At 36.6% G+C, this 144,179-nt stretch overlaps 4 protein-coding genes and 1 long non-coding RNA gene across 25 annotated transcripts in view; 3 read left to right on the forward strand and 2 right to left on the reverse strand.

Annotated features, from left to right (window-relative positions):
- The first annotated feature begins 286 nt into the window (after positions 1 to 286).
- sptbn2 (spectrin, beta, non-erythrocytic 2) lies at positions 287 to 92,357 on the forward strand. 7 transcript variants are annotated; one of them, XM_068221211.2, is made up of 43 exons: positions 291 to 682; positions 30,598 to 30,782; positions 58,419 to 58,570; positions 59,496 to 59,669; positions 60,912 to 61,003; positions 61,096 to 61,176; positions 62,295 to 62,410; positions 64,444 to 64,556; positions 64,662 to 64,849; positions 67,058 to 67,175; positions 67,272 to 67,430; positions 67,514 to 67,816; positions 68,182 to 68,335; positions 68,522 to 68,916; positions 68,998 to 69,102; positions 69,238 to 69,396; positions 70,936 to 71,147; positions 71,227 to 71,364; positions 71,486 to 71,705; positions 71,793 to 72,146; positions 72,634 to 72,816; positions 72,945 to 73,147; positions 74,652 to 74,742; positions 74,951 to 75,097; positions 75,955 to 76,218; positions 77,049 to 77,273; positions 77,467 to 77,556; positions 77,635 to 77,928; positions 79,700 to 79,830; positions 79,912 to 80,116; positions 81,269 to 81,646; positions 81,746 to 81,990; positions 83,029 to 83,167; positions 83,265 to 83,349; positions 83,475 to 83,671; positions 83,778 to 83,893; positions 84,291 to 84,366; positions 84,764 to 84,865; positions 85,304 to 85,330; positions 87,274 to 87,455; positions 87,559 to 87,732; positions 87,834 to 87,876; positions 89,087 to 92,357. In XM_068221211.2, exons 2-43 carry the CDS (start codon positions 30,626 to 30,628, stop codon positions 89,294 to 89,296), a joined length of 7,197 nt encoding a protein of 2,398 aa, XP_068077312.2. In that variant the 5' UTR covers positions 291 to 682; positions 30,598 to 30,625; the 3' UTR covers positions 89,297 to 92,357.
- Positions 92,358 to 94,437: 2,080 nt separating this feature from the next.
- On the forward strand, positions 94,438 to 121,030 carry cdc42ep2 (CDC42 effector protein (Rho GTPase binding) 2). 6 transcript variants are annotated; one of them, XR_012405868.1, is made up of 4 exons: positions 94,438 to 94,529; positions 110,119 to 111,195; positions 111,447 to 111,478; positions 120,965 to 121,025. XR_012405868.1 is itself a non-coding variant. In XM_073950327.1 (4 exons), the coding sequence occupies exon 2, from the start codon at positions 110,425 to 110,427 to the stop codon at positions 111,166 to 111,168; it is 744 nt and encodes a 247-aa protein (XP_073806428.1). In that variant the 5' UTR covers positions 94,438 to 94,529; positions 110,119 to 110,424; the 3' UTR covers positions 111,169 to 111,184; positions 111,447 to 111,478; positions 120,965 to 121,025.
- LOC141385560 (uncharacterized) lies at positions 119,822 to 126,658 on the reverse strand. 2 transcript variants are annotated; one of them, XR_012406171.1, is made up of 3 exons: positions 126,273 to 126,658; positions 125,871 to 125,934; positions 119,822 to 122,790 (listed from the first exon to the last, which is right to left on the reverse strand). It is a non-coding gene; the product is annotated as an uncharacterized lncRNA (long non-coding RNA). The 2 variants fall into 2 exon arrangements; XR_012406172.1 differs by having other exon boundaries at positions 121,438 to 123,715; positions 126,273 to 126,360.
- On the forward strand, positions 126,411 to 141,673 carry dpf2 (double PHD fingers 2). Of its 9 annotated transcripts, none has more exons than XM_073950255.1 (12): positions 126,411 to 126,462; positions 129,029 to 129,189; positions 131,198 to 131,305; positions 131,428 to 131,643; positions 131,740 to 131,832; positions 132,754 to 132,835; positions 133,386 to 133,427; positions 135,804 to 135,941; positions 136,302 to 136,433; positions 136,532 to 136,644; positions 137,651 to 137,732; positions 139,001 to 141,673. In XM_073950255.1, exons 4-12 carry the CDS (start codon positions 131,434 to 131,436, stop codon positions 139,081 to 139,083), a joined length of 975 nt encoding a protein of 324 aa, XP_073806356.1. In that variant the 5' UTR covers positions 126,411 to 126,462; positions 129,029 to 129,189; positions 131,198 to 131,305; positions 131,428 to 131,433; the 3' UTR covers positions 139,084 to 141,673.
- An 89-nt stretch (positions 141,674 to 141,762) lies between these two features.
- The window catches only part of chrm1b (cholinergic receptor, muscarinic 1b), a 5,569-nt gene continuing 3,152 nt past the window's right edge, over positions 141,763 to 144,179 (reverse strand). Inside the window, exon 1 of the mRNA XM_001334628.9 lies at positions 141,763 to 144,179. This exon is cut by the window's right edge and continues 3,152 nt beyond it. The gene's annotated coding sequence lies outside the window, so the exon portion shown is untranslated.

Raw genomic sequence — 144,179 nt, forward strand, 5'->3', positions numbered from 1 at the left:
TATGGCAAATATCCATCCGCAGGCGGACAGGCATGTAGTCCTGGCTGCCTTGTCTGATGATCAGAGGCACAGCTGTTGTTTTAAAACACCCATGAGCTTCACGAAAACGTTTTCAACGAGTAAAGGAACAGCGGTATTAATTCGCTTCTTGTTGTGTGTTCGTGGGCGCGAAATGCTAATAAGACGTGTCCCGCGCGCGCTCCTGTCTTCAGTGTGTAGGCGCTCGCTCGCTGTATGTATGAGCGCGATGATGATGCGACTGAGCCCCCGCAACCCCCCCGTCACCATTCATTCTTTCGTCTGTCCGTCGGACTAAAGACAGGAGCGACACGCCGGAGGTCGCGTGGACACCAAGGCTGCATGACAATAACGGAGGAATTCAACAATTCGACAAGAACTGAAATAACGGTTTGAAATCGGCGTGGTTACCTGAGCTCACCGTCACGCGAGAGGGATTCGCTTTATGTTTCATAACCGCCCGCGCTGCCCGGGCTGAAGAAAAAAATCAAACCCACACACTAAAGGATGCGGATTTAACGGAAAAACTACCGAGAGCTATCGGGCTTTTTGAACGGGACGAAAACAGGAACACCTATGTGATCTGGACGAAACCATTCCGCTTTGTCTTCGCCTGAGAGAAACGTTGAGATTCGTTGGATTTGAAAACACAGCCACGCCATCGGTAAGTCTGTGTGTACGCAACGGGCTGTTCATTTCAAGCTTTAGTCAAAACCAATCATTTATGGTCAACACATGCGATACGCTTGTCAAAAGTGTGCAGTATTGTAACGTTTAGTAATCACACATGGGTCGCGTGTGACTACGAGTGGTATGAATGACCATGCTGCTCGCCTTTTGTTTCGGCGTGTGTCTGTGCGTCCACCGCGCACTCCTACCCCAGACCATCATGTGAGCCTTCCACCCAAACATTACGGTTCAACACACTAATATGAGGGATATCGGCGCGAGCTAACGGTATTTGACATTTATATGCAATGCAATGTGATTCATCCTGGGCTTCTTGCATACCATCTGCTGTGTTATTTTGATTTGTCATAGGCGGTGGAGGGGGATGCATGGCCTCTCTAGCTGTTGCGCTGTCTCAATCCCAGACTAGAAAGAGCATCACCAAAATAGAGCCAAATTGTCACGAAGAGGAGGACAGGTAGTTGGTAAACATAACGCGCTTAACTCTATCATACAACAACCTATAATTCCAGTGTTTTGAACTGATTTCTTGAGATGATTAGTGTGTTTAATGTTTGAATTAAGTCGGACATGGCAGGTCCTGTTATTGCATCCTGTATAAATAGAGTGATAGGGCGAGAACACGGGATTTGATGACATTAACGCAGCATGCGGCGGAGTATGGAGGGGGGATTACGGCCGATCGTGCTGCTGTTGACCGTCACCGTCTCATTCATTTGGACAGGCTCTCATCTCTTCTGGACGGGGATTTCGAGGAGCCGTTTAGCTTCCCTGCAATTTTGAGTCCTCCTTTAGAGCACATTTAAGTCATTCCTGGTCGCTGTATTCGACTTTGGTTCATTTTTTCAGGTAACGTTAACATGACAAAATGTCCTTCCTGAGCATCAGTTTGTGCAGCTGACTGTTATTGAACTTCTCTCTGTCCGTTCCTCCATGCTGAACTGGTCGAGTACTGTGTGTACTGCCTGTATGTGCTGCAAAACAGTTTTTCTTTTGGAAATATTGAGATCTGCTCCTTATGTAATCGCTCTCAGTAGGCCTTTGGCTTTGATAAAAAGAGGCATTCTTTGTCTCTTTGCTGAATTATAGGCTTAATCATATTTTCTTTATTGGATGATTAAACATTGGTCTTCAGATGTGCATCTCTGTCTCTCTGTTGCTTTTACATGCTGACCTATTTCAGCAGCTCATTATTAGCTTCTCATGAAGTTTACCCATAAAGCAGTTGTTCCTGTATCTAATATCATGGCACGTATAGTACAAAATTAATATAAAATGTACTTGTCATAATTCTGTCATTGTTTTGAATCCTCATGCTGGTACAATTATGTGTTGTCTTTTGCAAATAATATTTTTACTTATCAAAATAATTTTGGTTGCCATTGACTTCTAAAGTATGGACAAAAACATGGAAACATTGTCTCATAATATCTTTATTCTAGAGAAATTCAAGTTGGCATGAAGTAATGGATGTATGTTTACTTTAATATATATATATATATATATATATATATATATATATATATATATATATATATATATATATATTTTTTTTTTTTTAAATAAAAAATAAGTAAATAAATGGGATATTGTTGAAAGGGGAGCTCCCTGGTTGAACAGAGTGTGCAAAAACTACAAACTAGTAAGTTGGCCCATGATCTCCTGCCAACAGGATGCTCTTTAAAAGAACGGAACTCTGAACTTTCAGTTGAGCCAAAAGGGCAAATAGTAAAAAGAACTTGACTATGCATTACATTTGTACCTGAACTTTTGTTTTTTGTCCATTTGTCAATAATACAGTTGTTTTCAGGGTGTCCTTTAAGTATTAATGTCTTAAATTTCAAAAGCAAAATCTTAGGCCTTGAAAGTCTTAAATTCACTGAAATATGTTGTTGTAGCTCTTAAACATTTTAAACGCATCTTAATTATCGGGCTGACACCCAATCAACAATAATCCATCTCAACTTTTTTTTTTTTTTATTCAAGTTTTTTATTTCAAAGAGATCAGATCCAAAACAGCTGTTAGACATTTTTACAGCAAATTCTCAAAACTAAGTTTGCTAATCAGGTGAAGAAAACTAAAGCAACACATTCTGTTACATGACCTTCCATTATTACAAAAAAAAATATTTACAAAAGTATTTGGGCCGTTAAAAAAATTATCCTTTAATTGGGGTTATTTGGATACTGGTGCTAAATCGATGCATTTAAAATGGTACCGGTGCCTGAACCGATACTTTTGAGCCACAAAAGTATGGTGTGTGACTCCAGAAAAACTTTTTATTTAACAAAAAATATATATTTTTATATTTGTATTATACAATATAATTAAAGTATACAGTAGTCAACATTCAAATAAATCAAAAATGTAATAATAATAATAATAATAATGTAGAAATAATTCTTGGACACAAAATGTTGTTAGGATAACTTTGATGAAAGGTGATGATCTACTTCAAATGTTTCTTTTGATCAGTTGAACAGAGTGTGCAAAAACTACAAACTACACCAGTGGCACCAAAATTAGGTACCGAATTCATATGCTGATTCGGTCCAGTGCATATCGGTTACGTTGGTACCAATGCCATATTGGCACTGGGTTTCGGTACTCAACCCTATTCATGATGGTCTTTAAAAGTGCCTTAAAAAGCCTTAAATTTGACTTGAAGAAAACTGCAGAAACCCTGGTTTGAACTCTAGTCATTTTGAATGTTACATTTGGTATTTGATTTTTAAGCACTCTAACTTTTCTATTGGTGTAGTACTGAAGTTCTCAGTAATTTGAGAATTGTTCAGTTAGCTTAATCTAATTTCAATATTTCTTTATTAAAGATATTGAAGTTGTGCAATTGGGTCATTCCTGTTACCCTTTGAATTCAAATTAATTGCACTGTCCCAGAAATTGCTGAGACTTTGCATCCCATTGATGGACGTGGATGGACATAATAAACAAAAGGTAAATGCATAGTTGGATTCGTGCTAGCTGACAGATGGACAGACAGATCTGCTCAGATGTACTGATGAATCACTAACTGGAAGTGGCTGTGTTTGCCGAGTTGATGAATGGATGAAGAGATAAATGGATGGATGCATCAGTAGTGCCAGAGTGGGGAGGAATGCGACATTGGCCCCCCAGAGTGCTGACTGTCTAAATCCCCACATACTCTCCTCTATGTATGTTGCTGTGAGTGAGACCACTATTGTCCTGATGCACAGGGTGCTGTGTTTCTGTAAGCCAAGTCATCATTACCACTGCCGGTGCTTTTGTTTCCACTAACGCCCCTACATTCCTGCCCATTGCCACACTAGGGCACAGAGAGCAGAGATGGGCACAGTGATAATATAATCTGCATCAGCGTTTAGGGTTAGTGTGACAGTGAAGCTTCAGGTCAGATGGACTTTCGGCCAAAGCTCAGCAAGCCAGAATCAGACTCACAATCTCACTTGCATTGAGTTGAGTCAAGATTTATGTAGTTTGACATTCTTAGCACTGGAGAAGTCTAATGTTCTGTTTGGTGTTATTGATATGGTTTTGGATGGCTTCTGATAGGGCAGGGCAAAAGGGAGGCTTTTATCTATTGCAAAAATCGGCTGGACAGCTGCCCACATGCCTTTTAGCAGCCCAGAGAATATCTTTATCAATATTTTCATCCTTGGTAGGTCTGGTTCAATTAAAACCTAGGTCCTTTTGTTTTGTAGGTGTGGTTCATTTAAATAAGTCTGAATACCAACTGAACCTTAGTGCAGACCAAGACTGCTGAAAAGTAAGCTCTTCCTCTGCTTGTAGACCATTTTGAGGGATGTAAAGAAAAACAATGGTCCCAACATATTTCCTGTTTTGTGTTTTTTAATTTCTATAGCTTCCGAGACTCCAAAAAGAGCCACATATTTATAAATACTGCTATGATAGCTGTTTTAACATTAAGTTCTAATTAAATTCCCTCTTGTTATTGTTGTGAAATATTTTAAACAAGCAGGAAATGTTCATGGGCCAATGACATGACCACATTTAAGTGGTCTGTAGATGAACTCGGATGCAGTAACATTGGTATTTGTTAGCAACCAGACCTTAATGATCAAATGAAAATCGGGACATAATATCAAAAGATCTGAGCAAGAAATGCAGATCTTTGTTTGTGTGTGATTGAGGGATTCTGGATACTGTTTAGACTCCTTTACAAGCTCTTCACAACTTCTCCATTGATAAAAATACACTACATATACGATCTACAATTGTGTAAAATTCACCACACAATATTGCGTACCTTCGGTAAGCTCTGTCACATAACCATGATGCAACTTTTTTTTTTTTGTATGTTTTTTTTAACTTTTAAAAATAACTTGGGCTACGCTAAGCATGGCTAGTCATGGGAAGATAACCGTTTTCAAGGTATACCATGGTTTGGACAAGTCAAGGTTTTAAGACCATCAACATTTTCTGTAATACCGTTCCTAAGATATGTGTAAGATTTTTTAATTAATTTCTTTAGGACAACAGTATCTCTAGAAGAAAAAAATATCAAAGATGCTGTTTTAAATTGTAAAGAAATTTGTGTTTTTTAAACTATTGAAGACAGCAGAAGTCATTGATTCATTTGAATTATCTAGCCTTACATGTTTACTGCTCCAAAATATTTTATATCTTTAAACAAATAAAATAGATTGTTTTCAAAGGGGAAAAGGGTTTTTGTTGTTCACCCAGACATTTAAAAAGATATATATTTAGAGCAGTAATAAAAATACAGTGAAATTACAGTGATATTTTTATCCAAGGTTATCATACTGTCAGAATCTTATACTGGCCCATGCCAAGGCATGGGATGATAACCGGTTTCAAGGTTTACCACACTTTGTAAAAATCAAGTTTTTAACTGCCAAAATAAGTTGTTTTTACAAGTATTTTATTTATTTATTTATTTTTTTAGAGCAATCGTATATCCACATCAAAAGCTATTGGAAACATGGTACCATCTAACCATGAAACCGTGATATTTTTATCCAAGGTTATCATACTGTCAGAATCTTAAACTGGCCCATGCCTACTACGCTACAACAGTGTTGTCATAATATTAGATTTCGGTACCAATTAGAAGAAATTTTAATAATGTTGGTTTCCCACTAACATTTGAGCACTGTTGAGTTCATTCTTAAACACAGATGATTGGCCGTTGTGCTCACATGCTCAACACAAACTACTGTGATTGGCAGTAAAGGTCATCAGTTCAGTGGTCTGCTGATGGATAGACTAATGTTCGCAGCTTTACAAAGCTCCAGTGTCTCGTATCTGTGTTTGGAATCGGTGAACGGTGGTGAAGTGCGCTGAACTGATGACCTTCACTGCCAATCACAGTCAATTCTCTTAATGACGATTTTGCAATGCAACACCAATGTGAATGGTTATGTCGCAATTTATGTGACTTTTGCGCAATTTCTTATTGACGGGTGTCATCATTCTGCATTCTCACATACTACAAATCCTACACGCCCTACACTTAAAAATGACATTTGCTGTATTTTCAAACTTCTCATTTAAAATAAGCTAAAACACAATTGTTGAGTTTTTTTGGAGGACAATTTAACTGTTTTATCTTTACTCGTGTGGAACACAATATTTTTTTACAGTGTACTGTCGTCTTCCTTCTCAGTAGCTGCTCATAATACCTGCACTGGTGTGGTCAATCTTGGCTGTTCTCTGCAGCACACAATCACAACGGTGTAATTGCAATCTTCGTGTTCATTTGCTCGTTTTTTTGAGCATCATGTTATCAGCTGCTAAATTCAGACCTGCTTTCCTGCAATAACTGGTGCTGAGCCAGAGAAAGATAAGTGCTGTGCTTGTTATGGATCACAGCTCATTTGTATTTTCAATCAAATGACACTAATTATAGGTTTCAAACATTGAAATGCACATTAATACTAGCAAAATTAGTACTTTTGTGTATGTGGGCCAAACCAACCAAGAGAGCTGAACTACAATTACGAACACTTTTTTTGTAATACGTGACACAACATCTGGGTGATGGGTATATTTAGTTGAAAGGCTACATTTTTGCAAGTCTAATATATAAGCTGTAAATAAGATTTTTGGGTCTCCTTAATGCTAATAACTGTGGGGTTGTGACAGGTTGACATTGTTGTTAGAAGCTTACATGTTCTGTAATAACAAGGAGGCAAATGAACAATCAATTGCATTGTAATTGCAGTTGTGGTTAAATTTGATGGGGCTTTTTTGTATGGTGGTTTTCACAATACACATTTCAAAACAGATTTACAGAAATTTCCAATGTCTGGTTATGCTGCATTTTACAGAAAATATGTCAGTTGCCACCATAAATTTGTTTATCACAGCCACCAAGTGAGGTAAAGTCAAATGACCAGTGGGACATACAGTATTAAATACAGTGAAATATAAAAAAAAAAGTGTCAGAGTGCAACTTTAACAGCTCAGCAATCTTTACCTTTAGCACTAACGTGAACAAGGCCAGTAGTTAGGTTTTAATTAGAAGAATGGGACTCTGTTTGTAGTAAGCATGATCAATTGAAGCACAGGCAAGCTGCTCATAAGAATTGCTATGAAGTCATACTGTAAACAAATTAAAAGTAATACTCAACTATTAAATGTACTCACATATTGGAAGTAGGGCTGCACTATTCTGGCTAAAATAGGAATCACAATTTTTATTTTTTTTTTTGTGTGCTAATTTCACTATTCTGTTGATGTAAAATAAAGCTTAATATGAGTCAGCAGTTATTATTGTTTTTTCTCAAACATATGGTAAAACAACAGTAATAATATGTGCAGATCTACTGGTTTCTATAAATAATTATGTTCTACTTATAATAATTCTGATGTTGAATTATATTTGAGATATAGGCCTATGCTTGAAATCTGTCATTGACAACATTATCAGACCATTTCATTCACTGGTAAAATCAACATATAGGCTAGAGTAGTTATTATAATACTGTAAACATTTACTTTCATGCACAACTGTGTGTTCGCTATGATAGAAAAAACATCTGTGCCAAACATTTCAACTGACGAACATATTAAAACATCTGTGCCGAACATTTCAACTGACGAACATATTAACATTAATACAACCATATAGCCGAATTAAATGTATGCATTGGAATGTTACAGCCCTAATAAGTATAATAATGGAAACTCCATTTAAATACATATTGCAATGATTTCTGGTACTTACTTATCGATGCACGCACATATGCACAGTCCTTAAATGCTCTGTTGAGTTGGACTCTAATTCCTGTTTTTTAACTTTAAAATATCAACAACCACCACTGAAATATTCTAGCGATTGTTCTTCCCGCTCTGTGGTGGATTTTGGCATAGTCCATTTCACGTGAGATGGCGGGGGTGAGTGGAAGAAACCAAGTTGCGGGGGGAATATTTTCTACAGAAATAATTTATGATTTCTTATGTGGCCCGGTACCAATTGTTCCACGGACCGGTACCGGTCCGCGGCCTGGTGGTTGGGGATCACTGTCTTAAACGATCACTCTGTGCCACAAACTAAATATTATTTATAACTTTATTACTTGTTACTCACAGTCTATGCAGGTTCTGTTCACTAAAAAGTAGACGCGCGTGTCTATTATAAAGTAGAGTGCGCGCCCGCCCTCTCTGTGGTAACAGCTCACGGTCAGCAGCTCACGTCACGTGTGATTTCCCGGCTGCGAATACAGCATTATATAAAGACAAAAATGAAATTTTTAGGTGAATTATACCTTCTAAATACAGTATGTGACTCAACATTATTCAGAGGTGTCCATGTCGCTGAGCAATGTATGTGAAACAGTGAAAAGATTCGTGCAGCTGCCTTTGCTTCTCTCCTGAACTTGAAAATATGATTGGCAGTATCTAAGAAGTGCTGGATTAAGATCGTCTAGGGCACAGGTGTCAAACTAAGTTCCAAAAGGGCCGCAGCTCTGCACAATTTAGTTCCAACCCTAATTAAACACACCTGATCAAACTAATTGAGTCCTTCAGGCTTGTTTGAAACCTACAGGTAAGTGTGTTGGAGCAGGGTTGGAACTAAACTGTGCATGGCTTCGGCCCTCCAGGAATTCAGTTTGACACCCCTAGTCTAGGGGGTCGAATCGAGATCGCGATATTTTTTCGAATTATTGTGCAACTCTTGTTAGAAGGCATTTTTTGGTCTGTTACAGTGAACTTTAAAATATAAAACTTTAAAACAGTTCGTTCTCTAGTCATATTTGTGTCATCAAAAATGTTCTTGGTACATTACATTTTTATGTCCACAGTGTCCTCTCAGCGGAGCCTTTTTAATTCTATCCCCTGGGCCTGGGTCTTTTCAACTATTTAAATGACAGGAAATGTTAAAATGAATTTTCACAAGGATTTTTTAATTCACAGCATCTTTATACATTTTTATCATCTAATTAATACTTTTTTTTGCTAAAACATTGAGCCTTTTAACCAGCCATGTTTCCACACTGTCTGATTTTTCTTGTCATATTCAAAAATACTGAAATTTTATTAGAGATTCTGCTGCATCAGTAATTATTATTAAAGGGCTTGACATTAATGCTTGTTTTGGGCAAGTGAATTATTGCCCTAACGGACAAGTAGTGGTAACTTAAATTAGAATTAGTATTAGTGTATTATTAACATTATTGAATGAGTATCATTGTCACCCTAGACCAGACAACTGGCTCCTGTGTAGTCATTCAGTGTTCATCATGCTTGCTTGAGAATAAGCAGTGTGCTGCTTCATTCAGGGCATTATTCATGGATATAATTTTACCTTATAATTACTGACTCATATTGAACACTATCATTGTAATATAAAGATGTGAAGTCCTATAATGTGTGTGTAAGAGGGAGTCACTAATTGATATGCAATATTAAAAAAAAGTTAAACATGACTGCAGACATTAGTGCACTCACACTAGGCTATCCGAACCGTGCTCAGGCATGTTTCCTGTTTTGTTTGATATGCGTGCTCTGTATCGGGCCCAAGTGCAGTTCAGGTGGCCAGCCCTGGCCTGGTTGTAAGAGGTGTGCCAAAGCTCAGTTCGGTTGGTCTTTGGCGCTGAATGCTTGTAGTGTGAGTGGAAAGTGTGCCTGAGCCCGAAACTGAAGCATCACATTTAGGGACTGTTTCAAATGGATTTATTAACCACTCTTACTTTTCAATGAACGTGAACTGTCATAGTTTATTAAAGATCCAACCTTAATTTTGTTTTTTTTTAAATGTTTTTCGTACATGTGGATTGACGCTGACAAGAGCACTTAACAATTAAGTGGTGTCATCTAGTGGTATTGTGTGGAGCTTACCATCACTGTAAATCAGTTTTGCACAAAGTATAACACTATTTAAGGTGACTGTAAATAGCTAAACAAGCAAAAAATGAAACGTGACTCTACATAACTAATATTTAATTTCAGATTTATAAATGTGTATATGTCTGGCCATAATTCTTTTTATTTCACAGTTGAAATATATTTGGTTTCTTTCTGGGCTAGTCACTTATCTAAATTAGTCAATTATTTGTTGGATGGACAACTACACGAGAGTGCTGTATATCAAGCCCTTTAACAGGATGTTCTGTGCTAGATTAGCATCAGGGACAACATCTAATGACATCTAATGTCTGTGTAACTAACTAGATTACAACATGCGGTTTCTTTGGGAATTAACATTTAATAATAATAATAATTATTATTAATATTATTATTATTATTATTTTTATTATTATTATTAAAATATCAAGAGCAGTAATTAGCTAATATAAAAGTTCCTTTTCACCTTTGTGTAAGTTACATGCAGGTTTGCTTTTTGGCAACAGTAGCTTCAGTCGATTAGAATTCAAATTAAGTATATTTAGGAATTTGACATGAAGGACATATGCATTTTATAAGGTAATTATTAAAAAATACATTTTGGTAGGTAAAATTAACCTTCAGGGGTCTATGGGTGTTTTGGGGCCATGGAGAAGTTTTGACATGCACTGACATTTGTGTTGTTTTCATTATCTTAAAAACATATTAATGGCTAAAGTGATAACACTATAAACAGCACAAGCTGGGTTACAGTAATACCCAAGCAGCATGTTTGTATGTGTTTGTGTTTTTGAGAAAGAGATGTTTATGTGTGGTTCGTGAAAAACTAATATTTTGAAGTCACTGAAACAAGGCCTTGAAACACACAGAACATTTGTTCACAAGAACTTTTGAGAACTGAATCTTGTAGCCTAGTGTTTGGTTCAAAATGATGTGAGAAGGCGAGGCAGTGGCGCAGTAGGTAGTGCTGTCGCCTCACAGCAAGAAGGTCGCTGGTTCGATCCTCGGCTCAGTTGGCGTTTCTGTGTGGAGTTTGCATATTCTCCCTGCCTTTGCATGGGTTTCCTCCGGGTGCTTCGGTTTCCCCCACAGTCCAAAGACATGCGGTACAGGTGAATTGGGTAGGCTAAATTGCCCGTAGTGTATGAGAGTGTGTGTGTGTGTGTGTGTGTGTGTGTGTGTGTGTGTGTGTGTGTGTGTGTGTGTGTGTGTGTGTGTGTGTGTGTGTGTGTGTGTGTGTGTGTGTGTGTGTGTGTGGATGTTTCCCAGAGATGGGTTGCGGCTGGAAGGGCATCCGTTGCGTAAAAACTTGCTGGATAAATTGGCGGTTCATTCCGCTGTGGCGACCCCAGATTAATAAAGGGACTAAGCCGACAAGAAAATGAATGAATGAATGATGTGAGAATAATGTTGTTTACTTGCTCACAGAAAACAATATAATGAATTAAAATTTTCAAAAGTCACTTTATGAGTGAAAATGGTCTATGCGAGAAGGCGTGAACTATCATGACTAATGCATAAGGTCACACCTGAGAAGACAAAGACCTGCATAATGAGCTGCATAATGAGCCATCAGACAGGTATGTGACTGAGAGTTTCAAGAAAGACTCTGAGAAAAAAATAAGTTTACATGTTTTTATATATATATATTTTTGTTTGCAGTTTATTTAAAATATATTTAACTCACAAAACTCGTGATACACTTGTGAGAATCAGTACACTGTATAAAACCCTGTAAACTAAATAAACGTACACATAGCAAATCTACTTGTAAAGTTACTTATAAATGCACTTTACATATAACTTAAGGCATGCACTTGAATGTTAACTATAACTTGAAGTTATAGTGAATAAGGCAATTGTTTCGAAACGTAAAAAGTAAATTACTCGAAATAATTTGTGTTGATAATTACATAGTTGCTGTGGTAATATAACCACTAGCCTATGGTAATATACACACATAGTAATAATGCATACATATGTAATTGTTTATTTCATATAACAATACATTTTATTATATAGGCATTTGTTTATCATTATACGCTATACGTTATAGGATACACTTTGTATAGCAATGAAACTATAGATGACCTGTAAGGACATATTTCATATAAATCATGAAAGTAAGAATAAAAGACTTACTCGTCAGCAATTTGTTCTCCGCTGGGTCTAGCATTCTTTAAAATGTATGCGCTTGTCATCAGAGTCGCGCTTTCCTCTGAGGAGAAAGTCAATTCTTTGTCGCTGTTTAGTGACGTGCTTCTTCCCTTGTGTAGCGTGCCATCATTCAAACGAAAGTAACTAACTTTAATAAAGCTTGACATGTCTCGGGGAGCGTGTACATTATTACCTAGTTTACCTCAGTTCATTTCCATATGAACGGCACGCTCACTGAGGGCGGAATCACGTTTAATGTAATGAGGCGATGCAGGAGAATCCGTACCAGTCCTTACTTTCATAGATTACATGCAAGTAGATTATTTGTTTTCGACCTGAATTGGTTAATGCAAAACTAGACATATCAAGTTTTCTTTAGATACAGGGCTTGAAATTAACCTATTTGTTTGGTAGCACCGGTGCTCCTAACTTTAAAAATTTAGGCGCATCAGCCAAAATTTAGTCGCACCCACCAATTATGAGCACCGTTACTACAAGTTTTATACAAACATATTGATTGTATTTGAAATCAACACTAATCAAACTAACAAGCAAAAAAAATTCATATATAACGTTATATGCAAGCGTGAGGAAAATATGTCTCAACAAAATCCCGTTATCACAAGAAAATAGATTTTTATAACAGAACTGAGTGACCAAAGCATACACGGAGCGCTCACCGTACGGTATAACTAGTAAGATGTGTCATTACTTGTAATTGTAGATGCCATGGTTTCTAAAACAAAATCTGTCTAGTGTTATGTTATCTTCATTCTCATCTTCAGCGCTTTACAATTTTTAGCGGTAGTAGCTCTCTGTCATCAGAAGCCAGAAGGCCCTAAGTGATTGACAGCTAATATTAACCAATCATTCGCGTTCAGTGCTAGAGGAGTGGTGGGCCAATAAGAAGAGCGTGAAGGCGGGGCAAGCATTACGGACTTGGATTTGTTTACTGCAGCAAGTTGACATGACAACTGTTTAAACCATTCCCGAGCGCTGCGTTTCGCGTTTCAAGTGCAGACAAAGAGCTTAGAGATGCATTCTGCGTGAATGTCTCCCGATTTCGCGCATGTGCTGAACATTTTGCAGTAAAAACTGGTCGCACACTACAATTTTAAACACTCGCAGAAATGCTCCCAAATATATTTCAAGGTCGTATAGATAAAATTTCGGGCGCATATGCGACCAAAATGGTCGCAATTTCGAGCCCTGGATATCTGTCACGTGGTTCTTTGTTCAGTATTTGCCGAGTTTAGTTGCTTTTAATGACATGTTTTTCCTGACACAGTCTACTGTTGCCCATGTCTCGTGCAGACTATTTGTAATAACAAAGCCTCGTGGGCGTGGTAGCATTAACTATAATGAGCTCAGACTGAGAATATAGCGTTGGTTTTTATACTGATTACTTTATCAAACAGTATTTGTTTTTAACATGCATTCGCTGCATTTAAAAGTAGACACTTCAAGCTTTCTAGAGATATACGTCTCGTGTCTGTGTGTTTTGTTTTCGCGGCGTTCCAGAGCATTTTGCTGATGCGTTTCTAAAAACAGTTCACAGAGAGAGAAAAGACAGAATGCCTACACTGTTTATTATCCTTGTTTTGCAAAAGCACACACGTTTGTTGTCATTGTGAGTGTACACAATAAAAAATAGACACCTTACAGATTTAATTGTTGTATCGATCTTATCTGTACGATCGAAACTGAAAGTGTAATTTAAGCTAATTTCAGCTTTACGAGGTGACGACTCATCCAAAACACATATACGTGGTCTTCGACCCCTGGCGGTTAACCAATGCTGTGCTTGTCATGGATCACATCTCATTTGTGTTTTAAATTATTTCTAAATTAATTTTAAGGAAAAGTACATTTCTAACACTAGAAAATGATCGTAGTTTGCACAGGATCTTCCTTATATGACGCTGTCTCAAAGACTTACACAGACTCAGAATGTCCCCTTCATTGTTTTACAGACACTGTGTGTCCCATATCATTTATTGAGAGTTTTTTTTTCCTTTACTGTTTGCGTATGGATATTATCAAGCTTTACACAATTAACCATATATGTAATATTACACAGCAAGTTATTTTATCAAATTTTGTTTTTGTATAATTGATTGTAACAAATGTACATGCTAAATTGACAGATCTAATTTTAGCATTGGAAATTATTTAAAAATTTTATGTTTTATTGGATAAAATATGCAGAATTGCTCAAATGTGCTGCTTCGAAATGAAATGAAAATGATGTGCTGCTGTCTGTGATCATTTAGTGTAACTGCCATAATTTCACTATGAAATTAAGATTAAGAACAGCAAACTTTATTTGTTGTTGACCTAAAAAAATTGTTATTCACATAAAAATAAAATTGTTATGTGTTATTCAGCTGTTTGAGTCATTCTGAAGCGCTAGGGGTTGAGTTGTCAATGCGGGGATTGTCGAAATGGGGTGTTAACTGATAAGCTTTATTGATCCACTCGGATCTCACATTAGAGTATCGACAAACTAAACTAAACTAAAATTGCGTAACAGTAACTGCATAACATGGACTAACAGCATTTGAATGAAAGGCAGGTTGGGAAGTGTTTCTGTGAGATGAGAATTGACGTTTCTTTTACCTTATGGTAGAAATGACTCCTAATTGTGTGTGCATGTGAGTGTGGGTGGGTGGAGGAGGGGATTGGTAGTGTGCATGCGAGTAGGAGTGAAACAAATGATCTTTGTTTATTTATTTATTCTCTCCCCTCACATACAAAGAGTCAGAGAATGATCATGTACTCTATTTTTACTCTAATCAATTACTATAGAGATAGAGGATGTAAACGGAGAAAATAGAGGCCATTTCTAATACAGTGGGGGACCGATATGAAAGACCATCAAGTGGAGGACAACAAAGAACACACACACATACACACATAAAGCCCAGGAGGCATATGGTCTCTTATTCGATCTCTTTTATTAAAAGGGTGCAGCCAAAAACGGATCAGCCAGCTGAGACACAGAGAAAGGCAAGTTGGAGTAATGAGGGCATGGCAATGACGAAATGATTTACCTCTGAAAAAAAAGGTTGTGCCCTAATGTTGGTGTGTTTTGTTTCAAATGTGTGTGTGAAAAAAAAAACTGTTGATATATTACATTTTTTTACTAAAATTGCTTTTGGTCTTGCTTTATTAAGGGTTATATGGTTCATATCCAGACATTAATGTTAAATATTCATATTGAATCCTCATAATTATATTATCAAAACACACTGTAATAAATGCTGGGTTCCACACAGTCGATTTGGGTTGATAACACAAAATAATTAATTTTGCTTGTTAGTTTTTACAAATTTAAGTGGATTGAACTTAAAACAATTAAGTTATCTAAAAAAAAATCTAATTGTGATGTATTTTCAATAAATAGTTTGAACAAAAAGGAAACCTCATTTTAGGGCTGCACAATATTTTTTTACATATATTTGTTTCAGCATCGATATTGCAATGTAGTCATTCACAATAGTCACATCGCGAGCATTTGCAATGTTGAGTCTGGACTATGATTGATCATTTTGCATGTGTATTTTAAGACCTGTAACTGTGTGAGGCTTTTAAAAGCATTCAGACTCAAGAAATTATACCGTTTGCCACTTTGACAGTTTAATAAAGATTGAATTATTTCTTAAACAAAGACAATATCATTTAATATTTTATTATTTAATTCCTTTGCACCTGAATGCAGTTTGAATCGTCTAAAAACAATCAAATGCTGTTTATTTAATAAGTATCTTTTTTTTATTGAATTTATATACGCTTGTAGATAGAGCTGGGCCGATAAACTATATTATATTAAATTGCGATAAAATTGATGTCAATAACAATAAGAAGCTCTGGACTTTTTTACTCTATCAATCTAAAAGCCAGTCAAACAGCAGACATTTGGAACAATGTGAATCTAAAAGTGTGTTGATATTAAAGATGTGGCGAATTTTTGGCCACCGAAAATTTATAGGCAGAAAATATGTTATGCCATTTAAAGGGCCCTCTCATTTTTTGGGCTTCAGTCACAGTTGGGTTACTCTTTTTGGGAAGCAATAACAACTAATAAAATATATATTGTAATCGTTCAATATGGAAATAATCGTTGAGATTGCATTTTTGCCATACCGTCTAGCCCTACTTGTAGATTGTTTCTTATATTTTATGCACATGTACTCCCACACAGAATCATAACAATCAATCTAACATGATAGATTCTTTACAAATATTCATTCGACTCATATAGTGAAGTTCTATAAATATTGCTATATATAAGGCAGAATAAAAAATATCGCAATGTTAGATTTTTCCAATATCGTGCAGCCCTACCTCATTTGTTTGAGTGCAGATTCTAATGTCTAAGAATTTAGTACTCTTGAGTTATATATATGGAAATTTCAAAGGATAATAATTATGACACTTAGTATTTTCTATCAAATTTACAGGGAAAAAAGACTGATTTAATGTTCAAGCTAGGGATGCTCTGATCAGGATTTTTGGAGCCAATAGGAAGTACGGATTCCTCATGATCGGCTGATCGACCGAGTGCCGATTCTGATGCTTCAAATTTTATATAACTTTAACATTGCATAAAGCACATTTTCCCTCTAAGTATAATACATAAGTCGAGATGTCTTCTTTCCTAACATAATAAATGAAGGATGTTGCATACTCCCTTAAACATGTCGCTAATAAACATTTAGTGTGGACACGTCATGGTCAGAAGCAGCTTTACTGAAAATAATAGATAAAACAGAAACACTTTGGTAAGAATTGCAACAATGCAATTTAGAAACATTGCAAATGATGGAAGAATAATTCAACGTATCTCAATAAAAAAAATATATTTGATACATTTGATACATATTTTGTTACAAGTAAAATGCATCTTCCTCTGCTTGTAAACCTGTAAACGAACACTTGGGATCGGTTCATGTCATCGGCCAGATTCGAGAGTACCGAGTACCATAAAGTGTGATTATCGACCAATACTGATCTCAGGCAGAGCATCCGTAGTTTCAGCACATTTCTTTCTTCTTCAGACATTATAAACATCAGCTGTTTGCAAAGTCACTAACATTTTGTTTTTAATGCCCACTAAAAATGCTGCCATATTTCTACTGTAATTTAAACCTATGGCTTTAAGTCTCAGGTGGAAATCATTATTTAAAAATTATATTCATGATTATGTCATTGAATTTTAAGTCTTTTATTGCTATGTATGATTGTCTTTTTTTCCTGTTATTAAGACATTTAATATAAGTACAATCATTTATAAAATCACAATCAAGACAAAAAAAAAAGAATACAATAAAATCATTGCATCTGCACAGAGCCCCAGACTAGAATGCTTTCAATTGCAGTAATTAAACAAAAAAGTAGCCATTAGCAACAGACAAGAAAACTTCAGATTTCATCTGGTGAGTAGGCGTTTGTTAATTATATCTTTAGAGATGAGCAAGTGTTTCCTGTGCCTCTGTTCAGAAGCATTCTGTTGCGTCGTCCTCTCAACATGAACATCTGATTAGGTATTGAATGACTCTTCACTCAATGAATCAAACTCAACCTCAGGAGTAATCAATTGTAATTTGAATGTATTTTCCCTGGACATCATTTTTAGATGGAAAAAATGCACAAATGGACAGAAAATAAATCTTAAAAACACCCTTTTTTAAATAATGTAATTAAAAACAGTAAAATATTAACTGAGCCCCCCCCCCCTTTTTTAAATAAACCCTAAAAAGAGCTCTCCATGAAAATGTTGGTGTGCTTTTACATCTCTTTATTTCCACTATTACATCACTTTATCTCTCCCAGTGTAGTAATCTACAAAAGGTCTTGATGCAAAGTAGATCAGCACAGCTGATGTGTTTTCTCTCCTCTTCCTCATAGTGTTATTAATATTGCCTTAAAGCCGTATCATTGGTCCTCCTGGGTGTAAACGCCTTTCCTAGTGGCGGATACTCATCTAACAGATAGATGTACTGACAAAAGCTTGAGTGTGTGAGTCTGGACCCTGCAGGCACACTTTTTGTACACACACACACACACACACACACACACACACACACACACACACACACACTCTCACACTCTTGCCCCTAAAACTTTATTGATTTCCTCCTCCTTTTGTCTTCTTGTCTGTAGTAGCGAGAATCAAACAGCCAAATAGGAATGGCCATGCTTGAGCGTCCGTGTGACTGTCTCTGAGAGTTTGTGTCAACCTTGTTTCATTTTATGTGTGTACAGACATGAAATGACCTTTAAATTAAATCTGTACTTGCAGACACCTACAGTTAGATACTGCTGAAACACATTGACATGCTCAATCTGAGCGGAATTTCTATTGGCTGGGAGCAAATATCTTAAAATGTGATTTTCTGAATTTTGTACTCCTTTGTAAATGCATGTTTTAGTTTTGGCGACGCGGTGGCGCATAGGTAGTGCTGTCACTTCACAGCAAGAAGGTCGCTGGTTTGAGCCTCGGCTGGGTCAGTTGGTGTTTCTGTGTTGAGTTTGCATGTTCTCCTTGCCTTTGCGTGGGTTTCCTCCAGGTGCTCCGGTTTCCCCCACGGTCCAGAGACATGCGGTAAAGGTAAATTGGGTAGGCTAAATTGTCCTTAGTGTATGAGTGTGTATGGATGTTTTCCAGAGACGGGTTGCAGCTGGAAGGGCATCTGCTGCGTAATACATGGGCTGGATAAGTTGGCGGTTCATTGCGCTGTGGCGACCCTGGATTAATAAAGGGACTAAGCTGAAAAGAAAATGAATGAATGTTTTAGTTTTATTTCAGTAATGTCATTTCAGATTGTGGTGGTAGAAAGTCAGAATATTGCATCGTATCACACACTAATTTTAAGGTTACTGGTTGCAATAAAAATTTGTATGGGATGAATTTAAATAAATTAAATTTTGTAATGATCAACTTAAGTTGTTTTATTCAGTACGCTTCATTCAAAACAAAATTGAGGCTGCGGTGGGAAGAAAACCGGAAGGATCAGCACTGTAAACATTGCAACAACATGCTGTGGACTACTAACCTTCAGCTGTTGCCGCCATTTCAAAATGCAGTTATGGTGTAAACCACTTTAATATCATTGTTAAGTTTAATTTAAACACTTAAAAGCATATTTGGCATTAAACAAAATCACAATCTCTTTAAGAGTAATAAAGCTCAAGTGACCTCCTAGGCTTCAGTTCACGGCACCAGGTGAACATTGTAGGAAAACTTTCCTGCTTCAGCCTATGTAATCCGGTGAGCAATAAAACAATGCAGTCCTCTGTAGCACACAGTGGATGTTTTGAAATTTTTAAAACGTCCATTTCCTGCTAACATTTAAGCGTGTTTTTAAACAGTGCTACTTTGCCATAGTATTTACCTGTACTTGACAAAAATGAATGGGATTGGCCGTGAAGGTCACCAGTTCACCGATTTTCACCAAGTGCTAACACAGATACGAAGACACTGGAGCATTTTAAAGCCACGAAGATCAGTCGAGTCATCAGCAGATTGCTCATATGTTTTTGCAGTCTGTAAACTTGGGTAAAGTGCAGTGAACTGACGACCTTCACTGCAATTACAGTCATTTCTGTTGAGCTCTGGTGAAAACTATGGCAAATCAGCTGTGTTTAAGAACGCACTCAACAGCGATTAAATGTTAGCGGAAAATGAATGGTTTTATATATCAGTACCGATTGGTGCCGAAATTCAGTATTGTGACAAGTCTAATATAGTGAAATAATTAGTTTATTAACTTTGATAAATAAATGTTTTTAGAAATGTATTTTGTGGGAAAATAACATTAGCTAACTAGTGCCATTTCCCATAACTTAACTGCAAATAAGTTGCTATATCCCTTTTTATTTTCACTATCCATTTAGAATGGACCTTCAGGTCACTCTGAAGGCAGTGAAATGATAAATTTGTGTCACTCTCTTCATTGATAGGATGCACAGTATAGTTTCTGTGTGACGCCAGGCGATACTTCCAGGTTTCTTTCCACCGCAGCCTTGATTTTGTTTTTAAAATGGTGGCCTTGTGAAATCAGTCTATTCACCCCATTTACATTTTTTTTTGCAACCAATTACCTTAAAAAATTTCGTAAATTAAATAAATCATTTTTTTCAGTGTATAGACATTTGTTTGATTGTGTGTGAAGAACCTACAGTGCTGTTATTGAAATACTTGGTGAATCATGCCAAATGTAATGTATACTACACTTTGCATGTTAAAATATTGTTTTTGGATGTATTTTGCTGTCATTTGAATGTGGGAGAGTCTTTTTACATTGCACATATATTTATTCCTACATTAATTAAAAATATACTGTAGTGTAATGCTTATGTCTAAAGCCTGGTTTATACTTCAACGTCAAGTGACCGGCGAAACCCACAGCGCATGCAATGCGCCTAGCTGTGCATTTATACTTCTGCACGCTGTCACTGTTGGTCTGCATTAACACTTCCTAAACGCTAGTGGGCAGTGAGGTGTTAATGTTCCTCTGTGTTGAGTTTCTTCGCTGCTGTTTTGTTTTTTCTAAACACATCCTGGATGTACAAGTGGCTCAAACTCGCTCATTTTGAGGCAGGAACCGGCAGACGCGCAACAACTTTAACTATGAGGTAAACAAAAAAACAAAATTTTCCATCCGGAGCTCCTTCACGGGACTCCACACTTGTAAACAATCGCTTTATCGGGCTCGCGCCACTCGGTCCCGCCCTGACTCGTCAGCGCTACTAAGCTGACCAATCACAGAGCTTGCTCTACGCGTTGTTGCGGCGTGTAGTTAAATTTTTTGAGAGGTGCACGGCCACGACGTAGGGCTTTGCATCAACGCGTTGGCTGCGCCGTAGCATATATGCGTGCGCTTGACGCAGAAGTAAATCAGCCTTAAGAGTATGCATTTTAATGCAGCACACATTTTTACTTTCGCTTTATATTGTGAATCATTATGATGTTAATGGCTCGTCTTAAAATGGAATGTAAATTTGTCTCAGTTTTTGCCTCTTAGAAATGCATTATTAGTACATTTAACCTGTCACTAATAGAATTTCTCATCATCATTTTTTTAATTGTATTTGTGACTGGTTGCAGTGTATGGCTGTGTATTTTCTTGTCCCCAATCTTACTTGTGAATATCAAAAATGCATGAGGGGCAGGACTGGTTCATTGGCTTTTTAGGATAGGATGGTTAAAGTGTGTTTTTGTCTTTCCGACTGCTCTCTACTCATTCTTTCTTTTCAACTACTTCACACTTACAGTTGCACACTGTAATAAGTTGGCATAGGATAGGGTCTCTGAACTTCCCACACATTTTTTTTTCTGTTCCTAACACTTATCAATGCCCTTCAGGCAGCTATTTGGGGATGTACACCAGAAAGGCTTTTTTTGCAAGCAATTTGCAAACAGGGACCTGCTTTGTCTGGAAGGGTTGCACCTGAGTCCCTTTCCTCAGGGGAGTTTCTTTTTGTGTGTGTTTATGTGCACGGAATATCTTAGAGATGATACAAACACATGGTTGACTGAGCCACCGTTTCTGTCCTGGACATGGGACCGACACTTTTAACAATTCATCATTAAGTTCTTATTTGATAGTGAAGAGAAAAATATCTTACTTGCATCATGTTTTTTTGTCCTTTTTGGACCTTGAGCTTGAGGGTATAAATTACCTTAATCTTTTTGTTAAATGGAAAAATCGGCTTGAAAATTCTATAGATTGTTGAGTGTGCTTAATAGTTTATTTTAAATCTAAATATTGCTTTAATTTATATTTTAGTATAGACCTTTGCTTTGATTAACAGAGCTACAGGAGTAAAACTGAGTCAGTGCTGTGTTTTATTATGCAGTGATCTGCCATTTGCTGACATAACTGAAAATGTACAGATGTTATGCATAAACCTGTGAATCAGCAGACTGAAAATATAAAAGATGAACACCTGAACTATAATAATGATCATCACGGACCGTCAAACAGGGCAAAATATGTTAAATGATGCTCAACTATTTGCTTTACAGTAGTTTATGGTCACAAAGTGACACGTTGTAAATTATGACCAGCCTAGAACAGAACAACGTGAACAATGAAATGCTGCTTCACTGAAGAGCAGCGATATGAAGCATCTGTCACTGCTGTAATGAGACTGCTGCTGAAAGCTGACCAAATCAAAAGATTGATTTTAGGAACATGTTTGATGGATGTGGGTGCGTGCGTGCGTACGCGTGTGTGTTAGTAACGGAGGCACTAGAGGAGTGTGTGGGTGTAATCCAGGATAACTGCTCTATGGCCAGGCTCTATTTTCAGCACTTCCTTAATCTACACACTAATGGGATTGGGAACAGCCATCTTTCTCTGTTTGTTTGGGTTGAGTTCCCTCCAAAATAAGGGTTTATCTCTCTCTCTTTCTCTCTCTCACACACACAAGCACTCCCTCCTTCTCCCCCTTGCACTGATTATTTCTGTTTGCTTTATCACAGAAGTACACCTGTTTTTAGTCCTCCTCTGACCATATGATGGAACACAAAATGTCTATTTCTGTTTATCTATCTATTTTAGGGATGCCCCAATACTAAATATAATATTGAACCGTTTGGTACAACCTCCATGGTTCAATACTCATGGAATTTGCGGTTTTGCATTTAAATGAACAATTTAGCATTTCCCCATTCCTTTAATTACTCTCTTAAATGACTCTGTGCATGTTAGTATGTATATTCATTTGCTAAAACCAGGCTCACCACAAGTATGTACCATCAGTGGGATGCTTCCATGTAAAAATAAAAGAGCAGTGTGCCGCATGTTAAAGCACTAGCACGACGAAGCCAAAATAATTTGTGCTCTCTGTAACTTTTTTATTGTGTTGCATTTGTGGATTATCTTCAAAACATCAGATTCCTGCTGTCTGCGTTTTTAATATGAATTAAACAACAAAAGATATATAGCTCATTAATGGTTAAACTTTGTTAAATGTACAGTGGTTCTTTCGCTTTCATGCGGTTCACTTATCGGTTTTGCTGATTTTTTTCGTGCAATTTGACATTTTTAAATTTTATTTATTTATTTTTTTATTTATTTGTTTGTTTGTTTGTTTATTTTTTACAGAACTTTGTGTTTTACATCCTGATTTACGCATTGTTCTGCGTCCTGACTGGCTGTAGACCTCTGTCGATCAATCTCCTTTGTGCCGTGTCTCCTGTACAGTACAGAATGCATTTAGCTTGCCAAATTTACATAAATCTTTGATCGCTAGCAGTCTGACTCTAAAGTGCTGTACTGTGTTTGCAAGTTGTCTCCAACCATCATACAAAAATTTGAACTTGTGGAAATGCTAAAGGAAGGTAAAAGTTACACACTGATGTAGAGTGCCATTTCAGAATAAATAAATGAAGATCAAATGGTTTTGCTTTTTGTTTTCATTCTATAATACTGGATGCATTTTTTCAGGAAGGTTTGAACTTTTAAGAGTGTTTAAACGAGAGAAAAGTGTGAGCATGTTAATGCCTGTCTGAGAAAAGTGTATAAAGTGTTTAGTGAGGGGTTTTACAGCCTCAAAACTATCTATAATAATTGTAAAAAAAAGAAAGAAGACTACTTCACGGATTTTGCCTATTGCGGGTAATTTTTAGAACATAACTCCCGGGAGTAACGAGGCACCACGGTATACAGTGAAAAATACATACAGTATGCAGTGCTGTATTTGAATATATTATTCAGTTTTTTACAGAACAACATGTACACCAAACTGTACTGAAACTGAAAACCTATGCAAAGTCTGCAATGCTGCATCCCTACTATCTGGTCTCTATCTTGTACCTGTGTTTGTAAAAAACGCTTATAAACGGTTTATATAGTTTGCAAAAAAAAATCTTATTTGCATTTTGTTTGTGCTTTGTTGTTTTTAAAAAGGTTGGCAACTGTGTAGGGCTAATGTGGAACCAACTACTGTGTACTTAAGCTCTTTTAAGGGTATGTTATTAACTGTTATTCCTTGGTTTCAGTTTACTGCTAAGATCCATTTGCATTGTTTTTAGTTATATCAGATTCCACAATATCAAATTCCATTGTGAAATGATCACAAATCCTGACCTGAACTGACCCATTTACATAAAAGTATAAAAAGGCTGTGCTCTGCTCACTGTCTTATAAAAAGTAAACATGAAAGCAACTGATATCAGCTTTTGTTTAATTGTAAGATGATTTGCCACAAAATCCAGCTAATGTATGCATAGTTACTAAGGAGGGTGGGGATGAGAATGTGGAGGAAAAGAGCAAAGTTTTTGAATTTTAAGTGTTGCTTGTTTGCTTTTCCACATTCACAGAATGTCCAACATATTACTAATGTATACATCTGTAGAAGAATGCTTTACAGCTCAGAATAATGATAAATGTCAAAGTAGACTGGTTTAAAATTTGCATGTGTTCAATTGTAAGTGTTCAGAGTCAGATGAAAGAGATCTGACCTGTATTGGATCCATGATCACATGCTGAAGTGGGCCATTGAAAAGATACATTTTTTTCATGATTTTTTTGTGCTATTTACAACATATAGACAAATAATAAGCACTTTTTTTTCCTGGGTCACGATCTCATACAGACAGATTTTTCTAATTGACCATAACATTCGCATGGTCATACATATCTGCATATCTGTAATTGGCTATAATGTTCAACGCTGCAAAACATGTTGAAAATATTACTTCACAGAACATTTAAAGAATTATAGTACATCATAGGGCTGTGCAATTTGGGCAAAATATCTAATTGCTTTTTTTTCTTTTTTTTAAACAAATATTTAAAATTTATTTCCTAGTTAATTTTATAGTCAAGCTTCAACTCAATCTATATCAATAATCGTAGCTTCTTACTGCTAAAATGCGGAACTGAAAAGTATGAACTAATTCCAACTTTTATTCAAATTTGTTAACAAATATTCAGCAATTAAACACAAAATATAAAAACATAAAAGCAAACAGTATTGAGTTATGGTGTTAGTTATCTCCCAGTGCCTTTGTGATTTTTTTTCATATGGTGTAACAGCTGCAAACAAGGAAATTGTACTTTGCTGTTGCTAGCTGAGTGTCACTGGCAATACTTTTAGTAAAATTTTTGGCAAGACATTCTTCATATAGCCACCTGTGGTGCTTTTTTATGCGCTGGCTGTTGTATTTCCTCATGCTGTGACAACGATTCTGAGACAGCTCCTACAAATGACCTGTTTTTGTTCGGTGTCTGTGACTTTGAAAACTAAATATTCCCATATTACTGACATGCTGTTTTTTTTTTTTATATGAATTAGTAAATTGATGCTTCTGAAGTGGCAGATGCCATCATCTCACTTGTCCACGCTTTCCTGTTTGTTAGTTTTATTGTGAGCTTTCCGCATAGTCTGATTGCGCATTTCTTATTGGGCAAAATGAAAGTGTGGTCACTCAATCGGCTAGTTAGACTGTCACACACAGATGGCAGTCACGCATTTGCTCTGGGTGGGGGAAATTATATAATGCATATATATATCTCATATCGCAGCCTCTAGCAATTAGCAAATCGCTACATTTCAATTGGATTGCGATTCAATTTTGATTAACCGCACAGCCGTAGTACAGCAGACGTTATTTTAAAAAGTTAATGATTGACTTGGACTCAAAGTTCCAGTCTTTTAAAGTGTTGTTTGTTTATATTTTAAATTATTCCTATATTTTTGTTCGAGTGAATACAAGAAATCAGGTCCATAAATCCACATGATATAGATCAGTGTATTACACTGTAATTCTCTTTCCATCATAAGGTCATCAGTGAATCAGAATTTCTCCCTCATGAGCACCTGGGGTCTTTTGTTTGTGTGTCCCTGGAAGCCCTTCCGTAATCTCTGGAGTCCAGTCCCCACCCCTCCTGTTCCCCTTATGACTGATGGAGCTGTCGGTGAGGTGATGCTCAGGGTGAGGCCAGTGGATTAAAGCTGGAGCCTGCAGGGAGAGAATGGGCACATAGACGCAGGCACTCACACTGATATGAAAATTACGAAAGCTGTTCTCTGTAAACAAACACATGCTCAAAATGCTTTGCTAATTTAGACTACCACAATAGACACTTATACCCATGCATGCAAGCCTAGGGTATCAATCCGTTTCAGGTACATTATCATTAAAAGAATGCATATGCTGGCTCTATTCAAATACTATTGTGCTGCCTTGCTTTCTACACATGTAAGGAGGTGCCTTCTAAAGTAGCTGTAATGAGCTGATTTGATGTTCTACAATGAAAAACATGCAGATATGAAGTGGATATAGTTACGTGATTGGTGTTAGCATGTTGCTAAGTTGAAAAAGAAGTACACTAAGTTTTATTTACTTTTTTTTTACAAAATAATTTTTACCTAATTTTTCTTTTTTCAACTTAAAATTTTCTGGATTTAATTTATTTAAATTTATTTATTGCATTGCATACTTAATTTATAACAATTTTTCAAATGCAGAGATCGTGAATGTCTTGCCTTATATCAAACACAACCAACTTTTTCTTCCCACACATCTTGGTCAGACCCAGTACAGCTTCCATGTGTTGCTCAAACACCCACAGTAATTGGGTTTGACAAAGGCTGCTTTCGTTTTGAGGCAAAAATCCTCCTTGTTTGCAGTGCTTCATGAGAAATGGACACAACTTAGTTTTCTCGAACCGTACAACCATTTGCGGTGTGTATGTGCTTCTACAAATCTTCTACAAACTAAATCTTTGCTTCCGTTGATGCTACTGTACTTGCTATAGAACATTTGTCACAATATATTCTTTCCCTTTTGCTTGTTTGGCATGTGGCAGGTGGTCATCGCAGGTGACCTTTTTCATTCACTTAACTGAGTGTTGACAGAACTTGCCGAACAGTTGCTGTCCCCATTCCTACAAATTGTTAGGCTACTGTTCTGTGGACATTTAGCATCTAGAGGAATTAACTATTAGTCAAGTCTCTTGACTTTGAGTCGATGTTTATAAATAGTGTAATTTTGCACCTTACTAATGTATTGTAGTCATGCTTATGAAAAATGCATGCATATGTCATTTTATTAGTCAGATAATGAAATATTTTACAAATATTATAACATTTGTAAAAGATTTACAATGGATTTTGAAAATAATTGAATTCAAAATGGCAAAAATTGTCAAACTCGTTAACAGTTCTTGCTTGTTATACATTTGAATTCAGTTTTCATATTTGGATTCCACAATTTCATCCATTTTTTTGCATATGCATCACAAAATTCATAGGGCCTTATTTTACTGAGCAAAATATGCATGAAGTTCTGCTTTGTGTGAAGTCAAATCCATTTAAATGTGACTCAAAGAGTTTGTTGATTTAAATAAATAGAACCACCTCACATTTTTCCCCCATTTATGCCTCTAGCACAGACACACACATACTTGGCCTAGTACAGTCAGTTTGGTCTAGACAGAAACTATTGATCCTTAATTTGTCTGGTTGGCCTTTTATCAACTTTTGTGTATGTGTTTTATTTTTCTCATCAAAAGAGCATGATGTATTCTTTCTAGATATGGTAGATTCATGCAATTACATGCATAACTTATCAGAAGTAATCTTAGTGTTTGAGGAAAGCAGATTTTACCTGATCTCTGTTTCTGTTTTTGCCCTAGAGGTTTGTAATGCCCTGAAATATTTAGGGGATAAAGTTTGTCCTACATGCAGTTTCCTTTTTCCTTCTAGAATCTGTTGATTTTAAGAAGTCATCTTCATGGTGGGATTAGCAGAGGGGATTGTTCAATCTGAAGGAGGGAACGAGGGATTTCATCTAATCTGTGTTTTGGTTTAGGATTGGATTAAGCTTAGTTTATCTGGATATGTTAACTGCTTCTTGAGAATCGGTTTGTGCTTCTTTCTTTAGTAGAAAAAAGTTTGCATTTTGTTTGGTTATAGCACTTCAGCCAAACATCGTTTGGGCATTGTGGCTTGCTGTTGACAGGTTGTCCAACTCTTGTGGCCAAAACATATGAGCAAATGTTACTGCAAGAAGAAAAGAAAGTTATTTTGGTTAAAAGTTTGCGAGAGTACCTAAATAAAAAAAATAATATGCACTAAATGAAATGTTTACAGTATATTAAAAACTGTATTTTTTGTTTTAAAAAGCTTTGATTTATAAAGAATAAGTCATAAATATTGGTTGCTGACCATGTAACTGTTTTCCATTATATTTAAAATGACAAAAACTTTCACAACATTATGAGCCTATTAGATGGTCTTTCTACGAAACTTTAATTGCTAAACTTGACAAAACACATAATTTTGTGCATTTTCATTCTGGTTTGATATGGGCTGGGCGATTAATCGAAAAATTGAAATCGACATTAAGAACCTATAATCAATCTAATTTTTTCAAGTCAATTTTTTCAATTACTTTGCCTACCGCGTCTGGAGTCTAGTGGCCCCGCTTTAAGACTGATTTCTACACCTGCGTTGAGCGCACTGGTGTGGTCCCACGCAGCCTTCGTGCGGTCACATACCTGCACACCTCTCAAGAAATATAACTACACATTGCACATTTGTACTACATTGACGATGATTGGAAGCTGTGCCTGAAAAGTCTCGAGACAACATATTTTCCATTACAATAAAATTATTATTTACATTAAAATATTTGTTTACAGAAGATTCAAGAAATTCACTGTTAAATATTACTTACAGGATATACAAGAGGCATTTTATTTAGAAGAGATACTGCTTATTTTCTACTTTTAATATGACAACCAAAATGTTAATAATGGATTTTGTTTTCAAAAGTGCAAGTTATTTATAAGTTAGTTATTAGTTAGTATTTATTCATTAGTTATTTTTATAAGAAATAGTTACTGTTGGTTTTAGGCAATTTGTGTTTTAATTTCAATTGTCCAACATTGAAGTAAATAATCATAGATAGTAGATCATACCTGTTAACCCTCCTGTTTTACCCAGGATTCTTAGTATTTTACAGTTCTATCCCGCTATCATCCTGTTAGGATATTTTCCTGTATTTCTCTTTAAATATGAGTCTGTTTTGTGCTTTCGCTTTTAGGCATGAAAACACTGAAATAAAAACGGCGCGATTCCCTTCCTTTTCATCACAGGTGCCATCTCCCCTTCATATGCAATCCTCAAAACAGTCATATAGCGGAGCGTAACTGTCAGCTGATGCGCTCTATAGTAATAAATAGATGCTGTTTCCTAAACGAATCTAAAGATGTCGATCTTGGTGTTTTTTTTTCCCCCAAACACAAGTAATTGCATTAAAAGTTAATAAAGCAAACAAATGCTTTCATTATAATGTTAAATGTGTGCATTTTTAAAGTGTTATGTAATGTAATCAATAGAAAAAAACAATCTAAATAAATCATTCATTTGTAATTGTTACTCTTTAATCAGAATGTGTAATTTATACAGCGTAGAAACGGCTAATGACATTTGATAACTTGATTCTATTTCATCATAATAGCTATTAATTTTAATAAGCTGAACTGTTTGCTAATTTATTTGCTGCATATACTTTTATTTTCTTTTGTAAATAATAATAATAATAAAACGCATTACTGACCATTTAACTGTTTATTTACATAGAAACAGCTCTAAATGAGCATATTTACTAGTTTGGGGATTTTTTAAGGGGGAATGCCTTACTATGGTGGGCATATTCTTTATTTTCACATCCCAATGTTAACAGGTATGTAGTAGATGGTGTGTGTTCTTGAACTATTTTAAAAGCAAGTAATGCACCCTTCATTCTGAAGTCTTTCACTTGTAATATGCAAACATATTTACTATACAAAACCTGTCAGTAAACTATGAGGGCAAAAAAATAAAATAAAATAATCATTCATTAATTGTAATCAAGTTAAAATGTTGAATTAATCAAGATTTTCATTTTAGGCCAAATCACCCAGTCCTAGGTTTGATGCTCAATGCATTCATCTCCAACATCACTGAGGCCCAGAAAATCATTCACAGGATACCATAAATTTATTTAATGATCCTAGCTAACTGGGTTGGTTGTTGGACTTGCTCTGCTCTGCGGTTATTGTGATAATTTGTACAAAATGTTCTGAATACAAAATGCATACAGATTGCAGGACAGCTAATGAGCCCAGTCTGTTCTGTACCAGGTGAGACTAACCTCATCCGATTACAGTCTGCTGCTGAGGAATCATTCACCTGCTTGCAGCTATATTTAAATATGTAATATTTGTCAGAAATAGTTTTATGGTAAGGGTTTGTCACACTTTTAGCAGAACAAAGGCAAACGTTCTTGTGATGTGCTGTGATGGTCATCTTGTCGTCCTCTGACACATTTACAGAGACCTTTAATAAATAAAGAGGTTGCTGGCCATCGTCTCACTTTGTGCTACTTTGTTTTCCAGGGCAGCTGTTGAGTTTCCAGCTGCGACCATGAGTACCATCTCACCGACTGATTTCGACAGCGTGGAGATCCAGCAGCAGTACAACGACATCAACAACCGCTGGGACATTGCAGCCGAAACAGAATGGGACAACGAGAACAGTTCTGCACGTTTGTTTGAGCGTTCTCGAATCAAAGCACTCGCAGGTCAGTTCTTTTTATTTTTGCCATTATTTTGTGATTTTTACAACCATTTGCTTTGTGTTTGTTCTTATCATTGTTTATGATTGCATGCCTGCATTATCAGCTGGTGTTCAACAGGTTGCATTATGTGATTGTGTCCAGTAGGGGGTGGCATAAGGCAAAATGTATTCACAAAATCATTTAAACCAAAAAATTACAAATCTACTTTTAATGCTCTAATTGTGATTTTTTTTGGAGTGTATTGAAGTGATGTTGTGGTGAATGCATGAGATATAGATGTACAAACCATTTGAAGTCTTTGTTTGTTGTAAAAGTTTACATTTTGAATAATTATCAGGGTTGACAGTGTGTAGTTCTGCAATTGGTGTGTGTGTGTTAAGTGCAGTGAGATAACATCTTTTGACATGCGGTGACTTGATATCCACATTCTTCATGTGCTGTTATTCGCCCTCTCTCATCTCCAGGGCTTTCCTTATGTCATTTTATGACCCACTGTATGTCTTGGCAGCTTTTTTTTTTTTTTTTTTTTTTAAGCCACTCATTGTAATGCTCTTTCACACATCTCTGCGTATCGTAATTCAAGACAAATAATGAATGAATTTAAACATGCTTTTAAAAGTTGCATTTAAAGCTGCAGATTTGAACTTCATTGGGTAGCAGTCAGAGAAAACAAGATTCATTACATGTCTGCAAGTATGCAACAATATGTGTAAGTAGTAGTGTGAAAAACGCAATATTAAAGGTATAATTATTTTAAAAGCAGATTTTAAAGTATGCTTGTAAAGTGATGGTTGATGCAATTAATTTGATAAATTATTATTATTACTATTATTATTATTATTATTATTTTGATCGGATTAATAAAGGGATTAAGCCGACAAGAAAATGAATGAATGAATTATTTATACAATTGATAATGATTATAATAATATTATAATAATATTAATTTCCTTGTATGACTATTAAATGGATGGTAAATGAAAGTGAGCATATATGGCATTATTATGTTAAAGATGGCTTGTGTTTAAACCAAACATTTCCAAAGATATGTTCTCAGGGAATGGGATGTGGGATGGGGAAAAAAAAACTAACTTAGTCAGCAGGGTGTGTGTTTGTGGGGCCAAATTGCCCCTATGAGTTCTTTAAATCTGACAAAACCTCCCTTTGGGGAAATCCTCAAAGATAAAATGTATAATGAATAAAGTAATAATTAACAGCTGGAAAAGGTCTGAATGACATGTGGCTTAATATAATTTATTGCAATGCAGGTCTATAAAATTTCATGTAAAACTTTTTAGGAGTTTAATTCACTCTTTTCCCTATGCAGCAAACCCAGCATGCAAAAACACTATGTTAATTTCCATAAACATTGGGCAAAATTAATTATTGCAAGAGCTGATAGGGGAAGGGAAACTAGCAGTACTCTCTTGAAGACTGAGAAGAGGAGGACGAGTCTCAGAGGCCCAGCACTCATGTCTCTCACACCCCTACATTGTTAACTTTAGCTGTTCTCAGACTTTTCTCTCCTCCTCTTTGTCTTTCTCATGCTCTGTCTTTTTTATTTCATAAACACAAACATGCATCACGTATTGTTATTATAGCAAACACAATTTATTATAGCTAGCTATAAATGGTTACAGTAGATGGAAACTCATTCTTGCCCATTTGGGTGCGGTCATATGAAAGTTCTCAGAAATTAAATATTTAGTTTCACATTTTTTTGTCTTTCATTTTCATGTGCAACTCATGTTACACAGCAGTATACTGTACTAAAATGGTAAAGTTTTTCCAATGTGTTTCAGAAAAGTTCTTTTTTATTTTTATTTTTTGGTATGTGCACAGATGACACAGTTGAAGTGAAAATTATTAGCCCCCCTGTTTATTTTTCCCCCAATTTCTTTTTAACAGAGATTTTTTTTCCAACACATTTCTAAACATAATAGTTTTAATAACTGATTTATTTAATATTTGCCATGATGAAAGTAAATAATATTTGACTAGATGTTTTTCAAGACACTTCTATACAGCTTAAAATGACATTAAAAGGCTTAACTAGGTTAATTAAGTTAACTAGGCAGGTTAGGGTAAATAGGCAAGTTATTGTATAATAATGATTTGTTCTGTAGACTATCAAAAAATATAGCTTAAATGGGCTAATAGTTTTGACCTTAAAAAGGTTTTTAACAAATTTAAAAATGCTTTTATTTTAGTCGAAATGAAACAAACAAGACTTTCTTCAGAAAAAAATATTATCAGACATGCTGTGAAAATTTCTTTGCTCTGTTAAACATAATTTGGTAAATATTTAAAAAAATAAAATAAAAATTTAAAAGGGTGGCTAATATTTTTGCTTGCAACTGTATTTTAAGTGCATTTTGGATATGCACACAAAAAAATGGTTGATGGAATGTCATAATGCACATAATTTTTGAAAAGAAGCATAAAAAACGTATACGCATAACTGAGTAGGATAAACTTTTTATTCAATAAGAGAAGATGAGCATAAACTGCGATGGAAACACTAGAGTTGCTTCTCCTACTGCACCAAATAGCTTTTTTACTTTTGATATTTAGCGCAAGTTAATCAGGAAGTGACAATTTTGTTCTTTTTGACTCATTGAATGGAAACGCTGCTTTATTCGCACGTCTTTTATGCGATATTCCAGTTTTGCATAAAAATTTAACTCACATCTTTTGATGGAAACATAGCTATTGTCCGTGGGGTCTTAAAAGGTCTTAAATCTACTAAAGTATTGTGTTGTAGTTCTTAGATCTTTTTTTAACAGGTCTTAAATTTCCTTTGTCCACGTATAGCCATCCAATCTGGTCAACAATCATCAACAATCCGTCTCAATAAAACTTTTAACTTTTTATTAAAAAAAAATAGTTTTTAACTCTTATTTACCATAATGGTTTAATTATTTTCCTTACTATAAGATTTGTTTCAAAGTCCCCCGTGTATTTACTGACATATATTTGTTTTTATTAAATTGTTGTTGTTATTATTAATATTATTATCATTATTATTATTGTATTTTAAAATGTATTAAATTATAATCAGTTTTTGATATGGAAAGGGAAAATATTCTTAATAATTAGCTTGGTGGAACCTGCAGAAACCCTGAAATGATCACTGTTTGCTGAAATCTGCAAAAAAAAAAAAAAGCACACAAATATTTTCATATTATACATTACAGGAACGTAGTAAAACTTTTAGCAGTGCAGATTGATATTGTTATAAAAACATTAACTGCTTTAGTCATGTAAAAAACATTTTAAAACTTGCTAGCAATGCTTCATTTGTTACTGTGAGACAAATTAAAAACAAAAAAAAAAACTTGCTAGCAATTGTTAATTTGTTACTGTGCTGTGTTGTTGGGTTTCTCCATTTATTCTCTTACTATCCTTTTCTTTCTCCCATTTGTTTTTTTGTGGGTTTGCCATAAACACTTTCATTCAGTGACACGCACATGGCTTCACTGTTGGCCTAGTGCTTCTGGCCATTATTTGACCTGTGACCTCTGCTCTTTGATGGTCACTGTTGGTGACACTCACTAATCAGCACAACTTGCCAGTGGACTGGTCTTCATTACAACACTTCCTCTTGTAAAATCTGCACATGCAAGAAACGCATGTGTGAAAGTGGGTGTGCGTGTGTGCTGAAGTTGTTTGTGAAAGGCAGCAATTTTTGTGATCACATATTTCTTTAATAAAGTTCTTTCTTTTATAGATTTTTTTTCTCTATATCATTAGGGTTTATCACATAAGATGAGCTTTCTGCCCCGGCAGATGTTGCCAGTTATGGGTGTGAGAGGGCACACACACACACACACACACACACACATACTCGCACAGGAAGAAAGACAGCGCTTGCTTGTTGAATCTTTCTCAAGTACTTCCTTCCTGCCTTAACGTTCTATTTTGTCTCTGCACGTGAAGGCAAGACACTTTTCGGCATGAAATCTTTTAAGTAAAGATCTTATAACCACTTAACACCCGTAGAATCTACTAAAATGTAATATTAGATGATATAGAAATCCATGCATACATATAAATATGCTCAAGCTGGTTATTTGTGCTCACTATCTGATCACCTTTAGAGTCTGCTCCCGCACTCCCTTTTCTCCTGTTAAACTATCCATCTCTTGATTTCTGCTCCACCCCCAGTCCACCTTCAGAAATGGTTCAGCCCACACCTCCATGCCCTCTTCCCTCCCTATGCCTGTCTTTCTCGTTGGCTCAGCCTGGGATTTGCTCCTCCCACATACACCTTATGCAAATGCCAAAGCTCAGAAACCGAGAAAGAGAGAGAGTAGGAGGCTTTGTTTACTTAGGAAGCTGAGCACAGCTAGTTCTGCTGGCTTACTCAAACAAGGTGTGTGTGCGCGCACAGTCTGATCTGGTGGCCGAGAGAGCAAGAAGGGTTTTGCATTGAGAGAAGAGTGTGTTTGAAGACGAGAAGTTCAGAGGAAGAGGTGAAGGGATAACTTTTTGTTACTTTTTCTTACTTTATTTGCACGTGGGTTCCTTTTTTTGCTTGTAAAAGAGAGTCTGTTAAAGGAAGAGCTTTTTTTTTTTTCAAACGGATGAAGCAGTATGGCGCGGTTTAGCATGCGCTGGTGAAACGCTCTGATGCACACCTGGAGAGTTTCTCTTTCAAAACCCAACTGTTTTTGGATCAAGTTAAGCTTTTGGCTGTATTTTTCTCAGTCTGCTTTCTTTCTTCATTTTTTGTACCCTTATATTTTATGTGCCATGCTCATGACTCCTGGCTTTACTCTTGTGGAGTGATCCATTTGTTTTGGATGAAAGTTGATAGTGAGGGTTGGAGGGACAGTGAAAGCAAAACGAGTGTCACGGTGAAAGAGAGAAAGAGACATGGATTTTGATCCACGTGAACCTGAGCCATGTCTCTCGCCAGCTGCCTTTGTAAACCAGGTGCAATATTCCAACATCCTGGAGGGCCGTTTCAAACAGCTGCAAGGTAAGACTGTTTGTTCTTTGCAACCTCATATTCTCTATCTCTCTCTTTTTTTACTTTCACAGATGCGTTTGTGTTAGAGTAGCTCAGCACCTCAGCGAACCTCAAAGCCATGTCATATACTTGACGTTTGTGCCTTTTGAACTTTATAAGTCCACATTGTTGAATGTCATATTGAAAGTTCATGTGACCTCATCCACATGTAACTAGGAGACCCATTTTTTTCTGACAAACTGTACCCCTTCATCATGGGCGTCATTTATTTTGAGAAGTTAGATGGTGCACAGATGTCTTGGTTGTAAAATTACAAAGTGGTAAACGGTTAGATTGCAAATGGTGATCAGTTTACGTGCAAATATCCTAAAATTAATTATGGTGAATCATCGTTGTGTTGTATTGATGCATAGCTTTAGGAACATAGGTCAGTGTTTGTTCGTTACCACTTTAAACCAACATGACGATTAGAAAAATACTGCGGCATATTTAAATAAGTAAACTAAGATTTAAGCTGGTTGTGTTTAGGTCATCATAAATAAAATGTTTTATCTTTTAGGGGTTGAATTAGTATTGGTAAAAGTTTGATGATGTAGTCCAAACGTCAATCTGTCCTCTGCAGATTCTGATAAATTTAGTTACAGTAATGAACTTTCTTATCTCTCATTCACTCTGCACCAAAGATGGTGCAGATGAGAAAATAGGCCTACAATGATTTATTTTTGTGCCTGTGCATGAGAGAGAGAGAGACACAGAGACCTGTACTGGTCTCCTGGAGAGTGGCCTTATTTCAGGTACCGCAGGGCTTTTGCCCCAGATCCAAATTACACCGTGTTAAAATGGGAGATAGAGAGGAAAGTGTGGGACGGGAAGGTGTAGGAGAGAGAGGATAACTGGGTGGAAAAGGAGTGGAGAGGAACAGACGGGAAGGGAAGAGGATAAGAAGGGAGTTCAGAGGATAATAGAACTAGACTGGATAGGATAGAAACTCCCGTTGTGTTTATTAATATAGGGTTCATTCTGTAGAACGTTCAGTGTCTGTTTTTTTGTGGGTGTGTCATTCATTCAATGTTTTTCTCCCTCTCTCTTTCAAACTACATTTTTAGACAGGCGCCACATAGCATGTGTGAACTCTGTTAATCCCCCTCCCACACACACACACACACACACACACACACACACACACACACACACACACACACACACACGACGCGAGATCTGATCTGCTCTGTGTTGGTGTGTGTGCGTGCTTGAGGTCATGGGGAGTGTTTCTCAGTTAACAGAGAGATAATGACTCAAGCATTGTACTTTTCAGCCCTATTATCTATTGTAGAGCAAGGATGACATCTGCAAAACAGGCCTTGAATATGAACGCTCACCTCAGAAGTGTCTGACAGCAAATACCTAAAATGAACCCTGAGTTCTGGAAATAAAGGTTTAGTGGTGCATGTACCTTTGGAAAGTTTTTTTTTTGTTCCTATGCCATCCATTTGTTTTATTGTTTTAGCTTCTTTTTTTGGAATGCTTTATGTTTTAAGTTCTCCACCAAACATCTTCATTTAGACTTGAAAAGACACTAAAGATCACTGAGTTTAAAAAGTAAGAGATAGCCGGTATGTGTTAATGATTTCTGTGGTTGCGTCATTGCACTCGTCTGAAATCTGGCGCATACCTTTTGCTACGTTTTGACACACATTTACTGATAGAAATTCACATACACACAGTGTCTCATGTATCTCTTTCTGCTAGAGGATCCTGTGATCCTCCCTTCTTCTCACGTCCTCAATCACACACACTGGTAATTCCGGTCAGGTTTCCCTTAGGCTGACTTTTTTTGAAGCACTTTACAGAAATACAGGTGCGTTGTATCAGGGGGCTTGCTCAGACATGGTCTTCATGCTTCACTTGAGGAGAATTCTTCCATGCATGTGTTTGATGCAACACATTTGATTTCATAATGCTCATAATTTAAATAAAAGCTAACAACCTAATTCAAATCTTGGTGTGATAAAGTAAATGAGCAAAACAGTTTGCATGTATCCGCTATCCTGCCCTCCATTAAATACATTATTCTTTTTACTCTCCATTTTTAGTCTTAGGTTGTAATGTGGGAAGTCAGAGTGTGTTTACATCTCGGTGTATTGCTGATAAATCTGCTTATGAAACCCTGATGACACAAGAAACCCCCATTTACATTAGAATTTGAAACTGCCAGTTTTGATGGCAAAATGCAAACAGGCATGTGGGTATTAAGTAAGCTGCCAGTGTGCTTAATTTTTGACATTGAGTAAATCAGAGTAATGGATCAAACTTTTTGTAATCGCATGTTATGTAAATAAATATCAGGTTTTACATATTAACATAAATTGATTCTCTCAAATTTAAAGTCAGTCAGTGGTAAAAATGAGAAAGTCTTGTTTAGTTGCTTATACTCTAGAAATACAAACAATCCTTTAATGGATGGAAATCAATCTTTTGTCCGAAAAATGAGGCTGAATATTCCAAAATCTATAAAGTCATCTGCTCATTTTATTTATTTTTTTGACTCTGAACATTTGCGCTCTAAGCCTTAGAAGCAGGCGGAAATGGTGACCCTGAGCTTTAGGAGTATGAGCTGACAGGAGCTGGAGAACATCAGCACGGATAAAAAATTAATTCTGAAATCTCATTGAAATTCTGCTGATAAGCAGTGTGTAATTGTGAGTGTGCCTGGGTTTGAAAGGTTTTCCACCCCTGTGTCAGTCACCCTGATGAGGTAAACACACACTCCCACCTCCCCACCTCTTCTTCTGTCAGATGCACAAAAATTCTTTATTCAGATTTACTGTGTGAGGGCAGGGAAATTAAGACTCTCATGAGTAAAATTAGAAGTACTTAAACATGCACATTGTTCTTTTAGTGTGCTAAATTTAATGAAACACGCAGTACATTCAGCATTTATTACTGCCATGATGATGAACCTTTTTTTACCAAAATTATTATTTTTTTGATTATGCAACTGTTGCTGATATTAAACTTGATGAAAGCGCATCATTTTCAACTTCAGCTTACTAAGAAAGAACTCTTTGGCTGTGCCTGAAGTAGGCATAGGACAATAACAGGTTTCAAAGTTTACCGCGGTTTAGAACAGTCAAGGTTTTAAAACCGCAAAAAAATCTGTTACACTGTTCCTAAGGTAAAGGGTTGTTTTGTGTTTTTTTTATTATGCATTGTAAAGAAATCTGTGTTTTTAAAACTAATAAAGACAGCATAAGTCAATGATTTATTTAAATTATTTTGCCTGACATGTTTACTGTTCAAACTTATTATAAATTATAAATGTTATTATATATTATAAATGTTTGCTAAAATGAAATATATTGTGTTTAATGGGGAAAAAGTGATAGAGTCTTTTTGAAAGTTTCAGTAAAAAAAAGACTAGCCCATGACTAGTCTAAAATCACCTACTAAAGTACTGTAGGTGCTACATTTAAATTTGCTTTATGACTGTAAGAATAGTGTGTTCTATATGTTAGTTGTGTGAATGGAATTTGGTCATACTACATTCGCCATTTTTATTATTACATGGCCTACCCACATCAGTTGCGTCACTAGTCCCATTTATAAATGGGATCTTGGGATAGCCTATCATCCATCGGACTACAGAATTTCGCCAAAGTAATAGATCATCTGGGTAGTTCTACTGTGCTACTCAACTCGCATATTGTTTTTCACATACTATATAATAGGGAAATATGTGATTTCTGACAGAGCTGACTTGGTAATTTTAGCCAACCACACACTTCATTAACTTAACCATTCAGTTAGGTACATCAACCATAAATTCTTCCAAGACAGCCAAGAATCTTGGAGTTGTGACTGAGAATAAGCTGAACTTAACAGACCACATTGTTAGATTTGCTGATTTCATGGACTTTTCTTATAAAACATTAGGTTTATACCAGGGCTGTGCAATTAATCGAAAATCCGATTTTGAGATAAACAATTATTGCATCATATACCGCCCCCTTTCCAGCTGTACACATGTGTTGCTCTTAAAAGCGTGAAAGACCGCGTGCTTATGTGTGTGTGCGGCACGCATACACAGTCAGAAGCATGCGGCCGGTCAGCATTCGGTCTCATTCGCACACTGAGACGAGCAGAGGAGCGCAGACGTCTAAAGTCATCTTAACAGCGCTTTAATGGTCAAATAGGTGTCAAAACGCAGTGTGAAGGGATTATTCATATAACCCTAATTTGTGTAATAAACAAACGAGTAAAGAATCAAAAGATGTGAAAGAGAAACCATTAAAAAGACCGTGCGCGATGTTCCTGCTGCCGCCTGTTTTTATCAATAATCAAACAAAACGAGAGAATCCCTCTCTAATCTTGACTGAAGGATTTTTGTATCTAAAGTGTTTTTCTTACAGTTAAGATGCTTACAGCACAGTTTGTTATATTGCATATGCATATCTTTATTCTTTTCATTGAAATAATTCTTCTGTTTCATTGAAATAATTTTTTTTTTTTTACATATTTCTGAACATAATAGTTTTATTATCTCATTTCTAATTACTGATTTCTTTTATCTTTGCTATATGACTGTACATAATATTTTTCTATATATTTTTCAAAATGCAAGCATTCAGATTAAAGTGCAGTTCAAAGGCTTATTTAGAGTAATTAGGCAAGTCATTGTATAACTGTAGTTTCTTCTGCAGACAATCAAAAAATATATTGCTTAAGGGCGCTAATAATATTGACCTTAAAATGGGTTTCAAAATATTTAAACTTTCTTTTTTTTCTAGCTAAAATAAAATAAATAAGCCAGAAGAAAATAGATATTAGAGGAAGAAAAAATATTAGAGGAAATACTGTTAAAATTCCTTGCTCTGTTAAAAATTTAGGAAATATTTATTTTTTAAAAAAATTCTCAGGAGTGCTAATAATTTCGACTTCAACTGATAATCATTTTAAATAATCGTGATTACAATTATGACCAAAATAATCGTGATTATGATTTTTCCCAAAATGGAGCAGCCCTAGTTTATACCCTTCTTATGCTTCATAACTCTTTGTTCAAGTTTTGTTTTCAACATTGGACTGTCTGTTCTTCTATTTAGCACTATCAAACCTCTAAAATTGACTTGTCCTTTTAAAAATCCTTTCTCTGTGTAATGCATTCATCCAAGCGGGATTTGTCAACACTTGACCTTCCATTACAGCACTCTCTGTTCCATCTTCTACTTTTTTTTATAATTCTTTTTTCCGTTTTTGATTTACTTTTCCTTTGAAAAAAAACTTAATTTAAGCTGTAGATTTAACATTATGTCATTTAAGAGGTCACAGCGATCTTTAGTTAGTCACACATCTTGCATAATATAAAGTTGCAGGTCAGAGTTGACAACATGAATGAAAGTCAATAGAAACCAGTGCCACTAGCTTTTACATTATGCTAACACACTTTGAAGATGTAAGCAACTATACAATAGCCCGGTTTAGAGGGATTGTTTGTTTATTTATTGATTAATTTATTTATTGGTTGGATCATGTATGCATGTTTGTAAAGGGGTAGAAAGTAAAAAAAAAACATGACCATCAACCCATGCTTGCTACTGCGTTCACTTTCTTAGCACAAGATAACATATATCTACAATGAGAGATAGCTTTGTATGTATGCCATCAGTTGTGATCTATGTCATGTGAATGAACCATTGCATTTTTCTTGATCTTTTTCTCCACCCTGGTGTAGAGGTAAAGAAAAGTAAAAATTCACTTCTCTAAACCTGTCAAGTCTTTTAATATACTTTAGTTCATGTAATAGAAGAGGTTCGCTGCTGTTTTCTTCTTCATTCTTCAATTACTGTGTTCTACAGAAAAACATATAAGATCAGTACCACTATGAGGGTGTTTTTAGGAGGGGGGAGTGGGGTGTTTGTTTAATACAGTCCACAGACTCTCACACTCTCCTTGTTATCACTGTTGATGTTACTGTCATCTTATTTTACTTAACTTATTTATGGTTCTGCTCTTGGAAATGTCACAGTGATGAGTTGTTCTGGAAACAAAATCCTCCCCTCATGCTTTTTTCCACTATCCAGATGCCCTTAATCTCCTGTGTTTGCATGTAAAGGCAGTATATGAGCAATTATACATGAAAATAATATACTTTGATGTGTTTTGTTTACTTACTAAATATAAATGCTCTCCTTATCCAATAGCAATTCATATGCTTGATAAGGCAAATAACAGCCTTTTTATTGTGTGAAGAAACTTTAAGCACACCTTCACAAAGCCCAGTAAAAACAATATATTTACTAGGTTATAAAGTAAGTATTTTAATGTGCAGCAAGTGTGTGTAATGTGGTTTGGCAAGACATCTGATCTTAAATATGTGAAAAATGTCAATGCATCAGTGTTTAAAGGAGAAAGCTGCAGCTCACCAAGACAACTGGTTAATGTTAAAAACTAGAAGTCCTTTTTTTTTTTTTCTCGGTATAGTTGTAATATATATTTGATGTATATATTTGGATAAATCGCACGTGATTGTTGTGCGCATTTGTCAGTAAAGTCGGTTTTCTAATAAACAGTAAATCTCCAGCATGTGCATTCAGATAGAAGAATGTTTACTACACAGATCCATAGTTCACTGCCAAGCTACGCAATGTATTGATTTGTGATTAACGTTTTGTAATCGTGATTATTGAAATCGCAGATAATAATTCTGTGATATTGACAGCTGTTTGCATAGCTTTTCAGTGGACTTTGACCCTTTTAATAAATGCTACTAATGCCACACCTGAAAGCTCATGCAAATACCACATATCATGACCTTTTTACTCTAAACTCACTTTAAAACTTAATTCCATAGTATTCGAAGCACTGATAAAGGTATTGCATCATTACATAATTTATGGTCAGGTAAGTTATATTTAGAAATCTAGACTATTGTATTGCTGTGGTTGTGTGTTTATTAAGCCTATTGGATCAATGAAAGCAGTGTACTACAAATGTAGTATCAGAGCATCAGGGTAATCCACGTGACTTACTTTAAAATCAAAACTGTTGGCCTTAAAGTCTTAAATTTACAGAAATTGTAGGTTTTAAATAATTTCAAACTGGTCTTAATTTTTCTATGTCCTAGTAAAACCAATACCCATCCAATCACTATCATTCCATCTCTAATAAAAGTTTTGACAAAATAGACAAAAGCTCTATTTATATTTCTATTTATAAATATGGTTTAATTGCCTTCCTTACAAAAACATTTATTTTTAATGTTTTTTTTTATGTTTTAACTGGGCCATTAGAAAAAATCCTGAGTGTTTAGTCTTGTGTGTCTTGTGTTTCATTCCTAATGGTCTTAAAAAGGTCTTAAATTTGACTTAATAAAGCCTGTAGAAACCCTGTTTATTTTGATTTACCATGCAGTCTTAAATGAGTACATTGTTACATTTGGTCTTTTACACTAGAAAGTTGGATTTGGACTGGTATGTCTGCATTTCAGTGACGCAAGTGTTCTTGCCCACAGCACATGCTAGTTATCTTCAGCCACTATTTTGTCAGAAATGTAACAAATGTTTTGGGCTAGTTCACGCATGTTCTGTTTCACATAGCAAAAAAAATGTCAGCTTGGACCTCTCAGCTCTGAACATTTGTAGACAAAGGCTGTTTGACAGTATAGTATTGGTCCAGAAGGACGGCCAGTCATGTATCTTCCTCTTTTTGAAGTTTGTTAAGCTGTCATTTTTATACACACACACAAACTTCAGAACTAATGTCTTGGTGGACTTGTGTTTTCTTGTTTGTGAGGTAAAAAGGAGGGAAGGGGTCAACGTGTCTGAAGAGCAAGGAGGGATCCGGGGGTGAGAAGGTTGCGCGGCTTATTTGAGGACCGGGAGGGAGACGCGCAATTTCCATGAGATTATCACTCGTTTGCGAGTCCCGCAAATGCATAGAGACTCCCGGAACTTCCGGGATCTCTGAATATCACATTTAACAACTAGTGAGATGCGATCCAGTGGTACATACTTGATAAACTGTCCGACGTGCACTGCTCTCTGGAGCTCAAAGGGGCCCATTACAGTGTGTGGCTGTGTGTGTGTGGTCACGTGATGTGCATTTTCAGTGGACGGAGGGCTGTTCAGAAATGCTATGTAAAACACGTTGTGGATGTGGATCATTTTCATTCTAAAATGCCATTTTAACAAAGCCGTATTAGTGTAAACGAGGCCTGAGTGTGTTTTTTTTGCGAGCGGGTTTGCGACAGGGGTGGGGTGGAGAATCAGCGATGCCGGCTCAGCATTGTGTCGTCTATTTCAGTATTAGTGTTATTTTATCGTTAATTACCTTTGGAATCAAGAGTGCCTGTGTTCCCTGTCTCATGCCGTGTCTCGTTGGGATACTCTTTTAAAACTGGAAGCATCAACAACTGATATTGAAATGTTTTTTGTTATAATTCAATATAGAAAATAATTATCGAGATTGCATTTATGCCATATCACCCAGCCCAAGTTGAAGGTTCATGTTCTATATTAAAGCATGCTGTACATTCATGCCATCTTGGGATCTGACTAATTGCGTATGTAATGGTTTCATTCTTTTTTGTAAAAGGACAGGTTAAATTTGGATTGAGCTTTACTTTTGTACATTTACACTACAAAAAATAGTTTGAGTCATCTCATCTGAAGTTTTAAAAGAGCTGAGACTCTATAAAGAGTTAAAGAGAATAAAGAGATAAAAGAGTCATGCCCCAAACTTGTCTTCACATAGCTTATCTATTTACACAGAAAACACATTCAAATCTTCTTAAATGGATGATTCTCTCTACAAAATGAAATCCTGCTATAATTAACTCAATGTTATGTTTTCAGTTTGTTTTCTATTAAACTTACTGAGTCAAGCAAGGTATTTTGAAGGATGATGGAAACTGAACAGTTTTGGTTTTCTCTGACTTGACTTCCATTATTTGAGACTTTTTTAAAATCTATTGTTTATGACTCAAAGAAAGTAAGCTTTGGATAGACAAGAAAGTGAGAAAAGGTGACAATAAATAATGATGATGGTAAAATTCACAGAATTGAAATTAAATGATTGAACATGGCTCAGTTTGTGAAAAGTTCAACTTACTAACAGAACTTTTTAGCTGCAGCCAAAATCACCTGCTACTGATAGGTACTAGATTTAAATTAGCTTTACGGCTGTTAGATAAGTATATTAGTAAGAATGTGAGTAATTTTTTTTATGGAATTTGGCCATACTACATTTGCCATTTTCATTATTACATGACGGCATCAGTTGCGTCGCTTCTCCCATTTATGAATGGGGTCTTGGAATAGCGTAGCATCTATTGAATGCACAATATAATTTTAACAAAGTAGTAGGTCATCTGGGTAGTTCTCTCCTACTTTTTTTCAAATACAATGATTCAGACATACTACTCACATACTGTTTTTCACATGCTATATAGTAGGGAAATATGCACTTTTAGCCAACCCAACAAATTGAACAATTTTAGTTTTCACTGACTTGACTTCCATTGTTTGTGATTTTTTTTTTATATATATTGTTTATGATTCAAAGAAAGCAAGCTTTGCAAAGACATTACAGTGAGAAAAGATGACATTAACAAATGATTAATTGAAATGCACAGAATTGACAATAAATTATTGAAAGTGTCTGCTTTTTTCACATTGTAGCAGTGCTCTATAGTGTCAGACTAGACTAGAGTTAATAAGCAGTATAAAGTTGGATTCAGATATTAAAACATAATATAAACATCATTTTAAGTCACTTAACAGGGAACAGACTCGGAACAAGCTGTCCGCTGTCACTGTCCTGTTCTTTAACCTACAGTATCACCTACATTCTCCAGACATCAGAAATACCTCTGTCTGAACCCATCATTTTCACTCTTTCTGTGTGCAAGAGAGAATGTGATTGTGCAAGATATATATATTTTTTCTTGTCTCTGAGACTACAAAACGGAATTGCTTTGACAACCTGGAAGTCAACATTTAGAAAACATCTTATTAACATTGCTGCATAAAAGCATTTCAGCAGGGTTGATGTCAGGGGGGAAACGTGATGATGGCAGGTTTTTATTTAAGATGTCGTCACAGGTGAAACATTCCTCTTAGTTATAGCCATTAGACGTGTGTCTTCAATCATTCTCGGTCATTCAGTAACTGTGTGCGCGTGTGTGCGCACAGTAATAAGTACTTGGTTATCCTTGCTGTAACAACAGGCTGCTCTAAACAGGTGTGTTTCCGTTTTTGTGCCAGTTTTAGTAGAAAAGCAGCTGTAGTTTCTCATGTGTAGAATGTTACATTTTAGTTCAGAAGAATGAGTGATTGTAATGTAATATAATAATTATGCATTTTTTAGTGTTTTATGAGCGAAGACAACTCATAACTGACATATCCCGCATGTTTCAACACACACATGAACATGCAAAGAACAAGGACAGCCGAAACTTATTGTTTCAAGTAGTCAAGAAGATATTTCTGTCTCATCATTACACATGCTTATCAGGTGACAACAAAACACGCCTCTGCGATTTAAAGCTTAATGACTAGTTCATCCAAAAATGATAATTGTGTCATTATTAACTTTATTATTTTATGTATGTTAGTCAGATGTGTGTGACTTTTTATTTCGCGAACCACTGAAGACACTTTGAAGAAACTTATTAGTGTCATGCTTCAGTAATGACAAAGCACCATAAAAGTGCTGTCTATGACTTAATTGCTGTGTTTAATGGTTTCTAAAGTCATATGATAGCTTTGTGAGAGAATTTTAAAAAATCACTGAAAGCATTTCAGGTTTAGAATGTCACAACAGACAAAAAACTGACTGATGCTTTTAATTTGGATGAGTTTTAGAAACTGGCTTGCATTGTGCAGTTGTGCATGCTGCAGAAGTTTTACTGTACCTCAAGCAGGCATTGTGATTTTGTAATTAGTCTCCTAAACAAGCTCACACTCGATGATTTCATTGCTTCTCTGTAGTTCTGAAATGGGCTGTTAAACTGTAAGAGAAGGGATGCTAGTGTGGTGATTGGCGATCAGAGATAAAAAAAAAAAAAAAGTGGGCTGAAATGCAAGCAGAAGAAAAAGGCCCGGAAGATGTAGGGGTTAAAAATAATAACAGGAGAGAGAGAGAGAGATGAAAGGGTAGAATATACTGCTCTCCACTGCACGCCCAAACAGCAGCGAGACAGCAGCAATTACACCACTGCTACTTAACAGATGTGTGGGTGTGTGGGTGTATGTGTGAGAGAGAAACATGCTTCGTGTTGTTAATACTTAACTGTGTTTGTTTTTAAGCTTAAGACTGGCAATCCTTATATTTTGAATATTTTGTTCTAATATTCAGCTTATTCTTGCATTCTCTGTTCTTTATTATGATTTGATTAATGTTTTATTGACCTCAAAAGGTTCTACACCAGATGGAGTCACTCAGGTTTAAGGTTAAAATTATTTTAGCTGTATTTTACACATACACAATTAACAATGGACGTAGTCTGATGTTGTCATGTGATGTTCATATCATTGACAAGCTACAAATCAGCTTGTCAAATCATTTTGGAAGCTCAAGACTAGTATAGGTATGCTGATTTTGCCATCCAAATAGAAATTGTCTTTAACTTTGTTGAAACATTACAATTTTCTATATTTATTGCATATTTGTTGTGCATTAGACTACATCCAATATATTCGAATATTAAAAGTTGGCTCATTTTATACGTCTTCTGTTTTTGCATTCTCTTGATGGACTGCTGATTTCATACTAATGGATTTAGGTTGAAAGTCACCTGGGACAGATTTTGTTGTTCATCTTATTGTGTAGAATTCAAGGCTGGGCGATTAAATCAGTATCTGTATTTATTGTCCGAACACCATTGTCAATAACGATTAAAAAAAGTTCAGTATGAAGGCTATAGTTTTATTTAAATGTGGCTGCTGAGCGTTCGTCTTAAATGGAATGCCAGTAAGCTTATAAGGTGCAAGTACTCCAATAGGGTAATTTCCAATAGAGGTGCACAACTCACACTTATTTTCAAGTTACACCTAGTTGAAAAACATCTGAACTTTTCAGAATGCTGCAAGCACACCACACCACAATTCATGTAGATAAAACTAACCAATCTGCTTCAGTTTTGTGTGGAATATACACATATCAGTAATAACGGTAAGCTAATTACCTCAGACAGACATAGCGCACCCAAACACTGCTGTGCTTTTTACTTTTCTCTATAAACTCCATTCGTCATCCTCTGAGAAAATGGTTGATGGTCGTCTAGTTACGAGAAACGCCATTGTAATGGTCAAGGAAGCCACATGCTCAAGCTCGTCTCTTCAGGTCAGAATAACAACATGCGTGGAAATGGGTGCCATAAAGCAGCAGTGAAGAGATTTTAAACAAAAAAGAATGTAAGGATTTCACAAAAGTGGCTTTTTGGTTTCTTTTCTTGTGCATCCCAGTCAATAGCTCCCCATCTGACAGTTTGTAGCATTAAGGTTATTATAGTTATTCAACTTTTATTTATTCAACAATGTGTTATGTTGCAATTTATATTTGAATAATGATGGTTGGTTCATTTACTTGAAAGCTCAGATTTGATTATCATAATTTTTGTTTACAGAGTTTGAGGTTTGCTGTATTATTATTGACAGATGTAGATCTACCTTAACCATTGCACACACTTTGTAACATTGTATTTATCAAGTTTAAGTCTCTTTAACACTTATATTTATTTTATTTTAAAGAGATGAGATATTTAGTTTAAATATTTTTGTTTGTTTCTGACTATTAAAACTATTTGCCTTAGTAATATTGGTTAATAAAATAAAGAGGTAAAAATTTTTAAAATTCTAATATTTCTAAATTAATTTAATAATTATTGATTCCAAATTAAATGATACTTGATATCGTGATAATTGTTTTGCAATATTGCCCAGCCTTAGTAGAATTTTAGTTTAACATCAAGCTGAAATAAATAAATTGAAAACCTTATTGAATATTCTGAGATTAAATGTAGCTTTGACACTTTGTCCAGTGCAGATTCAATGTGAGATGACATCATAGCATGAAAACATGGAGATTTTTCCATTTAAAGAGTTTAACTGCATAACATAGCATCTAATTCATTCCAGTCGTTGATCTTGAGAGTTCTAATATTGTTTTTCTCAAAACATGACTGTATTACCCAGTTTAGGAGGGTGTAGAGGTGTCCATATGTGTATGTTTGCAGATAAATATGTTGTGTACACCGTTTAATACCTCTGTCAGTGTGCTGTCAACACTGCACTAGTCATCGAGGAAAAACTCTAGACTCACACATACATCAGCTTTCAGACATACCTGAGCTGCTTATAGTATAGTGACAGACCATTTGTATTAACCTAATATTATTACTAGGACACAGGCACACTTAAGACAAACAAATATCAGTTACCACATGATCGCAGGTCAGAAACATCACGTGTGGACAAACAAACAGCAACTTAATGTCAGAACATTTCCAGGTGATGATGAAAGTGGAAGAGCTGTTAACTTGATCTAGTGTTCACATTTGACACTTTTAACTCCCCTTAGAGGTTATGCTATGCTCTCTTTTTCTCTCTCTCTTTCACCATGTCTCACACTCTGCTTCTCCTGAACATCACCTCGGGATAGCAGCCCTGTCACAACATGACCAGCCTATTGTGGAATTTGCACACACACACAGTTATAGATCCACTTAAATGCATATGGAAGTTGGTACTCTCTGTATTTGTCAAGTTTTCACAAGGACAGAAAAGCATGTCCAAAAGAGATCATGGATATTTTCTCTTGTGGAATTTTTCTTTGCTTTTAATGTTTTTCAGTATGTGCTTCAGGCCTAAGACAGTTAATGCATGTTTGTTGTATTGGGAGTGTTCGTCATAAGTCATGCACGCTTACAGAAATATCTGAATTAGTTTCTGATGGTGTTTTTCAGTATTTCCTGCACCTGTGTATCTTATTAGCTCAAGTAGTTCTAAATTAAAGGTCATGAAAGAAAGAAACAAAATAGCGATGAGATATCACCATTGATTTGTCCTGGTGAGCTGCACAAATAATAAACAAACAAAAATAAATGTGTTTCCCAGCACTGAGGGTAATAATCTAAGGGTGCTTTCACATCTAGTCTTTTGTTTCGGAACCTGGCACGTTTCCCCAGTTAGCTCAGTTCATTTGGCATATGTGAATCCAGCAATCAAGCAATCGGTCCGAATTTGCCTGAATGAGGTGGTGAGGTGGTCAAAGAGTTTACTTGCACGTGACTTGTTTTAGCTCTTTTGGTCCATTTAGAAACTTTGCCGTGGGAAAGCGAACCGCACCAAGAACAAAGTGCAACAATGTAGCCGTTTTAATCCCTGTTTCGGAACAAAAGAATCGATCCACAGGTGTAAAAGCACCCTAAGTGCTGGGTTGCGGCTGGAAGGGCATTTGCTTTGTAAAACAATTGCCAGAGAAATTTGTGGTTCATTCTTCTGTGGCTAAAGGAAAGTGCGTAAGTTAATACGTGTTGCCCAATGGTTAGTTTTGTCCATACTTGGCACATATTTGGGTTGAATTTTTATTTTTATTTATTTATTTTTGAGTTTGCTTAATGTAAATGTAAACCAGTGTTACTGAAAAATGCTGCCTTTAAAGGATGCATGTCATGTGACAAGAAATGGACCAATCAGCTTCATACTTTGTATGGAAAATACACATTTCATCTCCAAAAAGAAAAAAAAATACAAAATGAAAAAAAAAAATTCTAATGTAGTTGATTAAAAGTGCCTTTCAGACAGAGGTTCAGCAACCTTTGAGTACATTTGTTCCCTTTAAAAGGGAAATACTTATCTAATATGTTGCTCACATTTACATTAGAGAAATATTATTATTATTTTTTTATTTATTCATTGTTCTGTCATTTTTATTTTCAGTGTAAAATATTACGTATATTATAAAATTATGTTAAATGTTGTAATATATGTTAAATGCCAAACTTTTTAGTAAAGAAAAATGGACTGTTGTTTGTTTTTAAAATTATTTTGTTATATAATATATTGCTGTATTCATTGTTTACTGAGCAGCAAGGAATACTACTATATATACGGAGGAATATAAGAAGTTTTCTTGCTATTTTCTAAAGTAGTAGTGTTTTGAAATTAATTAATGCACAATATTCGTGATAACTGTGGAACCATGATTATTCCTCACTATAATTGTACAGCCAAAATTTATCATTTAATCGTTGCATCCCTAGTTCTGCATTGGTTCTTTGTCTTTCAACACCCAAAGCACTGGCTTTAAACTAGGTAAAATATTTCTTAAGTGGCACCAAAACATTCTAGAAGTATGAGCCATTTGCATTAGGATCTGAGAGCAGGTTTGCTGTGACCAGTGAGATGAACAAAAACATTTTGACCAGCATATTTGAAACAGCAGCTGAAGATATTATTGCTTCTCATTTCTTTCTATTCAAATTACAGTGCGCTACACAAATATGTCATTCTCCCTTCTATTCTCCTATACAAATTACAGCATGATGCAATAACACGTTATTGCTCATAAATCGACATCTCTACAAACTATGGAGCACTGCATAGGGGTTTTCCTGTTTTATAAGGATAGCGCACTAGAGATTTCTGACAGGAAAGCACTGGAAGCAGACAGAGAGAGGAAGGATTGGCAAAGTACACTGAGCTAGGAGTCAAACTCTGATCACCACGAGCACCTCAGTGCTGTGTGTTGATACACTTAACGGCTTCGATGGTTCACAAAAATTATTAGCATAGAAACTTTTGCTCCAAAGTCACTGTCTGATATAGATATATATATATATATATATATATATATATATATATATATATATATATATATATATATATATATATATATATATATTAGTAGAGTGGCAACAAGTCAGCAGGCTGTGCTTTCAGATGGAACCATTGTATTTTGTCTTCTTTCACTTATTCTGATGAAAAAAAAGCTTTACTGACACACCATGAAGAGAGAATGTCTATATTACAGAGGCAGATAATACAGTGCATTCTTCTACCTAACTCCAGTGTAATTTTTACCTAAAAATAGGGGTAAACAGCTGCTGCTTGGGTGCAAATTAACCTCAGTTTAGTAAAAAAAAAAAAAAAAAAGTGTGAACACAAACCATTGGGGGCAGGGGGTTGGTTCACCTAATTAAACTCAGGTTTAGAAAAGAACATACAAGCATACAAAGTGTGTAAGCACCTTAAAGACTCGCAATTATGTTAGCCTAATGGTCCGAGTTGTTTTAAGGAATAATTACATTCCTCTCTGAACACATTCATTTTTGTCTACTTGTGTGTTGAAATAAATGTAAATTTAGACTTATTTACCAGGAAGTTCTCCATAATTTTCACTTCCTCAAAAATGCTGAGTATGTGCACGGTCTTAAGAAATTCATTTTGTTCGTCCATCACCTTGTCAGTCAGTCATTCTCATAATGTTCTTATTTTGCCAATATCATGCCAGTGTTTGAGACAATGTGTCAATATTGAGGTGATGTTTGATCATCAGCAGTTATTAACATTCTCCTGCAGGTGCACAATGTCTTTTTGTTTCTTTCTCTTGTATAATTGATATCTAGCTAGACATTAACCTTCAAATGACACCGTTAATGTCCACAGACTTTTGATTCTGTATTGAAGTGACCTTTAGGTTTCTATGGTAACCATATCCCTTTTCTTAACAGGGAGTATTGTCGTGAAAGTTAATGAATATGAGCTCATTGTGTTTGTTGGTGATGAAATCTATGTATAGACCCATGTGGCGTTCTTATGTTAGAAAGGTTTGTCTGAAATTGGCAACAAATCAGACAAAGACAGCTCTTTGTCTGTACACAAGTGATGTTATGAGTTTGCGTCTGCTGTGATTAGATTAAAAGCTGTTTAATGTTATTCAGTTCAGAAACTGACACATCAGTACATTATCAAAATCCAAGGTTGACCGTTTACACAGTTGTCATTCATTTAGAACAAGGTTTACATCATTTACTACAAGGTATTTTTGTCTCTTCAGGTGTTTTAAACACTCTTTTCTGGTCTAGACTGTGCGTGTGTCTTTTGTAAACAGTTGGTAGGCATATGCAAAGCTTGTATGAAGTCAGTCTTCTGATTGGTCGATGGATTTTCAGACTCCCAATCAGATCATTTGTGCTGTTTTCCTACTGCAGACTGAAAGCTCAGGAAGATGCAGCTTTAGGAAGATCCTCATCCTATGTGTGTGTGTTTGTGTGTGAGTGTGTTTTCAGGTTAATCTGTAATTGATGGATTAGTCAGCTGTAAAGATCAGCTGTTGACATTTTTACAAGAAATGTTTTTACAGTAAAACACCTTAATACAATGCTTTTATGCACAAATATAATTGGTGAAATCTTTTCTTAGTAAATCAGGAGTCACTAATTTGAAGTCTTAGTCTAGACGTCAGGAAGCATGCGATGCAGCCAATGATTAACAATGATAATGAGCTTCTTCAGACAGTCGACACACATCACTCACATTTGACCCTGAACCCTGGGAGGATTCCTGAAAGTCCCTTCAAAGGTTTTGAACATAGAAACATCGAGGAAATGTCGTAGGGAAGCTGGAGGAGCAGGCAGAAAGTTGTAGGATATTGAAAACAGGTCTGGACTGTCAGATCACATCTCATTACCTTCTGCTAATATAAATCAGAGATTATTCATTGTGTAATGTAGGTCATAAGTGTATGCTGTAACTATGAGAACTATCAGTGTTGATGGGAGCTGCAGACAGGTGTGTGTGTGTGTGTGTGTGTGTGTGTGTGTGTGTGTGTGTGTGTGTGTGTGTGTGTGTGTGTGTGTGTGTGTGTGTGTGTGTGTGTGAATCGATTTGAATAGGAGGCAGGTATATACTGATTATCTGTTCATGTTGGGCGTTCATCTTAATGGTCAAATGACTACTGTACCCTCTCAGACATATTTGCATTGTAAAGCAGGTCAGAGTCCTCAGACTCCCTTCTGTTTTGTGTGTGTGTGTGTGTGTGTGTGTCCTCCTCGGCGTGGAATGTACAAGGTCTCTTCTTTTCTAAACAGATCAAGGCTAAAGTAGAACTCCACAACTCTGATAACACACACGCTGACCCTTCATGCTGATTTGGGCCTGTTTGGTCAACACACAAATTCCTTTTTATGTGGTAAAACTAAATATTTATCCTCTGAAAGCACAATGCCCTTGGACACCTCATGTAGGGAGTGTGTGTGTGAGTTACTCCGGGCAGTTACTTTCTGAAGTTCATTCAAATTGTTCACATTTGAATACATTTTCATATGTAATTAAAGCATAATTGTCCAACATGGCACATTATATCTAGACGCATAATGTGCTTAAGCAGCATTTATCAGCAGTTAGCAATTCCTGACAATGAGAAGCTCTAAAAATGCTTGTGTGGATATTTTGACGTTTGTAGACCTTTTAATGAACTGGCCAGAAGGTGAAATAATCTGGGCATATAATCCATTTCAGACCCTAAGTGAGCTAGATTTGCTCTGCGCATCTAAAAGCAGTAAAGCGAAACATATTTTCTGCTATTATGTGCACGTGAGCATGTTTGTGTGCTTGAAAGCCGTGCCGGTGACCAGCCAAACAGGTTTCCTCAGCTGCTGCGTGGAGTATTTCCCTGAATGGGGTTGTACAGTAGGTGAGTGAGAGTTTGATGATATCAGTAGAAGCAATAAGACCAAGCCCTTTTCTAAATTCTTTGGAAATAATTTGTCAGACTGTCTGTGGCTTTAGATCATTACAGCCTCATATAATAAAACTCATGTAATTACATTCGGTTTTCTGGCTGGATTTGAGAAAATACAATAAAACCATGTCAAAACTCAAATCCAAGGATTGTGACTTTCATGTTATTCAAATAAAATGTTATTGAAAATATGGCTTAAATACTAGTCCCATTTTTGTTGTCTGAATCAAATTAAAAATTATTAAATAAAATTTCAATTAACTTTAGAAAATTAACCTCATTCATCGTAACGTAAAAGGGAAGCGATGCATTTATTCTCTAGTTGTTAAATTATTTGTAAATTATAGGTGATCCAATAAAGATTCAAAATGAAGTAGTAGTAAAGTATTAATTTGGTGCTGCAGTGTGATGCTTAAATAGTCTTTTATATATTATCAATTGTTTTATTCTTCTAAATTTAATTGGCAAGAATTTCATTTATGAAATATTGTAAAACTGAATGATGTGCTAGTGGGTGTATTCTGTAAATCATGAATCAAATGTTTTACCATAATTTTGGCTTGGAAAAGAATGGATGAAAATGAGGCAGGACACTTTATATTGTACATGGGGAAAATTGCTACTGTAGATCTTGTGTTTAAAGTTTACATCAGTTGTTAGTGTTTATATAAATATAATAATATACTGAAGTAGCAGAACACAAAATTTATCTGTCTGCTTCAGAGTTGGTTTAACTTTATTGTAATCTGGTTGTATTGTAATTGCTTGTAGTATTAATTGTGCATACAGTAAAGCTGTTCATGCTAGTTAAGGATGAGGGCATGTCACACAGCATATCCATTTTGTCATGGGTCTATAATTTAGTTTTCTGTGACCCTTGAAGGCATGTGTATGTTTTTTTTGTACTACTACCAGACATTAAAGCCCTGCACATGTCTTAGCGATTACAGGACAGTTCCTCTGAAAATTATCCACTAAAGTGTTGTTTTGTTGTTGTTTTGAGTGTGTGCCTTGTTTTGTATGAGTAGACTAAAACACTACCTCGGCACATTAGCGCACCTCACACACCAACATAAATCACAATACAACAGCATAAGCTCACAACACAATAACATTAAAAAAAGCAAACATAGTCTCACAGCACAATGATATTAAAGGCTGATTTATACTTATGTGTAATATGCTCACGTACGGTCTGGTGCAGCCTTTGCACACACCCGTCGCATACCATTTGTCGTAGCGGACACAAACGCTGACACACACCTTATAAAAACTAAATTCTTCAGATTTTATTGGAAAAACTTTTTTTTATGTTCAATCAACAAATATATGTTAAAAGTGTTAAGTTAACTGAATCAATTTGTGTTGGGAGCATACACTGTAAAAATGCAGGGTTCCACACCATTCCGTATTGTCCCAACACAAATTAAGTTAACTTGATTGTTTTTACAAATTTAAGTTGATTGAAAATAAAGCAATTAAGTTGTCTCAAATAAAAATCTGACTTTAAATAAGTAGTTTGAAGTTTGAGCAAGCACCAAAAATCTTTTTTTGGAGTGTATGTTAAAGGATATTAATCTGTAATTCTCTGAATACATTAACATTAACGAGCATATCAAAACATTCAGTGAAAACCTGTTGGAAAATGCTTATATTGGTGTATATACACAAAAAATACATTAATAATATGTGCTGTAAAAGAAAATGGTACAAAAGTTATTTAAGGCTGTCCAAATTGGAAAAAAGCTAAGATTCATGAGGCACCCCTTATCTGTTGTTTTGGCACCCACTTTGGGAACCACTGGTATAGAAAATTGTATAAGGTAGATGACTAAATACACTTTGAGCTTTATACTGTTATACAATACTGTAGAATTTAAGGGCTACTCGCACTATGCTATCCGAACCGTTCCCAGGCCCGTATCTCAGATCGTTTGAGAAGTGTGAATGCTCTGAATCGGGCTCAGGCACTGAACAGCGCAGCATCAATGACGTAAGCGTGCCCATGCCCGAGTGTAATGTCAGTGTGGGCCGTCGGGGGAGACGGGAGGGGGGACAAGCATGCTTTGACCCGGTTCAAGGCAACTGTACATAGTGCGAGTATGCCCTAAATCAACGCATAGCCTTTGTTGTCAATCGTCAGTTATATTGGAAGTGTTTTCATCTCTACTGTAAGTCTGTTTATTCTTAACATTGTTCAATTATATGATTTTATAGTCAAAGCTTGTTCTTGACTATCCAGATTCGTTTGCAAACCAATGTGCCAGATTAGCTGGATTACACTCTCGACGACTTCTCAACCAATTAGTCAATCTGTTTGGGCGTGAACAGTCTCAGTAGTCTGCCCTTCCATGATTTTCTTTAATCTTGTACCAGTTGTTCAACAAATAATATTGTAAAGAAATTTTAGTGTTGACGCGAAATGCCTGTAATTTCAACTTCCTGCTAATTTCTTTTTAAACGTAAAAAATTATATTTTCATCTTTTATGAATTTTGATGTAAGGTTGTAGGCTGTTTGTCTAAATGTTAAAAATGAGGAATTTCTGAGAGAAACTAGAAAATATGGTTTTATTTTATACATTTAGAGACAGAAAGACAAAGAAAATGTCTTGGGTAGTAGGGACAGCCTTTAAGGCTTTATTGTAATGTAATGGGTTTTATTTTTTTCCCTTAATGGGTTTCTAATCTGTCCAGTCTAACCAGGATCAGGATCTTTACTTTGTATCTTTTACTGGTTAGCTGGCCTTTAGCAGTGTAACAGTCAATCTCTCTGTGGTTTTCAGTTGTACAGGTGTTTGTGTGTCAACGTTTGATCCAATTCCTTGTGAAATAACAAGCTCAGCCTTAATAGAGGACCGTGTGTCTGTGTGTATGTGTGTGAGAGAGAAGATCTGCAACCAGATGGCACTGAGACTGACCTTGTGTTTCCTCTCACTGTTATTGTGCTCTTGCATTATTTTGTATGCTTGTTTTCTGCCTTTACAGGGAGAGTGTTTGTTTAATGACTGAGGCGTTTTATGCTCATGACATTTTTTCTTATCTGCAATTAAATTAGCATGCTTCATTTAAACTCGTTACAGGAATAATCTTGTCGTATTAGCGCATGCGGCACAACTCACAGCTCTCGTTGGGTCCTTCAGAATATAGGTGGTAGTTAGGGGGGGGGTGGGTTAGTGTGTAGTAGTGTTTGCGATTTAAACAGCTTGTTGTTTCTCTGTAAAGGTCATTCAGATGACAGCAGTGGGTTGAGCCTCTTACTGACCAGCCCCATATGTTTTCACACAAGTTCCTGCATCGCTAATACCGTTCTCTTCTTTACTTATTAGAGACTCGTGTGTCTGCTGTCAAATCAAATATTCTACTATACTTCTGTCTGTCTGTTTCATATTTTTGCTTAAATATGAGGATGAATATGATTATATTTGACCACATGCTTTATCATGTCTGTGATGTGGAGTCCCACCCTTCCCCTTGTGTAATTGGTTGGACGTGAGTGAGGTCTGCTCTGATTAATGTGGGCAGCCATCAGTCAAGCTGTTGGTGCGCTGCTGTAATTGAGTTGCTTTAATAGAGTTTAGAGTTACAGTCAGTCCTTGGTCACTGCATGTCATTCATGAATGTTCATTTTATGCACTGTTGTAAAATTCAGGTCCTGACATGGCTTGTGTTATATAGTATTATGGAGAATTGTTTTTCAGCGTTTAAATTGGGCACCTATTACTACTACTATTTATTATATGTTTGTATTTGTGGGGGGATAATGTTTTTAGATTCATTTACAGTGCTAATGGTTATTGGATGTTGCTTTTTCTCTAAAATGATTATGCTACAAATGATTAACTACACAGAATTAAGCTGCTAGGTTTACAGATGTTAGGCTACAGATTGTTCTTTGACCTCCAAACCTCTTTTTTTCCAGATGAGAGAGAGGCAGTGCAGAAGAAGACCTTCACTAAATGGGTGAACTCTCACCTGGGTCGTGTGACCTGCAGGATCGGTGACCTTTACACTGACCTCCGCGATGGACGCATGCTTATTCGACTGCTGGAGGTTCTCTCCGGGGAACAACTGGTCAGTATACCTTCAGTCATTTATTCATCTTCATTCATCCATCAATCCATGGAGTCATCAGTCCGTCTGTGCATCTATGCTTATTTCCATCAATTTTCATTGCATATTTTTAGCTATATGTGCATTCATTCATTCATTCATTGCTTGGATCATTCATCCATCCATGTATCTATGCTTCAACCTTTTTATTAATTTCCATCCATCCATATTTAATGCATCCATCCATTCCTCCTTATTCAATCCACCCATCATCCATCATTTAATGCATCCATCCATCCATCCATGTTTATTTAATGCATCCATTCATCCATATATCCTTTAATGCGTGCATCTATTCATCCATCCATGTTTAATGCATCCATATATTCAGCCATCCATTCAAGTTAAATGCATCCATCCATCCATGTTCAATGCATCCATCTATCCATCCATACATCCATACATGTTCAATGCATCCATCCATCCATCCATTCATCCATCCATGTTTAATGTATCCATCCATCCATCCATCCATGTTCAATGCCTCCATCCATCAATGTTTAAAGCATCTATCCATCCATCCATCATCAATGCAATCATCCATCCATCCATGTTCAATGCATCCATCCCTCCGTTTATCCATGTTCAATGCTTCCATCCATCCATCCATGTTTAATGCATCCATCCATCCATCCATCCATCCATGTTCAATGCATCCATTCACCCATCCATGTTCATTGCATCCATCTATCCACCCATCCATGCTCTATGCATCCTTTCATCTATATACATTTGCATGTCCAGCTGTCCATCAATTAATCTCTAATTACCCATTTTTTTCCCAATTTCTTATTAATCTGTCAGTGTATAAACGGAACAATGTGCTGTTGTAATTATCCATACATTTTTGTTTTTCAGTAATTGAACTTCTTGTTCTTTCTCTCAGCCAAAGCCCACCAAAGGCCGGATGCGCATCCACTGTCTTGAGAATGTTGATAAGGCTCTGCAGTTCCTGAAGGAGCAAAAAGTTCACCTGGAAAACATGGGTTCACACGACATCGTTGATGGGAACCACCGTCTCACACTCGGACTCATCTGGACCATAATCCTCCGTTTCCAGGTAAGAGAGTGTGGATTTAACAAGATGTCTAAAAGATTGAGGGACAGTGGTGTCTCTAAACCTGTGCAGCATATTTGCCCTGCCACTGAAGAAACATATCATCAGTATTCATGCAATTGTTTTAGTGTAATAATATTTATATAGTGTAGCTTACAATATTTAAAATAATCTTAGGTTGTAACCACCCCATTCTCCTGTCCAAATAAACTTGCATCAAGACTATTAAGATTATAATCCTGACTTTGGAATTTGACTCAAAGAAACTTTTCAGCCACAAAACAGTTTGAGCAGAATATATGATTATCTATTGTTATTGTGCTTTTTGTCATGTTTTAATCTAGCACTTTTCTTTTTGTTTGTTCTTCAGATTGCTTTATCAGTCTGTCATGTATTCACAAAGAACTATAATTAGCATATTTTGCTCCGTCTCTTCATTGCCCTTTTGATAGGACTGTACATTTTTTAATCAACTAGAAATTCCTTCTGTTGAAATAAGCTAATTATCAAAGCCCAGTGATCCGGACTGCTCACCGCTTCATCACCGCTTCTGATTAGCTTGTAAAGATGTTGTTGATTTGCATTATATTATATTGCTGAAATGACATAATTACCGCTGACAGCAAATTGAACGTATTTTTTTTTCCTTTTTATCATTTTCTGAAGGAATCAATCCAAAATAAAATTATTATCATCTGTGTATTATTTGGAATGGGTCAGGAGGACTTAATTACCAGACTCAATGGAGCTTGGCAGTGTTTTCTTCTTTCTCAGTTAATGTGTGGATGTGTTGGTGTAATTTAAACTTTTGGTCTGTGCCATAGATCTATTGATTCTAGATATCACAGTAAAGAGCTAAACACTGTTAAGAGTGTTTTAAAAACCTACATATTTTTACAACTGTAGATTATAAATACAGTAGAAACAATCAAGTCAATTGAATTGGTTGGTTTGTTTAGTCAGCGAACATCCTGCAACTAAATATAGCTGTCACCACCAAATCATGTTTAGTGTACACAGCGTTTGGTTATTTAAAGTAATCGGCAGTTGCATTCCACAGCTGACTTTACTCAGAAATATTCAGATAGTGGTTACCGTATTTATGTTCAATTCTCAGTAGTGTATACTAAACCAAATTAAACAAAAGTTTAAAGAACATAAACAAAAACATCACCTATGTTGAAGAGCGTCTGTTTAAACCTCTCCAATCCAAGTTTACACAGTACATTTTTTACATCTAAACAGATTCAAGACATTAGCGTTGAGACGGAGGACAACAAGGAGAAGAAATCAGCCAAAGATGCTCTGCTGCTGTGGTGTCAGATGAAGACTGCAGGGTAAGTGAGAAATAAAATGAAAGCAATGGTTGGTGTTTGTTGAACAAACAACTAGTTATGGTCCTGTACAAATGAATGCTGCTCTCTTTCAGGTACCCCAATGTCAATGTCCACAACTTCACCACCAGTTGGAGAGATGGTCTCGCGTTCAATGCCATAGTGCACAAACACAGGTATCGATCCACACTCACACACTGACATACAAGTACACTGATGGTACAAGGCCATTGTTATGAAACACATGACAAGTTTTTGTATGACTACCATTTACACAAAGTAGCATGTGCTCATGTTCTCCACGCCTCTTCATTCTTAAGCATGTTCTCACACATACAGAGCGGCCTGGAGGGGCTTCAACCACTAGCTGTAGTTTGTTTTGGAGAATTTAGTTTTGTAAAAGTCAGTTTATTTAATCTTTGACAAAATTAGAAGAAATCATTTTACTCAGTCTAAAGTTCAGGAATGTGTAAAAGTGTCATTGCAGTAGAATTGAGAAAGAGGATTGTTCACCTCAACATAAAAATATACTCACTATTTACTTCACCTTTAGTTAAACACAAAAGAAGATATTTTGGAGAAGGATCAATCCGGTGACCATTGATTACCATAGTAGGAATAACAAGTTTTATGGAAGTCAATGGCTACCACTTACCAACATGTTTCAATATATCTTATTTTGTGTTCAAACGAAGAAGATCAAACATGTTTGTGTTAAATGAGGGGGAGTAAATTATGACAGATTTTTCATTTTTGGTGGAACTAATATGAATTCATTGAATTTTTTTTTATGTTTTACTTTAGTTATTTTAAAAATATAATTTGTTAAAAAAAAAAAATAAATTAATTATACATTTTTAAGGTAAAAAACTGCAGAATATTGAAGCATATGCTATAAGAATTGGGCCATAGCTGTATGGCTGTACCACATGATGTGTATTGTACCACATTATGTGATTTATTTTATATTTTATTTTTTTATTGAGGTGAGAAATCATGTCAGTCTCCTGCTCTTCTCATCTTCATCTGATCCACCATCTCCTCATATTTGCTCTCCTGAAATGTCTCCCTTGCAGTTTTGTTCTTTCTGCAGTTTTTTTTTTCTTGCAGAAGAACAGAAAAAAGAAAAGTTGAATTAAATTGACCTAAATAAGAAGAAAAATCCCCCACTCTCTCTTTGCAGTGTTGGATGCTTCCCTCTTTTGTTGGAGAAGTGTATTGCACTGTTGTTATGTCCTCTTGGCTAACACTTGTACAAACCTAAATAATTAGTTTTTCTCTTCCTCTCTCATAGGTCGGACTTGATTGACTTTGATAATCTCAAGCGCTCTAATGCCCACTATAACCTGCAGAATGCCTTTAATGTGGCAGAGAAGGAGCTGGGTCTTACCAAGCTGCTGGATCCAGAAGGTGAGATGCAGATATCTGCACAAATGGAAAATGCATTTATCATATTAACCAGGTACTTGAAATAGATTTGCTGTCTCATATTCTACAAAAACCGTGGGCTAAATGTACAGCAAATGTTTTCAGCCACAGATGTATGTCTGGCGAAAGGTTAAAGTGATTATTTCAATTTCATAACGTTACAGCATCGATAATATTATTTCCTTAAATACAATCAATTAAATAGATTAAAGCAGGGGTCTCAAACTCAATTTACCTGGGGGTCGCTGGAGGTAAAGTCTGGGTGAGGCTGGGCCGCATAAGGGATTTTACAAAAAAAAGTCCTCAAATGTCATTATTAACAGTTTTAATTATTTCTTCTGAACATGAAGTGTCCTGAACATTAATAGAACATTGAGTGAAGATTATGAACAGTTCTTCTGAACATGGCATCTTTTGCCTACTCCTTGCTGCCAGAGACTTGACAGCGCTTCTTCTCACAAATCTGAACCACAATTGGCTTTAGAGCGGAAGCAGTTGAGACCCTCAGTATGGCTTGCGGGAACTCACTCAAAACTTCCATTCCCTCACCCAGGCTCGTGCAGAGACCGTCCAAAGGGCATGTGCAGGATACATTTTTGGAAGAGCGGGTGGGATTGGTGCAGATCTGCGGAGTGGATGCGCGCGTACTGAAGAGCGGTGTTATCGCGCGCGTACTCATCAGCTGTGTTGTCACGCGCGTACTCGAGCGGTGTTGTCGCGCGCCTACTGAAGGGCGGGACCGAAGGTGTGCCGCGTCGCGGGGGCACTTTTGATCATTATGGAAGCGCACTTTCTATCCAAGACTAAAAAGGGCATGTGCACTGCACAGGTTGAGCCCTATGTGTGCACGTGCCTGCCCTCACCTAAAAAAAAGGCGTATATATGTATAAATAAAACACCCCCACCCCACTCCAGTCACATCAGTCTGTACCCGTCTGTATCTACCTATAATATATAAGATGCAGGCTGTAGCTAGGTAGGTGGCAGGCTGCAGATAGGTAGCTAAGTGGCAGGCAGGGGCGGGAACAGCTTACCTTGGTTCTGGCCGGCGCGAGTTCCCTCCTAACACTTCCCACCCGTCACAGCGTCTAACAAAGGGGCGGGGTGTGTGGTGACGTCACCGGCATCCCCGCCCCTTTGTTTACACGGCGGACGGGGAATGCCAGTGACCGCTGTGTACGGATAGAATCAGCGGAGCGGGGAGCGCTCTCTCTCCCCGCTCCGCTGATTCTGTCAGTGTACAGCGGTCGGCGCGGGCCACAAAATATCAAGAAGTGCTCGCTGCAGAGCCATTTTAGGAGAGCTGAGCTCCAGCGAGGGGGAGCTTAAGCTTGAGCTCCACCTTTTTTGCACTTCTTCTACGAGTGATGTCACTGGGGGTAGGGTTAGGGGTGGGGTTGGTGTACGCATTAAAACAGCTTACAGGAGGAGGAGCGACAGCTCATGCTCCCCCTCGCTGGAGCTCACCTCTCCTCAAATGGCTCTGCAGCGAGCACCCTCTCCAAAATATTGCACTGAGGGCCGCAAATGGCCCGCGGGCCGCGAGTTTGAGACCCCTGGATTAAAGCATTCATTTAGTTGTTCAATGAGATGAAAGCCCACTTAAACCCAAGCACCATCAGGAGCAACAAGCTAGCGCAAAAACTCAGTTGAAAATATTGTGGTAAAATAAATTTCCATATTTTAAAGACAGTGCAGAATTCAGTGCTGCTTGTCCTGTCTGAGGCCCATTTTATGTTGTATATCAATCAGGTAGTAAAAAGCATTGAATTTTAAAGAAACCAGATTTTAGAAGGGGTGATTTTCATATTAGAATCACAGATCACCACAAGTGATTGAGCTAGCCTACTGACAATAAAAAAGTTCCTGTGCATATACCATACATTAACTTGAAGAAACTCTCAAAATCTATAGGTAAATGCTGTTCAAACAGGATGGGTCAAGAGAAAATCAGTCTGCTATATGAAAAGAATGTTATCACTAACCGCATTTCTGTCAACATTTTTGCTCTCTAGATGTGAATGTAGATCAGCCTGATGAGAAGTCCATCATCACATATGTGGCAACATACTACCACTACTTCAGCAAGATGAAGGCACTCGCCGTTGAAGGAAAGAGGATTGGCAAGGTACATTTTTTTTATTAATTACCTTTTCTGAAGTGCCCTTGTTTCTGTAAATACGGGTAATTTTGTCTGTGAAGTCAATGGGGGTGTTTTTGATTGTTTCTGTAGGTGCTGGATTATGCTATCGAGGCTGATCAACTGATAGAGAAATATGAGACTCTGGCCTCAGAGCTGCTGCAGTGGATTGAACAAACCATCGTCACCCTAAATGATCGCCAACTTGCTAACTCACTCAGTGCAGTTCAGAACCAGCTTCAAGCCTTCAACACCTACCGCACTGTGGAGAAACCACCCAAGTGAGTGATGTTCACACTAACAAAAGATAACGTCTTCTATTTATTTTTTTATTGCATGTTACTTAACAATCTATTGCAGAATATTTTTCCACTCTAGAATTCTTAACTTTACCTATAAAATCAGTTAGACTAAATGGGCTGTTCACCAGAAATATTGTTTAAAGCATTAAATAGAATAGAATTCAATGGGATGAGAAAAACAAGTGAGAAAATCATTTTTGGCAGTAAAGAGTTTGTAATAGTGGTTTCTAATAAGTTAAATTTTAACTGAAGACTTTAAAAAGCAGTTGAAAAACCTAGCAGCTTAATTCTGTGTAGTTAAAAACATCCATTTAAACAGTTATTAAGATGTATGGTTAAAAAAAGGTCAAGCGTTGGCCAGTGTAGTAAGAAATTTCCATTTAAATTAGGCCTGGGCGATATGGCAAAAATGCAAACTGATTTTTTTTTCAATACTGAACAGTAACGATAACTTTTGATATAAGTTGTTAATGCTTCCAGCTTTAAAAGTTATTATTCCAAAAATAACTAGTGATGAGTCATTCATGAACGATTTGTTCAATGATGAGATTGATGAGTCCTCTCAGGGAGTGATTAGTTCATTTGCACATGTGCAGGTAGAGTAGAAGATTAGTTTCTTTTTTTCAGTCTTCTATTGGGTTTGAGTCATTTGTTCATCACGGGAAAGACAGAAGCCAATCTTACACATTTAGAGCTGAAAAAAGATTTGATCCGTTTATTTCTCAAGTCTTTGGGTGTGAGTTATCTCTCTTTACACGCTGTTACATGATGAACGAATGACTTAAAAACCAAAAGACTCGAAAGTTGAACTAATCATAGCTCTTTTCAGCTCACACTGTGTGCATTGGTTAAGCTTATATGAGACTGTCAATAAACGAACTACTCAGATTTGAAGACCTGTCAGAAGAGGTGAGCTGACGTAGACAAAAGAACAGGTAAACAATAAATGATTATTTTCTCTCTCATAGCATTCTTTATGATTTGCTTGTTGCGTGATCAACATTTGGGCTAATTGAAAATGAGTTCGGAAGCAATTCGTAACATTTGAATAATATTTTGGCAAATTGAACGAAATGACTCGAAAAAAGATTTGTTTACCTCAAAGAAGAGACTCAAAGGTGCAAGTCAGTAAAATAATCAGACTTCCCATCATTAACAATGACTGATGCAACAAAAATTAGAGAGTTCAATAAATTACTATTTAACATATTGTTTATTAATAAAAACAGATTACACACTTGGCCTTTAATTAAAAGAAATACTAAAATACATATAAAAAGACTAATCCATTTAAGGTCTGGCATTACAAGGTAAATTAAATGTGCAACACATAAACAAAAAATATACACAGCAGAACTTCCAGCAAGTACACACAAATGGTAAAACTTTCAAGGTTTTTTTAGGTGAAACTTTTTTAGATGATAGAATAGGTTGGTTGTATTGCCAGACCACTTCCATACAATCGAATTCATACTGCCTTTTTTGTCGATAATTTCAACTTAAGTTTAATTTCCCTTTCGTCACTGCTTCCTCTCAGTATTTCTTTATTTTTGTTGTCTTGTCAAGTTTGTTAGCAAAGTGAGGTAGGAAATGGTCTTTTGACTTTGACTTGCATGCTGCATGCTGATTTGGTTGTTGTCGCATATTGCTGCTGTGTGATGGACTCTCGAGTAAAAATGTCCAGAGTTTATCATCATTATCAAAATAAAATGTATTGCAATTTGATATGATATTGTTTAACAGCCCTATTTTGAGTTATTTACTTTTTTACCCTATTGTCAGATTTGTAAAAATCTTGTATTAAGCATGAACATATTTTTAAAGTAAATTTCTTGATTCAAGAATGTTTAGATCTTTTTACAAACATGATGATAAGATTTTATTTGGGAATGTTTTGCCTATAGGTAATGTTTGCCAGTAGCAAAAAATAAGCTGTGTAGGCATTGTTTTAGCACACTCATTCAATGTGGCTACATTGTGGCATATAACACCCACTTTTCAACATCTAATCCATTTCCGATGGATGACTTCAGGCCCTGCTCAAAAGATTATCTCACTAAATATGATAAACATCAATACAGAGAAGTAAAATGCGCTGCAAATATAATTTTTATGTTGACAAAAATTGATTGATCGTCAGTATACATTCTAGACATGTCCATTTAACCCCAAATGCGTGTTTGACAGGTTCACTGAGAAGGGCAATTTGGAGGTTTTGCTCTTCACCATTCAAAGTAAAATGAGAGCAAACAATCAGAAGGTATACATGCCAAGAGAGGGAAAACTTATCTCTGACATCAACAAGGTATGTACACATCAAATACTACATATAGATCTACAAAAATAGCTTGAGTATTGATTAACACCCATGGCCGGTTGTGTTTGCTGCTTGTCTGAGAAGGCGTGGGAGAGGCTGGAGAAAGCAGAGCATGAGAGAGAGTTGGCACTGAGAAACGAACTGATTCGTCAAGAGAAGCTGGAGATGCTGGCTGCACGTTTTGATCGCAAAGCAGCAATGAGAGAAACCTGGCTCAGTGAAAACCAGCGGCTGGTGTCACAGGTAAGGCAGAGTCACACAAAGAGGAAATATTTATCGTTTCATGTGCAATGATGAATAACACCGAATGTTTTTAATCCCTTCAGGACAATTTTGGTGTTGAACTGGGTGCTGTGGAGGCTGCCACTCGCAAACACGAGGCCATCGAGACGGACATCCAGGCATATGGTGAGCGTGTAGCCGCCGTAGAAGCTGTCGCTCGAGAACTGGAAGCAGAGGGATATCATGAAGTGCGACGTGTGCTGGCGCGGAGGGATAATGTGCTCAGGCTGTGGGAGTATCTGAAGGAACTGCTTGCAGCACGACGAGAGAGGCTGATGGCACACCGTGACCTGCAGCGCCTCCTACAGGAATTGAGCTACATCATGGAATGGATGGAAGACATGAAGGTAATGACTTAATCTTAACTGCTATATTAAAATATATGTTATTTTAGAATTGAAAAGTTTTATCTGTTAAAAACAAAAGAAGATATTTTGAAGATAAACACTGAAAACCTGTAACAATTGACTTCCATAGTAGGGAAAAAACAATGTCATTGGTTACAGGTTTCCAACTTTCTTCAAAATATTTTCTTTCAAAACATCAAGAACAAACCTCAAACAGGTTTGTGACTAGAAAAGAGAGAGTAAATGATGACAGAATCTTTATTTTTGGGAGAACTATGCCTTTAATTTCCAATTATTTTTTGCCTGCATTTATTGTGTTTAGTGTGCAATCACTTAACAGTGTGTATTTGTGTATTCGTGTTTAGAGTCGTTTGCAATCTCAGGACAGTGGAAAACACCTTCATGATGTGGAAGACTTGCTCCAGAAGCACACACTGGTGGAAGCTGATATATCTGCACAGGCTGAGAGAGTCAAAGCTGTTCAGGCCACTGCAAAGAGATTTGCTTCAAATGAACAGAGTAAGGATACTTCCCACAAACTATATAGATCAGTTTTTTATCCATGTTCATGGTGGACCTCCAGCTCTGCACATTTTCCATGTCTCCTGGTGGTCCTCCAGGAATGTGGTTGAGAAACACTGATATATATATATTCTTGAAATTGTGTTCAAGATCAAAACACAGTCGCTTCTCTTATTGCTTTAGGTTACAAGCCATGTGACCCAGCACTGGTTGAAGAGAAAGTGGATCTTCTGGGTCGAGCGTATGGAGAACTGGGCCAGCTGGCTGCGGATCGACGAGTTCGTCTAGATGACTCCCGAAGACTCTGGCAGTTCCTGTGGGAGCTGGGAGAAGAGGCCGCCTGGATCCGAGAGCAGGAGCAGATCATCTCTGGAGGAGACTACGGTAAAGATCTGAGCTCCGCTCTTCACCTCCTGTCTAAACATGAGGCTTTTCGGGATGAGATGGCAGCTCGGTATGGCCCTCTGGGGAACAGCATTGCTGGTGGAGAAGCTCTGGTGAAGGAAGGCCACGTTGGAGCACCTGAGGTGACTGAGAGGATTAAGGATGTGAGAGCACAGTGGTCACACCTAGAGGAGGTATATAAGAAAATAAACACACTTTATAATCTAGCTTCACTGTCTTATTCCACGATTAACACTCTATCTCTCTTTTCAAAGGCCTCACAGTTGCGGGAGCAGAGGCTGAATGAGTCTGTTGCTTTCCATCAATTCCAGACTGACGCCAATGACATGGAGGCTTGGATACTGGAAACATTAAGACAGGTAAAATAAGAACTGTTCTGTTGAGTAGTTTCTATTCTGAGATTTTTCTGTTTTATAGCGAGTTAGTGTTACACAGCATAGTTGCTTAGATCAGTTAGCTGACTGGATCTTTTGTTCTGTTTGTCCTGTTTTCAGGTCTCCAGTCAAGAAGTGGGCCATGATGAGTTTTCCACACAGACTCTGGCCAGAAAGCAGAGAGAGGTGGAAGAGGAGATTCAAAGTCACCGATCACTCATAGATTCATTACATGAACAGGGCTCATTACTGCCTGAGGCATATGCACATTCCCCACAGGTACACACAGTATCACTCAAATTATATGTTTAAAACTACCTTTCCTATTTTTGGGATTTCCTGTGTATACTACCATACACAAAGCTGGGCCTTAGAAAAATAATTTTTCAAGAAGCTAGGATTTTTAAGCAAGAATAAAATGTGAATATTTCTTAAGCACCAAATCAGATTACATCATGTCCCTAACTACATACGAAGTGTGACACAATAGAAAATTTTAAATACCACAGTCACACAAGCGCAGATAAGTGCACTGTACTCCTAAAAAAACTGGTAAGGTATTTAATCTAATTTCTATATATATATATACATATATATATATATATATATATATATATATACATATATATATATATACATATAATATATATATATATTAAACACCTTTATTTAAAACATAATTATAAGTACATTCTGATTGACTGGTATTTGTTGATTTGCACTGATTTACAGTGGGCTATATGCACAGCTAGTGTTTTTCAGCCAATGGTAAAGGTTTCTTTTCAATTTTATAAGGTTCCTTTTACAACACCGACACTGTAATATAATTAAAATACATTTAGTTAAATAAACCCAAGCGTTCATTTAATTTGTCACACACTAAATGAGATGGTAAACCGTGTAACCCCTAGCACCGTTAGGGGCGGCAGGCTAATGCAGAAACTTCATTCAAAATACTGAGGTAAAATAAATGTTTGTATTTTAAAGAGATGGCAGGGAGACATTTAATTAAATGCACTTGTTGTCTGGTCTGAGACCCACTTTATATCAAATATCAATTAGGCAGTGAAGATTACTGATTTTTAAAGAAAACTGATCTTAAACGTGGCGATTTTGTAATGGAAAGACAATTTACCGGAAGCCGTCGGGCTGGCTGTGAAAATTAAAAGTCTGTGTGCATATACCCTGTTATAATGTTCATTTTGAAAACTATATGCTTGTTAGTTATTTTAATCTGAGGTAAACGATCTGCTTCCACTTACAGTAGTATGGCAATAAATGTCATGAAATGTAATGTTCGAACTTACATTAGTAACATTTAGCACTGAATAAAGTGCATAACCAGCACCTGACGTGATCATTGTCATAGTTTATGCTGTTGTTCAGCCGCTTCATTGCAGAAATAGAAACAGTTAGTTAAAAATAGAACAGTAGTTTCTAAAATAAAAATTTGTGCTTTACTGTCATGGATGGTTATGACAGTCCTTATAACATGGTCGCTGCATCTTGTCTCGTGTAGTTAGGACAATTTTATTAGAATGATTTCGGAAGGGTCAGGTAACACCTGAGTAATGTCTGCTGAAAATTTTACTTAAACATTTAAATAAATTCAAATATATATTTTTAATTGGAATAATATTTCAATATAACTCCATTCATTTCAATAAATGTAGGTGAACATGATTTAACAAAATAGATTTGGTGAACATGAAAATTATATTAAAACCATTAGAAATATTGTTCAAGTGCCAGATTTTTAAATGCTAGTGTGTATTATACATAGTATGTATTTTTAAGCCTGCTTAATTTCTTTTACAGGTGGAGGGTCGTCTCCCAGCAATAGAGCAGCGATATGAGGAGTTAGAGGGGTTGTCGTCGTCATGGCGACAGGCCTTGGATGGAGCGCTTGCGTTATATCGCATGTTTAGTGAAGCTAGTGCCTGCCAACTGTGGGTTGGAGAAAAAGAGCAGTGGCTACACAACATGGAGATTCCCACCAAACTGGAGGATCTGGAGGTGATCCAGCAGAGGTGAGAACAGAGAGAATAACATTTCTGTGAGTTTTGATGAGGCGTATATTGGTGTAATATGGCTTGTTTTGTTTTGAAGGTTTGATACTCTGGAGCCCGAGATGAACACATTGGGTGGACGCATTTCTGATGTCAATCAAGTTGCCCAACAGCTGCTTGGGTCAGACAACCGCAACAAAGACCAGATTGACCAGACACAAAACCAACTCAATAACAGGTACTGTCACCAACACAGAGAGCAGAGCCTATAAAAACAAACATGTGTACAAACATGTTCATAATGCTAATATGATTAATAAGATAACCTTACATTTCTTCTTCCTCATCCTCTTCTGCAGGTGGTCTGATTTCCAGAGTCTGGCCAACCAGCGTAAACAAGCTCTAGAATCGGCTCTAAATATTCAGAACTATCATCTGGAATGTAATGAGATCAAGAGCTGGATGAAGGAGAAGACCAAGGTCATCGAGTCCACACAGAGTCTTGGAAATGACCTGGCTGGAGTTATGGCCCTACAGCGCAAGCTCACTGGAATGGAGAGAGACCTGGAGGCCATACAGGTACAAACATGTGCATCAGGTCAAATGCAATCATGAAGAGACTTTGTTCCATCCTTAAACTCATATTTTTTCCTTAAACTTTCGCAGGGTAAGTTGGATGACCTGCGTTCGGAAGCCAAAAAGTTAGTATCTGAGCATCCTGAGCAGGAGGAAGAGATCAAGGGTCAGCTGGCTGAGATCCAGGAGGTGTGGGAGGAACTTCGTGCCACCATGAAACGGCGCGAGGAGTCTTTGGGTGAAGCTTCCAAGCTTCAGGGCTTTCTTCGAGATCTTGATGATTTCCAGGCCTGGCTGTCTCGTACACAGACCACCGTGGCGTCCGAGGACACACCGACCTCTCTGGCGGAAGCAGAGCGTCTGCTGGCTCAACATGAGGCCATAAAGAATGAAGTGGATAATTATAAAGAAGATTATGAGAAGATGAGAGCTACTGGAGCTGAGGTCAGTTGGCGTCAACTTAGTTTAAGAAATGCAGTTACTGGCACTCACTTCCATTCAGGAGAATTATTTCTAAAAAAAAACATTTAATCCGCTTGCCAATACTTCATTTATTAAAGAACTGTTGATTTTATATATGTTTTTTATTTTTGTGATGGCTATTTTGTATTTGTTATTAGCCATTAGTACAGTCTTCAGTGTTTGTGATTCTTTAGAAATCATTCTAATATGCTGCTTTTATGCTAAAAACACTTGTTGTGATTATTAATATCGTTAGGCTTCGTATTATTTCTAGTACTCATTTAGAGTAAGGTTGAAAAAACTTTGAAATAGAATTTTTTTTATAAATCTCTTTTAATCAATTTAATCCATCATTGCTGAACACATTTACATAAATAAACCTTATTTTGAACGACAGTATATATTTTACTATGGCTTGACTAATAGCTACAAATTGCACATATAACTAAAGCAAAACATTATTCTCCAGGTGACTCAGGGTCAGACAGACGCCCAGCATATGTTCTTAGCCCAGAGGCTGCAAGCGCTGGACACCGGGTGGCATGAGCTGAGGAGAATGTGGGAGAGCCGCCACTGTGTCCTCGCTCAGGCCTTTGATTTCCAAACCCTGCTGCGAGATGCAAAACAGGCAGAGGGCTTCCTTAATAGCCAGGTTTGTGTATGCGATACTGCTATTGTTCTGTTTTTGTTGTTTTGTCAGCTGCAAATAACGACTCTTGATTTGGAAGATGAAACCTTAATGCCTGCTAATAGCTTGCTTTCATCTCTCTTTGCCCACAGGAGTATGTTCTGTCACATACAGAGATGCCATCCAGCCTGCAAGGGGCTGAGGAGGCCATCAAGAAACATGAGGACTTCCTCACTACAATGGAGGCCAGTGAAGAAAAGATCAACGGTGTGGTAGAGTCTGGACGGAGACTCGTATCTGATGGCAACACTTATGCGGACAAGATCCAGGAGAAGACTGACTCTATTCAGGAAAGGTGAGTGGGAGAAGACTAATAAATGCGTGTAGAAGATATAGAGGTGAATGGTGAGACCTTAATCAATTTTTTATGAGTAATTTATTCACATTACCACAACCTTTTGTCTCTATTTTGTGTTTCAAAGATGAATTGCCTTAAAGGGACTTTGACTAAACATGGAGACTGGAAAACCAAATTTAACCCACTGTGTGAAGTTGTAGACATGCATTGCAGAGCTGGTGCAAATACAAGCATCAGAGTTGTGTAGTTTATACAAAAATATTCATACATTTTCTATTTTTTTTGTTTTAATTCGTTTGATGCGCTTTGGTCCACTCTTTCATGCTACCTGACAAGGGAATTTACATTCAGACTAAAGCAACGATTATTGGACATGACTTCACGCTTTACTAAATCAGGTCTGTGTTGATTATGTCAAGACATATTCTCTTTTCAAGTTTATCAACTCAATCTCCAGCATCTATGAAGGACGTAAAAAGTGCCAGGTAAAAAAAACGTGCCAATCTTAGTGTGGTTTGAACTCGAAAAAAGTTGAGGGGTTGAAGTAATGAAAAGTGACCCATTACATTGGCATCGAACCTTGTTGAAACAATGGTTGAAACCTAGTCAGGCAGTGTAATGCAGAGAGTGCACCAAAGCACATCAAATGATCAGTAATTAAAAAAGGGGGAAAAAAATTAAATAAAAATATATATTTTTATATTAGACACAGATCCGATGCTTGTATTTGCACCAGCTCCAAACCCACAACTTCACGCATTGGGTTAAATTAGGCGTTGCAGTCTCCATGTTCAGTCCATTACTGTACTATATGTATAGCTGAGGCAACGGAACCAACCCCGTGACATTAGATACAGTAATATTCCAAGATGGTGGTGTCGTAGCTCGAGAAACGATAGTAAAACATGCCGTTTTCTGCAAAATGGTTTCATTGATTGAATTTGTAACACATATTTTCATTAACATGGAAATCAATTTATAAAATAATCTAAACTGACTTTAATCCAACCATTGTAACTAGTAATTTTATGCGTTAAGACATTTTTATGCTATTTTAAATAAATGCTCTTTGTTTGAACTTGTTTAAAAAACTTGACAGGGCCTTTCAAAAAAGTAGTAAGCACCACAAGTGTTTTAGACAATGCTGAGCAATGTATTTTTAAAAAAAACTTGCTGTAATACTTTTATGAAGCCAAATTATACCTAAAAACTGCACTTTACTTGAAATGTGCAATCCTGGCAATAATGTATGTTAAATACAGGCAACATCCACATGGCAATGGATTTAGGTTAATCAGCAAAAGTTACATTTGTAGATATTCAAAGACATTTATTGAAATTATACATTTATGCACGTTAGAATCCATACAATACAACATTTGAGTCCATAAAAGAAAATATGATTGTTGCCATGTGGACATATACAAAGGCTCAGGCCCTAACAAACCTATTAAGTCTAGTCCAGATACCATCATGTTTTTCATCTTGTGCTCTCCTTCAGGCACCAAAAGAATAAACAAGCTGCCAATGAGCTGCTGGCTAAACTGAAGGATAACAGAGAGCTGCAGCATTTCCTACAGGATGGACAAGAGGTAATGATACAAAATACTGAGCAATCAAGATTACATACTGTACATCTGTCACACTGACAGGGTCCCTTTTACTGGCATCTGGTGAAAGATAACACTCTTATATAAACTACACCAGGGACATGCAGCACCCCCTAGGGGAAGAATCCAGGGGTTGCATTCATATCTTTTTTACGTAATTAATAAGACCTTGGTTTACTTGTTCCTGTAGCTTACTTTGTGGATAAATGAGAAGATGCTGACTGCTCAGGATATGTCCTATGATGAGGCCAGAAACCTCCACAGCAAGTGGCAGAAGCACCAGGCATTCATGGCTGAGCTGGCCTCCAATAAAGACTGGCTGGACAAGATCGACAAGGTACTTTCCACTTAACAACATTTTCCGGTGCTTTCAGATATCCAGTGCAACTCTGTGGCGTTATAGGTTTTCAAACTGTGATCTCCAGGCTTGGAAAAATAATGAAAGTCAGAAAATGGTCTTCTGTTGTGTTTTTTTGGCTAGAAAGTGCTCTATGGAAATTCTGAAAATGTATGTAATAAAATATATGTAAATTTTCAGTTTTTTTTCGTAAAGATTCAGATGCTTTTCATTCACAGTCATAGTCACAGTCTCCAATGTTATAATCTAATTAACTATAAACTGACTATTAAACCGATACACTGTTTAGCTGTGCCTTTACTTAATGAGCACAATGCTACATCCGACAGATCACACTATTATGTCTTTCTTTTCTTTTTCATTCGTTTATAACCTGTTTTTATTAATTTGTTAGTATTTTAATCATTTTCTTTTCTTTGCTCTTATTCTTGTTTATGAAAAGCACTTTGGATTATCATTGTGTATGAAATGTGCTATATAAAAAAAAAACTTACCTAAAAATCATTAGTTTCTTTAAAAAAATGTGAGTAAACCTGTTGTAACTTGGAATGTTAAGTTGACTTAATAGTGAAATATTTATTAATATTGTTATTTTAAGCAAAGTCAACTAATTGTTTTAAAAGCATCATGTTTACTCACTTTAAGTAAAGTCAGCTAATTGCATTATGTGTAATACAAATTGTGTGGGAATGCTGGAAAGCATGTAAAAATGCAGTGTTTGTCCGATTTCTTAAACCAGGTCATGCTAAACAAAAAACAAGGCAAGTGAACTCATGAGCAGAACTGCAAACTGCAGAACTACACTGATCTCCTGTCTCTTTCTGTTGTTTCAATAGGAGGGTCAGGTGTTAGTAAAGGAGAAGCCCGAGTTGGAGCAAACTGTATCAGAGACTCTGAGCGGTCTGCAGAAGCAGTGGGTAGAGCTTGAGAACACCACCCAAGCCAAAGCTCAGTGTCTGTTTGACGCTAACCGAGCGGAGCTGTTCACACAGAGCTGCTCAGCGCTGGACTCCTGGCTCCAGAACATCTCCTCTCAACTCCAGAGCGACGACTTTGGAAAAGATCTCACCAGCGTCAACATCCTGCTTAAAAAACACCAGGCAAGTCTGAGGCCAAGTAGATACATACTCGTATCACATTTGTGTGCGATCAAACCATCTTGTAATCGGTGAAACTCACAAGATTGTTTGGATATAACGACAGTCTCTTTTTAATTATTTACATGAGAAAGAGATTAAAAAAAAAATCAGAGCTAGTGGATAGAACCTTCACTGGTCTCTCTGTTTGATACAATTACAATTTTCATGTCAGTGATTTTGCTCAAATGCTTATTACAATACATCATGATGCATTGACAATTTTCAGTTTACTTCTTGTGTAAAATATTGTCATTAAAAAGCGAGTAGTTAGATTTATGAACTGAACCTTAAAGAAACATGCTTCTTGAATGCATCAAACATGAAATAAGTAATAATGACATGTTTAGCAATGTGTTCTGCAGCTCAAAAAGTGGCAGAGATGGTGTTTTTTTACTGTGTGTGTGTGTGTCTGTGTCTGTCTGTGTGTGTGTGTGTGTGTGTGTGTGTGTGTGTGTGTGTGTGTGTGTCTGTGTGTCTGTGTCTGTGTGTGTGTGTGTGTGTGTGTGTGTGTGTGTGTGTGTGTGTGTGTGTGTGTGTGTGTGTGTGTGTGTGTGTGTGTGTGTGTGGGGAGGACCTTATCTCCCTCACCATACTGTTCTGCCACAACAAATGATGTTTAAAAACCTGTCAGTGTATCATAACCGGTTATGGTCTATTAGTACACTGATAGTGAATCGTCCTCATCTGCATTGTGTGCACTGTAGTGATAAGTAATATTGACACCCCTAACCTGAACAGACAAGTTAATGGCTAATAGCTTATGTCTACCCATGTAACTCCGTGTTTGACAGATGCTGGAGCATCAGATGGATGTGCGCGAGAAAGAAGTCCAGTCTCTGCAGTCACAAGCTCTGGCCTTGGCCCAAGAAGATTCTGGGATAGTGGAAGTGGATGGGGAGCAGAGAAGAGTGACAGACAGATTCTCTCAGCTGCAGGACCCTCTGAAAGAGCGGAGGCAGCATCTTCTGGCTTCAAAAGAGGCTCATCAGTTCAACAGAGATCTTGAGGATGAGATTGTGAGTCTCGAGCAAGAACCAGCTACACTAACATTAAAAAAAAAGATTAAACGATAACGACATTAAACAAAGATTATTGGAGTATATTTTCTTTTACACACTGTCTTTCTACTTCAAAATGTCACATTTAATCCTATTTAATCCTACATATACAGAAACATTTCTAAGACATTTTCATTGCTTTTGTCTGAAGTTATGGGTGAAGGAGAGGATGCCCCTTGCCACGTCTACAGACCATGGCAAAGATCTGCCCAGTGTTCAGCTGCTCATGAAAAAGAATCAGGTAAACCATTGCAGCCAGTAAACATTTAAAACCTTTCCCTTATTTTTGTTATCTAACCATCTTTCCAAAATCACACAGACTCTGCAGAAGGAGATTCAAGGTCACCAGCCCCGTATCGATGACATCCAGGCTCACGGTACGAATATGTCCCCTGGCAAAGAGTCTGAGATGGACAGGGAGAGGAGAGCTGCTCTTGACGGCCGTCTGGCGGAGCTGAGAGAATTGTGGGCCCTTTTGATTTCTGAGACTGAGCAGAGGAACGTGAGGCTAGCTGAGGCTAACAGAGCGCAGCAGTTTTACACGGATGCCGCAGAGGCGGAGGCTTGGATGGGAGAACAAGAGCTTCATATGATGTCAGAGGAGAAAGCCAAGGTCAGTGAGACTGATTTGTGTGTTTGTTTGTGTGTGTGTGTGTGTGCGTGTGTGTGTGTGTGTGTGTGTGTGTGTGTGTGTGTGTGTGTGTGTGTGTGTGTGTGTGTGTGTGTGTGTGTGTGTGTGTGTGTGTGTGTGTATATGTATGTGTGTTTGTAACAGGATTTACAAAAAGATGATACTTTAAACAGGTTTGAGAGTATGAGACATTATGCACTACTGTCCAAAGGTTTGGGCTCACCTACTTTTTTGACAAAGGTAAAATATACATTACATTAGGTTTTTGTAAGTTAAATACAGCATACAACAAAGGACAGTAGATCTGTCATCACTAAATATACTTCCCTATACATAACCCCAACTTCCAACCCATACAAACAAATTATATCCTGTTATACCAGGTAAGACATAAAGCTGCCCTTATATCTTGATGTTTTTTCAAACAAAAAAAAAATCCATAGGCAATGTAGGATGGCTCTTCTTTAATCCACATAGAAGTAGAAGGGGGTTTACAATCCTATCTCAAAGTTAAAAAATGTATGCCTGCTAGCAGGGCCAGCCCAATAAATCTCAGAATAACCCTTTGTTGATCAACAGAGATGGCAAAAGTACACACATCCTTTACTTAAGTAGAAGTACAGATACTCGTGTTTAAAACAACTCTGGTAAATGTTGAAGCAATGATTACACTTTTGTACTAAAGTAAAAGTAAAGAAGTACGGTCTGAAATATGTACAATAGTAAAAAGTACCCATTATTGCTATGTTTTAGTTTCACTAGCTAGGTAGTTCTGGTTTCAACCACAGTCCAAAGACATGCGGTATTGGTGAATAGTAGGTAACTAAATTGACACTACTGTATAAGTGTGTGTGAATGTGAGTGTGTATGGGTGTTTCCCAGCACTGGGTTGCAGCTGGAAGCTGAATTAGTTTTTCTTAAATTTTGCAAAATTTAAATTTTGATCTGAGAAATAAGTTACTGGGAAAAACTAATATATTTGTAATAGGTAAAAGGAAACATAAAGGTGTGACTACAGCCTACAAATCATGTGCATAATCATTTTTCATATGATAAATTCAGGATCTTTTGCATTATATGTTTATTCATAAATTACCTAGGATATTTACTTTTGTGGCTGTAAAATTTAATTTGGTAAATTATTTATTGAAGACAACAGTATAGGCCTATATGTAAAATCATATAGTTAATAAAAACTGTAAAACAGCATAAATTCTGTATTAGGAAATATGAACTTATCAGAAATAAATCGCAATGCATAAAGTTTTTATAAAGTATTTAATTGTTTTAATACTAAATGTATAAATCTTTACAAAAAAAGCTACATTTTTCGCGGTAGATTAGATTGAAAGACCACAAAAAGCATTTAAATGGCATGTTTTTGAACTGGAATGTGTCTCTTGTTTACCTGTGATCAGAACGAGCAAAAGGTGTCTTATTACCATGTAAACAGGACAGCATCAGTCATGTTAAATTCGCCAACTCCCTCCGTCTCATCTGCGTAGTCATCCTAGTCTTTCTCATAGTAATCTTCATAAACTAGCCTACGTACAGTGCATGATGGCCTTGGTTGAAAAAGCTGCACACTGCAGCACGCAGGCACACAATAATAATATATTGATTGCATTAAAAAGGCGTTCGTATTGCGCAATGACAAGAAATAATGTAAATCGCACCACCAAACACATGAAAACGAAAGTAATGACCATGGTTTATGTACGCAGTGTTTCAAGATTTCTGATGGTTGTTGCAGGATGAACAGAGTGCTCTAGTGATGGTGAAGAAACACCAGATTCTGGAGCAGGCTCTTGAGGACTACGCTCAGACCATCCACCAGCTGGCCAACAGCAGCAGACTCATGGTCAACAGCGAACACCCGGAGAGGTCAGAGGCACTCTGGGTTTTCTGGACTATAAATTATTTCTAATAAAGAAATGGTCTAATTAATTTGCTTTCTTCTTGTAGTGAAAGGATCACTCTGAGGCAGGCCCAGGTGGATAAACTGTACGCAGGGTTGAAGGATCTAGCTGAGGAGAGGAGGGGTAAACTGCAGGAGAGACTGAGATTGACCCAGCTGAAGAGAGAGGTGGATGATTTAGAGCAGTGGATCGCCGAAAGAGAGGTCGTCGCTGGATCTCATGAACTTGGACAAGACTACGAACATGTCACGGTGTGAATCCACCTTTTTTCATGACTTCCTCAGTCTTCACTACTGGAATTACAAAAAAAAAGTTTGTAAAAGTTGCTTCTTTAGGCTAGATCTGCTCTAATTTAGCTTTTTTTGTGTTTGTTTTGGCCTTTTGGTCAACAGTAAATCGATAATTTTATTTTATTTTTTGTCTTTTAACTGAACACACTCTCCCAAGTGGATACATATTAAAATTCAATTCATCTTTATTTCTGTAGTGCTTTTACAATGTGGAATGTGTCAAAGCAGCTTAACAGTTCAGTGTGGTTTAAAACATTATTTTTGTGTTATAGTCTTAACTGAGAATGTAAAGGAGTTTTAAAACAATGAGAAATGTTCTGTCTGGTTTCTGTGTTATATCATTGCGACTTTAGACTAAGGTAGACTTTATGCAATCAAAGTTTCTGATATTTCAGCAAAGCCTATTAAAGGCAAATCTGAAATGATAAGTCTAAAACGTTTAACCGCTTATACAAAACATGCCTCTTTGGCAGTAATCAGGAAAGAAGACCAAAAGCCGATATGTGATTGGCTAAGATGTGCTTCATTTAACTAAGTTAGCATTACAGGTTTTTCCATTGGTATACAGACATTTCATCTCCCCCATAGTAACAAAATCTTCTCATTTTATTGTTTGTACAACATTTAATGCCAATGCTTTTATAGATGGGGAGTGTTTTAAAACAAAACCCCAATTCGAAAGGTGTCTGAATTATTAATGGAGGGTCATGGGGTAATTGCAAACAGTCAGTTTAGTAAGAAATGATGCAGTTTGCATTACAACCTGGTAATGTAGACGCTGTTATGCACAAATAAATGGTTCTCAGTCAGCTTATACTCAAGGCAGTCTGTTTTCAAGCAACAGAAAGTCACATTCAGGCGATGCACATACAGTAAATGCATGTGGTGTTTTAATTTGCCAGCATACACAAAATATTGACCAAAGTTTTATATTTTTGTCTTGCGTCATGTGCATTTGTGGCTGCATATGTACCAGGATTCAGTGGGACGTAAATGTGACACCAGACAACTTGAGCAAACACACTCAAAGTGAAAGCCCACTTAAATTTTGTGTGATGGTTATAAGGTGCTGTTATCATCTGTAACACTAGATGTTCTCTCCTCACTCTTCAGATGTTGCGTGACAAGTTCCGGGAGTTTGCGCGGGACACCAGCACAATTGGCCAGGAGCGTGTAGATGCAGTAAATGCTCAGGCAGATGAACTTATCGAATCCGGTCATCCTGAAAACGCCAGTGTGGCTGAGTGGAAGGACGGACTCAATGAGGCCTGGGCTGACCTGCTGGAACTCATCGACACACGCACACAAATGCTGGCCGCCTCGTATGAGCTGCATCGCTTCCATCAAGATGCCCGGGAAGCTCTGGGGCTCATACGAGAGAAGAAAGAGACGCTAGCGGGGGCTGAACTCGGACGGGACTTGAATACTGTCCAGCACTTTCTCAGACAGCATACGGCCTATGAGCATGATGTGCAGGCACTCAGTGGGCAGGTGAGAGCTTTGCTTTAATCTGGTCATTTGTATGTTGATAATGTTCTTGATTTTGATCGATTGACAAAAGATTCAACATTTTTGTACTCTTCACTGCAGGTCACACAGGTGCAAGATGATGCTGCACGTCTGCAGAAAGCATATGCTGGAGAGAAAGCGGATGATATCCATCGACATGAGCGTGCAGTCACAGAGGCCTGGGAGGGACTTCAGTCAGCAACTCAAACCAGGCGGTTGCTTCTATTGGACACAGTGGAGAAGTTCAGATTCCTAAACATGGTTCGAGACCTCATGCTGTGGATGGAGGGAATCAACTTACAGATCCAGTCACACGACAGTCCGAGGTATGTGCAAACCTGTCTATGGTGAATTCTACATTAAATAACAGGGTCTTAAAAGTGTGAAAAGTTGATAAATCAATTATAAGAAAATTAAGGAACTTAAAGTATTAATTACATTTTTCGAGGTCTTAAATTTTGTTCAAGCGTTGTCCAAAGTGTTATATATAATAAAAATATATTTATTTTTCTCCTAATATTAACAATGGCGTGCTCGATCTATGTGATTAGTTTGGGCTGGGGCGCAGACCGTTCTTAGAACCTCTCACCACAAAAGTAAAATAGCGTCTTCATTTTTTTTTTATTATTATTAGTAACTTGATGAACAAAGTTCAGACATTAGCTTTGTTTCCATTCACCTATTTTAATGCACATTTTGCATATGCATACATTTTAAAAAATGCGCATAATAAACATATGCGCATAACTGAGTAGGATCAACTTTTTGTTCAATAAATAAAGATGCACAAATTCCAGTATGCGCATTAAAAAAGGTCATGCGATTTTGTTTTGAGATCATGCGATGATAAAAATGTGTGTAAATAAACCAGCAGGCTGAGCATACGGTAAAACATCTGAAATTTTGTTTTGAACTTTCTAAAACGCCTTACCGTTTAAGTATTAGTGTTGTTATATTATTAATGAACTTCAGAATCAAGAGCGTCTGTGCTCTGCGTCTGACACCTTCAGGATTGCCTTCTGAGGCGCAAGTCATTTATTAAATGAAGAAAAGATTGACGCAGCTTCTACTGCAGCAAACTCGGTTTTTACTGTTAATATTTGGCGCCAGTTAATCAGGATGTGACGATTTTGTTCGCTTTGTCTCGTTGGATGGAAATGCACATTTTATTCGCACTACATCTTTTATGCGATAATGCAGTTTTTCGCATAAAGTTCATTAGCATTTTGGGATGGAAACATAGTTATTGACATTATAAATCTCTGATGTTAACAATGGTGATGAATCTATAAATTTTTACATTTGAGAATCTATATAAAATGGATTACACACAAGCTGATGATCTGTGCACCTTGTTGTTGTAGGGACGTCTCCTCAGCTGGTCTGGTCATCGCTAACCATCAGGACATCAAGTCAGAGATAGAGACTAGAGCAGACAGCTTTACTGCTTGCAGTGAAATGGGACGCACACTCATCAACAACAATCACTATGCTTCAGATGAGGTTTGCCCACACCACATACACACACCTTCTCTTTGCTCAATGCAAGATCTAACACATTTATTACTGTCTGTATGGTAATTGAATGTCTGACTTCTAGATTCAAGAAAAATTGGACCAGCTTCAGGCCAAACGCACTGAAATTAACCAGAAGTGGCAAGAAAAAATGGACCACTTACAGATTGGTGAGTATGTGGGAGGAATCCTGATTCTGCAACTGGGTGGATGCTAATTAGATTTACATCAAATGTGACAGTAGTAGTGTGTGCATGACACATCCTTACACACTCTGTTTGTATGCGTTTGTTAGTTCTGGAGGTTTTGCAGTTTGGCAGAGATGCATCTATGGCCGAGTCGTGGCTGGCTGGGCAGGAGCCGCTGGTCAGGGCAGCAGAATTGGGCTCTAACGTAGATGAAGTTGAGAGTCTCATCAAACGCCACGAAGCCTTTGAAAAACTGGCAGCAGGCTGGGAAGATCGATTCTCGCAGCTAGAGAAGCTCACCACGGTTTGTTAACTGCATTCCTACTTCAATACAAAGGCAGGATTTGATAGCACAATTCTTTATCCTCCAGTTTGTAATATTGTTTTCCCCTTGTGTTTTTTTCTGTCAGCTGGAGGAGCAGGAAATTCAAAGACGAAGAGAAGAGGAAGAGAGGGCCCGACGGCCACCCACACCTCCCCCTGTAGAGGAAGTAGTACAGTCTGAGATTAATGATTCTGCCGCAAGGTAAGAAACAGACAATACCATTATTCTCAAATATAGGGATGGTCTTGTTTTCTGTTACTTCTGCCTATTCAGCTGTCTGCTGAAAAATCACCTTTGCCATTCACAGAACTATATAACATTTTAAAATGTATCCAACTGAGTTGAGATCTGGACCAAAATTGCAACTTTTATGAACAAATGAAATCTTTTTGTATCCCAAGATTATTTATTTATCTAGTTATTTATTTACTAAGCATTTTGTTTCTTTTTATTGTAACAGAATGTTGTTAGGAAATAATAGATTTCATTTAATTAAGGGCAAAAGAGTTAATTATGCCTTTCTAGTGCCAAATATGTGGAAAAATATACTTTTGGCCCACAGCTGTTACTGTAAGTTTTGTTGTGTCTTTTCTTCAAGGACGAGTCTAGACCAGACTACATTGAACCAGTCTGTATCTGTCAATGGTGTCTACAGTGACCAGGACACGTCACAGGTCAGATACTGTCCACACTGCGCCTTTGTTAAATTCTCTATTCATTAATGATCCAAATATGCATTCACTTTCATAATGTCAGTGTACGGACACAGTTTTACAATTCATGTCAAGACACAAGTCACAGTCCCGTTCCCAAGTGTTCTGTCTTGTTGTGTTCAGTGTCTTTTTCCTTGTTCCTCTCAATTATTCATGTTGATATCAGTGTTCTGCTCTAAACTCTTTGAGTCTCTCTGAGTGTAGGAGAGTGTCACAACAAAACAAAACATCTGTTTTCATGGTCACACTATGTGGATGTCTTTTAACTGTTCAAACTATCTCAACACACACACAAGTACTGATTCTATCACTCTCACATGTTAACATCCGATTCTTGTGACGTCTCTTATATCTGCAGTCATTATCGGTCTCTGTATCTGAACTCAAGAAAGCCGAACCTAAACCTCAGTCTAACCCAGTTTCTAAGCCTGTGGCTAAACCCCACAAGGCACAGGAGCGTGTGAGTACTAACCCATAGCAGCAGCAGCCTGTAGCCGTAGTGTAGCATCGCTGCCTCATAGCTGCTTGCGCTTAACAAACCCAGCAGCCTCGCAGCATGACGGCAGCTATACCACACCTGCTAGTGGGCAATGTTTGAGCTTTCTATTGCTTTGAGTGGATTAGTCTTGTGCTTTTCTTTTCTTTCTATGTATGTATTTGGCTACTGTAATTTTGGACGTTCATCTTTCTTTCTTGTGCACGCCTGAGCTTCAAAATGTTTGCGATGCACATTCAAATTTCTACTTTTGTAATGTTAAAGCTTTGTTGTTGTGTGTAGCGTTGTTGTTTGTTGTCAGGGGAGCTTAACTTATCGGGACGGTGTTTGGGTGCCTCACAACAGCTAAACTAATTCCCTACTAACTCTCACATAAGACATTTGTTTCTTTATTTCCTTCAGTTTCATCGGATTTTTCTATATGCCAAGGCAACTATTTTATTTCCTAACACTTGTATTTAGGATATCAAATTAGTTTGAGTAATTGTTTTTAGGCAGATGTGCCCTCTGATGTCTTTGTGGTTGTGTTATTTCATCATTACACCCACATATCCTCAGCTTTTCCATACCGCCCTCATGTTTGTGTCCTTGGTGGAACATGCCGGTGTTTTTAATGTTTTGTTAAGTCTCTTTAAGTGTGCCTTTGCTTTTTGTTTGTTTGTGTGCATGTGTATATTGTGTTTGAGTTTGAACATTTGGTTTGTTCGTTCATTGGGGGAATAAAGGTTTAGACTATATTATTTGTTGTTAGTCAGGGATTATATCTCAGTTTAATTACTTATACCTGGTAAATAACTGCACATTTAACAAAATTCGATTGAGTTATACGAATACTGAGACAGGGCATGTTTTATGTAGGGTCAGTAAGATTTGTTTGATAAAGCAAGGACATATAACATTGGTCTATTATTATTAACAAGGTTTATTATTTATAATGGTAAAGTTGTATTTTTTATTTATGAAAAATATGGTTAGTTACATTTTTAATTATATATTATTGTTTATTATGTTAAAGTTGTATTATTTATTCATTTATAAAAATGTTTTATTAAATATTATTATTTATAATGTTAAAGTTGTATTATTTTTATAAAAAAATATTTAATTATGTATTTATATATTATTATTTATAATGTTAAAGTTGAATTATTTATAATAAATCAATAACTTATTATTATTTATTTATATATTATTATTTGTAACGTTAAAATTATATTGTTTATTTAATTTATTTATATATTTGTTTATATATTATTTATTATTTATAATGTTAAAGTTTTGAATATGAAATAAATACTGTATAATTTATTTTAAAAAATCCTCAATTGAGGTGTCACAGTTAATTGATACAGTGCTCAGCATAAATGAGTACATACCATTTTAAAAATGAATATTTTTATCCATTTCTCAGTGAATATAGGCAATGTATTTTAATGCATTTCAACAAAACAGATATATTTATTAAAATAATATTTTAGTCACCAAACATTCAGAAATTGAAAGATAATAAAATTAATTTCAAGTAATATATTGCAAAAAAAAAAAATTACAACCTACAAAATTTCAACAATTCTTTTTTTGTTTCTTTTGATTTTTTCCTTTTTTTATTTTATTATTTTTCTATAATATATAAATTTGGGTGTATTAGTTTTTGGACCGTAAGCATAAGATATTTTGCTAGATAAGCTCCAAATTTGGCTTCAGTACTGACTACAGTAATCATTTTATTTTTAAAATAAATTATAAATCTTTGCCCCCAAAAAAGTCCACATGGGCATTAGAATAGCTTTAAATATAAAATGTTAAAATTACATGTAAAATGCTTATGGAACAAAAGTTATACCTACTTGAAATATGTGGATTTGAAAGATATTCATTTGAAAAAATTAATTCCACATGGAAATGTTTGAAATCACAAATTTCATGTGTGTTTTACATGTTCATGTGTGACTTTAACATGTGAAGATAGCTTGTGATGCTTGTTTTTTTTTCCTTATGATAAATAATGCAATTTAGATAATTAAAATAATGTAAAAATAACAATTAAAGATTGTAGTAGTATTTCACAATTTTGCAGCTTTTACAGTATTACTTTTATTTAGTAAATGGTAATCATAAAAGTCTTATAAATCTTATATATATCTTACTGACCCTATTCTGTAATGTAGTTTATGTGAGAATGTAATCATTTAATGAACAGTTTAAAGTTTGTTTGTTGCCTGCTAATATAGCATGTAACCTTGAACAATTTACAAAAGCCTTTTCAATAATAAAAGCACTAACCTGTACAGTAGTGAGCCAGTCACAATTGAAGTTGGTAAAAGTGCTCTATGATTGTGACATGTCCTAACTGGCTGGTTTTGGTCAAGCAGGGATCAGAGTCTGAATCTGTTAATGGTCCAGGCCGTGACAGTGGTCTTGACTCAGCATCACGGCAAGACCCTTCAGCAACACTGCCAGGGCGAGGAGGAGCAGAGGGGACCACAGAAGCTATGGAGGGCATCCTATGCAGGAAACAGGAAATGGAATCGCACAACAAAAAATCAGCTAACAGGTGATGCAGAAAGCTGGTGTATTATTTTATAATGATTGACACAATCTAATCGAGTGAGTTGTTTAAATGGTTTGTTTTTTTCTTTTCTCTTGTGCATTTGTAGATCGTGGCAGAATGTATATTGCGTTTTACGTAAAGGCAGTCTGGGCTTCTATAAGGACAACAAGAGTGCCTCAAATGGAATCCCCTACCATGGTGAAGTTCCCATCAGCCTCGGGGAGGCTGTCTGTGAGGTTGCCCATGACTATAAGAAGAGGAAACACGTATTTAAACTTAGGTGAGGAGATGAAGGGAGGAATTGGATTAGTTTTGTGATCAATATGAAAAAAGAAAAAAAGTTCTTAGTATGTGACATTATTGCATTTTATTTTCTTAAAGGCTCGGGGATGGAAAAGAGTACTTGTTCCAAGCGAAGGATGATGTAAGTTTTGCACAAAAAAACAGAATAAAAGTTATGTTTCTTATTTCTACTCTTTAATTAAAGGAATTGTTGAATTGTTGAAATTTTCTCACTCTGTCTTTCAAAACCCATAAGAATTTTGTTCATTTTCTGTCATTCCTTTGATAGTCTGTTTTCCCTCAACTGTGATGCTTCAACATTGTTGGATAGAGATAAAACCGTAAATAAATCTGTATGAATGAATTCTTCTGAGGAGATGCACTGAATTGAAAACATGAACAGATTTTATTTGTGCTTTTGTACAGATGTAAACATTGCTTAATAAACAAAGAAAGCTTGGTTATCCAGGTGTTAATTGTGATGATAGCTTTAATGTTTTAAGTCTGCACTCGCCAAATGCAGGTCTAGTCTGAATCCGCTCAGCCTGATAGCTCTGCTGATGGTCTGTCCGCTTATGGCATCTGCCTGGATTTTGATTCTCTCTTAAAAAGAGTCAGCTTGTGAGGCTCTCTGGGCTTGGTGACCTTTAATGCACATGTAACACATGCTTGGTGACCTGTTTTGTACCCTAAACCTCACTTCCATCCGGGTCACGGCACCATTGTAAATCACCAGTAAATAGTGGTTCAGTGAAATATTGCAGTGGAAACATACGTGTTTGGTTTAAAGGAGTTAAAATTGGGAAGCACTCAATGTAAAGAATGTAAAGCCACTCAAAGACAGACACTGTTTGTTAAGCCTGCATTAATGCATTCATTGTAAAGCTGCACAATTAAGCATTAAAAGATTGTGATCTTAATTTAAATCCTCTTAACATGAATGATAAATGATATTGATTTGCATATGTTTATAAATCCTTATAAGTGCTGCATTCAAATCTGCTTTTGATTGAGAGAGATTCAGTTTTTCCACTTTTATTTTTCTTTATATATTTTCCTTTTCTTTCAGCTGGTTCTATCTTTATTTTTATTAAAATTACAAGTTCTGTATGTTAAAACTAATGGTTTTTGCAGTAATATTTTTGTATAAATGGAAAGCAGCTGACATTTGTCTCCTCCCTTTTTTGATGATGTGAAAAATGGTGCGACCCATGACTGAAAAACCGTAGAGTGATCTGAACCATGAGATTTGAGATCCGTTACTCCACCAGAATTTTTATGTAGGATTAAACTGAGACTTCAGGCATCCTGTTAAACTCTCATCTTTTGACAATTTATGTTTTCTCCCTCAGGCTGAGATGAGTTCATGGATTCGAGCCATCCAGTCCTCCATGTCGTCCAGCGAGCGTTCGCCAGGTGCCTCCCGAGGTCTGAGTCGAGCAATGACCATGCCGCCCATGTCTCCCAGCTCAGGCGAGGCCGGAGGAGTAACCATGCGCAACAAAGACGGCAAAGAGAGAGACCGCGAGAAGCGCTTCAGTTTCTTCGGCAAGAAGAAATAGCCATCCAAAAAACGCCACGGATCTCCAAAGTGAGCCAAGCAGGAGTTGGAAGTTTGTCAACACTCAAAAGAAACTGATAGTTCGAAAAGGCAAAGAAAACTTTCCATTGATACATTTTTTTGTTGTTGTTGTTTTGCCCTTTCTTTTTCTTCCACTCTTTTTTAAAAACTGCGCCATTTTACCGGTGGATCTTGTTCAATCTCACCTCCTAGATTGATGACAACGTTTGCCCAGACGTTGAGCTCTGAGCCCACAGAATGGCGTTTCTGATCGAGACCAAAAGCCACCCCGAATGATCAGCTCATACCCTTCAATTTGACTAGTTTCTTTTTAACTTTTCCCCTTAGAAATAATTTTATCTGTGGGTTTGATGGCGTATCCATGCTGTAATGACCAAGAGTGCTTTTTGTCTTCCCCCCTGCTCTCACAATTTCCTTTTCTTGTCTTAAATTCCAGCCTCTCACTTTCTTTGTGAAGGACCGCAGTCCATTTTTTTAAAACTATAGGTTTAATTGCATTTTTTTTTTTTTTTGCTGTTGCAATTTTGAGTCAATTTAAAGTTGAATATTTAAAGAAAATGTAAGTATTGTTGGTTTAAATTAATGTTCAGAGAGGACAAAACAGAAAGAAGCCCATAAGTCAGAGGTGGGAGTTCATGCTGGTCTTTTTCCTTTCATCTACACGCGTTTCTGACAGAAAGATTTTTTTCCTTTGCATTTCGTTTTTCTATATTTGACTGTTGAATGCTTTATCCTTTCTTTTTTTTTTTTTTTGACTTAGTTCAAGAAAAGTTAAAAAGAATATTTATGGTGGTTTTATTTCTAATCTTTTATCTCTTTCTCTCCTTCACTCCTGTTAGGAGATTTTTGAGTATGCATTCTTATTGTGTGGCTTATTTCTTTAGTTCATCAAGTTCCTTTAACTACTTTATCTTGTTCTGTTCTTAGACCAGGTAAAAAAAAACAAGTGTTTGTTGTGAAGATTGAAATTGAGGTGTGATGCTGTGGTTTGACCTTTTAGTTTTATAATTGCTCAAAAGCAAACAGACACAACACAAGAATCGCTTGCACAAGCCAAACATTAAACTCGTGTTCAAAAATAATTTGAAGATGAGCAGAAATATCTTTGCTTTCTTGTAACTTTAATTTGAAGATGTAATTGACCAAGTTTCCTATTGGAATGTATCCTCAGGCTTCAGATTTCCCATTCACACACCTGCAGGCACGCGTGCAGGCATGTTTTCCTCAATCCTAACTCTAAATATTTTACAGGGATGCACCTCTGTCTTGACAGCTGAAGTTGGGTTTAGTGTCAGTGATGCTTCTTGAGGTTGATGCTGTATTTTTAGATGTGTGTGTGTGAGTGAGAGAGTGTGTGTGCACGTGTGTGTGTTCTCAGAAGAAGTTGCTTTCAGGTATATCGGTTGTGAATGTGCTTCAACTCTGAATGATATTACTGAGGTATTCTTAATGTGGACCAAATCAGCAGTTATCCCCCCCACTCATGGTGATTTGAGATAATTTGTTTCCTTTATGTGTAAATCACAAGTAAATTATCTTCCTTGGAGGAATGTGAAATTTTTACTGCATACTTCTATAATTGTAGTTCTATACTTGCAGTCAGCAGGCGATAACAAACTCCTGTCCCACAAGTAGACACAGAGGCAGACTCAATGGCAACCTAGCAGACATGATTTCAGATATAGTTTTGCAGTTAAATGCATGATGTATTGGTAACAAGTGTACCCACTGTGGCATGAAATCAGTATTTTTGTAGGATAAAGATTTTTTCAGCCTCATACGATTGTGCGAAAGCTTGCCTTGGTGTGATATTAGCGTGAGTTTTTCGTTTTCATTTGACGTCATACAATGAAGCCCCTTCCTCTGAGGTGTGTGGAGTATTGAACCATGTCCACTCTAATGTCATTCATCTCTGCATTTCCTTTGGAGACGCATTTATGGGGCAACATGAAGACGCAGAAAACCGAAAGTTGATTTATTTTTTTTCTCCTCTTATCATTGCTGTGATGTTTGATGTGAAGGAAAAGGATGCAGACTCTCTACCAAACCCTGTCCAGCCCACAAAACGACAGCCTTTCTGGATTTCAGCGATTGGACAATGTCACTGAAACTTATGAATACTTAGGAGGTCATTCGCTGGACCGCCAGCCTGATGTTCTCCATCCTAATGGATAAAAACACTGGATGATCAAAGGATGATCTAGTTGTAGGCCTTCAGATTACTGTCAAAAACAGCTGTATAATGATTCAGTTAGTCTTCGCCTACACATACGGTTTGGGACTGTGTGCTAAACTGCTTCCAGAGATTGTGTTGCATTTTTGGATTGCAATCTTTCAAGTTTGTGCTGTTTCTTTTTATTCCAGTTGCTTGATATAAGAGCAACGTTTTCTTTCTCTCACATTTTTACTCTTTCTAGTGTGCTTTGTTTTAACCCAGTTTTGCTTTGATGGTCAGTTACATTACAGCATCTAGGTAATTGAGTCTGTGTAAATTTCAGTGGACTGGTGAGGAAACTATAGGGAAATTGAATCTAGTTTTAATGCAATACAGTGAATTCAGTTGGAGGAATCTTCTCCCGGTAAAAGTGAGCGTGTCTTCAGAGTACTGATCATATTTTTCTCCATTTCTTCATCCAATAGTAGTATATTTGACTACATTTTAATGCGTCTTCAAAAAAGAATCCCACCAAGCCCATGAAAACAACCATTTATTAAAGAATGTTGATCCCACTCATGATTTTAAACCTCGGTTGTTAATATCACTACTATTATCTGTTGTTATTATTGTTATTATTATATAAAAGTCATTATTAATATTGCTATTATCATTATTAATACTACTACTGTTGCAACTGCACCTCGTGTAAAACTGCAGCCTATTCCTGCTGAGTTTCTCGTCTGTAATACCAAACCCCGCCACTTGGGGGCAAGTGTGCTGTGGAGCATTTTTCATTACTGATCTAAACAACAAAGACTTGTTTGTTGACTTGTGTATCTACATCTAATATTAGGAATAAAAACATGATTTGAAAAGAAAAAAACGTGTGGATTTTTCCCCCCATCAAATCAATTCTTGTTTTCACAAGAGCGTGTGAAGTTCTTACATGACACTTATTTACTTTAATACTGCAAACTGGTATTTTTGCCAAATTATTATCAAACATATAATATCAAAGATAAAGTGCTCAGGGCTAGCTTAAATGGTGTGTTGGTGCTCTTTGGTTAAAGGATTCATCAGAATTAAAAGCAAAAATCAGTCTAAGACACTAGATATTTAAAAGCTATTTTAATAATATTTTTCCACATTTTTCGAGTGCCTTGGACTGATTTTGCACCAACACATTATTTAATCCTCTAATGCACGTATTATAATACATCTATAAAATATATATTGACTGTTTTCTTGAAGTGCTGTAAAAAAATCTTTGGATTTTTTTTAAGGTACTTTATGATATGTTGCCATATGGCAACAATGTCGAATAGTGGATCTAACTTAGAAATTTCTGATTTAGAACTTATAATTAATTATTTCGTTGTTTGAAATAATTTAATTGGTGTTGCAGTATTATACTTTAACACAGAACTTATAAATGACACCTTTCCAGCAGCTGATATTCCAACAGCTTTTATTTAATCATTTTTTCAGAATATTATTGATATACATGGCAACACATACACTTATTATTATTACTTATTACAAATACAAATTAGTTAAAAATAAAAAAAACTTTTTTGAGTCGTTAATATGTCATCATAACTTACTGAAGGTGATGTCTCAGATTTTTTTGTGTATCAGACATAATTTGTTTCTTTGTTTTATTGACGATTACATTTGCATTCAGCAATTAATGTTTCTCTCAAACACCAGTCTGTCAGAAATCGCGCCACAGAAAAACACTGCATGTCATGTGACTTAACCAAAGCATATCATTGGCTAAACTACGGTCTTGTCTTTTCAACAAAAAATTTAGAACGTTGGTCTTAAAGAAGAAACAACAGTGGTGGCAGCCTGGCAGGGAAATGAACATACACATCATGCTGCCATATGGCAACACCATGCAGTAGAGGGTTATGCTACCCCTGAGCATGTTTTGTTTGATTTTCAATTTTTGATAATAATTTGGTAAAAATATCAGTTTGCAATAATAAAGTAAATGATTTTTAAGAAACCTTTTTTGAGTGCCTTGAACATAATTTTTTTTTTGCTGTTTATTATAAAACATTGTCTTAAAGATAGCCCACTGGTTTGTAGCACAAGCAGTTTTGCTGTTTACTGCACTATTTGTCTCGCTTTAAATGAAGTAAAATATAAGCATATCAACCCAGAACATCAGACTTTTGAAAGATCCAGACTGACAGACTCTCATTGTCAATTATTTGTCTATAACGGTTTAGTCTTGCCTTTTAAAATATTTTCTGTTCCCACATGTTTAAGCACAAAGCAGACCTCTTCCTCTGTCTGGTCTCCCGGCTAAGTCATTAACAGGTCATGAACTCTGACCTTCACCCGTCCACATCTATAAAGTTTACCATCTTAACTAAAATTGGCTTGCCTCCAATGCAAATCTCATCTCCTCCCTCCTGCTCCTCCTTCAGACATACAGCATCAGACCTCCATTTGATATTTTCTGCAACTACTCCCTGTAATTTTGCCCATGGCTGCACCTATCAAAGAAATTTTGTTCTGAATTTGCCCTTGAAACTCAACGAGAATGCTTTGAACTGCCTACAGACCTCGAGGGCCTGCAGGAAATGCCCTGAAGGTCTCTCAGCCGGCTCTTTTATACTCTCTTCTGAACTTCCCGCGCTTTCAAGTGCAGATCTTTCGTCTAAAATATAGACAAACGTTCCTTACTCCTCCTGTGCTGATGTTTTACAAATGTCAGTCCTGGTCGTGAGTGCCATCTATCAAGTCTATCAAGTGTTCAGAATCGCTTGGCAACGCAGCAACAATATATTAATGCCGATTTAAGCGCGACGGCGGCCTCACCTCCAGCCCTCCCGGGCCCCCGCTTTGTGTTCAGTCACAATGGCGCGTTTCCCAGCGACCGTTCAAACCCGCCTGAGCGCAGCGCGAGGGGCTGCACCCTCTGTGAAGAGCCACCGACGCTGAAAACTGTTGCCAAATTGTCTTTGAGCCCCCCAACGGACTGTCAAAGATGTAAAGAACAACGCTATAGGCTACTTACTGAGATAATCTTCGTAAAGTTACTGTAAGTATTCTCAGGACTCACGTGTTTGAATTTGAATGTATTTACACTTGTGTAGAACGTGTGATGTTTTTAGAACTCTGTAGAATGTTTGTAATGTTATACACGTATTGTTTGAAGTCAGCATTCGTTATTAGAATGCGAGAGATTGTTCTAGAATTCGAGTCAGATGTTAAACGGGCATTTTTGGGCTATGTGACACTACCTTGTTTCAGGTTGAGTTACGCTGTTTGCGTGATAGTTTCAAGGAAAGCTGTGTTGCGTTCTGTTTCTTGTATGGCTGTGAGAAACGTCTCGATAACATTTTTGAAGTGGAAAGTCTGGTACGAGCCTTTTTCTTGTCAGTCAAACTCTTGGATCTGGAGATAAATGTGCTGAAATGTGATTGCAGTGCCATCCGCAAACTAATTTTTAGAGTTGAGTGAATTGCGGATCTGCGAGTTCCAGGGCAGAGCTGAAGTGAGTGGAGCTGTGCAGAATGTGGAGTCAGCATAGTGCAGCGCGCGTGACCGAGCGCACTCAGCTCCACTGGGAAAAGCTTGCAGGAGTTTGATCATTAGTGAAAACCAGTTAGGAGTTTACATACCGTATGAAGAACAGACTGGAGGAATGACCTGGGAAAACATACATGGGCTAATCTTAAAATGCTGTAGAATTTAGCATATTTTTATATTCATTGGCTGCATAAACTCACAGAGACATCTGACATTTCACTTTGGCATTTATATAAATGAATCGTTTAAAAACATGGTAACATGGAACCCCTTCTCTAAATAATTATCCAGTGAGTATACTGGCCATCAACTGCTACTGAGAGAGGAGAAGTTAAAAAGAAAAAGTAATTGCTTGGGTTATAAATTATACTTTTGTCCAAATTATGAGGATACAAATATGTAAAATGACATGGGTATAAGCCTACACATAAACTACACACATTCACTCTTATATTTGTACTCCAGATATGTAGAAAATCTGACTTTGGTGATATTTCAGATTATACGTTGTCTCGATTAATTAATCAGATTCCAAAAATTGGGTATTACATACAGTTGAAGTCAGAATTATTAGCCCCCCCTTTGATTTATTTTTTCTTTTTAAAATGTTTTCCAAATTATGTTTAACAGAGCAGGGAAATTTTCACTAATATTTAATATTTTTTTTCTGGAGAAAAATTATCTTATTTGTTTTATTTTGGCTAGAATAAAAGCAGTTTTAAATTTTTTAAATACCATTTTAGGGACAAAATAATTAGCCCCTTTAAGCTATTTTTTTTCTACAGAAATATTCATCATCATACAATAACTTGCCTAACTACCCTAACCTGCCTAGTTAACCTAATTAACCTAGTTAAGCTTTGATGTTACTTTAAAGTGTAAAGAAGTGTCTATAAAATATTATTTATCAGTTATTAGAAATTACCTATTAAAACTATTATGTTTAGAAATGTTTTGAAAAATAATCTCTTTGTTAAACAGAAATTGGGAAAAAAATAAACAGGGGGGATAATTCCGGGTGGCTAATAATTCTTATTAGGGCTTCACAATATTAAAAAATCTGCAATTGTGATGTTTTATTTTTCTGTGATAGCTATTGCGATATGAATACAGTTTCACAAGATGAATAGCTCTATTTGGCAGTATTCTGGGGTGTCTAACATTATTCAAATATAGTAATAACAAAAAATGCTTTTCTTACTTTATCATCTCATTTCTAGTCCAAATATCGAAATTGTATTAGATGAAGTAAAAATATTGTATTAATCTTCAGAAGAAAGAAATGAAGAACTCGAAATGAAGATGAAATATTCACCTATTTTACCCCTTTTTTAAGATTTAAGTTAAGTCTTTTGTGTCTCTAGAATGTGTCTGTAAAGTTTCAGCTCAAAACACCCACCAGATTATTTATTATACCTTTCAGAATATTGGATTTTTTGCTCTGAACACAATGTAGCTGTTTTTGTTGCCTGTGTCTTTAATGCTAGTTGTCCCCACCCGTCGTTCCCACATGCCTGTCAGAGTGTGCCTCAATCTCCGTCTCGCCTGCGTCAGATAACGTAACGTTTGTAAGAAATACAACAGTAAAAACTTTCCCAATAATTATTTGATGTATTTGTTGTGGAGTTATTTCAAGCCTTTACTATGAGTTACACACTGTTATTACAAAGTTCACACTCACACACACACACACACACATACACACACACACACACACACACACAGTGCGCGTGTTTAACTTTGTTTTTGGACGGCAGATGTGACAGGATACATGCTAATATCCTCTACTGTATAGATATCTGTTATGTTAATGTACAAAATAAACCTGATTTAACGTCCACAAACCGAGATTGAAGCGTCTTCTATTATAATTGTACTGACACGCAGCTGTGGTGATAAAGACAGTAAAATTGCTGTAATGCATTACCAAACATGCACTGTTTTAAAAATGTTTTAAACTTGTAAAACCTATTCTTGATCACATTTGATGATGATTAATGATCACAGCGAGCTCAACCGATCTTTTATTCCCGGTTGCTTTGCGCACGTCCTGTTTTGTTGATATGATTATATGCGTAACTATGAAGACAAGTTAATATGCAGCTGTCAATCAATTCGGTGGGCGGGGAAACCGTTACGGTGGGCCTCAAACCTTCACTCTATTATGGTTAAGCTTAGCAGTGACTCAGTTCTGTAGCTCCCTGCTAACTATAATTCAGACTCTACAATGCATATTTTGTGATGCAATTCTTGCAGTTGCACACATTGTGATATCGATGATGAAAGGATATTGTGCAGCCCTAATATATTTAACTAGAAATGTAGATCATTATACAATCTACAGCTCCTATGAAATTGTGTAACATTTCATCATCACTCATGATTTATTGGGGGTTGAATAATGAGATGTAATTACACCTGATTTTCAGTTCAAAACTGAAATTAGTGGGGGGATTATAATTTGTTTAAAATTGTTTGTCATTTAACTTCTCTATCGTAAAACAGTTGTCTTAATGTAGTGATTGATTTGGCACTTAAGTTTTTTTTTTGCGCAATCTAGTGGATTGCAGCAGAGCAGTACACTAAAGAGGGGAATTGTATGTTTACTTGTCCACTTCATTGGTGTTTACAGTCCTGATTCCATTTCAGCTTCACAAAAAGATTCCTTAGACAATATCTAACATAATGTGTTGCTGTGTGTGTTTCTATAGAAGTGTGCGTTCAGGAATCAGGTCTGTTCTATAAAATTCATATCGCATCTGGTGTGGATTTGGAGAAGAAAGAAATATGGATAATAGTTGGCCTTGTGTCCTAATCAAATCTACACACACACACACACACAGCATTATGACTCCAGATTGATCTGCTGGCAAATGTGCGATTCTGAGGTGTGGTTTGCAAGAGCAGATAAGGTCATGAGGGCAGATAAGCAGATAGACAAAGCAAAAAAAAGTGCAAAGTTAAGCACTGCACTGAATCCATGTCAGACTAGAAGGAAGTAACAAACAAAAGATGATTTAGCTTCACTCTGGTCTCCATATGTTTAGCTGAACCATCAAGCCATCCTGTAATTGGAATAGACTGAAAATAAAAACGAAGAGAGGGAAGAGATAAACCGGTTTAGACAGTTTTGAAAGCCTGTAACCATTGACTTGTAAGAAAAACAAATACTATAGAAGTCAACGGTTACAGCTTTTAAACTTTCTTCAAACTATTTTCTTTTGTGTTCAACAGAATAAAAAAAACTTATAAAGGTTGGAAAAGAGTATGAGTAAATGAGGACAGAATTTTCATTTTTGGGTGAACTATCGCTTCAAGTCATGCATTTCAACATGAAAAGCATCTCAATGTGAGAATTCAAGCGTGAACATTTCAAGGTCATCTTATCACACAATGGATCAGAGTAAGTTCATGACTGTTTGAAAGAATATACATGTGTCATGAAGGTTCTAGTCTCCAGACGCGCACAGTGGACTACAGGAATTCCCACATGTGAAACAAGTTGTGAAAAATGAAGAGATAAGGTGGATAAGGAAGTGAATGGATGTGGGTCTGGTGTCTCAAGCTTTTCTGTTCGAGCTCCACAGAATGTCTGAGCATTGTTTTTATCTGAGGTGTATATAGAAGTCATAGCATTCAGAGAACAAAACATAAATTCAAATAGATCTAAAATAATCACATACATAAAGAAAAAATAAGATAAATTACTGTAAAGGAAAGGTTTATGCAATAAAGACATTACCAAAATACTTTCCGTAATATTCCACAAATCGATCACATTTTTTTTGTTTGCTTTTAACTGCAGTCTAAGAGATTTAATGATTTTGTATATTTGAATGAAGAAATGTGATGAAGGCTGTGAGAGTTTAATTCTTTAAGAGTATATTTTAGAAGTTTTTTTTTTCCAAACAAAAAACAATACAAAAAAATGTATATCCTTTAACTTTGATATTTGGTTCAACTATTTTTGTAAAAAAACATCTTATAACTGAGTAGGACTGGACGAATCAAGGAAATTACCTGAGATACAGTTGAAGTCTGAATTACCCCCCCCCCCCCTGTCCTTCAAGAGTTTCAAAATAAGTTTTTAAATCAGCATTGAAATAGGAGATATTAGGCTTCATTTCCGGCCCTTTACACTCACACTAATTTGAAACCTTCCTAATAATATACAAAAGATTTACCATAAAAAGGAGATTCTTATCAATATGTTTTTGTTTATCTGGGTAAAATATGGAATCTCTTTTGTTTATATTAATTCTATGATCACTCAGTATTTTAAATAAACATTCAACATCAAACCAGAAATATTTAACATACACTACCGGTCATAAATTGGGCTCATTTTTTTTTTTTTTTTAATAAAAAAAATATATATATTCTGTTTATCAAGCCAGGATTTGTTAAATGTAAAAAAAAAAAAAAAAAGTAATATTTATTTATTTATTTATATTTATTTATAACTTATTGTATGTAGTTTCAGTTTCAAATGAAATGATTACTCCAGTCATTATTGTTTTTTGTACTAATAATAATATTAATTAAATATTACTATTAATAATAACAATACAATTTATTTTAGAGTGAATTCTGAAGGATCATGTGACTGAAGACTGGAGTAATGACGCTAAAAATACATCTTTAAAGTCACTGGAATAAATGATTAAATTAAATGATAAACAACTTTTGAACAGTTATTTTATAGCGCAATAACATTCCTCAGTTGTACAATGTGTACTGTATTTTTGATAAAAATAAATGCAGACCTGCTCAGCAGGAGGAGCTTATTTTAAATCATTTTTAAAAATCCTACTGACCCCAAACTTTTGACCAGTAGTGTACATACAATCAAAAAAATTGCATAACAGTTTCAATATCCACTCTGCCAAAAAAAAAAAAAAAAGATTCAGAAAGGTCAACTTTATATCTCTTGAGAAACTGGTTGGTTGGATATATTTTCGGTATAATTTTAAAGTAGATTTCACTGACTTTATAGTGACACAATATTTGTTGTTTTAAGATAGATCAAATTCCAATTGACATTCTCAAATTGGTTATTCCAAAAGTACTTATGTCTAAAAGTTGCAGGATAATAATTCAAACTTTTAAGAAATGCATAATTACATTTTCAATCTTTGATATCAATACCATCTAATAAAATCTCTTTTAACTGTTAGATTATTTGGTTCACTGAAAAATGTGCTCTTCTGCATGACGTCAGGTATACATTTCCATTGGATATCCTGTCATTGTCACTGCATGATGATCTGGAAAGCATCTGGAACACAAGATACATTGCAGAAAAAAGTTAGCTATTATCGGCGGTCTAGCTTTAAGTTTTTAAGAGACAATCACGTTAGCATCTTGGAAATTCTTGTTAAAAGCGGAAAACAGCCGTTTCAGTCTGCGGAGGATGTCATGATAAACTGTTTATGCAAGTACAGTCAGTATGTAAGATTAGAGGAGGAGACATTGTGATATCGTTTTGAGAGGTGTGGAGGGTGTGATAACTTGACATTAGCCTATTGAGTCACCGCGTGTCGTGAGTTGACATCAGTGTGTGTGTGCGGGATGCGTTACAGCCTCACTTCGATCCTGTCCTGCTGGAATCTTCAGCAAACACGGAAGAAGCGGCACAACGCGGCGGTAAGTGACAAATAATGGCCTGGATAACACAATTGTTGTAGATATCAATGGCAATCCAGATCCACTGAGTCCAGTCCTGTGCGGTCTGTGCAGCGGTGATGTGATGTGAGGTGGGCTTAAAGCGCTCTATAGCGAGGCTCTATTTCTACCGGATCAGCAGATACTCGCTCGCCCGCTCTATAGGTATGCGGTATCAAGTGTGTTAGGGTTATTTTTGTACTTCTGTCAGTTCGGCAGGTTTTCGCGCTGAAAGAAGTGAACATGACCTAGCAGAATTGGTAATGAATCATTTAGAGCAGGGCATAGATAGTTTCTGGAAAGGAGTGGAGCACACGAGCATCTCAGCGGTAAGCAAAATGTTGTATTCCTGCGTGTGGAGTTGAAATGCATGCACAATGTGAAGTAGCATAGTTGAGTGTAGGGTTTCTGCTTACGTCAGATCAGTTATGTTTTATAAGGAAAGTTAAAGTTTAAACTCGCTCGATTGTGATGTATGAACATTTTCATGGTGTCCGTCAGTGATAATGTTGTGTGGATTTGCTCTTATGGCAAAATGAGCGCAGGGTGGTGCGCGCAAACTGCAGTGACATTGAGCTGCTGCCATGTGAGATGTAGCCTGCGCACTAGACTTGTTTCAATCGCAAAAGTATCATCTACTTTTCACAAAGTTGAATAATAATTACGTTTTTCCATTATGCCCGGATGGTACTTTTTTTTGGAGGTTGTGGGAAAAATGTAAAAGCCAGCACGTTCTGTAAGAGCTTTGAACAGAGGTAATGACAAAACACAACATTGCCTCACAACACAGTTGCCTTTCACATTCAATGACTTCAGATTTCAATCCAAACTCTTTTTTTTATTCATTTGATCCAAGTTTAATTTCGAACTAGAAGGTAAGGTGAACTCTGCATGAATGTTTGAATGTATAAGGAAGTTTAGACATGCTTGAATTTTAATAAGCTGTTGGTAAAAGTAACCCAAAACTGTCCACAATGTTTGTATATTTCTTTTGAAGTAGGCAAATGTTATTTTTTTATTTTTAGAAAATGTAACTTTATTTCAATCTAAAGTGGTATAATATCCTTTACCCTTACATCATTAGGGAAAAATTCAAAAAGCAAGGCATTGATCTCATGTGCCTACATTGTAAACATTTATATGATCAATTAGTCCTGGAAGCAAACATTTTAAGTTGATTAATCTAAGTTAACCATGATCTAACTTAATTTAACAATTTATGCAAGCAGTTTTAAGTCAGTTTAACGTAATATAAGTTCAAAAGACTCATAAGGTTAACCCTTTTGATGCACTACATGGGTCTAAAGTGACCCATCTAAGTGTATTTTTTCTATATCTATTTTATAGCTTGTGCATCAAAGGGTTAATTTGTTTCAGCTCAAAAACTTAAGGCAACTGTTTTTCTTTTACAGTGTAGTAAAGTTGCACAATGGCTAGGATATTACTGAATGCTATTGTTGTTTGAGGATCCCATAGGGGTGCAGTTTTCTATAAAATTACTCATACTTTACAAAAATGTTCATGAATTAACAAAACAATTTGAGTATTCTGCTCAATTGTAAAACATGTTTATGGTGATAAACAGACAGACGGTTATATTATATGTTGTTTCTACACACAATCAATGTCACAAACTGTTTTCCTTCATTGACTTTCATTCAAACAGAACGGCTTCCGCTGCTTTCAGCGTTTTTAAGCTAGTCTTCAAGGCCCCTCAGGGGGAGGTGCTCTGCTGACCCATCTCTCACTTAGTCTGGGCACGTCAGTTACTTTCAACACAGTATCATTGCAATTTTCAACTGTTTTATGTTTTGCTGTGTTTTGTGGCTAATTTGTTTATTCAAATGATCTACTAAAACTCCACTGATGGTTATGTTTATTGAGGGTGTTAACGGTGCATGCTTGCTCTCATTTACCACTATTGGTTTAATGATTGTTTTGATCGGCTGGAACCAGTTTATAATTAAAATGTCAGGAAGATCTTTTGATTTTGTTGAGTAGGCTCCAAAGAAAGCTTCCAATAGGTAGTTTTTTATAAGTAAGGTTAAGTTTCTTACCATTGTTGTCATCATGTTGAACAATGTGCATTATTGAGATCTGGGTCGTTTTTCACCTCACAACATTTGTGTTTTGATGGTTGATCGTCATGTCTAACAGTAACTCTCTCTGTGCTAAACAAACCAAAAGTGTTGTGTTTTATTTCAGTGTCTGACAAATAAAGCAGTTTGTTGGGCTTGCCTGAACACAGCGCCTCATTTACACTTTCTAGGAACATTGTTCACTTCTTTTCCGAAACTAATAAACAAGCTCAGGCCTTGAGAGGAGCAGCACAGTTTATTTTCCGGTTTTTAAGCATGATTTTAATTGGCTTAAGTGACGGTACATATTCTCCATAATCAGAATTCCACAGAATTGTTTCACATTTACGATTAGACTGTTATAAACACAGAGATATCTGAATACCATAAGAGAAAAACCACTGGCACTTCCTGACACTCCTCTGCGAGTCTGAACAGGACTTGCCTGATTCCTTCTCTGGAAAAATTGTTATTCAGTTGTTATTTGATTAGAGCCTTCTGACATCCAAACATTTTTTTATGCAAGTCTTGCTAATGCTGACCCACTTTAGTTTCAAACAGCATTTACCCTTCAACTTTACAGTATTATGAAGGTAATGCTACTATGCGTAGTCAAAATGATTTGTGGTTACATCCAATTGACCTCATTACATTAGTTGCTTGCGTGATTTAAGTGCTTGTCGGTCTGGATTCTTTTTAGATGGAAAAAAAGATAAAAGCTAATACTTGTAATGAAACGACTTGCAGGTTGTATGCAATGTAATCTAATGAATCACTTCTTCTGTTGGTTCAGTCAGGGCTAACCTGATGTGGTAATTGGTCTCTGTTTATCTGCAGTTCAATATTATCTAGCTCAGTTTAGTGAGTCAGCTCAATGGCATGTGTAAGGTATGTTCATGTGCAAATGCTATGCACTTTCATCATTCACAATCGTCATTCAGGCAGTTTCCTTTGGTGTCGATGATTCGCACATTTGTAAAAAGACTTTGAAAAATAATACTTGAAACTAGGGCTGCACAATATATCGTTTTAGTTTCGATATCGCAATGTGCATATTCGCAATAGTCTCATTGCAAAGGTATGCAATGTCCAATCTGAATTACAGTTGACCAAAAGCCACAGAATTGTATTTATATGGAATTTATATGATTTCTGCAAAAAACATGTCTTGCTTACAATTTTTGTCTTGTTTCTAATCCAAATATCTACATGTCATAGTGAAAGCAAGTTTATTTAACTTTCCTAATTTCCTTAAAACAAGCAAATAAACTCTTAATTTTCAACTATTTCATCTGACAGTGAAAACTAAACAATTTTTTTACTTGGTCTAAGAATGTTTTTGATATTCAGACTAGACAATTGTGAGTAATAAGTTTCTGTAACTGAATACTGTTAGGTTCTCCAGAAAACTGTGAAAAAGAGCTCTTCAAACCATCTTCTGAAACTATTCATATCGGAATATTTATGGCAGAAAAATAAAATATTGCAATATCAGATTTTTACAATATCATGCAGCGCTTCTTGAAACCAAATATAAATAATAAATCGAAATACTGTCTCATAGCAAATTTACCTTTTAAACCAATAAGTGCAAAGAAAAGTATGTATTATTAAATTTTAGATGAGATAATTGTTATTGGATTTCCATGCAAAAATGAAAATTATTATCCCCTGGCATCCACCTTGGTGATTTCTAACTATTTTTAATTTATTTTATCTGAAAAAAGTACAAAATAAATAAATAAATAAATAAATAAATAAAAAGGTAATTTCTTTAAGAATATTTGGAAGCAGATAACATTGGTGACTGTCTATTCATTAAGTCAATTAACTTTTAGTCAATACTCATAATGTCTTTATGCTGCTTAGATAGTGACAGAATTTATTTGATTCAAATCCTTTAAATCACGCTATTTGCCGAATAGTACCCAACTGTATTGTAAACTGTATTATTATTGCACATTTATCTTATTTATTTTTTGCTTGCAATTTGTTTGATTCACTTCACTACAGAATGATCGCGATATGTCTAAATTAACAATTTCATTCAAAATATCGCTGTTCAAGTCACCTGCTGAAATTGTATCAATATTGCATTATATATCGAATAAAAATAAATGATTGCAGTGTCAAGAATTTCCAATGTCGTGCAGCCCTAACGTATACCCACACAGTAGATGTATACACTAGATATCCTATACAGACCTTGAGCATGCGTCAATAGCACCGCCACATTTGTACAGTGCTCCCAGGAAAAATGTCATTCAATCGCACTAGTCAAGACTAAAGCCAATGTGAAGATGCTGGACTTTAGCTTTGTATACGGGTTTAATAATGAGCAAACAAAGAAAACAAAGCACAAAGGCAGAATATTCATACAGTAGGTAAAATTTCGTTGTTTTTTGTATGTCACAAATATTTGCGCTAAACAAGTATTTATGATAATACAGTCTCTTACCGCACTAACCAGAAGAGAAAGTAGCACCAACTCACACTAAATACTAAGTTATTCTAGCTTTGTTGAATAATATAAGCAAATAATGTAAATTAAATATGACAACAAGATGCTGCGATGCTAGAAACTTGTATTATTGTCGACTAAGTTAACGAGTCATTCATAACGTAAATTCATTCAAACGAATCGCTCTCTCCATTAGAATGTGAAGTGAAAGCATGAGAGCGCGTGTGTTTCAGGACACGGATTAGATCCAATTCAACAGGGAGGGAGGATAATACATTTTCATGCACACAAACACATTCTTTATCAGCAATGCCCGTGCGGTCACTTATCCATCGATGTAGAAAAGTTATATTAGAATATTAGTAATCATAATTATAATTTTCGTAATTGAAAAAAAAATATTTGCATACTTACCACAGGAAGAAACTCCCAATCATAGATATATGTGTATAAATCTCTGGCTCCGGATGGCCAGTCCGCACCTTGGTCACACATTCATTTTAAAGGAGCGCTACCCTGTACTAAAATGGTGGCTCTATTGACACATTCCCTCTAATAGACAACAATAGCATAGGCGAGATCTAATGTAAATATCTATGATGTATACCAAAGATCATAGAATACACAACACATATCTCTCGTATAGTTTTAAATGAGGAAAAAAAGTGTAACGTTCAATATGGTGAATGAAGCCCCGCCTTCTAGTACAGGAGCCAATCATTTATTAATTGAAGTTTCTCTGGGGGAGGGGATTGGACCAGATGTGAGTTTCTGCAGATTTTTTGTCTTTCAGAAGGTTCAGAAATAAAACTAAAGAGACTGTTGTTGTCTAATTTCATTGGTGATTTCTAAATATAATCATGAGCTTGATAAGCAACTTTGGAGAATTTGATTTTTCCCCATTCAAACATACTGCCCGAGAGGCATTTCAAAGGTAGCTGGCAAGTAAAATTACTTGCCTTTGAAGGAACTTTCACTCTTTTATTACTTTTAAAATACTCTTTTATTCATTTGTCATCCCCGTTTCATTGATCTGTTCCAAAATAGTAATTAGTTACCATTTAAACACACTGCTTGTCTAATATAATGTTTAAAATCTTGGGAAATTTACAGTTTATATAGTCAAACTAGAAAGCTTTTTTTTCATTGGATGACCCACATTCAAAACTGTGCTGATGCAATCTATTAGGCAAGTGTGTTAGGCAATACACTCAACTGACAAGGATCAGTATTATTTGAGAGAAAGGATGTGCAAACATACTGTATAGTTTATAGCCTGGAACATTTCTGAGCTCCTCTAAATCTTGCTTGGTCACTGATGCAGCAGCGAGGTGGCTTTTCCCACACTTTAGATGGAAAAACTGGCCTTTGTTTCTGGTTGAAGTAAGCGTCCGTTAAACTCATTGTGATAAAAGTCAAGGTTAATGGAAATACACACACATACCAGGACATAGCTAACCGATGCAGCTCTAGAACTATGCTATGATTAAGTGCTAAAGGTATGCATTTAAGAGTCATGCTGTAGAGTTCCTGATGTATCATCACATGTACAGATCTTATGGCATGTTGAACTTTTACACACGCAAACATTCACCCAAATGTTCCCATTAATCTGCTGCTCAATGTTTATAGTGTTTGACAGGCGGGTTCACAATCAGCAGACACATGGAGACATGATACAGTCATATTTCCTATTTGTGAAAGTCAAACACGCCAAAACTAACAAACCCTGATTATTTGTTCGGATTCTTTTCCAAATTAGATTTTGTTTATTATCTCTCACTTCTTATTATATTTTTTTAACGTTTATGTTCTGTTGTGAATCTCACTTTTAACTCTGCTTAGTTTGATATTACATAAGTTTAGTTGTTGTTTTCGTTACTTTAAAGGTTGACAGTTCAGTTGTAAAGAGAGAAACAGTATACTTTACGACATGTACGATATAAAATATTGTTTGTTCTTTTATTTAATTGGACTGCTTTTAGATTTGATTATGGTGTGCATTGATCATGGCGTTATTTTGACAACCTTATGCAGTGTCACGTGAGTTTATTTCAAGTGTTGCGTTCATTTTTGTCTGAGATCTACTGTATAGTCAACATTTGAAGTGGATCAAAAATGTTATTAGCAAAATTGACAAGAATTGGTGTTGTTGTTCAATTGATTGATGACAATTTTGATGAAAGATTTTTTTCCAAATGTTGATTACTATAATATTGATAATGGGAGGGCCACCATTGTGGAGAATCACTCTGTGAGAGAAATTGAGTGGGGTTCAGGTCAGTTGGTGGTCAACCCATGTGTGAAAGTTAAGCTTTTTTCGCCAGTTTGAGGATGATGAATCTTGGCATTGTCATCCTTGGGATAAGGCCAATCCTCCCATGTGATATTTAGGATATTAAAATCAGTAAGGGTTATAAGAATAGTTGCCTATAACATGTAACAAGTCAGAAACAGTCAAATAGACAGTTTCCGGATTCTTCTTTATGGATTTAATTGATATATTCTTTGATCTTTATTGAAAGGTCTAGACTAGGGGTGCATCGATTCTAGATTTTGGTTGCAGGATTATAGTCTGAGGAATACTCATGCTTTCACGGTTATCACGATTATTATCCATTAATTTTAAAACACTACTAGTTTAGAAACATGAAAGCACTTAATATTTTAAAGTGTTATATTTTATGCTGCTCAATAACTAATGAAGACAGCACAACATAATCATAAACAAACAATAGTCCATTTCTCTTTGAACATAAAAATAAGTGAAAAAAAAGTTTTTTGGCATTAAAACATAAGTAAAATTTTAACACTGAAAATAAATAACAGAACAATGAATAAATAAGTAAATAAAAATAGTATTTGTCTTATGTATATCTAAGCATCATATTGGCTAAGTATTTCCCTTTTAAACAAGAACAAACAACAATAATGTAGTGAAAGGCTGCTGAACCTCTGTCTGAAAGGCTTTTTTGATCAATATATTATGATAATATATTATGAACTTGTTTGGTATTTTCATTTTGTATTTTTGTTTTTCTTTGAGAGCAACGCAGTGGCTCAGTAGGTTGTGCTGTCGCCTTACAGCAAGAAGGTCGCTGGTTCGAGCCTCGGCTGGCTCAGTTGGTATTTCTGTGTAGAGTTTGCATGTTCTCCCTGCGTTTGCGTGGGTTTCCTCCGGGCGCTCCGGTTTTCCCCACAGTCCAAAGTAGGGTTGTCACAATATACCGGTATGACGGTCTACCACGATTTGAACGTGCACGATTATCATACCATGAACAATTGCATATCAACGGTTTTAACCCTTAAAGACCGAGACAGCCGCCCACGGCTAAAAATAAGTATAGCTCTTAAATGTTTAATAACTTTTGATCCGCTGATCCGATTCATACAATTCAAAGATTTGCATAAAGAAGAGAATCTCAGCTTTCCAGTGCTGTATCACGTAACATTCGCGGACTTTCAGAGGCTCCGGAATCAGTGCGGTTACGTCATCAAAATTTGACAACGCTGATTTGACTAAGAAATGCTCGTCACTGTGTCTCCAGACAAACCAGACATGATACATCGATGCATTGTCCCTCCTCCATGCCCAGATTGGTTCAAACTCGCTATATCACAACCAATAAGCATAGGTTTCGCTTTTGTTTGTGGACCAACATGAGCGTTTTGAACAACACGGAATGAGAGATAGGCATACATTTATGCGCGGCTAAATAAAACGCAAAAAAAAAGTTTTGCATGAAATAATTCTCATACTAAGTACTTTTGCATGCACAGCAGCACAGAAACATGACAAAACAGTGACACAGCAAAGACGAACTGCTGCTCTTGCTGTTTTCAAAAGACGCAAATGAAGATGCAGCTGTTTGTCTGCATTGCAGACAACCAAATCCGAATCCATATCCACAGACAACCATATCCATGCTGGCACATAAAACCTAAGGATGTTCCATATTGAATCTAGTTTCGTTATGTAACTATTTATAGTATAGTAAATATTTATATCTATTTTTTTACTGAGGATTTGCACCATGTTTATTTGGACTTTATTTGGACTTTGACACATTATTTATTATTTTCTTATTTTTTTATTTGTTCATTGTAAGTGGTGTTGTTTATAGTAACTGAAAATATATTATTTGGAAAAAGTCAAATTTGCTTCACTGTTCTATTATTTTGTAACATTTGTAACATACCGTGTACCGCGAAACCGTCAAACCGTGGTATTGTTTTAGACGATTATCATACCGTAAAAAATTCATACCGTTACAACCCTAGTCCAAAGACATGCGGTACAGGTGAATTGGGTAGGATAAATTGTCCGCTGTGGATGAGTGTGTATGGATGTTTTCCAGAGATGGGTTGCGGCTGGAAGGGCATCCGCTGCATAAAACATATGCTGGATAAGTTGGCGGTTCATTCCGCTGCGGCGACCCCAGATTAATAAAGGGACTAAGCCGAAAAGAAAGTGAATGAATGAATGTTTCTCTTTGGAGTAGCACTGTGTATATGAAGCTGAATGGTCAGTTCTTGTCACAGGATTCACGGCCCATCCTTTCGCACCTGGAAAGCGTGTGCACGCCATGAGCACGTCACTACCAATATGCGAACTTGCACACACAAAAAACACAGAATGTGAACGGCCGTTAGTTAATAGCCTCAGTCATAGTTAATCCAGTGTGTTCGCGCATATTAGCCTCGTGTACAAACTCGGAACGTTAAACTAGCGCACAGTTGGTGTAACTTAATCATTGCATCCCTAGTCTAGACGCTACAGGGAAAAAAATTATAAATATACAAAATAATCAATAATCAGTGCTACTTAATAAAAATTGGTGTTGAGTTAGTAATATGTACCACTGTGCTAAATGCCCTCTTTCTTTTTCTTCCAGACTTTAGACACACTGGATTAAACGATCTATAAGGATGTTGGGATCATTGCCCTGATTGGAATACTGTCCTTCTGGTCTTCAGATGGAAATTCTGGGCTTTGTATATGAAGAGATACTTTAAACCAATGACATTCTTTCCCTGCAAAGAAGGCATCCTGACTCTGTCCAATTGGATTGGTTTTGATTGCTTAGCAAGTTTTCTTTTTTGTTTCTTCTTCACGTGTTGATTCTTTTCACCTTCCCTCTTTATTTACACTGCTGGAAGGTCTGTCTCTCTGCTGTGCGGGAGGACACGGTGGGTCCAACATGTCTACCAAGGCTCCCATATACTTAAAACGACGAAGCCGCAAAGGAAAGAAGGAAAAGTTGCGTGATGTTCTTTCATCTGACATGATCAGTCCTCCACTTGGAGACTTCAGACACACTATCCACATCGGCAGTGGTGGAGGCGATGATGATCTTTTCGGTGACCTGTCTTTCCTTCAAGGTAAATTTCACCTGCTACCTGGACAACAAGGTCACCATGGGTCATTCCAACTAAGTCGTACGGCAAGTGTATGCAGTCACCCAGCAGTCAGTGAGGGATCACCTCTGCTGAAGAATGCCCTGTCACTCCCTATTATTGGAGGGGTGCAGGCGCTCACCCTTCCATCAGCAGCGACGTTGAACACAGAGGTCCCAACAACCTTGACAAAAACCCAATCGCCCTCAACATCGCCATCTCTCGCTCCACCTCCCAAACCTCCCAGACTGCACCTGGAAGAGAGAAGCATCACACGACATGCATCCCTTCCTGCATCTCCAAACCACTCTTCACTGCATTCAAACACACACAGGCCAAGGCCTGATACTAAGAAAGATGAGAAGTGTGTAAAGGATGCAGACGAGGAGGAAACGCCATATCTGTCCAATGCTGGATCTATGCTTTCCCTCCATTTGGACTTGGGGCCATCGATTCTAGAGGATGTGTTGCAGATCATGGACAAGCAGAGAACGGGAACGTTCAATGGGGGACTTGCACCCAGCGGACGACAAGGAATATATACCTGATATTGAACACGAAGAAGTGAGTCAAAGGTGCATATAAGTGGGAATTATTCTTGATGTTCTGTAACAAGATATTTACCAGCTGTTTTACCAGCTTTTCCTGCGGATTTGGATTTTTTTTTTTTACCATTATACATGTAATCTTTGCAAAATACTCTTGTAAGGTCCAGGATTTGTACTGTTAATCCATTGTTTTATTGAACTTCTTCGTACTCGAATATATTGTTTTAATTCATCTCTGTTAGACTGTATCATGATTTTTTTTAAATGGTACCTTTTAGGTGTTTTTAAGCTTCCTGAGACCCTCATTCAGGTAATCTTGGACTGGTTATGTTGGCATGAATCAGAGTGCAATTACCATGGCCACATTTGCCCCAACAAATTAATCTAAGGGAGAGAAAATAGCAGTTTTTCAAAACCGTGAGCCTGATGCGAAAGCATTCTCAAAGATAAACAAACCTTGAAGTAGTACCTTTTATAGGAAGAATTTTGTAACTTATTCACCCAAACATTTTCCTAGTATACCAACCAAATTCCTGGAGACACACCTATACTAAACATTTTCAAATATCTTCCAAATCAAACACACTCATTAGAGTAGATTCTAAGACTATAATTCAATGGGTCAGAATAGGGAGACATCCAAAATGTGTACTGTTGGTGTACCTCTAGGAACAGCATTGAGAAATACTGACTTAAGTTTTTAAGTGCACTTTTTAGGAGTAGAGTACAAAGTAGTTTTTAAGGGTGCTACACCAGTTCTGTAAAACACGCTTCAGATGTCTTGTCCATGAACTGTTGGCTGACATTCGAAAGGCACACTAAATTGTTTTATAGTCATTATCGAATTGGTGGAATTCTACAGGATATCAGGATTGTCATGTTTTTAATGAGGTTCTGTTCAGTACAGTAGAGTCTGTTTCCACTTTCAAAAGTGGTATACCTTACCACTTTTGGCACCCATTTCAATGGTTACCTAGCATAACAGTACTCTGCCAAAAGCATGGAGCTACACACTCTACTGATCGGTATCTTGGTTTATGGAAAATTTTGAACAATACGGAACAACACCACTAGAATCTCATTTTGAAATACACAGCAGAGACAATGCAATGTTGGTCTTGGGAGAAACCATGGTCGACCTAAGTTCAAACAAAGTTTGTCTGCTTGAAGACAAACAGCCATGTGCCAAAAAGCAAGAAAGTGATTTGGTGTATGTCCTCTATTGTTGTTTTTGAGACTGCATGGAAAAGTTGTATGGATTTGCCACACATGTATATGTGAAATAATGAACTTTAGTGAGCCCAAGATGCAAATGTAAATATCTTGAGCAAACTTTATTCAAGTGATAATGACATTCATTGTAAATTTCTGCTGTACGTCAAGCCTAGCAAGTAAGAGTACTTTTGGCAGTGCAAACAAAAGCCTGATTAGCCCAATCACACAATTCCTTCATGCTGTCCCAACTTAATTGATTTTACAAATTGAAGTGGATTGAAGATAAAACTTTTAAGTTGCGCCCAAAACAATCTCAAGAATTGTGTTGTTTCAGCTCCTTTTAAATAAGTAGATTGAACAAACTATATTATTTTGAATTTACCAAACTTAATGCGCAGTTCAGAATCTTCCTAGAAGTAGTGGGTCATCAGGGTATCTCTTGCCTACTGTTTTTTTAATACTATGAATGCAGAGCACTACTTGCTTTACATCAAAACACGTTTATTGTAGTTACACTGACTTCACTTGTGAACAAAACAAACTGTGATTGCTTTTTCATGTCAGTCAGAGGCAGTGAGAGGCCAGTGAAAGTGATCAGTCTGAGTATCTGACAATGTGAGACTGTTGTATCCTAAAGGTACCATTTTTTTATGTTATTGTTTCCCCCATACGTGTATTTGGACTACAAGAAAGACACATTCTGGCTTTATTTCAACTCTTAGATATAATTGTAAAAATTTGACAGCAATCAAGAAAGCCTGTCAAAAACGACTTTCATTGTGCATTTGCATAATTACAGCACAACAGGCCTCCTGGATTCACTACAGAAAAAGGAAAATCTGACATTTTTCTCTTTCAAAGCAGCAATGACATCATCTCCCCCTCTGTGTTTTGCAATTTGTGTAATCGGGTAAAAATGTGGAGCTCCTCCCTAATGATCTGGACACACACACATACACGTGCCAGAAGGCCTCTGCATGCGTCTACACCCTGCCATGACAACTTTCTGGTTTTGTTTGGAGTAGTTTTTATTGTTCAGAAACAGAATGCAAGGAGTTTTTTTTTTTTAATCATGTGTCAGAAATGTGAAATGGTTTCCTTTCATGCACACTTTTTTTTCTTGGTGTTTGGTTGTTGTTGAAGTGCATGCACTCCCTCAGGCTTTGACAGATGATCACTTTCCAGGCAGCGGTAGTTTTTCTTTTCTCTGACTTTAGCCGTGGGGCCTAAAAAGGGCTTGTGTTACCTTGGTATCCCCCATGTAACCCAGCACATGTGGGGTTCATACACTCCATGCTTTCAGCTCACAGATATGGATTTCAGTATTGTGTTTCATGTCAGGTTATAAATTGAAATAAGTAACTTACCACAAAGTGCATCAAACTGTCAGCAAGAGGATGTCTTTAAAAAAAAGCAAATATTAACAGAAATGTGTCGCAATCAGCTGTATATGATGCTACCTTTGCACAAACAGCAATAAGGAACCTACTGGATTCATCAACTTAATAGTTCTCATACTTTTATATATTCTTATTTAACACACTAGTCTACAAAATCAATTCTGATTCAGAAAGTATTTTGATCTAGTATTCTTGATTTCTTATTTATTTTTGGTTCTAGTGAATTGTATCCTTAACTTGAGAATTAAATTTCCAAAGCTGAATCTATTTACATAATCATAGGTCTGTGCACTTAACTCCATTCTTGATTGAAATCTCATCTAATGACAGATTTTATGTAGAAACACTTTGAATATGTGGCCTTTCCATTTGGCCAGTACTTATTTTTGCAATCATAATGACAAAATGCATTATATTAGATATTATCAACCTGAACAGGGCCCTGAATGCTAGACATACAGTGTAATGAATGCATTGTAGTACTAAAACAACTATTTTTTTTTTTATTCTAAAACTAGTCCTTACATTAACCAGAAATGTGTTTCCTAAACTGTTCCTATTGTCACTTTACTGCTCAAATCATTTACTACAGTGGTCCCCAACAGCCGGGGCGCACAAGAAATCATTAATTATATTTGTTTTATTTAATATCCGAGTCAGAATGATCTATTATTTTGATTAAAAATGACCATATTTTCTCGAGTACATCTCGGTCACCTGACCACCAAAACTTAACCCACTAGCTAGCAAAATGAGTTAGAAACAGACGTCTTTACGAAGGGGAAAAGGCACATTTAGGACCCACGAACTGCCAGGGTATAGATCCACAAGCTATTTTTTAACTAATCAGGTGAATCCAGCTTGTCTGTGCAAGAAAAAGATCAACTGCTGGAGATTGCAAACGATGGCGGCTGTTCATGTCACGGCTTTTCCAAATGCAAGTTCGTTATTTCCAATGGAGATGCATATTGAGAGCGATGCGCACAAAGCCCCCAGTTAAAAAGACCTCAAGTTTTCAGATTGTTATGAGCACACCACGAGTCACGTGACAAGAACTGACCGATCACCTTTGAATAGAAATACAATTTTCAGTAGGCTAACGTTCGATTCGGTAGCTATACATCCGATGTATCTGTTACCTACTACATGCTGTCAATATCCTTTCTTCCAAGTGCGAAATTAAAAAAAAATCTGTTGTCAGGCCTTCACACAAAAAGAATGTTTCACTCTATTTATTCTCTGCTAAAACCAGCTAACGTTAACTCGGATTCCCCACAAATGGCGGCTAGATGCATAATGCAACTCGGCGTTCACGAGGGTGACGTCAAAGACCAATTGAAGGACCCATGAACTGCCAAGGAATGGATCCGCAACCTATTTTTGTCAACAAATCTGGTGAATCCAGCATGTCTGTGAAAGAAGATGATCAACTGGCCGTAGATCGCCATTCATATATTGCGTCTTTCGTGCGCACGTTTTTAATTTCCAATGGAGGCTCACATATTGGGAGTGCATGGCACCCAGTAAAAACACCTTAAGAATTTGGAATACTGCAAGTCACTTGACAAGGACTAATCAATCAGCTTTGAATGGAATATACAAATTTCGGTAGAATAATCCGATTTGGTAGACAAACATCATCTGCATCTGTTGTCTCCTACATGCTGTCATATCCTTTCCTCCAAGTGGGAAATTTAAAAATTTCTGTCGTAATAGTTTTTTTTTTAACTTTTCAATCATGTTATTTACCATTACAGCCCTTCCCATGACAAGAACACTACACTCTATTTAAGTGTGAAAGATGCTAAAATCTTATAAAAGCTAATGCTAACTCGGATACCCCACAAATGGCGACTAGACCCATAATGCAACGTGACGTCACCTGAGAAAGCGATTGAAGGACCCACAAACTGCCAAGGAATCGATCCGCAACCTATTTATCAACAAATCAGGTAAATCCAGCATGTCTGCATGAAGATGATCACCTGCTGGAGATCGCAAATGAGCGTAGATCGCTGTTTACATATTGCATCTTTTCCCACGCTCAATTTGGTCATTTCAAATGGAGGCACGTATATTGGGAGCGATGCAGACGTGGCACCCAGTTAAAAACATCTCAAGTATCTGGAATAACACGAGTCACTTGACAAGAACTGATTGATCACCTTTACACTTTGTATGGATTATACACATTTCGGCAGACTAAATATCTCAGAGAAACATTGCGCTGTTTAATTTGCTCCATAAAACATTTGTATCAGAGTTGCAGCAATGTTTTGTCAGCTTGTTATCCTCCGAGAAAGTTGTTGATGATAGCCTAGCAATCTATGCACACCCAAGACCCCTGTCTCCACTCGGGTCCTGGTAGAATTGTCAAGCAATGGTTGGTCTGTGGTGATAAAAATGTTGGGGACCACTGATGTAGAATATGAAAATATCTTTACATTTTGTCATTTTTCGTAGTTACATTAGTACAGTTTGTATTAGCTTAGCACGACATGTATAACTCTTCTTATAAGCTATGTTAAAAAGGGTGATCAGGGTTACTTTATAATTTTGCATCACTGAAGCACAATAACTACAAATAAATAAATATCTTTTCAGCCATTCAATAAATAGATAGATAAATTGACGTAAATACAGATAGCTGGATTTAATGCCAACAACCAACCACATGCCTTAATAAGCATCTCTACTTAACATAAATACTGTGATCATTCACATTGACTATTAATGCTTTTTTCAGTTTGCGACAAATATAGCCGTGGATTATTACTTGGGTTTTTGTTGATTAATCTCAAAATGTGATGTTCCCACATTGATGACCATGCTAATTTCATGAACACATCCATTCCTGATGGACTTTTTTTCTTCTCGAAACTGCAGCATGTGTTCAGGCTGAAAGGGAAGCAGCAGCATCTGGAATATTTTAGCGTTGCTGCTTTATCAATGAAAGTGAATCATTAATCACTTCGTCTACACATATGAAGCCTGCATGCTTCATGCGCCTCTGTTTCACAACTGCACATGAGGACGTTTTTATTGGGATTTATCAGATTGTATACTGGATGTTAACTGAATGTTTGCTGCTGCTGTACATATTACAATAGACTTATACAATAGGACAGAAACAAAATGGTAAATAAATGCCCATTTACAAAAGTTTGGCTGTTTTTTAAATGATTTATTGTGCCATATTTCTGTGAAGCTATGCATACGTGTAACATTCACACTGAGGTATATTAGGTGTTAGCCCGCTGCTCCCAAAGACAGGCATTCTTATATTATTCATTCATTCATTCATTTTCTTTTCGGCTTAGTCCCTATGATAATCTGGGGTCGCCACAGCAGAATGAACCGCCAACTCATCCAGCATATGTTTTATGCAGCGGATGCCCTTCCAGCCGCAACCAATCACTGGGAAATATATTATATTATATTATATATATATATACACACACACACACACACACACACACACACACACACACATATATATATATATATATATATATATATATATATATATATATATATATATATGTGTGTGTGTGTGTGTGAGTGTATATATATATATATGTGTGTGTGTGTGTGTGTGTGTATGTATATATATATATATATATATATATATATATATATATATATATATATATATATATATATATATATATATATGTGTGTGTGTGTGTGTGTATATAAAACTATTGAGTATGATATATAAAATGTTCTTAGGTTCCAGAGAATTCCTTCATGTTCCTTCAGTAAAAATCAATTAAGTTAACTTAATCCTTTGACTGAACCTTTGATTGAACATAAACCAATTACGTTGTCCCCCAAAAATGAAAAGAATTGTGTTTTGACTCATTTTAAATAAGTAGTTTAAACAAGCAATTTTGCTGTAGTTACACTTCTACAGTATTTCTTTCATTCATTTACCTTCGGTTTAGTTTAACGCAATCTCATGGCAATTCGTAACTTTTTAAAAATCTAAAAATAAAAAAAAAATCTTTTTAAAATTTAAAAATCTAATTTGTACAATTTAGTTTGATTTGCTTATCACCCAATGACGGTTGGGGTTAGGGGTGGGGTTGGGTGCCACACCTCCTTTTTAAACTCGTAGAAATTAGTACGAATTAGCCACTAAACTGATAAAACGTAAAATACTTGCATTTCCTCGTGAGATTAGGCTGGCTTAGTCCCTTTATTCACCAGGGGTCGCCACAGCGGATTGAACCGCCAACTTATCCAGCATATGTTTAACACAGCGGACGCCCTTCCAGTTGCCACCCAGTACTGGGAAACATCCATTCACCCTCATTCACACACATACACTATGGCCAATTTAGTTTATTTAATTCACCTATAGTGCATGTGTTTAGACTTTGAGAGAAACCAAAGCACCCTGAGGAAATCCACATGAATATGGGGAGAACATGCAAACTCCACACGGAAATGCCAACTGACCCAGCCGAGGCTTGAACCAGCGACCTTCTTGCTGTGAGGGGACAGTGCTAACCACTGAGCCATCATGCCTACGACACTATTTATTACAGTTTATTAGTTCATTATAGTCCATACTACAGTATGCTGGAGCATTCATTAACTAAGAGTAGCAATAATATGTACAGTAAAAAACACTAGTATGGTTCAAAAACACTAATATTTACTATACATTACAATAATATACAGCTGAAGTCAGAATTATTAGCCCCCTTTTTATTTTTTGTGCCAATTTCTGTTTAACAGAGAGATTTTTTTCAACACATTTCTAATCATAATAGTTTTAATAACTCATTTCTAATAGCTGATTTGTTTTATCTTTGCCATGATGACAGTAAATAATATTTTACTAGATATTTTTCAAGACACTTCTATACAGCTTAAAGTGACATTTAAAGGCTTAACTAGGTTAATTAGGTTAACTAGGCAGGTTAGGATAATTAGGCAAGTTATTGTATAACGATGGTTTGTTCTTTAGACTATCAAAAAAATATCTTAAAGGGGCTAAAAATTTTTACCTTAAAATGTTTTTTTTTTTTTTATTAAAAAACTGCTTTTATTCTAGCCAAAAATAAAACAAATAAGACTATCTCCAGAAGAAACAATATTATCAGACATACTGTGAAAATATCTTTGGTCATTTGGGAAATATTTTATAACGAAAACAAAATCCTAAGGGGGGCTAATATGTCTGACTTCAACTGTATATATTTTTTATCATGTGGATATGCTAATGTGTAAAAATTTCAATCCCCAGTGAATGCAATGGATGGATAATCAGAATAAACAGAGTAGTTTTCCTTTATTTTATTTTTCATTTAGGTATTTACTTTTATGTTTTTATATTTTGTTTGTTTCTCCAGCATACAGAAGCCAACTGTATTATTGCAGCCAATAATTAATATATCAGTAAGGCTTTTATGATTTAACATCAAACTGCATTAACATTACCCAATAGTTAAAAGAATAAAAAATTTTAACTCATTAATAATTCTTAACCCTTATGTTGTTTCAATCCCCTGAGACATTCCTTCATAATCTAAAATCAAATGAATATGTTTTAGATGAAATCCAACAGCTTTCAGACACTAATGATCACATACAAAGCTCCATGAACATTTACTTCTTGTGCAAACGACAAAAAAATGTGTAGCTTCAAATGGTTACAGTTGAACCACTGAAGTGATCTGGAATATTTTGACAAAGTTTTTGGTCTTTTTTCTGGATTTTGAATGTTGTTGCTGTCTATGGAGGATGAGAGAGCTCTTGGGTTTCTTCTAAAATATCTTTATTGGCGTTCTGAAGATAAACAAAGGTGATCTCAGGGGTTTGGAATGATGATGAGCTTTCAATTTTATTGTCATAGAGAATTTTCTTTTTGTTTTCCCAGAGATGGGTTGCGGCTGGAAGGGCATCTGCTGCGTAAAAACTTGCTGGATAAGTTGGCGGTTCATTCTGCTGTGACGACCCCAGATTAATAAAGGGACTAAGCCGACAAGAAAATGAATGAATGAATGAATTTTCTTTTCTTTTTTTTTCCAGGTGAACTAATCCTTTCCGAGTAACAGCATTTTTAGTTTCAAGCTTACATAAATATATGCATACTATATATATATTTTAGAATAAACGCTATTACAAACTGAAAATTGAAATTAAAATTACAAAATTCATTTAAACATTAACCATAAAATCATTTAGCACAACATTAGACTCCGAACCCCTGAAAAATCCCAGTGTACTTTGTGCCATTTGACTAGGATTTACCATGCTTTTACCCTGTCCAACGCTGGAAAAAACAATATTCATTAGATTTACTTTTTTTAAATTTTATTTTTTTTAATATTATTATTACAGTAAGTGTTTGTAACAATTGTATGGGCTGATTGTAAACAAACAATTTAGGATGGACATCACTACAGTTCATTTGTTTAATTTCAGTCCATATAAATCGTTTGCAAACACTTACCTTAAAAAAAGATAGTAAATCCAATGAATCATTTTTCTGTGCATTTCAATGCAACACAACTCTCTATAGCTGAAATTATTGTGGGTGTTAACAAAGAGCAGAACTGCAGGTCAGTGCATGAATGACTTGTTTTACTGCACTTACCTGTGACACATTTTTTTTTTCATCACAAGTCTTAGCACGCAGGTCTCTATTAAATGTAACCGTTCTGAATACAAGCAATGTCTTGAATTTGCAATTTTGAGCCTACCTTGTGATTGAGAGCCAGGCTTGTGGTTTTGATTGGTTGCTTATGTGTGTGTATTTGTGTTCACTGGTTTTAGTGGTTTACAAGGACATCATTTTAATGCATGATGACTTGAATATGACCAAGTTGTTTGTACTTAAAATGGTTTAAGAGGACATGTCTTGTGTCCTTGTAATACAAAACACTTAAAAATTATAATTAACATGGTCTTATCACATTTAAATGTTGGGTTTAGCCGTTGGGGTAGGCTAATAAGCGGTTTTACTGTTTAAAATACATTCTTCAATGGAGACTCTTGTAAACCACCAATACTAACGTGTGTGTGTGTGTGTGTGTGTGTGTGTGTGTGTGTGTGTGTGTGTGTGTGTGTGTGTGTGTGTGTGTAAGCACGCTCAAGGCCCATTAAGAGTTTGAGAGTGTGTCTGTGTACTCTGATTATTTGCAGTAGCTCCTCTATTTTCTGCACAGGCCCTGGGAATCTTTCCAACTGGCTTTATTAACACAGAGCAGCCGAGTCCCTGACCTCACGATCACGATACCATGGGAACAGCAGCGGGACGGAGAGGTGGGAGCCGCTGGAGAGGGCAGGAGGAAGGAAAGGGCTTGAGGGAAGGTGAACCAGGGCCAGGATGAAGGAAAAGATAGTGAAGAACTGCACAAGAGCAGATATATTTGGTATCTGAGGGGAGGCGGTGCACCATTCTTTTATAGACAAAACACATTGTTGCACTTTCATAGTACAGATTAAGACCAGACACTTCATGTGAACTGGATAACAATCAAAATTGGAATGTCTATTTTTGTATTCAGAATTTGGTTAATATTGTGAGGTACAAGGAAAAAACGAATTGTTGTATAATAAAATGTTTCTTTAATCAGGCAAAAACCTTCAGAATAGAGATATAATTCAGGTTTGGTGTGCTGCTGAAGTGGAGATTTATGGTCCAAAATATATTTATTGGGTTTTATTTGAACTACAGAACGAAATACATCAAATAAAACTAAAAGACAAATGGTTAAAATGTGAAAATAAATACGAAGAGTTTAGATGCAAAAACCTCTAAATGCCATCTAAAATTTTCTTCTAAAAGGAGTATTTTTATCAGTCTCCTGTGTGTATGTTTAGTAATATCCCTTTTATGGCAAAGAATAAGTCATTTTCCTGTTCTGTAAAGTAAAATATCTCAACCTAAACAAAGAAGCCTAAAAAAAAAAAAACATATATTCGATGGAAACTTCAGATGGCACTTTGAGGTTTTCGCATCTGAACTCTTCATTTGTAAATAAATTACATAAAATCAAATAATAACAGTACATAATTAAACAATAAACTAATAATAACAATATTCAGTGCTTTTTTGTAAATTGCATTTCACAGCTTTCCAGTGTTACTGGTTAAATCAATGTGTTACTTAGTGCTGAAACAATACAGGAAGACACCAACAAGGGTTTGAAAGCTCAAACATCAAAAATGTTGCATGGTCCACCTGGTTGAGTACGTGTCGAAAGGGGGTCCATATTTTATAATAATCTTGTAATTTGCCTTTAACAGTGTATGTCAGCTTCTCCAGGGCAAGATTGCTAGTCATTTCTTTAATCCAATGGCTACAGGATGACCTTTGAGTTTTTTTTTCCAATTTAAAGCAATAACACGCTTCACTTGGAGTAAACTCAAATCTAATAGTTTGTGTTTGCTTGTGTTCAGATCCAGATTTACAGGGTATTTATGAAATAAACATAATTTGAGAACCAAATGTATATTTTCTTCAGTTAATTTTATTCCAGGACAGATGAACATTTCAAAGTTTATTTGTAGGTTTCTTCACATTAATCACAGCCAGAATCTCAACAGATTTTTCCACCTATAACGTCTCTTCTTGAAAGGTTGAGGTCTTTACAATCAACTTAAATGCAGAGTCTCAGACAAAAGGAAATTGTCAAAACTACATGAGCTGCATTGTAATAGTAATTGTTATAAATCTTAATAGAGATTAAAAATTCAGTCTCAGAATGTTTCATTGGGTGCTGTTTTTTTGGAATCGGTCATTTCTGAGCAACCAAAAATACTTAATTTACTAATGTCCTTCTATTGTGCGAGTCTGTCAGAACTGAAAGATCTTAACAACTTCAGCAATGTGAAATAGTTCCAGGTGAAATAGAATTTTAATTAAAGAGTTTTCATTTAGTGATCAGTTTCACAAATGGCTTACTACTCACTGTAAACAAATGGCTGGAAAGGAGCAGCTGAAACGCCAAACTGTCAAACTGACGTCATCAGAGCTGGAATGCCATTCCTGAGTGGAAGCACATTCTCTAATTTTAGTCCTTTATCAGGTGAGGAATCAGATATGGTAACTTCATTTACATTGATTACAAGCTTTGTGTAAAGGTGCTGCATGTACATTTTTACTGTTCCATATAAAAACAGCATAATATGATAGCAGTTATTTAAGAAACATGCAAATTTAACATACTTGTTTATTTGAAAAAACAATGCTAAAGTTATTCTCTTTTGAAACTGTTCAGTGTCAGAATGTCTGTCTTTGTTTTGATCTGTGTAACCACAGCCAGTTTACCCAATTATGCTTTGGTTCCCTAGGTGCTTACCCCAATACTCAAACCTCTTACATTCACCCTTTTAAACTGCACCTTTAAGTTATAAAAGTTTAAAAATCTTGTAATACGCTACAATAACACACAATAGTATTTCAATGACTGAAGATTGCGAAGACAAACTTTTTTTTTTCCTTCCTGTGGATTTGTTGTTGATTTAAATTCAGTATGAGAACTGCAATATGTTCTAAAGAAGTTTACCTTAACCTCCTCCGTACACATATGAAACTTTCTCACCAGCATATGTTGCTTTACTTGTTAAAAAAGTTATTACTGTTGTGTTTACAGTTATTATCTAATATAAACCAGGCTTTAATCACTGTTTTTAGATTCAGGTGCCAGTTGGAAACATCATTGGAAGTTTTAGAAGAAGTTCTGCTGATTTCAACTCAGTTTGTTCAAGCTTCAGTTTTAAAAGACACATTAATCATGGCTGCACACCAGAACAAACAGTGTTTAGAAGGATTGTGTATGTTTTTCTCTCTTGCTTCATCTGAAGGGGAAATATAGGTCTCATGTCAAGAACTGGCTCTAATGTGTTACTTGCTCTATCCTCACTCCCATATTAACAGAATGCAACAGATAATAACCACCCAGGAGCAGCTTCTGCAAACACACACACACACACACACACACACACACACACACACACACACACACACACACACACACACACACACATTTCCATGGAATATTCTGAAAGTGCTCTGAGGAAGGGAGGATACTGAAAAGTATTTAAAGTGTGCTCTGTAACTTCACTGCTGCCTTTGTGAGTGTGTCAAAGGCTTTGCTCTGTGTGTGTGACTACCATTCACAACCTGTCAGTTGTTACAGAGAAAGACGAATAAAGGAGGGAAAGCAAAGGGAAAAGACCAGAACAGATGAAGAGGGTTGGAGAACTTGAATAAAGGCTGTTTGTTGTGTTATAGCCTACCCTCACCGGCCACTTTATTAGGTACACCTAACTAGTATCGGGTTGGACCCGTTTTGCCTTCAGGACTGGCTTAATCTCTCGTGACATAGATTCCACAAGGTACTGTAAATATTCCTCAGAGATTTTGGTCCATATTGACATGATAGCTTCACACAGTTGCCGCCGGCTACATATTCATGATGCAAATCTCCCGTTCCACCACATCCCAAAGGTGCTCTATTGAATTGAGTTCTGGTGACTGTGGAGGCCATTTGAGTACAGTGAAGTCATTGTCATGTTCAAGAAACCAGTCTGAGATGATTCGCACTTTATGACATGGCACCTTATCCTGCTGGAAGTAGCCATCAGAAAATTGGTACACTGTGGTCATAAAGCGATGGACATGGTCAGCAACAATGCTCAGGTAGGCTGTGGCGTTGACATGATGCTCAGTTGGTACTAATGAACCCAAAGTGTTCCAAGAAAATATCCCCCACACCATTAAACCACCACCATCAGCCTGAACTGTTGATACAAGGCAGGATGAATCCATGATTTCATGTTGTTGATGGCAAATTCTGACCCAACCATTCGAATGTCGCAGCACAGTTCAATAGTATCTGGATGCAGCCTTTATGATGCAAGCTGAGACTGCATCACTCAGCGATGCAATGTCAGACACAATGCACTCAAATGGAGCTAGTGACGTCACTGTGACAGTAGGGTTAGGGGTGGGGTTAGGTGAGCCCATTAAAAAGCATTGGATGCAGCCCAGATTGCACTGCACCAGGTCTGCAGCCAGACCCATCTCGCACAATTTGAGATTTATCAGACCAGGCAACGTTTTTCCAATCTTCTATTGTCCAATTTTGGGGAGCCTGCTGTAGGCTGCTGCTGTTTTTTGTAACCTCCTGTTCTTAGCCAACAAGAGTGGCATGCAGTGTGGTCTTCTGCTGCTGTAGCCCGTTCACCTCAATTTTTGACGTGTTGTGCATTCAGAGAAGATTCTCTTCTACATACCTCAGTTGTAACGAGTGGTTATTTGAGTTACAGTTGCCTTTCTATTAGCAGAAACCAGTCTGGCCATTCTCCTCTGACCGCTGGCATCAACAAGGCATTTGCGCCCACAGATCTGCTGCTCACTGGATATTTTCTTTTTTTTTACCATTCTCTGTAAACCCTAGAGACGGTTTTGCGTGAAAACCTCAATAGATCAGCAGCTTCTGAAATACTCAGACGATCCCGTCTGGCACCAACAACCATGCCACGTTCAAAGTCACTTAAATCATCTTTCTTCCCTATTCTGATGCTCTGTTTGAACTGCAGCAGATCGTCTTGACCATGTCTGCATGCCTAAATGGACTGAGTTACTGCCATCTGATTGGCTGATTAGAAATTTGATTTAACGAGCAGTTAGACAGGTTTACCTAATAAAGTGTATATACTTTCTTTCTATTTGTGGTAAGTCGATATAAACAATGGACAGAAATAGTTTCTTCACATGTAAAACCTATACTTGGCATTTTTGGCTGGGTTCAACGAACAACTGACATGACATTACACAAGGGATGACCAGACTGTGTTCATAACAGCCCTTTTTATGTTTTCCAGAGCTTTTCACCACTCCACATAAAAACTGAAGGCAGCTGCTGGAGATCCCACAACAGCCTTTCTATTTTTAGAACTACATAATTTCATTACAGAGGGAAACAGGGGTTGGAATTTGCTCGAACTGCTGAATACAGACTACTCTTGTGTTGTCTGCCCTGTGACAATTATGCATGGATAGATTTAAACTAAACTCAGTCATTGCCTAATACTATTGTGTGACCTCTAAGCATAAAATACCTGATACGTCATATTGGTTTCGTCAGGTTGTCCTCTAGTGCCACCTCCTGTCCATTCATGGACACTGCAACAACAAAAGAGGGAATAGCTCGGGTGAGCGGTTATGATTATAATTTCTATTGCCATTCTCAAAGTTGAGAAAACAATTCATAATGTTAATTAAGATATTTGGTGGTCCAAGTACCAAAAGGAGAGAGAAACCTTTTGTATTTGTGCTGATTTCCTTCTTTTTACAATTATTATTCTTTTTATGTACCTTAAAGGTGTCAAAAAAGTCAAAATAATTTCTTTAATTTTTTTAAAAGCAAAAGTCCATGGTTTAAGATACATTTATTTTATTTTTTAACTTTTATTTCCAAATTTACCAATATTTTAAGAAAACTGAGAAACATTGTAACTTACCGTGGTCTCTAGATTTGAACCGATTTGAACATAAAATATTTGTCTTCACGCTCCCTCCTCCTCTCCCTCTCCTGAACGCCCGTGACCCGTGACCTTCCTCTAAGGTTCTTCCTTCTGCGCACGCGCATAACGCCCACTGTGAGCCCAGTAGAGCCAAGATGGCGGCGGTGGTGGAGAATGTTGTCAAGCTGTGAGTATTTTTCGTCCTTATTTGGATACATAAGAGATTCCAATGTTCAGATTTAATATCTAACTTTGATGTACTAATACAAAGTGACAGGCTTTTATGTTACTCGCTTAAAGACATCTAAAGACACGTGTTTGACAAGGTTATTTGAGATCTGAGTAAGTTAGCTGTACTAGCAGCTGCTGTGTCCCGCTGGTATGAATGTCTCGCATAGCTTCCGTCTTTCTGTATGACTAGGGAACAAAGCATGTAGGAAGCGTTTCTGTCCCCTTTATCGGTTGGTGTGTAAACGTATCGCAGAAGCCATGTTGAGGTGCTTAAAGTGTTGTTTTAGTTGTTTATTAACTTAGTGATGTTGGTTATTCTGGTCGTCAATCGTGGCAGTACCAGCTGTCAGTTTTATTGAGTTGTAGTTCAGATGTGTGGATCTGGCCCATGACACTTATTTTAGAGCAGGTTGCGTTTACCCGACGCAGTTCTTACTGTAACGTTAGTAGTTTGTTCTGCCAGAAACACATTTGAAGTACACATATGGTCTAACTTTGTCAACTTGCCTAGTTTGTTTTATCAGGTTTTCCACATCACTGTTTTGAAACCAGGAAGTGCTGTCGTGAAGTTTAATTGTGTAAAATGTGTGTATGACTCTATTTAAACAAAGAATTTCTAAAACAATGAGCGTTAAAGTAAGGCTAGTGAAATGGTGATTTATTAACTTTAAACTGTTTTTGACCAGAGTTTGAGAAGCATGGCAGCTCTCTACTTCCTTATTCAACTTCAGCCTTTTTCTAAAAGTTGAGTAAGTTACAAGTCAGCATAATTTCAATGATAATGTATACAACAAGTGAAATGAAGATTTGCACATTAAACATGGTCACTTTTACCCATAGTGTCAAAGCTTACTGTTACCATAACTGGCTGTGAACAATATTGTACTTTGAAAGTCTTTGGCTGACTAGCATCCCTATTTGTTACAAGATCCCTATTTACAATTTGCAAAGGATAGTTTTCTGATAATATAATATTAAAAATAAAACCTGAATGTGTGAATATAAAACCAACTTTCCCTCAATTAGTTTAGCAGTTTCAGTCACTGAATTGGCAACCCTATTTCCTCTTTATTAACATCTGCCATGATAATCTTATCACATGTGCTCAAGCGAAAGGAGTTGCTGTTGGTACTCTATTTAATAAACGCCTCAATACGGTGAGATGTAGTTATACCCAGCAAACAATTTTGTTTAATAAACGTCAAATAGACATCTAAACATAGACAGCTTGGCTAGAACAAGGTTAAACTTGGGCTGTCAGTGAAAATCTAATAGACATCTAAGAATAGCCCAAAACTAGACTAGTCGTCAAATAGACAGATTAGACAGACTTTGTGTAGCCATTCAATTTTGTTTATTTAATGACTAGTCTAGCTTTGACATATTCTTAGATGTCTATTAGATTTTCACTGACAGCCCAAATTTAGTCTTGTTTTTGCCAAAATGACTGTTTAGATGTCTATTAGACAACTTTTAAACATCTTTTAAAAACAATAAAAGCTTGCTGGGGAATGTGATTTATCTTTCTCTCAAACCAGTGAACAGCAACCAAAATCACTCTAAAACATTGGATTAAAGCAATGTTCAATACAAAAATGTTACAAAAATCAAGTTGTAGATTTGCAATAAGACTAAGTTTTCATTTTAGCATTGTATGTGTTAGCATGTCTAGCATTATATATTTAGACCTGCTTGGTGTTGAGGTCTTTGGTTGAAAAGTAAATTGGAAAAGCTAAAATGTACTTCACTCATCACTGTTTACATTTCTGCATTTATAGCGACTTTTACATGGTCTCTAATCCAATATGGAGCATGTAAAAAGGGAGTAACTTGCTTCTCTGGAATGAATCAGTGTTCATTGATATTTACATTGGGTCACTAAAGTACTGGACGTTAACATTTCATTTAGTTCTGTTCATTCAAGGTAGATCTTAATAGCAGGTGTTAACATGGTTTTAGTTGCTGGTTGGTGGAATGCGAATCCCCATTGAGCGAGTGTCTTTGAAGCTGCAGCTCTGGGTTTGGCGTCTTGGAGGCGGTCGATCATCTTAAGGCTGTTTTGTTGTCTGGGCTGTAAACCCCTTGCAGCTCTTGCTTCTAACACAGCAAAGCTTTAAGCTTTTGTTTCATCCTCTGTGACATCAACGCCCGTCTGTGCTCTAATCTCCCGGGCTTTAGCTCGCCTGTGCTCTCGCCGGGGCTCTTAGTGGTTGCCGGGGCGACAGGCGGCAGCAGCACCTGCTAAGTGGCTGGAGTGAGAGAGTTACAATGACTGGGCTTTATGCCCGCAAGACCTCCTGCTGCACACACACATACACACACACATACACACACACAGAGGGTAAGCTGAACAGGGCTGAGCTGGTTTCAGGGCACCACTGTGGGTAGGGTGTGTGTTGACAAACTATCACAGAAGATGGCTGCGCTAGAGTCTGTGTGAGTTTCAGAAAGCACCTCTTGTTGGGTTTTGAATTGATTCAGGGTGCTTTGCTTATTGTGAGCCTCTGTTTTTCTGTCTGTAGGCTGGGTGAGCAGTATTACAGGGATGCTCTGGAGCAGTGTCACAACTATAATGCCCGTCTGTGTGCAGAGAGGAGCGTGAGGATGCCCTTCCTCGACTCTCAGACCGGTGTCGCCCAGAGCAACTGCTACTTCTGGATGGAGAAACGACACAGAGGACCAGGTAGGGCAAACTCTCAAACAGCGTTTCATTTATTGTGCAGTCAAGATATGATATAAATAAATAAATAAATACATATAAATAAAGCGTCATGGTGGCACAGTGGGATACACGATCGCCTCACAGCAAGAAGGTCGCTGGTTCGAGCCCCAGCTGGGTCAGTTGGTGTTTCTGTGTGGATTTTGAATGTTCTCCCCGCATTCAAGTGGTTTCCTCCAGGTGCTTCGGTTTCCCCCTCAGTCCAAAGACATGCGCTATAAGTCAATTGGGTAAGCTAAATTGTTCTTAGTGTATGTATGTAAATGAGAGTGTATGGGTGTTTCAAAGTGATGGGTTGCAGCTGGAAGAGCATCCGCTGTGTAAAACATATGCTGAATAAGTTGGCAGTTCTTTCCACGGTGGCAACCCCAGATTAATAAAGGGACTAAGCCGAAAAGAAAATGAATGAATGAATATAAATAAATAAATATGCTTGCTTACAAACTAAAAAATAAACATACACAAGTACAGTAAGTGGTAAGAACACAGCATTTGATCATAGTATTGTATTCGTTTGCATGACAATTATAATTTGCCATTGTTTTTATTTATGTAACGCTTAGATTACTGTAAAGCAAACAACCTTCCAGTATTAAATATAAAAAACAGAATTGGTTTATGTTAGAATTACATTTCAATTTCTATTATAAACTCCTTCTTCAGTATGACTTTAACAGACTGAACAAACTGGAAATGAAGATTTCAACATTACAAAAAGTGGAACCCAAGAGCTACACTGACTTTTTTGCAGTCACACAAGACTTTTATAGTCCAGACTAAAGCTGTTACAAACTTATCAAAATGTGTCTTGATTTGATCTTTTTTAAGTAGTTTACTTTATTTTTTAAAAACTAAACTATTTGATACAAAAACAATGAAATCTCTTGCTTGTTGACATAAATATTGAAATCATTGGAGGAAGAACTCTTAGTTCAGTCAATAGATTAGTAATAAAGTAAGAACTCAGAAACAATTATACAAATATATTTAAGACATCAAAATAATAATATTTAAAGTGTGCTTCAGTAATATCTGATTTGCAGTAGATTGCAGTAGCATTTTGACATGATTTTTGTGGCATTTCTTTTATTGTTCATTGAAGTATGATAAAGACTCCTGTACATCAAGCGAAATCAAAGAACGAGCTGAAGTGACAATTTCGAACAAAATAATGAAATGAAGTTTGTTTTGAATTCATTTCGGCAGTTGGGCAGTTTTCACCAAAGCAATCTTATGGGGTATTAGTTTTGTCTCCTAAACACCTTTGAACTTTTATTGACGATTACTACCTGATGATTATACAATCAGTGGGTGTGCTCTGGAACTCCAATGCCTTTGATGTGCAATATTCATTTATTCATTTATTATTCTTCTCTCCCAGATTAGTTTGTTGATTGGAGAAAAGTATTCAAAACAACAACACTAGCAACATGAATACACTGAAGAGTTTAGTAGGAGAGTTGGTACCGATGTTTTAGTACCTATTCAATTTAAATAATTTTGAAAACTTGATGAAGGTCACACACTGGACAAGAAGCCCACCTTATCATGTCTTTTCTATGAGTTTTCACACACCGGAAGCACAATTTATTGTCTGTCAAAGCAATTAAAAAAAACTGTGTAAAGATATGATGTGCCACAGGGGTGCTTGTCATGGAGATGCCTGTTTACCGGATGTTTATAAAACTGTTCTTTTCTCTCAACCGCTTTAATTGTTGTGTTTAGGGGGTAGAGGCGAGCAGGGAGACACACCTACAGCCTTGCAAACAGTAGCTCAGGGGTGTTTGAAATCATTATAACATCACACTGGGATTTCAAACTCGATTGCAGAATGAAAAGAACTTATTTTGAAATATACCAAGGCCTTCAGATGTAAAAAAAAAAAGTTAAAATTATTAGGTCAGTTCATTAACAACATGTAGTTCAATGAAAGGATATAGTTTTCATCTTTATTGTGTCTTCCTTCCCAAAGGTGTTGCTCCAGGTCAGCTGTACACATATCCAGCACGGCGCTGGAGAAAGAAGAGGAGAGCCCACCCTCCAGATGACCCTCGTCTGTCCTTCCCATCTCTAAAGACCGGTATGCAGACACTACACTTACTTCACTGATTGTTAGGAAGAGTAAAGAGAGGCTTTGTGTGATTGTGTTTATAAACACATGTTCTGAGTGTTTTGATGACATTTCTGTCCATCTCTGTGCAGTTGCCAATGGATGTGAATGTGCGTGTGTATGTTTCAGAGCTGGATCTGGGGATTAAGAAGGATGTTTTCTCCAGTGATGGTAGCAGCTTAGAGGCCCTTTTGAAAGGAGAGCCAGTGGATAAAAGATCTGGATTGGAGCTTCGCACGACAGAAGAGGAGCCCAGCTCTACTGAGTTCTCTACCGGGGGACTCAACTCTAGCAGCAGGGTCCGAAAGGTACTGAGAACACTTATGTTGATTTGGATTGGAGGAGTTCTACTTCTTTTTTTAATATAGACATCACCTTCTTTTAATTTCTTTCTTTGTGTGTAGAGAATTTTGGAACCAGATGATTTTCTTGATGATCTAGATGATGAAGATTATGAGGAAGATACTCCAAAGAAACGTGGAAAAGGCAAAGGAAAGGTGAGATCTCGTCAATTTTCCTTCTTGAACAGATAGAGGACTTAAGAGGATGTTTTGTCACAGCTGCCAAATGCCAGTGAATTTACTGGCCCACATTTCTTAACAGCCTTGGTTTGCTGAAAAAAGCAAAACAAATGAAGCAAACATATGTCATTTTAATTATTATGTGTGCCAGACAGAATCTGCAGACTTTATTGCTAATCCTGTGCTGAGTTTGTTGAAAACTCTGTGTAGTTATGCAGAATAATTTTAGCAGCTGAAAACATAAATAAAGCAAGAAGTATGAAAAACAGAATCTAGTATACACAAAATTACAAAAGTTGAATGATGTTTGAATATTTTCTGTGGATTTCTGTGGGCACAGTGTGGGCTTAATTTTTTTATATAATAATAATAATAATAATAATAATTATTATTATTATTATCAAGACATGACCAGGTTGAACATACGAGATATAGAATCGGACCCTCAAGATATTACAGAACGTTTTAATTCAGGAAATATTTTAGGTGAAATGTTTAAAAAGGTGCCTTTTAAAGCAATTTTAGGATATTTATCTTTAATCAAACTAAACGATTGTATACGACTCGTTTCAGAGTTGTTCCTATTTAAATGTTTCTTGTACAATGTATGTTAAGAAACTGATATGATTGTTTGTTATAAATTGTATATTTTGTATAGGTTTTGCCATGAATATAGCCAATGCTGCTGATATGTCATTAAAATATGAATAAATAATAATAATAATAATTATTATTATATGCCACATTCTAGGGCATTGTTGAATTAATCGGAATAAAACTGGGCAACTGGTATTTTTTGTTTGGCAAGTGTTATTTTTAGGCCATGTTTACATGCATAATCTTCTCAATGAAACACTTCGAAAAGTTTAATTTATGATGAATGTTATGGTTTGACAGGGACGTGGTGTCAGCAGTGCTCGCAAGAAGTTGGAAGCAGCAGCTGCTTTGGAAGATCGGGACAGACCGTACGCTTGTGACAGTGAGTCATATACGGCATTTAAGGAAACCACATGACTCAGCCGCTGACCTCTCAGTGATCTCATCTGGAGACTTTTTTTTGCTATAAAAAGGCTGAGCTATACTGTAATCTCTGTCACTTTTTTTCAGCATAGTTGTCATATTGAGCTTCAAAGCAAGAAAGCTTGCTTGATAATAGCAAAGATTATCATTTGCTCAGGTTGTCTTTAATTTGACATGCTGAACTTAAGAATTATTTCAAAATCAGCACTTTCTTGTTTATTTATAAAAGTCAGAAGTATAAAAACATGACAAATACAGATTTTTATTGAAAACACTTACAACAGCCTACTCTTTTATTCTGTACGTTTTGGTTTTACCAGAGGATGGTTTATATTGGTCTAATCGGTTTTAGGTTTTGTGTTGTTTTGTATTCTCTGCACTCGTCTCTACCCTTAAATGTGTCATGATACGGTGATGCAGGTGTTCTTTAAGTTTATTTCTCCTGATTCCTGTTGTCAGTCTGTGAGTCTTTCTGTCTCTTTCTCTCTCTTTTTCTTTCTCTCTTTCAGACACTTTCAAACAAAAGCATATTTCAAAATCTTCTGAAAGAGGTACATTGCTCTCTGTCTCTCACTATCTCTCGGTCTAGTCTTCCCTTGCCTCCTTCTCTTTGTCTTCTCCTTTCCCACCCGCCCATACCTTCGTGTTTCTTCTTTGTTATTTTGTATGCATTGCAAATTTGATTTGTGCTTGACAAGAACTGAATTTACATTTGAAATGAGGGGTTAATGATGGTAAAATATTTCTGCAAGAAGAATTGCCTGAACAGTGTTAAGTGTGACAGCAGCTTCAGGGGAAGACATTTGTTTCCACAGAATTCATTTTTCCCCCTTTCCCAAACAAGCTGTCTGCCTCCAGGCCATGCGAAATGTTTAGACACGTTCAAGCGGGTTGTTGGTGGCAGCATGAATCAATACAAACTCCCTGAGTTTGCTTTTCATAATGAGCTGATTGAAAAGCACTTTTTTTCTATTTTCAATGACTCTTTTACTAACAATTTACTCGCATGCATTTTAGATTCGCCATCTGTAGGGCAATGAAAAACTAAACTGCTGTACACCCATAAATATTTTCTAAAAGTCTGCAGTTTAACAGTACCATTTGAAATATTGTTGCATTTCAAAGTAACTGATTTCTGTTGTAATATACTTTTAAATGTAATTTAATTTGTTTAATTATAACTTTTAAAGGTATTTTAAAACCAATTTTTCCTTTGTACATATAGTGTGCAGTTCTATTTAAAACCTGTTTGAAATTTGGTCAAAAATCAAGTGTACAGGCGATTGAGTAATCATCAGAAAAGGTCTGAAGAGGGGAAATTACCTGTAGAAACCTAAATGGCCATTTCTGCCATTTAAAAAAAGCAAACAAACGAAGATACTTAGAAAAATAGCCCACCGTTCATTTGTAACCAAACATTGTTTAAACTACATATTGCTTTTCTATATCTCCCTGCATTATTCTCCTCTATTTGTCCTTCATTACCTGCTTTGTGTTGTTTATTTCTAGTTTGTAAGTTGATGCTTTTAATATTCATACTTCTCTTCAGGTTTCTTTTTTTATTATTTTTGTATTATAGAGCCTTTGCTTTTGAATTGCCAAAGTATTGGTCCACTCCCATTCCTGCAACTGTGTGATCCTCACTCTTTTAAAGGCATGGTTCACTCAAAAGTGAAAATGATGTCATCATGCACTCAACAAGCTGTTCCAACCAAAAGACTTTAGAGAAGGGGTGTCCAAACTTGGTCCTGGAGGGCTGAACACACCTGCCAGGAAGTTTCTATTATAGACCATTTCAATTGGGTCATGTATTTGGCCCATGAACATTTCCTGTATGTTCTCAAACTATTTTATAACTGTAACAAGAGGCAATTCAATCATAACTTCATGTTAAAACAGCTATCATAGCATTATCTATCAATATGTGAATGTTGATGTGTCTCATGTGTCTCTTTTTGGATTCTCGGAAGCTATAGAAATAAAAAAACACAAAACAGGAAATATGTTGGGACCATTGTTTTTGTTAACATCCCTCAAAATGGTCTATATCTAGTAAGAGATTGATTAGCTGGTTCAGGTGTGTTTGATCAGGGTTGGAGCTAAACTCTCCAGGACACCGGCCCTCTAGGACCAAGTTTGGACACCCCTGCTTTAGAGAGTTAACCCTAAAGCTGCAGTCACACTGGACTTTTCTCCCCATAGACTTCCATTCATACGCACGCGAATGTGCATCATATGCATCGGAAACACAAGCTTGTGTGTCAAGTTTCGCAGATCGCTGCATTGTAAAGTTCAAGCTTGGTGAACTTAGACCTGTGAGACCAATCGAGGATCAAAACATGACCTCTCTGTACAGAAATTTAAAATATTGACCAATTTCTCACTTTTTTAAATGTCTAATCATCTTGTTTAATCCTGCCCCTTTTCGCAGCGCCGTACGACAGAATTTTGCAAGTGTAAACTCGTGTGACTGCAGCTAGATAGAAGTTATCTAACATAATTACCAAGCTACTCTTGTCCTTACAATAAAGCTGAATGTAGACCCCAGCCAGCCAGAATTTGGCACCATTTAATTCCACAGAATAAGGGGGGAAAATTGTTTCTAGTAAGGGTGTTGGAACAACACAGCTTGAGTCAATGACAGAATGTTCATTTTGTAGTGAACTATTTGCACTGTTTAAATGAAACCTCCTCATAAACATGTAAAGAAAGGGAATCCTAGAGGATCAGGAGTGAATGGATGGATTTACGACTTCTCAGTTTTCCAATGGCAAGCATGTGGGCATGAGAAATGAGTGCATGCATGAGAGGAGCGTTTGGTGTGAAGCTGACATGCCCCGTGCTCTTCGGTACAGAGGATGATTCAATGCATATGACCACTGCAGGCACTTATAATCTGTCGTTGTGCTCTGTGTATATGTGTGTAGTCTGTGGAAAGCGCTATAAGAACAGGCCTGGTCTCAGTTATCATTATGCCCACTCTCACTTGGCCGAGGAGGAAGGAGAAGAGAAAGACGAGATGGACATTCGGGAACCAACTCCACCCCGGCAGGACGAACCCAAGAGTAAGCCATTAATCACGCTTGTTGTTGCTGCTGCAAAGACACTTGTAGTCAAATGAAGAGGAGCCATTAAACTTAGTGTCGCTTTGAGTGGCATGAAATATCTTTACCCGATACACTGCCACTGATTGTCTGTAACTAGCTGGCATAGTGTTGTGTACTTAAGTATTGACAATATGGCTTTATTTCAAAGTGTAACTGCCTGCTGCCTTCTAAGGCAGCTTTCTAAATGAAAGCTAATATAGAGTTCACTACATTGAAGCAAGCTAGGTTCTAAAGAGATGTCTTGGGAGTGTTTTGAATTGTTGAATGGTATGGAATATGTTTTTAAGGTGTGTTGGCTGTTCTCTTTCTTTCGGTCAGCTCCTAAAAAAGGCCCAGATGGTCTGGCTCTTCCGAACAACTACTGTGATTTCTGTTTGGGAGATTCCAGCCTGAACCAGAAAACCGGCCAATCAGAGGAGCTTGTGTCCTGCTCAGACTGTGGCCGTTCTGGTATAAACAATACAACAAAAACCCCACACATTATTTAACCTGGTAGTTTTTTTTTGATCTTTCTAAGCATTAATCATTGACCTGCTTTCTGTTTTTAGGTCACCCTTCATGTCTTCAGTTCACTCCTATCATGATGGCTGCTGTGAAAACCTATCGCTGGCAGTGCATTGAGTGCAAGTGCTGTAATATTTGTGGAACATCAGAAAATGATGTGAGTCTGTTTTGCACTCAATTTGCATACAATTTGAATTACAGATATTATCACTAGAGCTGTGTTAAATTCGCTTGAGAAACATAAATTCAAAGCATTTTGGACATTTTCAAAATGCTTTGCTATTCTCTCTTTAATGGGTTCCTAGCAGATTTTTTTTTAACAGGAGATTTAAAGGAGTGCTTCACTAAGTGTCATACTCTGCTTGCATCCATTTCCTTACAAATACCACTTGAACCTAAAATAATAGTTAATGCAATTAGGAAAGGTTTAAGCGAGTTAAGAGTCCATAGTGAGCTGTGTTCGTATTAATGTTGAGACATGAAAGCCAACTCCCTTAACTCGAACATGGCCGAACACAATCTCTCTTCCTCTTTAGCATTTCAGTGTAAGCCTAAAAACTAGCATAGAGAACCATCTTCTGGTTAAAACTAAGCTCAGGATTGATTCGAAAAAGAATCATTCATTCATTCATTTTCTTTTTCGGCTTAGTCCCCTTATTAATTTGGGGTCGCCACAGCGGAATAAACCACCAGCTTATCCAGCATATGATTTACGCACAGGATGCCCTTCCAGCTGCAACCCATCTCTGGGAAACATTCATACACACTCATGCACTACGGACAATTTACCCTACCCTATTTACCTGTACCGCATGTCTTTAGACTGTGGGGGAAACCGGAGCACCCGGAGGAAAACCACGCGAACACAGTGAGAGCATGCAAAAATTCCACACAGAAACGCCAACTGACCCAGCCAAGGCTCGAACCAGCGACCTTCTTGCTGTGAAGCGACAGCACTACCTACTGTGCCACCGCCTCGCACAAAAGAGAATAGTGATGCATTTTTAAAGTCTCAGAACTGTTTTATTTTTTAGACAACACTATAATTATCACAATTAGTAACGAAATGTAAAATCTCCTCAGGGAAAATAGTTCCCTTGTTTCATTAAACAACTTTTACCTGTTATATTATCAATGATGTAATCTTGTATGCTTTGCCACAGGATCAGCTGTTGTTCTGTGATGACTGTGATCGAGGTTACCACATGTACTGCCTCTCTCCCCCAATGTCTGTACCTCCTGAAGGTAAAACAACATTACGGTAGTAGTTCCATAAACAAAAGATATACTCACCGGCCACTTTATTAGGTACACCTTACTAGTACCGTGTTGGACCTCTTTTTTTTAACTTCAGAACTGCCTTAATCCTCTATGGCATAGATTCAACAAGGTTATGGAAATATTCCTCAGAGATTTTGGTCCACACTGACATGATAGCTTCACGCAGTTGCTGCAGATTTATCGGCTGCACATCCATGATGCGAATCTCCCGTTCCACCACATCCCAAAGGTGCTCTATTGGATTGAGATTTGGTGACTGTGGAGGCCATTTGAGTACAGTGAAGTCATTTGGTCATAGAGGGATGGACATGGTCAGCAACAATACTCAGGTAGGCTGAGGCATTAACAGGATGCTCAATTGGTACTAATGGGCCCAAAGCGTGCCAAAGAAATATCCCCTACACCATTACACCACCAGCAGCCTGAACCATCGATACAAGGCAGGATGGATTCATGCTTTTATGTTGTTCATGCCAAATTCTGACTCTACCATCTGAATGTCGCATCAGAATTTGAGACTTATCAGACCAGGCAATGTTTTTCCCAATCTTCTATTGTCCAATTTTGGTGAGCCAGTGCAAACTTTAGCCTCCAGTTCTTAGCTGACAGGAGTGGCAAACAGTGTGGTCTTCTGCTGCTGTAGCCCATCTGCCTCAATTTTTGACATGTTTTGCATTCAGAGATGCTCTTTTGCATACTTCAGTTGTAACAAGTGGTTATTTGAGTTACGGTTGCCTTTCTATCAGCTGAAATCAGTCTGGCCATTCTTTTCTGAACTCTGGCATCAACAAGGCATTTGCACCCACAGAACTGCCGCTCACTGGATAGTTTCTCTTTTTCGGACCATTCTCTGTAAACCCTAGAGATGGTTGTGCGTGAAAATCCCAGTAGATCAGTAGTTTCTGAAATACTCAGACCATCCCGTCTGGCCCCAACTACCATACCACGTTCAAAGTCACTTAAATCACCTTTCTTCCCCATTCTGATGCTCAGTTTGAACTTCAGCAGATCGTCTTGACCATGTCTACATGCCTTACTGTGTAATTGGCTGATTAGAAATTTGTGTTAACGAGCAGTTGGACAGGTGTACCTAATAAAGTGGCCGGTGAGTGTATATTTATTAAGCAAGCTAGGACTGAATAATAAAAAAATTTATAATAATTTGAGTTTTGCTATGCATCTCCATTTAGTGCAAAACATTCTAAGATATATCAATATTGTATGCTTTACAGGAAGTTGGAGTTGTCATCTGTGTTTGGCCCTCTTGAAAGAGAAAGCCTCCATATTCCAGAAGCAGAATGCGCCGCCCCTGTGATGGTCCTCTCAGGAAGACAGACCCTCTTTCTCATAGTTCCTTCCAAGATTTGTTTGGTTTAAGCAAACAAAATGGGTCGAACTGAAGTTTTAATGGAAGAGAATAGGGACAAGCACCTCGCAGACACAAATGGAGGCAGAGAAAGAGAGAAGTGAGAAAAACGATGCCCTTCTTCTCTTATTGCTCTCTCTCACATCTCAGCAGGTTTGATCTCAGTATGACTGTTACACAGTTCCAAGTTTCAAACTTCCCTTGCTCTTTGTTTTCAACTATTATTCCTGACAAATAACATAATTCTTCCAAACTTCAAAACCCATCAGACACACTACTGAGCCTTTCAGTAGTACTTACATGGAGGAAGTCGCTATGAGAATATTATGACTCTTTTTGAGTTCCTGCTCATATTAGACCTGATATTTCCACTTGTTTATGCAAACACTGTTTAACAAAGCAAAAAACAAAAAATAACAAAAACAAAAATAAACTCAGCTTATAACCGCCAAAATGAATAATGCATACTCTGCCATATCCAAAATACTCTGTACCGACACTGTGCTTATCACAAAGAGGAATAGTTGAAACCAATCAGCATGCCAATGCTTGTTCATAATAAGCAAAATAGCAAAAGAAAGATGTGTTTTTGTATATTTATATATTTGTATAGCATATAAAGGTGTGTTGTATTTAAGATCTTAAACAATAGAAATGGTTCATTATTATAACGGGAGTTGCTTGGGGAGTCTTTTTGTTTTTCCTAATAATTGCATCTGCTTATGCCACTGAAGCACAGAGTCTAGCAGCCAGTGTGTGAGCTCTTTACTAACTAACGGGTTTGTGGTGCAGGTAAGGGTAGTGGTTTTAAATTATATTTTTATATTGTTTTTATTTTTGCAATTTTAGGGAACACTTAATGTGTTCAGAATTTGTTTAATGTTATGTCAAAGGTGGTTATTCAAGATATCAGGGAACGCAATGAGGAAGAGAAAGCTGAAATAGAAAAACATTACCCAGAAACTGTAATACACTTTAAAAGTTTTTTGAGACGGTTAGAATAATGTATAACAGACCAAACAGAGATCTGTTATGTTGAGTCCTATTCTAAAAGATTAGAAAGAATTATGTAGTGTAAGAAATGTGGACAGAAAAACTTCTCATGCCATAATTACTATGTTTAATCCGATTATGTTGCATTGAATGTATTCAATACATATATCGCATAAACATTTTACTCCTGCACGTTAATTTATCTGATTCAAATTATAGTTTGCGTAGGATAGTAAATACTTCTGACACTCTGAAACGGAAAGCTCTTCCACTAGATTTATTCTCTTAACACATTTATAGAAATGTGTTGGGGGGGGGCATCCCACAATTGGCAAAGAGATGTCAGAATTTGACGTTGAGTATCAAATTCTTGATAAATTCTATTAAATTGATTTCATTGTGGTTTAACTAAAAGAGTTATTTCCTTAAGCTGACATTTCTTTTGGCATCTTATACTCGCAAACCTGTAAGGAGATTTCATGAGAGCATTTTGACTTCCATTGAAGTTCTTAATATCTTGGGATTTCTACTAAAGTATATGTTACACATACAGTTGCCAACAATTGTAGTGAACCAAAGTTTTCACCAAAATTGTCCCCAAACAACACCAATTTATGTCTTAGGACATTTTTGATCAACTTTTTAAAATCAACTTGAAATGTTGACTGCTGTAGTTGTTACAAAATAAGAGTGAGTAAACGATGACAGATTTTGTGTAAGCTACCCTTTTATAAGGATTAAGTAATAGCAGAGGAGATCTTTGTGAACGAATTTAAGTGACCCAGTGCTAAACTCCGTACTAAGCAGATGAGCAAAATTTGCCGGAGCTTAGTTTGTCTTCCTAGAGCAAGCTGAGGCAGATATACAGCCTGCTTCAAATGCTCGCCTATTTCCCTGTCTTCTATTGCCATTTACCTTCACAATCCAGCCAAAACTTCCTTTGTTTAGAGAATAAATCTAGAGCAGTGCATGCAGCTGGCTCTTTCAGCCCTGTTCTTTGTAAATGTATACTGAATGAAGAAATGAATTGACCTGCGTTGGGTTCTGTGTACTCTGTAAGTCTTCAGTTTCAAAATAACCACAGACCTCCATAAAGGTTTAGGCTTCTATCAGATACTGATACATTAATTATTGCTCATGGCATTCATAATATGTACAGGACCTTATCATTGTTTTATTTTTCATTCTCAGTTTAGTTACTGCATGTTTACCTTACATGGTCATTTATACATAATACATAACACATAACACTCACTCTGTTGTATTTTCACAGTAACAGCATAGTAGAGGATTATGGGAAATCTGATAACTTAGCGTTATGGTACAAGCCAACTAACTATTATTAAAATAATTAGCAGTTGTAACCATTTACCTGAATTGTTCCAAAATGACTAGCAAGTGGCCATTCTTTTTTATCTTTTCTTTATTTTCTTTTTTTTAAAGATTGTTTGTTAGGTTGTTTTGGGGGTTTATTCTTGTTTTGGTGTATGGTACAGTTTTTTTTTTTTCCCCCAAGAAAAATAAAAGTCACAAACCATGTATGACATTTTGGTACTGTTCATCACTGCTTGATCACTTGGGCACTATCAGTACATACAGAACAGGTAGATTGTTTTTGAACACCAGTCGGCACACCTCTATTTCATTTACTGTAATGAGTGTTCATATATTAAAGAGATATTGAGATTACAAATGTCCCATAGTCTTTTAACATATTAGCGGCCTTTGTACCATCAAAGGGTTAGTTCACCTAAAAATGAAAATTTTAAAATCCAAGAGACATTAGCTTCCTCATCCTCCATAGACAGCAAAACTCACCATATACCTTCAGAGTTTCAATCTGAATATTATCAAATTATGAGAATAGTTTTGTGTGCACAAAACAAATCTTTATTCAAGTTTTTTTCTATCCAATGTTAGTATAGTGCACCTGTTCACTAGAGTGTTTTTTTTTATTATTATTATTTTTTATTTGTGTCGCACTCAATTGTGCCTGATGTATTACCTCAGATGCGCATGTGCTTTGTTCTAAATGGAGAAGTCGTACATGGGCATCCGGGGGGTTTTGTTGATGCACAGTACTCATTAATGTGCGCAATATACTGACACTGAGAAAAAGAAACTGTTGAATAAAGTCTTTTTTTGTTTGTTTGTTTATTTTATGAATGTACAAAAGCATTCTCATAGATTGATAGTATTTCAATTTACCCACTTCGTTACCGTTCTGGACCTTGAATGAGTCAGAAACCATGCTGTCTATGGAGGTTGAGGGAGCTCTCAGATTTCACTTAAAATATCATAATTTGTTTTTCAAAGATGAATAATGGTCTCACGGGTTGAGTATTTAAATCATAATTTAATTTTTGGGTGAAATCATTTAAACCATCCTACAAGTTTCACAACCTAAAATGCAATCATCATTATAAACAAACTGTTTAGTTTGGATATTAGAGGATCAGTGATGTCATAAGGACAAACATTTACATGACATCCAGCGCAAGACATCAATTAACCATTATAAATTCATAAATATATCAAAAGGAAATATAATCCAATCTACTCCATTAGAAACAGTATGCTCGTGAATACTCAATTTTTGGTGTTTCTTTTTTAAATATTATTGTAACAATTAATTTTTATTTACTTAATTTTATTTTTTTTTTTTTGGTTGATGGTTTTATGTGGATTTCTGTGGTCAAAAAACTCATGCAGAAATAGTTTGATTCTATTTTCCATCCAGAACCATTATCCAGTCAAAACAATGGTCATGCACTGACAAGACTTAAAGGTCCTCATAAAGTTGTAGAAACATGCAGCATTTACTAGTTGCGTCCCACATGATGCAGTATACAATTTTACAATTAGTCATGTAGTTTTAATGTCATCCCAAATGTAATTATAATGTTTTTTACTAGCAGGAAATTCAAACTGTTTCCGTTTAAACTGTTTCCAGTTTAATGGTTGTCAAAATAAATGACCAAACTACCAAATAGTACCTGTTACATGACTTATGAGTACAATCATATTCACCATTGAGCATAATCACTTACATTGGACAACATTGTTTGCACTATCCAAAATAAAGAAATCCAACCTTAGTGTCTGATAGCTTTAACCACTGAAGTTTCACGCTTGTTTTTATTAGTTGAATAGTGACATCGTCTGGGTATTTAAAGAGCACTTATCCTGTTTTTCAGAATTTCTAGTGCAAATGCACTGTCTACGCTATTTTTTATCTACAAAACAGCATATAATAGTACATAGCTATGTGATTTGTTATGCACCTACTACTGTAAAATTAAGTGGCCAATAAGCATTTTGTTTGTCACTGCTCACCAGACTTACTGAGTTTGGTAAAGCCGCATTAGACAGCTTATGACCACCACTGGGACTCTATCTAACAGTTTTTTCCCTAACCACTTCAAGATAAAGCATTATGTGTAGGTTAAGTGGGAATGATGTCCTTTATGATCCCTCGGTCATGTCTCAGGATTGTGACACTATGCTCACACTATGTTTGTTCATGACACTTTTAATCTTTTTTTTTTTAATGAATAATCTTGAAATCAGCTGGAAATTTGCTAAGCCCCTTTTTGTTAAGGCTGCTTTAAACAGATTTCTATGCATTAATGCCATTTACAAAAAAGTTGTTCCTTCAAAATACCTTCAAAATCATATGATACGGTTTTCATTGACTGCTAAATTTTTATTTATTTAATCTTTACACAAGACAGATGACAATTACCAACCACGATCCCCCCCCCCCCCCCCCCCCCTTTAAGTTGAATGTAAACAGCAATTACAAATTTTCAAGTACCCAAGGAGCAATATACACAGCACTACTGTAACCTCCTCATATCTGGTATGATTTTAAACCAAGCGGTTTAACAAAATTAAAGTGTATTATGTAAAGGCATATGCATTTATTTACACAAATGTTGTAGTAAAAGTTAAGTCCAGGGTTTTTACGGGTCTTAAAAAGTCTTAAAATTTCATAAATTTTAAAGACAAAATTTTAGGCCAAGTCTTAAAGTCACTGAAATACTGTTTTG

Source organism: Danio rerio, chromosome 5 (assembly GCF_049306965.1).
Source record: "Danio rerio strain Tuebingen ecotype United States chromosome 5, GRCz12tu, whole genome shotgun sequence".
Lineage (NCBI taxonomy): Eukaryota > Metazoa > Chordata > Actinopteri > Cypriniformes > Danionidae > Danio > Danio rerio.

What these genes read in the sequence shown, in the direction of transcription:
- dpf2 (XM_005165302.6), top strand. Translation starts at nt 126,431, where the DNA reads ATGGCGGCGGTGGTGGAGAATGTTGTCAAGCT. An exon ending in TTCAAAATCTTCTGAAAGAG is followed by an intron (nt 133,428 to 135,803) that starts GTACATTGCTCT and finishes ATATGTGTGTAG; the next exon opens with TCTGTGGAAAGCGCTATAAG. An exon ending in GTGGAACATCAGAAAATGAT is followed by an intron (nt 136,645 to 137,650) that starts GTGAGTCTGTTT and finishes GCTTTGCCACAG; the next exon opens with GATCAGCTGTTGTTCTGTGA.
- sptbn2 (XM_068221211.2), top strand. Translation starts at nt 30,626, where the DNA reads ATGAGTACCATCTCACCGACTGATTTCGACAGCGTGGAGATCCAGCAG. An exon ending in AACAGCGAACACCCGGAGAG is followed by an intron (nt 79,831 to 79,911) that starts GTCAGAGGCACT and finishes TTCTTCTTGTAG; the next exon opens with TGAAAGGATCACTCTGAGGC. An exon ending in ATTAATGATTCTGCCGCAAG is followed by an intron (nt 83,894 to 84,290) that starts GTAAGAAACAGA and finishes CTTTTCTTCAAG; the next exon opens with GACGAGTCTAGACCAGACTA.
- cdc42ep2 (XM_073950329.1), top strand. Translation starts at nt 110,425, where the DNA reads ATGTCTACCAAGGCTCCCATATACTTAAAACGACGAAGCCGCAAAGGA.